General features: G+C 41.2%; 9 protein-coding genes and 1 pseudogene across 10 annotated transcripts; 3 read left to right on the top strand and 7 right to left on the bottom strand.

Moving 5' to 3' along the window:
- Positions 1 to 2,582: 2,582 nt before the first annotated feature.
- On the bottom strand, positions 2,583 to 3,551 carry LOC122206953 (olfactory receptor 7G1-like; the record flags this gene model as incomplete). Its single annotated transcript, XM_042916613.1, has 1 exon — positions 2,583 to 3,551. A coding segment is annotated over one exon (969 nt), but the record flags the coding sequence as incomplete, so codon positions are not given.
- A 10,242-nt stretch (positions 3,552 to 13,793) lies between these two features.
- Positions 13,794 to 14,765, bottom strand: LOC122213914 (olfactory receptor 7G1-like). Its single transcript, XM_042928318.1, has one exon. It carries the CDS (start codon positions 14,745 to 14,747, stop codon positions 13,794 to 13,796), a length of 954 nt encoding a protein of 317 aa, XP_042784252.1. The 5' UTR covers positions 14,748 to 14,765.
- A 6,576-nt stretch (positions 14,766 to 21,341) lies between these two features.
- LOC122213909 (olfactory receptor 7G1-like) lies at positions 21,342 to 35,129 on the bottom strand. Its single transcript, XM_042928310.1, has 2 exons — positions 35,101 to 35,129; positions 21,342 to 22,549 (listed from the first exon to the last, which is right to left on the bottom strand). The coding sequence occupies exon 2, from the start codon at positions 22,534 to 22,536 to the stop codon at positions 21,601 to 21,603; it is 936 nt and encodes a 311-aa protein (XP_042784244.1). The 5' UTR covers positions 22,537 to 22,549; positions 35,101 to 35,129; the 3' UTR covers positions 21,342 to 21,600.
- Positions 26,650 to 27,575, bottom strand: LOC122213910 (annotated as a pseudogene).
- LOC122213907 (olfactory receptor 7G3-like) lies at positions 31,236 to 75,331 on the bottom strand. Of its 2 annotated transcripts, XM_042928307.1 has the most exons (7): positions 75,297 to 75,331; positions 66,431 to 66,582; positions 59,503 to 59,614; positions 58,445 to 58,547; positions 57,822 to 57,880; positions 56,551 to 56,677; positions 31,236 to 32,178 (listed from the first exon to the last, which is right to left on the bottom strand). In XM_042928307.1, exon 7 carries the CDS (start codon positions 32,172 to 32,174, stop codon positions 31,236 to 31,238), a length of 939 nt encoding a protein of 312 aa, XP_042784241.1. In that variant the 5' UTR covers positions 32,175 to 32,178; positions 56,551 to 56,677; positions 57,822 to 57,880; positions 58,445 to 58,547; positions 59,503 to 59,614; positions 66,431 to 66,582; positions 75,297 to 75,331. The 2 variants fall into 2 exon arrangements, with proteins under 2 accessions (XP_042784241.1, XP_042784242.1); XM_042928308.1 differs by lacking the exons at positions 56,551 to 56,677; positions 57,822 to 57,880; positions 58,445 to 58,547; ... (1 more) ...; positions 66,431 to 66,582; positions 75,297 to 75,331 and adding an exon at positions 35,101 to 35,139.
- Positions 48,812 to 63,716, bottom strand: LOC122207010 (zinc finger protein 260-like). Its single transcript, XM_042916712.1, has 7 exons — positions 63,546 to 63,716; positions 61,425 to 61,491; positions 57,822 to 57,880; positions 56,551 to 56,677; positions 51,698 to 51,790; positions 50,797 to 50,876; positions 48,812 to 50,322 (listed from the first exon to the last, which is right to left on the bottom strand). Exons 1-7 carry the CDS (start codon positions 63,714 to 63,716, stop codon positions 48,868 to 48,870), a joined length of 2,052 nt encoding a protein of 683 aa, XP_042772646.1. The 3' UTR covers positions 48,812 to 48,867.
- On the top strand, positions 64,942 to 73,035 carry LOC122213918 (olfactory receptor 7G3-like). The gene is made up of 2 exons (XM_042928322.1): positions 64,942 to 64,963; positions 72,089 to 73,035. Exon 2 carries the CDS (start codon positions 72,097 to 72,099, stop codon positions 73,033 to 73,035), a length of 939 nt encoding a protein of 312 aa, XP_042784256.1. The 5' UTR covers positions 64,942 to 64,963; positions 72,089 to 72,096.
- Positions 75,332 to 81,907: 6,576 nt separating the features above from the next.
- Positions 81,908 to 97,429, top strand: ZNF317 (zinc finger protein 317). Its single transcript, XM_042928325.1, has 7 exons — positions 81,908 to 82,096; positions 91,948 to 92,067; positions 92,783 to 92,919; positions 93,345 to 93,471; positions 93,924 to 94,019; positions 95,492 to 95,574; positions 96,010 to 97,429. The coding sequence occupies exons 2-7, from the start codon at positions 92,037 to 92,039 to the stop codon at positions 97,327 to 97,329; spliced, it is 1,794 nt and encodes a 597-aa protein (XP_042784259.1). The 5' UTR covers positions 81,908 to 82,096; positions 91,948 to 92,036; the 3' UTR covers positions 97,330 to 97,429.
- Positions 97,430 to 111,794: 14,365 nt separating this feature from the next.
- On the bottom strand, positions 111,795 to 112,823 carry LOC122213292 (olfactory receptor 7D4-like). Its single transcript, XM_042927421.1, has one exon. It carries the CDS (start codon positions 112,821 to 112,823, stop codon positions 111,795 to 111,797), a length of 1,029 nt encoding a protein of 342 aa, XP_042783355.1.
- An 18,998-nt stretch (positions 112,824 to 131,821) lies between these two features.
- LOC122213293 (olfactory receptor 7D2) lies at positions 131,822 to 132,760 on the top strand. The gene has a single exon (XM_042927422.1). The coding sequence runs from the start codon at positions 131,822 to 131,824 to the stop codon at positions 132,758 to 132,760; it is 939 nt and encodes a 312-aa protein (XP_042783356.1).
- The last annotated feature ends 11,080 nt before the right edge of the window (positions 132,761 to 143,840 follow it).

Genomic DNA, 143,840 nt, shown 5'->3' on the forward strand with positions numbered 1-143,840 from the left:
AAGAAAAACCATAAATATCCAGCCAGGGGAAAAAAAAGTAAAATAAAATAAAATGGTTTAAAGCTGGAAAAAAAAAGAACTTCTGCAAAAAAGAAAAGCCATAAACAGATATTTATTTATTTTAATGTTCATTTATTATTGAAAGAGAGAGAGCGTAAGCAGGGTAGGAGCAAAGGGTGAGGGAGGCACAGAATCTGAAGTAGGCTCCAGGCTCTGAGCTGTCAGCACAGAGCCCGACGTGGGGCTCGAACTCACAAACCACAAGATCATGACCTGAGCTGCAGTTGGACACCCAACCAACTGAGCCACCCAGGTGCCCCCATAAACAGATATTTAACAAGAGTGAAAATAAATGGTTCATAAATATATGAAATAACATTCAACCTCATTGATAGGGGAAATGCCAAATAATAAAAGAATTTTATGCCTGCTAGATTATCAGTATAAATGAAAACATGCAGGTGATGATATGCATCACCAGGAAATTTTGGTGAGCTTGTTAAGTGATTCAATCACTTAGGAAAAGTCTTTAGAAATATCCAGGGGTGCCTGGGTGGTGCGGTTGGTTAAAAATCTGACTCTTGATTTCAGCTCAGGTCATGATCTCATGGTTCATGGGATCAAGCCCTGTGTTGGGCTCTGCACTGACCATATGGAGCCTGCTTGGGATTCTCTCTCTCTCCCTCTCTCTCTGCCCTTCCCCCCCCAAAAAAAAAATAAATAAACTTAAAGAAATATCTAAAGGAGAAGAAGTATATTCATATACATAATAATCTATTCCAAATATAAAACATTCTTTTCTCCTCCATTAAATGTTAATGATAATATTCAGGGGCACCTGTGTGGTTTAATCAGTTAAACGTCTGACTTCAGCTCAAGTCAGGTCATGATCTCATGGTTTGTGAGTTCCAGCCTGTGTTGGGCTCTGTGCTGACAGGTCAGAGCCTGAAGCCTGCTTTGGATTCTGTGTCTCCCTTCCTTGGCCTCTCCCCTGCTCATGCTCTGTCTCTCTGTCTCTGTCTCTCAAAAATAAACATTTAAAATAAGAAAAAAAGTTTATGATAATATTCAAACTGATTTGAAAAGCAATTTTCTTTATAGATGAAGACAATACCAGCCAAAACATCTTTCAACCTCACAAGAATACCTATCTTGTCACAGATACTTAATAACAGAGATGAAAATAAATTACTGCTAAAATCACTTTGAAAACACAAAGATAGAAAAGGAATCAAGACACAAAATGCATACATTAAAATTTAACTTTTAACTTGTTCAAAAAGAAGAAAATTGACAAAATGGATAGGGATACATATGGGTGATAATAACATTGAATCCCATTGCCCATTTTACAGGGCAAATATGATCAAATACTGACAACTTCATAGGATTCAACCTCATAGAAGAACATCAAACAAAACAATAAATACAAAATGTAATACAGTGTTTGTCACTGGGGAGAGAGAGGGTAATGTGGCTGGGACACCATCAAGTGAATTCTTTGTGGCACTATTTCTTCACCTGGGTGAGAGGCATATGTCTTTCACTAGGCTACTATTTTTTTTTTAATTATAGGTACATTTTATGTACTATTTTGTATATATTTTAACAAGAAAACTTTAGGAAACATGCTCATATTCCAGATTCTAAATGCATTCTTCCATAGATCCCTTCCATCTGTTACAACCATCTGGACCACAAGGGGAGCCAGACCTAAGAGGAAGCCACCATGTGGAACAATGAATGAAGACTTACTGTCCAGTTCCTGCATGTTCCTACTTCTGAAGTCCTTACAACGAAACATCTCTTTTGTACAGCTTTATGGAGATATAATTAACAAAACTGGGTAAATTTAAGGTGTACAAGGTGGTGACTTGATTTACGTATACACTGAGTACTCATTACCACAAGACAGTTAATTAACATATCCTTCACCTCAAAAAACTTCATGTTTTGAGCATATTAGAATCAGGGGATCTTTTTCTTATTACAATCAAAGACTTCCTCACTAATAAAGTTTAATTATCCCCTATCATGTCAAACCACTAAGATAACCTAATAATGTCAATGTATATTTAATGGAACTGAGCGTAGTGGATGCTGATGTTGACCTCCACAGATACAGTTTCCAGTGACTGGACTGGGTGATCACTGAACTGGGGTAAAAATCTCCACATGTGGCCTCCAAGGAGTTCCAACACTGAAGTTCAATTCTCACAGTATGATTCTGGAATTGGGTAGAATCACCACATCCTCATTTAGATTCTTGCCCTGCCTTATCCACCTTATTCCACTTCTCTTCTGAAAACAAACCTCACAAAATCACTACCACAAGAACCCCTGACTCAGGTTCTTCTTTTGGGGAATCTAACTCAGAAGCTGAGATTAGAGATTTGAAATCACTTGCCAAACACAACAGAGCTGGATAAAGTGCAAATTCATTCTCCTAATGCACATGGCCATTATGATACCTTGTATTTCTAGAAGAAGTTGATGATGCAAAATTCAGACATTCTGTCTCACCCTATATTTTGGTCTCCTTGACTCATTCCAGAAATCCCAGTCCAATGCCAATGACATGGTCACAGAGGAGAAGGTGTCCTACTTATGAGTTTTCTCAAGGCTCCCTTCATATCCCTGTTCCTCAGGCTGTAGATGAAAGGGTTCATCATTTGAGGGACAACAGTATACATCACTGAAAGCACTGCAGTGTTTATGGAAGAGTTAGTAAAAGCAGAACTAATGTACACCCCCAAACCTGTCCCATAGAACAAAGACACAACTGACAAGTGAGACCCACACGTAGAAAACGCTTTATACTTTCTGCCCACGGATGGCATCCTCAAAACAGAGGACACTATCTGAGTGTAAGAGAAAATGATTCCACACACAGGGATACCACCGAATAGGCTAGTTGCAAAATATATCAGGATGTTATTGATGAGGGTGTCAGAACAGGCGAGCTTGATGACCTGAACAACTTCACAGAAGAAGAGAGGGATTTTGACGTCTGTGCAGAAGGTCAGCTGCAACACCATCAGACTGTGCATCAGGGCATCCACAGTGCTAATGCACAAGGAGACTAGAATCAGCAGGCCACAGAAGCGGGAGTTCATGATGACTGTGTACCTCAGTGGGTGACAAATGGCCACATAGCGATCATAGGCCATTGCCGCAAGAAGAAAACTTTCCAAACCACCAAAAGCCAGGACAAAGTAGATCTGGGTGAGGCAGCCTGCATAAGTGATGCTCTGATTCTGTGCCTGGATATTCACCAGCATCTTTGGGATCGTGGTTGTGCTTAAACAGATGTCAGTAAAGGACAGGTTGGAGAGGAAGAAGTACATGGGGGTGTGGAGGTGGGAGTCCGAGCTGACGGCCAGGACGATGAGCAGGTTTCCCAGGATGGTGACCAGGTATATGGACAGAAACAGAATAAAGAGAAAGGGCTTCAGTTCTGGATCCTCTGTCACTTGCATAAGAAGGAATTCGGGAACTGCTGTTTTGTTGCTGGGTCCCACGTTGTCAATGAATCTGATGGAGAAGGTGGAGTGACAACACAATCACATGCGTTTCTAGACCATAGGAGGAGCATCACCAGTGACAGACACTGTCTTAGGAGGGGACAGAGACTAACAGAGAGGATTAAGAAGAAGGTGCCATCTGTATGCATGTTATTCGATTCCTTTAACAAAACCTGAAGCTGATACACCAGAGTGTCATCCATTGTTAATTCCCACAAGGATCAAGAGGTAGCTAGTTTCAAATATTGCATTATCTGTACCATTTTGATTATTTGAAACATTTGGTAATTTTATAAAGAGAAACAGACTGGGGTCACAGTTAAAGACTGTCTGGATCCCCAGAGACCTCAGAGGCAGGCAACTGAGATAACATAATTTTGTCAAGAACCAGGAGTGGGAAGATAAAGTGACCTTTACCAAACTTCCTGCCTCCCACCACCACCAATTGCAGATACTTTTATAACAGCCATCCTGTTAGAGAAAAAAGCATACTTCTACTCAGTACGAAAATGTTCCTGGCCGTAGTAAACATTCATATGATATTAGTAAATCGGCGGTCCTTGAGTATTGGTGCAAAGCACAAGGAAGATGACAGACAGGCAGGAAAACCATGGGTGGCTTTGATGCATGTGTTCTCCACAGCTTCCTCCAGATGAAACTATAGTAAAACACCTGCCCTCATTTCCAAACATGGATGAAGGGTCATTAGATTACCTGGTGGGTATTGTACTGGAATGATATGACATCTCCTCTGAATGTGCCATATGGAAGGTATACTCAGGAAGGGCAGAGGGACTGAGTGACCCTCGGGCTCCAGAGAAACAAGGATCATCTATGAGATAAGGCTCAGATGTGCTACTTCTTTTCTGAAGAACTGTTGAAGCAGGTGGTCCCAGGGTGATTGCAGTCTCTGTATCCCTGGAGATGCAATTTCCAAAGCTCCTCATTAGCCAAGTAATTTTGCTGTCACTGTGATCCAGGGCAGTACAAATCCTTCAATGCCAAGACTCCAGAGATAGGAATCCAGGATGACTGCCTTTTTTTTTTTTTTAATCTGAGGCTGGATATATACCATTCACTATACAATACATAAACATAAATGGGAAAAAAAATCCTAAAATATATATTGAACCACAAAAGACCCCAAATCATCAAAGCAATCTTGAGCAAGAAAAGCAAAGCTGAAGCCATTACACTTCCTTATATCAAGCTATATTTCAAATCTATAGTAATCAAAACAGTAGAATACTGGCATAAAAACAGACAGAGAGGCCAATGGAACAGTACAGAGAGCCCATAAATAAACTCACACATATATAGTCAGCTAATCTTTGACAAGGGTTCCAAGAATATTCAATAGGGAAAGGGTAGTCTCTTCAAGAAATGGTGTTAAGAATACTGGATATCCAAATGCACAGGAATGAAATTGGATGCATATCTTAACCCTACCAAAAAAAATTATGAATGTAATCATATGGTATTTGTCTTTCTGGGTCTGACTTATTTCACTTAGCATAATACCCTCTAGGTCACCCATGTTGTCTCAAATGGCACAATCTCATATTTTTTATGGCTGCCTAATATTCCATTGTAAGTGTATCTCACATCTTCCTTATCTTTTTTCCTCTATTTATGAGAGAAGGGAGTGGGAGATACAAGCATCCAGTTATGGAATGAATAAGTCATGGGAATAAAGGCACAGAATAAGGAATAGAGTCAATGTTATTTTGATAGCAAGGTATCAGGATAACTGGTGGCTACACTTGTGGTGAACATGACATGACTTATCAACTTGTTGAATCATTATGTTGTATGCCTGAAACTAACCTAGCATTGTGTGTCAACTATACTCCAATTTAAAAAAAGTAAAATAAAGAGATACATATTTTTAAAAAATCAACTGGACAGGGCACCTGGGTGGCTCAGTAGGTTAAGCGTCCAACTTCGGCTCAGGTCATGATCTTTACCATTCATGAGTTCGAGCCCTGTGTCGGGCTCTATGCTGACAGCTTGGAGCCTGAAGCTTGCTTCAGATTCTGTGTCTCCCTCTCTCTTTCTACACCTTGCTCACTCTCTCTCTCTCTCTCTCTCTCAAAAATAAACACTAAAATTTTTTTTTCATTAAAAAAATAAACTCGAATGGACTATAAAGACTTAGAGGACCTAAAATTGTAAAACTTCTAGGATAAAACATAAGGATAAAGCCCCTTGGCATGGCCTTGGCAATGGGTTTGTGGGCACCAAAAGCACAAGCAACATAAGTAAAAATAAACAACTAGGACACATCATACTAAACAGCATGAACAGCAAAAGGAAAGAAAGAACAAAATGAACTAACAACCCACAAAATTGGACAAATATTTGCAAATCATACATTTGTTAAGGAGTTGCTAACCAAACTAATAGCAAAAAACAGCAATCCCATTTAAAAGTGATCAAAAGACCTAAAAATACATTTCTGCCCCAAAGACATACAAATGGCCAACAAGTATAAGAAAAGGTTCTCAAAATCACTCATCATTAGAGGAATGCAAACCAAAACTACAACGTGAAATCACCTTACACATGATAGGATAGCTACAGAAAGAAAGAAAGAAAGAAAGAAAGAAAGAAAGAAAGAAAGAAAGAAAGAAAGAAAGAAAGAAAGAAAGAACAAGGAAGGAAGGAAGGAAGGAAGGAAGGAAGGAAGGAAGAGCAAGGAAGGAAGGAATGAAGGAAAGAAGGGAGGGAGGAAGGAAGGAGACTTTGGGGAAATGATGGGTATGTTTATGGTCTTGATGGTGGTGATGGTTTCATGAGTGTATACTTACCCCAAATTCATTGAGTTGTATATGTTAGTATGTATAGCTTTTTTACATGTCAATCATCTCTAAAATAAAGCACTTTTAGAAATTAATTAGTTGATTATGTGTCATGGTTACACTATAAAAAACCCATCCATGCAAGTTCAATCCTCCTTCTTTTTTTCTCTAAGATTTCATTTTTAAGTAATCTCTACAACCCAACGTGGGGCTTGAACTCACAACCTCAAGAGTCACATCCTCTACCAACTGAGCCAGCCAGGCACTCCTCCTTTTTCTTTCTGATTGAGCCCCACTAAAGTTTGGGTCAGGCAGCTTTGGGCAGAGCCTCCTGAATGTATTCAGAAGATATGCACCAGCATCAACTCTACGACACTCCCATTTCCTGGATTAAGATGAGATATTTTTAGGATATTGATGGTAGACTCTTCCAAACGGGAAGACTTAACTGGCTCAGTCCTGGGTGCATCCATATATTGTCTATAATTCTTATGAGCCAATGATTTAGAAAAATTTCTCTAATGATGCTTTCAGGGTAAATAACTCAACAGGGGTTGCCTGGATGGTTCAATTGGTAGAGCATCCAACTCTTGATTTCTAGGTTGTGAGTTCCAGCCCCATACTGGGTGTGCAGATTACTTTTTAAAAAAGGTTCATCAGGGGTGCACGGGCGGCTCAGTCAGTGAAGCAACCGACTCTTGGTTTCAGCTCAAGTCAGGATCTCAGGGCTTCGTGGGTTCAAGCCCCACATGGGGCTCTGTGCTGACAGTGCAGAGCCTGCTTTGGATTCTCTCTCTCCCTCTTTCCCTGCCCCTCCCCCACTCAGACTGTCTCTCTCAAAATAAACTGAAAAAGCCTTTTTTTTTTTTTAATTTTTTTTTCAACGTTTTTTATTTATTTTTGGGACAGAGAGAGACAGAGCATGAACGGGGGAAGGGCAGAGAGAGAGGGAGACACAGAATCGGAAGCAGGCTCCAGGCTCCGAGCCATCAGCCCGGAGCCCGACGCGGGGCTCGAACTCACGGACCGCGAGATCGTGACCTGGCTGAAGTCGGACGCTTAACAGACTGCGCCACCCAGGCGCCCCATGAAAAAGCCTTTTTAATATTTTTATTTATTTTTAAGAGAGACAAACAGACAGAAAGAGTGGGGGAGGGGCAGACAGAAAGGGAGACACAGAATCCGAAGCAGGCTCCAGGCTCTGAGCTGTCAGCACAGAGCCAGACGTGGGGCTTGAACTCGTGAACCACTGTAGTTGGTCCATCTCCTGTGTCAGAATCCTCATAGACAGGCACAAGTGTCAAGACCAATGGTCATCCCTACAAAGGGATATAAAAAAAAACAGACATGGAAGGAAAAACATATGCTGACCATCCACTTCAATTCTGTGTCCGAAATTAAGACACATTTTAGAGAATTCTAGAACTTTCCACAAAATTGTGCCAGGGAAATTTTCTCCTGAGGATGGAAAAAAGCCCCTAGGGTTCAGAGTAGAAAATGAGCAGATCTATTAGGTATTGTTGCAAAAGAACATATTTATGTCAAATGATGAATAATTAGTCACTTCACAGGTGAATATGATCAGGGCATCTTCAGCATATTCCCATCCACAGCCCCGAAGGACTAGTAGACAAACACCTCTCCCTAGGTGAAAACCGTAGACTAGGGAACTTCAGAGTACCTAGCTGCCAGGCCTAAGGAATGGCATTCAGCATTGCTTTCCCTTTGATACTAAAGGAGATCATTGGAAGCCCTGTTTTCAGGGAGAATGAAAACACAGAATGAACTAGACTGTTGTGCAAAAGTGATGGTCCCTGAGTAAAGGCTCACATGTGCCACCTAGTGACCTGAGCAGAGTGGCCACAGGCAGACAATTTGCAGTCTCTGTGGCCCTTCAGGGTTCAATATCCAAAGTCCCTCCTTAGTCAAATTCTTTTGCTATTCTGCTGATCCTAGGGTAGCAAAAATCCTTAAGGAACAAGGCTCAGAGAAGGAACAACTTACAACTGACTAATTCCCTCATCCCAGGAGGCCAAATGTTTGTGATTCTTGTCTGTCCACCTATTTCTTTTCACATCCATTTCAAGATTCTTTTATACATGGATGCAGTTCCCTTCTGTAATTAGATTCTAGCCTTGTTTTCTAAGGTACATTCAAAGGCACCCTTTATGGCAACAATCTAAGGAGGACAGACAGGACATTTAAACTCAAAAATATGGTTTATTATATGGAAATGAATAGATAAGATAGATGGATGGATGGATGGATGGATGGATGGGTAGATAGATAACCTATAAAATGCAAGAGATAATATGCATGATAATACAGCATATATACCCTAAAAAGCAAATTCTAAAGACTAACTACATGTATGGCTCATTGTAGTCTGTTTCTACATGTTATATTCAGTAGTTTCTAATGTATTCCCTATAATCAAAATGAACTATGCGTGGAAAAGTAACCTCAGCAAAATGGCAGATTAGGCAGCCCAAAGGTCTTGTCCTCTCACAGAAACACTGGAAAAAAAAAAAAAACAAGCAGAATTGGCACAACTTTGACAAAGCTCTTGAAAATAGTCAAAATTTATAGCAACCAGGTCACCTGCATAGCCCAGTCAGTTAAATGTCCAACTCTTGACTTTGGCTCAGGTCATGATCTGACAGTCATGAGATGAAGCCCCACACTGGGCTCTGTGTTGGACATGATGCCTGCTTAAAATTCTCTCTCCCTCTCTCTGTCCATTCTCTGCTAGGACTCTCTAAAAAAATAAATTATGGCAACCAAGTGAGTGCTCAATGAAGAAAAAAGCAATTTCTAACTGGTAGAAAAATGTTGTGTCATTTTTACCTGTCCTTGCCCCTCCCCTTCCCCGGCATGACAAGAGTCAGTTCAGAAAAGGTCCCAGCCTGTGTTCTCAGTATGAGACCTGGGTCCAGGTATTGTGAAGAGGCAGAGTAGATCTTTTTTCAAATCATTCGGTATGTCTGTTGTAACTGGCCTGGGAGCTACCTGAAGGACTGACACAAGGAATGACCTCAGGCTGCAAAAATAGTAGGCATGGTTCAAAAACACCACCAAACATATTGAGGAGGGCACCTTTTGGGATGAGCACTGGGTGTTGTATGGAAACCAATTTGACAATAAATTTCATATATTGAAAAAAAATTAAAAAATAAAATAAAATTCTTTGAGCTTAAAAAACAACAACAACAACAAAAAAAAACACCACCAAACAAACTAGCAGCCTGTACACACCTATGGTAAAAGATTAAAGTCAAAACATAATGTAGTTCTGCTAAGCCCAAGAGCAAAACAGGAGAATTTTTCTTTAGGAAACTAGGATGTTTAAAAGCAACTAAGTAGGGGCACCTGGGTGGCTCAGTTGGATAAGCGTCTGACTCTTGATTTCAGCTCAGGTCATGATCTCATGGTTCGTGAGTTCAAACCCTGTGTCAGGCTCTGTGCTGACAGTGTAGGGCCTGCTTAGTCCCTCTCTCTCTGCCCCAACCCTGCTCGCACTCTCTCTGCCTCTCTCAAAAATAAATAAATAAACATTTTTTTAAAAAAATGCAAACAAGTATATGGAAGAATTTAGAAAGCCACATGCATGCCATGGCAAGACATATACTCTGAAAGAGCAGAAGATCCTAAACTTTCACATTGATCTCTACATTCAGTGCAAACCTGGTTAAGTGTTGAAAGAGTACTGCAGCACAGATCCAATCTACAAAGACCGAGACAGCTGTTTGTTTGTATCACTCCTGGCATTTAAGGAAATCTGTCAAAGCACTAGCTGAACAAAAGAAGGAATATAGATTTCAATGACCACATACAGTAAGAATTACACTCTTTGCGGGCCACCTGGTTGGCTCACTCAATTAAGCATCCATCTTTGGCTTAGGTCATGATCTCGTGGTTCACAAGTTCCAGCCCCACATCAGTGTAGTGTGCTGACAGCTTGGAGGCTGGAGCTTGCTTCAGATTCTGTGTTTCCCGCTCTCTCGGCCCTTCCCCCACTCATGCGCACTCTCGCGCGCTCTCTCTCTGTCTCTGTCTCTCTCTCAAAAATAAATAAACTAAAAAAAAATATTTAGGGGCGCCTGGGTAGCTCAGTCCATTAAGCATCTGACTTCAGCTCAGGTCATGATCTCACCATTCCTGAGTTCAAGCCCCACACCAGGCTCAGGCTCTGTACTGATAGCTCAGAGCCTGGAGCCTGTTTCAGATTCTGTGTCTCCCTCTCTTTCTCTGCCCCTCCCCCGCTTGTGCGCGTGCACTCTCTCTCTTTCTCTCTCTCTCTCCTCTCTCAAAAAGGAACATTAAATTTTTTTAATCTTTTAATTAAAAAAAATAATTAAAGTCTTTGCAAATACACTCTGGGAAAATTCCTATAAAGACTACTGCCACTTTCGGGGCGCCTGAGTGGCTCAGTCGGTCAAGCGTCTAACTTCGGCTCAGGTCACGATCTCACGGTCCGTGAGTTCGAGCCCCCTGGTTATCAAGAATATATAACATTTCTGGGGCGCCTGGGTGGCTCAGTCAGTTGAGCGTCCGACTTCGGCTCAGGTCATGATCTCACAGCTTGTGAGTTGAAGCCCTGCATTGGGCTCTGTGCTGACAGCTCAGAGCCTGGAGCCTGCTTCCAATTCTGTGTCTCCCTCTCTCTCTGCTCCTCCCCCGTTCATGGTCTGTCTCTCTCTGTCTCAAAAATAAATAAACGTTAAAAAAAAAAAAACTAAAAAAAAAGACTACTGCCACTTTCAACAATTTTTTGAAGAGCAAATAGTAGGATTTCCTCATTTTTATGGCTGAGTAATATTCCAGTGTGTGTGTGTGTGTGTGTGTGTGTGTGTGTGTGTCATATATATGTATCTTATAACTTCTTAATCCATTCATCCATTAATGGACACACATGGATGGACCTTGAAGGTATTAAGCTAAATGAAATAAATCAGACGGAGAAAGTCAAATACGGTATGATCTCGCTTATATGTAGAATCTAAAAAATTAAAACACCAAACTCATTGAAAAAGAAATCATATTTGTGGTCACCAGAGGTGAGAGGTGGGGGTGGAGGAAAATTGGAGCAAGGCAGTCAAAAAGTACAAACTTCTGGTTATAAGATAAATAAGTGTGAAAAATGTAATGCACAACATGATGACTATAGTTAACACTGCTATATGATATATAGGAAAGTTGTTAAGAGAGTAGATCCTTAGAAGTATCATCCCAAGGAGAAAATATTTTTCTTTCTTTTTTATTATGTCTGTATAAGATGATGGATGTTAACTACACCTACTGTGCTAATCATTTCACAATATACATAAAGCACTCCATCCTGCTGTATACCTTAAACTTATACAGTGATGTATGTCAATTATTTCTCAATAAAACTGTGAAAAAGAGGAGATTCGGATACCCAGAGCTATTATTATACTATTGACTTTGAAAAGCAGAAAGAAAAAAGAATGAAGAAAAGTGAGCAGATCCTAAGGGACCTATAGGACATCATCAAGTGAAAAAACATATGCATTATGGGAGTCCCAGAAGGAGAAGAGAAAGTGAAAAGACTATTTGAAGATAAAATGAATAAAAACTTCCCAAACATGATGAAATAAATGAACCCACAAATCTAGGAGACCCAGTGAGCTCCGAGGAGGATCATTCAAAGATACTAACACCAAAACTCATTATCATCAAACTGACAAAGCCAAAGGGAAAAAGAGAATCTTGAAAGGAGCTCATCACGTACAAGAACTTACGAGAAAATCAACTCTGCACATACGATAGAGCCTCAATAAGATGAACAGCCAATTTATCATCAGAACCATGGAGGCCAGATGGCATTGGGATGATGTATTTAAAGTGCTGAAAAAAACTGTCAACCAACAACTTCATATCTAACAAAATTTTTCTTCCAAAAATGAGGGAGAAGTAAAACATTCCCAGAAGAATGAAGCTGAAAGAGTTCATTACCCCTAAGCCTGCTCTACGAAAATATCTAACAGATTCTTTCAGGTTAAAATGAATAGACACTACAGAGTAATTCAATGCTGTATGAAAAAAATAAAGATTTCTGATAAAGATAAATGCATGGACAAATAAAAAACAGTACTGTATTTTTGGTTAATAATTCCAGTTTTTATTTCCCATTGGTTGTAAAAAAAAAATGTAAAACATTTTAAATCTATACTATCGGCAACAATGGATAAATATTTAATTTGTGACACAAAGAAGAAAGGACCAAGCAATATAACAGCAGAGGTTTTGAGCAGAGGTTTTGCATGCTATTGAAATAAAACTGGCATGAATTCAAACTATATTTTTATAAATTTAGCATATAAAATGTAATGCCCATGATAACCATAGAGACAATTAGTTGGATATATTCCAAAAAGACAACGAGAATGGATCCCAAAATATTTCTACAATAAATCAGCAAGGGAGAAAGGAGGGCAATCATGGAAGAAATAAAGAACATAAAAAGGTATCAGACATAAATAAAATAAAATTTTTCAAGGAAAAATTAAGTATCTCCTTATCAATAAGTATGTTAAAAGTAAGTAATTAAACTCTCCAATCAAAAGGTAGAGATTGGAAGAAAGATAAAGGAAACAAGATGTGAATGGGGCATCTGGGTAGCTCAGTTGGTTAGCATTAGACTCTTGGTTTCTGCTCAGGTCATGATCTCATACTTTGTAAGTTCCAGCCCCACGTCGAGCTCTGAACTGACAGTATAGAGCCTCTTTGGGATTCTCTCTCTCCCCCTCTCTCTGGCCCACCCCCGATTCTTTCTGTCTCTCTCTCAAAATAAAGAAATAAGCATAAAAATTAAAAAAAAAAAAAGGAAACATGATGTGAATATAGGTTGTTTATGACACTCACTATGGATCCACAAACAGTAATAGGTTTTAAATGAAAAAATAGAAAAATAGACTCCAGCCAATTCATTGCCAAAAAAGAACTAATATCAGAGAAGAAAAATAGACTTTAAGTCAAAAATATTAAAATTAACAAAGAAAATAAGTTGGAAAATAAATAGATACACAGAGACAGGGATTAAAAGGTAAATAATCAAGATGATATAACAATTATAAACATACATAGACTAAACAACAGGGCCTCAAAATACATGAAGCAAACATGACAGATATGAGGTAAGAAATACACATTTCCACAATGATACTTAGAGACTTCAATACATCACTTTCCACAAAGGTTAGTGCCCTTGGATAGATCAATGAGAGAACTTGAAAAACAGTATAAACAAACAAAACCAATATATGTAAACATTCCATCCAACCACAGTACAAGACCCATTCTTCTCCAGGATAGATCATATCAAGGCCACAAAGCAAGTTTCAATAAATTTAAAATATTGAAATCGTACAGTGTCTTTTCTGACCATCACAGTGTGAAGCTAGAAATAAGTAAGAAGGAAAAATGGCAACTAACAAGTATAGGGAAATTAAACAACACACTCCTGAAAAAACAATGGTATCTTACCCATGAGTTTTCCCAAGGCTCCCTTCATATCCCTGTTCCTCAGGCTGTAGATGAAAGGGTTCATCATTTGAGGGACAACAGTGTACATCATTGAAAGCACTGCAGTGTTTCTGGAAGAGTTAGTAAAAGCAGAACTAATGTACACCCCCAAACCTGTCCCATAGAACAAAGACACAACTGACAGGTGAGACCCACATGTAGAAAACGCTTTATACTTTCTGCCCACGGATGGCATCCTCAAAACAGAGGACACTATTTGAGTGTAAGAGAAAATGATTCCACACACAGGGATACCACCGAATAGGCTAGCTGCAAAATATATCAGGATGTTATTGACGAGGGTGTCAGAACAGGCGAGCTTGATGACCTGAACAACTTCACAGAAGAAGAGAGGGATTTTGACGTCTGTGCAGAAGGTCAGCTGCAACACCATCAGACTGTGCATCAGGGCATCCACAGTGTTAATGCACAAGGAGACTAGAATCAGCAGGCCACAGAAGCGGGAGTTCATGATGACTGTGTACCTCAGTGGGTGACAAATGGCCACATAGCGATCACAGGCCATTGCTGCAAGAAGAAAACTTTCCAAACTAGCAAAAACTAGAACAAAGTAGATCTGGGTGAGGCAGCCTGCATAAGTGATGCTCTGATTCTGTGCCTGTATGTTCACCAGCATCTTTGGGATCATGGTTGTGCTTAAACAGATGTCAGTAAAGGACAGGTTGGAGAGGAAGAAGTACATGGGGGTGTGGAGGTGGGAGTCCGAACTGACAGCCAGGATGATGAGCAGGTTTCCTAGGATGGTGACCAGGTATATGGACAGAAACAGAATAAAGAGAAAGGGCTTCAGTTCTGGATCCTCTGTCACTTGCATAAGAAGGAATTCGGGAACTGCTGTTTTGTTGCTGGGTCCCATGTTGTCGATGAATCTGATGGAGAAGGTGGAGTGACAACACAATCACATGTGTGTTTTCTAGACCAGCAGGAGGAGCATCACCAGTGACAGACACTGTCTTAGGATGAGACAGAGACTAACAGAGAGGATTAAGAAGAAGGTGCCGTCTGTATGCATGTGATTCTGTTCCTTTAACAAAACCTGAAGCTGATACACCAGAGGGTCATCCATTGTTAATTCCCACAAGGATCAAGAGGTAGCTAGTTTCAAATATTGCACTATCTGTACCATTTTGATTATTTGAAACATTTGGTAATTTTATGAAGAGAAACAGACTGGGGAGGCAGCTGAAGATTCTGTCTGGATCCCCAGAGACCTCAGAGGTAGGCAACTCAGATAATATACAATTATGTCGAGAACCAGGAATAGGAAGATTAGGTAAACTTTACCAAATTTCCTGTCCTCTCACTGCCACAAAATTGTAAGTAAATGCCACAGACTTGTTTAACAGTCATCCTGTTTTGTTTTGTTTTTTTAAAAAAGCAGATTTCTACCTAGGAAGAAATGGTCCTAGCCATACTAGAGAGTGGATACAACATTAATTAATGGAGACACCTGAGTATTGGTGCAAAGTACAAGGAAACATATGAAGAATATCATAGGCAGAAGGACCTTGGATAAGTTGGTTCTAATCATCTAATACATGTACTCTCTTCATGGCTTCCCTTGGATGAACCTGTAGTAAAACATCTGCCTTCATTTCCAAACATTGATGTAGGTTACCTGGCTGGTATCACAGTGTAATAATGATTGACATTACCCTCGAATGCACCATCTGGGAGATTTGTACTCAGAAAGGGCAGAGGGACTGAATGAGACCTAAGCTCCTGAGCAAGATGCATCATCTATGGGAGGAGGCTCAGATATGCCACTACTTTTCATAGGAAGGATTGCTGAAATAAGTAAGTGGTCACATGCACAGTGCAGTCTCTGTATCCCTAGAGATTCAATTTCCAAAGCTCCTCATTAGTCAAACAATTTTATTGTCACTGAGATCCCAGGGCAGTGCAAATCCTTCAAGACCAAAACTCTGGAAGGAAGGACTTCCCTGACCCTGTGTGTCCAGGTGCACACCATGTAATTTTCCTCACCTATGTCTGCTCATCTCCATTTCAAATGCTTGGTAAATGACACACCATCCTTCTCTAATTGGATAAGAGTCTTCTTGTCTTAGTTGTGGACAAAGACATTGCTCTCTAATCAATGACATCAAGAATTTTGGTACCTATTTGGGATGTAAGAATACAGTGTGCAAGTTCATATATCTATTATATATATTTTAATATATCTTAAATAGTATATATTTTATGCTATATTATATGTATATATTTAAATAAGATTTTTAGATTTAAATTCAAGTTATTTAACATACAGTGTTAAGATGGCTTCAGGAGTAGAACCCAGTGATTCATCTCGTACATAAGACACCCAGTACTCATCCCAACAAGTGCCCTCCTTACTGCCCATCACCCATTTAACCCATCCCCCCACCCAACTCTTCTCCAGAAACCCTCAGTTTGTTCTCTGTATTTAAGAGTCTCTTACGGTTTTTCTCCCTCTGTGTTTTTTTTGTCTTATTTTTCCTTCCCTTCTCGTATGTTTATCTGTTGTGTTTCTCAAACTCCATGTATGAGTGAAATCATGATATACGTCTTTCTCTGACTGACTTATTTCACTTAGCATAGTACCCTCTAGTTCCAACCATGTTGTTTCAAATGGCAAGATTTCATTCTTTTTCATCATTGAGTAGTATTCCATTGTGTATATATACCATGTCTTCTTTATCTACTCCCCAAGTATGTTAACTAGAATATAAATTAAAAAAAAAATAAAAATAAAACAAATATAGCAACAAAAAAAGGAATGCAGTTCTGAAACATGCTAAAACATGGACAAACCTTGAACACATCATGCTAAGTGAAATAAGCCAGATGCAAAAGTACATGTATTTTATGATGTGTCTTATATGAAATATCTAGAGTAGGAGAAATCATAAGAGACAGAAAGTAGACTAGAGGTTGTCAAGGGCTGGTTGTGTGACATTAGAATGAGTTATTGCTAAATGGCTACAGATTTTCTGTTTGATTCTGAAAAGCTGTGAAAATAGACGCAATGGTTGCCCAATATTGTGAATGTAATTTTGCCATTAAATTGCATACTTAAAAATCATGAAAGTTGTGTATGGTATACAAAGTGGTCCAGTTTCATTCTTTTGCATGTGGCTGCCCAGTTTTCCCAAGACCATTTGTTGAAGAGACTCTTTTTTTCCCATTTTTTTTTAGTTTTTATTTAAATTTCAGTTAGTTAACATATAGTACTATATTAGATTCAGGTTCACAATACAGTGATTCAATAATTCCATGTATCACCTGGTGCTCATCATGGTCCTCATTACCTATTTAACCCAGCCCCACCCACCCACCACCTCTCTGGTAACTACCAGTTTCTTCTCTATAGTTAAGAGTCTGTTTCTTCAAAACAGATGAACAAAGGGGAAGGGAAGCAAAAATAAGATAAAAACAGGGAGACAAACCATAAAAGACTCTAAAATACAGAGAACAAATGGAAGGTTTGTTCTTTGTAAATGGGCAATGGGCATTAAGGAGGGCACTTGCTGGGATGAGCACTGGGTGTTATATGTAAGTGATGAATCATTAAATTCTATTCCTGAAATCATTATTACACTATATGTTAACTAACTGGGATTTAAATTTTTAAAAGAAGAAAAGTAAAACAGAATAAATGAGTTTGTTTTTCGTTTGGCCTCTCTCCTTTTTCCCTTTGCTCATTTGTTTTATTTTTTTAATGTTTTTATTTATTTTTGAGACAGAGAGAGACAGAGCACAAGTGGGGGGAGGGTCAGAGAGGGAGACACAGAACCCGAAGCAGGCTCCAGACTCCGAACTGACAGCACAGAGCCTGATGTGGGGCTTGAACTCACGGACTGCGAGATCATGACCTGAGCTGAAGTCAGACACTCAACCGACTGAGCCACCCAGGTGCCCCATCATTTGTTTTATTTCTTAAACCACATGAGTGAAATTGTATGGTATTTTTCTCTGACTGACTTATTTCCCTTAGTATAATGTTCTCTAGCTCCATCCCTATTGTTGCAAATGGCAATGCTTCATTCCTTTTTATGACTGAGTAATATTTCATTGTATTCTTTATCCACTCATCAATCAATGCACGCTTGGGCTGTTTCCATAATTTGGCTATTGTAGATAATGCTGCTATAAACATTGGGGAGCATGAATCCCTTTGGTTTAGTATTTTTTGTATTTTTTGTTAGTACAATGGCTGAATTATATGGTAGTTCTATTTTTAACTTTTTGAGAACCTCCACACTGTTCTCCACAGTAGCTGCAAAAGTTTGCATTCCCACCAACAGTGCAAGAGGGTTCCTCTTTCGCCACATCCTCACCAACACCTGTTTCTTGTGCTGCTGATTTTAGCTATTGTGACAGGTGTGAGGTGACATCTCATTGTTGTTTTGACTTGTATTTCCCTGAAGGTCAGTGATATTGAGCATCTTTTCATGTGTCTGTTGGCCATCTGGATGTCTTCTTTGGAAAAATGTCTATTCATGTCTTCCGCTCATTTTTGTTTGGATTATTTAATTCTTGGGTGTTGAGTTTTATAAGTTCTTTATATATTTTGGATACTAACCTTTTATCAGATGTGTCATTTGCAAATCTCTTCTCCCATTCCATAGGATGCCTTTTAGTTCTGTTGTTTTCTCTGCTATGAAGAACCTTTTTTATTTTGATGAAGTCCCAATAGTTTGTTTGTGCTTTTGTCTCCCATGCCTCAGGAGACATACCTAGAAAGAAGTTGCTACAGCCATTGTCAAAGACGTTACCGCCTGTGTTTTCCTCCAGGACTTTTATGGGTTTAGGTCTCACATTTAGTTCTTCAATCCAGTTTGAGTTTATTTTTGTGTGTGATGGAAGTCCTAACCACAGCAATCAGAAACAAAAAGAAATAAAAGGTATCCAAGTCAGCAAGGAGGAAATAACTTTCACTATCTGCAGATGACATGATACTCTAAACAGAAAACCCAAAAGACTCCAACAAAAAAGTGCTAGAACTGATAAACAAATTCAGTAAAGCACACAAAAACAATGTACAGAAATCAGTTGCATTTATATGAAGCAATAATGAAGCAGCATAAAAAGAAAATAAGGAATCGATCCTATTTACAATTTTGTTTTGCACTAAAAACAACAAGATACCTAGGAATAAACCTAGCCAAAATGGTGAAAGACCTAGACTTTTATAACTATACTATACTGATGAAAGAAATTGAAGACACAAAGAAATGGAAAGACATTCCATGCTCATGGATTAGAACAAATATTGTTAAAATGTCTATACTACCCAAAGCAATCTATTCATTTAATGCAATCCTTATCAATATATCAACAGCATTTTTTCACAGAAGTAGAACAAACAATCCTAAAATTTGTATGGAACCATAAAAGATCCCATGTAGCCAAAGGAATTCTGAAAATAAGTTAAAAACAGAGAGGGAGGCAAATCATAAGAGACTCTTAAATACAGAGAACAAACTGAAGGTTATTGTAGGAGTGGTGGGTAGGGCAATGGATTAGATGGGTGATTGGCATTAAGGAGGGCACTTGTTGGGATGAGCACTGAATGTTATATGTGAGTGATGAATCACTAAACTCTACTCCTGAAACCAATATGACACTATATTTTAACTAACTTGGATTTAATTAAAAAAATTTTTAGTTTTTAAAATTTACATCCAAATTAGTTAGCATAGAGTGAAACAATGATTTCAGGAGTAGATTCCTTAGTGCCCCTTACCCATTTAGCCCATCCCCCCTCCCACAACCCCTCCAGCAACCCTGTTTGTTCGCCGTATTTATGAGTCTCTTCTGTTTTGTCCCCCTCCATTTTTATATTATTTTTGTTTCCCTTCCCTTATGTTCACCTGTTTTGTCTCTTAAAGTCCTCATATGAGTGAAGTCATATGATTTTTGTCTTTCTCTGACTAATTTCGCTTACCATAATACCCTCCAGTACCATCCATGTAGTTGCAAATGGCAAGATTTCATTCTTTCTGATTGTAAAATGAAAAACAAGAAAGAAAAGCAACACCAGTGGCATCACATTTCCATACTTCAAGTTACATTACAAAGCTGTAGTAACCAAAACAGTACAGTACCAGCACAAAAACAGATACAAAGATCAGTGGAAAAGAATAGAAAACCCAGAAATGAATCCACAACAATATGGTGAATTAATCTTTCACAAAGCAGGAAAGAATATCCAATGGAAAAAACAAATGGTGTTGGGAAAACTGGATGGCAACGTGCAAAAAAATGAAACTAGACCACTTCCTTATACCATAAACAAAAATAAATTCAAAATTATTAAAGACCTGAATATGAGACCTGAAAGCATAAAAATTCTAGAGGAAAACACAGGCAGCAACCTCTTTGACACTGGCTGTAGCAACTTCTTTCTAGATATGTCTCCTTGGACAAGGGAAACAGAAGCAAAAATAAACTATTGGGACTTTGTAAAAATAAAAAGCTTCTGCACAGTGAAGGAAACAATTAAACTAAAAGGGAACCTATGGAATGGGGGAAAATATTTACAAAGGACATATCTGATAAAGAGATAGTATGCAAAATATGTAAAGAATTTATAAAACTCCACCCCCTCTAAATAACCCAATTTAAAAATATGCTAGGTGAAATAAGTTAGTCAGAGAAAGACAAATATCATGATTTCACTTGTATGTGGAATTTAAGAAACATAACAGATGAACATAGGGGAAAGGAAAGAAAACTAAGATAAAAACAGAGAGGGAGACAAACCATAAGAGAAGTTAAATACAGAGAACGAACTGAAGGTTGCTGAAGGCGAGCTGGGTGGGAGGATGGGCTAAATGGGTGATGGGCACCTATTAGGATGAGTCCTGGGTGACACATGTAAGTGATGAATCACTAGGTTCTACTCCTAAAACCAATACTATACTGTATGTTAACTTGAATTTAAATAAATAAATTTAAAAAATTTTTTAATATGCAGAAGACATGAATAGACATTTTTCCAAAGAAGTAATCCAGATGGCTAACAGACATATGAAAAATTTCTTAATATCATTCATCATCAGGGAAATACAAATATCTTTATTATTTTGGCATTTTACAATCAGCATTACTTTGTCTTAGTAGAAACGATGGCTTCCTCACTGATCAGGATCAAAGGTGTAACCAAAATCTCGAACCACTGAGATAATCACATAATAACAGTTTTGTAGACAATAAAACTGAGTATAGTGAATGTTGATGTTTTAACCCTGCACTGACACAGTTTACCAGTGACAGGTATCGGGAATTACTGGAGTATGAAAAAACAGCTCCTCCCATGTCTCACAATTGGTTTATCTCTGGAGTCTAATCCACACGGCCCTAACCATGAGATTAGGCAGAATCAAATCTCTGCTATAAAACACAAGCTTGTTTGATCCTTTTCCTGACCTATCCAACTTCTCCCACTTCTCTTTTAACATTTCAGTATAACCCTTGCCTTGGGACAGCTTGTGAGGAACCCACCAAAAACACCAAGCTTAGGAATGAAAACTTATTTTTGAAATACAACAGAGCTATACAAAGAACAAATCAAATTTCAACCCAAAATTACAATCAAGTTGCCCATGATGTTACCTAGTCAATTTAGAAGAAGTTGGTGATGCAAGAATCAGACATTCAGAATCACCCAATATTTCTGTCACTTTGATTCATTCTAGAAACCCCAGTCCACACAGATAACACAGTCACAGAAGAGAAGTTCTACTTATCAGTTTCCTCAAGGCTCCCTTCATGTCCCTGTTCCTCAGGCTGTAGATGAAAGGGTTCATCATTTGAGGGACAACAGTGTACATCATTGAAAGCACTGCAGTGTTTCTGGAAGAGTTAGTAAAAGCAGAACTAATGTACACCCCCAAACCTGTCCCATAGAACAAAGACACAACTGACAGGTGAGACCCACATGTAGAAAACGCTTTATACTTTCTGCCCAGGGATGGCATCCTCAAAACAGAGGACACTATCTGAGTGTAAGAGAAAATGATTCCACATAAAGGAATACCACCAAATACACTAGTTGCAAAATATATCAGGATGTTATTGATGAGGGTGTCAGAACAGGCGAGCTTGATGACCTGAACAACCTCACAGAAGAAGAGAGGGATTTCGACGTCTGTGCAGAAGGTCAGCTGCAACACCATCAGACTGTGCACCAGGGCATCCACGATGATAATGAACAGGGGGAGTAGAATCAGCAGACTACAGAGGCAGGGCTTCATGATGACTGTGTACCTTAGTGGATGACAAACGGCCACATAGCGGTCATAGGCCATTACTGCAAGGAGACTACTTTCTAAACTTGCAAAAACCAAGATAAAGCAGATCTGGGTGAGGCAGCCTGCATAAGTGATGCTCTGACTCTGGGCCTGGATGTTCACCAGCATCTTTGGGATCGTGGTTGTGCTTAAGCAGATGTCAGTAAAGGACAGGTTGGAGAGGAAGAAGTACATGGGGGTGTGGAGGTGGGAGTCCGAACTGACAGCCAGGATGATGAGCAGGTTTCCCAGGATGGTGACCAGGTACATGGACAGGAACAGGCTGAATAGGAGGGACTGCAGTTCTGGATCCTCTGTCACTTTCATGAGAAGGAAATCTGAAACATGTGTGTCATTTCTAGATTCCATATTGGTGATTAATCTGATGGAAAAGATAGATTTAATCAAATGTGTGTTTCCGAGATTGGCAGGAGGAGCATCACTGGAGGCAAAAACCATCTTGGGATGGGATGGAGACTAATAGAGAGGAATAAGATATGGGTGCCTTCTGTAAGTGTATTATTCTGTTTCTTTAAAAATGAAAAAGACTGAAGCTGATATAGTAGGGCATCAACAATTGTTAAGTCTGGAAAGGATGACTAGGTAGTCATTTTTTACAACTACATTGTTTATGATGTTCTGTTTGTTAAAACATTTGGTGATTTTATAAAGAGAAACACTGGTGAGGCAGCTTGAGAGTCTGTCTGGATCCCCAGAGATGTCATAGGCAGACAACTGAGATAATACATACATATGTCAAGGTGAACTTTTCCAAACTTCCTGCCCTCCTACCACTTCTAAACTGCAAGTAAATGTCAGAAAATTTTATAACAGTCATCATGTTTTTTGAAAGACAGATTTCTATTCAGGAAGAAATGGTCCTGGCCACACTCTAGAGTGAATATGATATTAGTAAATGGAGCATTAATAAAAAGCACGAGGAAACACGTGAAGAAGACAACGGACAAACGGGAGGACCCTGGGTGAGTTGGTTTCAATCATGTGGTGTGTGTGCTCTCTTCACAGCTTCCCCTGGATGAACCTGTAGTCAAACACCTGCCCTCATTTCCAAACATTGAGTAAGGGGTGTGAGGTTACCTGGTTGGCATCATAGTGGAAGGATGACTGCCATCTCTGATGTACCGTATGGAAGATCTGCCCTCAGGAAGGGCAGAGGGATTGAGTGAGACCCAAGCTCCTAACAAGACAGATCATCTATGGGAGGAGACTCAGGTATGCTACTACTTTTCACGGGAGGAATTGTTGAACGAGATGGGCACAGGCAGATTGCAGTCTCTGTATCCCTGGAGGTTTAATTTCCAAAGCTCCTTATTAACCAAGAAATTTTATTGTCCCAGAGATCCCAGGGCAGTGTAAATCCTTAAAGACCAAGACTCTAGAACGGTGGAATTACAGATGGTGCTTTCTTGACCCCATAAGGCCAGGTGTACACCATGTCCATCTGGGTCTGTTCCTCTCCATTTCAATCCTTTGCAAATATAGGTACACCATCCTTCACTAATTGAAATGCAGTCTGCTTTTTTTTTTTTTTTAGCTATTAATGAAGGGATCTCTATCCAAAGAATGACATCAGTAAGTCTGATACCAATTTTAGTTGTGAAAGTATAGTTCGTATATATTGATATAAATAATACATTTAAAACCAAAAACAGTAAGATACCTAGGAATGATGCTAACCAAAGAGGTAAAAGATCTGTACTCTGAAAACTATAGAACACTTATGAAAGAAATTAAAGAGGGGTGCCTGAGTGGCTCGGTCGGTTAAGTGTCTGACTTTGGCTCAGGTCATGATCTCATGGTTCATGGGTTCGAACCCCACATCAGGCTCTGTGCTGACAGCTCAAAGTCTGGAGCCTGCTTCAGATTCATTCATTCTCTCTCTCTCTCTCTCTCTCTCTCTCTCTCTCTCAAAAACAAATAAACATTAAAAAACAATAACTATAACAAAATGAAGCAAATTGCTGAAGCCAGCGGTAAAAATATGTGAGAAGACAAGACTTAAGAATATATAGGCTATATTAAGCCATGTAAAATATGGAACACAATGATAACAGTTAAATCTTGTGGAGTACTTGCTACCTGTCATGCGTTGTCCTAAGTGCTTACAATGCTTTTGAGGGTAGACTCATCAGCAGGAGTTACATTTCATACAATCAGTAATTATTTTTGCCACACCAAGGTTACATTAAGTGGATGGCATACAATCCTATTCTCAGGGAATAGATTAAAGGGGATATATTCAGGATGATTCCAGGCAATGTCAAGTAACAATAGAGCCAGAGTTCGACAGACGTCTGTCTTCGGGCATCATATCTGGATAAGATGCCTATATCTGTTGCAGCCATCAGTGCCCGTGATGGAAACAAGCCCTAGACACAATCACCACATGGAAAAATGAATAATTTTTCCTCTATATTCCCTACCTCTTAAGTGGTTATCAAGAATATATAACATTTCTGGGGCGCCTGGGTGGCTCAGTCAGTTGAGTGTCCGACTTCGGCTCAGGTCACGATCTCACAGCTTGTGAGTTGAAGCCCTGCATTGGGCTCTGTGCTGACAGCTCAGAGCCTGGAGCCTGCTTTGGATTCTGTGTCTCCCTCTCTCTCTGCCCCTAACCCACTCGCATTCTGTCTCTATCTCTCTCAAAAATAAATAAACATTAAAAAAAAATTTTAAGAATATATAACATTCCAGGGGCACCTGGATGGCTCAGTCGGTTAAGTGTCCAACTTCGGCTCAGGTCATGATCTCAGTTTGTGTGTTCGAGCCCTGCGTCGGACCCTGTGCTGACAGCTCAGAGCCTAGAGCCTGCTTCGGATTCTGTGTCTCCCTCTCTCTGCCCTTCCCCCACTTATGCTCAGTCTCTCTCTCTCAAAAATAAATAAACATTAAAAAAAATAATATAACATTCCTTGGCTAAAATCAGTAACACAAGAAACCATAGGCATGGACATGGATGTGGAGAAAAAGAAACCGTCATGCACTGTTGGTGGGAATGCAAACTGGTACAGCCACTGTGGATAACAGTATGAAGATTTCTCAAAAAGTTAAGAATAGAACTACCCCATGATCCAGTAATTGTGCTACGGGATATTTACCGAAAAAATACAAAAACACTAATTTAAAGAGATACATGCATGCACCCTGATGTTTATTGCAGCATTATTTGCAATAGCCAAATTATGGAAACAACCTAAGTGTCCATTGATAGACTAATGGATAAAGACATGGTATATTATATATATTATTATATTATATTTTTTATATCATATCATATCATATCATATATTCAAGGGCTCCATGAATGGCCAGATTCAAAATTTCGACTTTGGCTCAGGTCATGATCTTGCAGTTCATGGGTTCGAGCTCCACATTAGGCTCTGTGCTGACAGCTCAGAGCCTGGAGCCTGGAGGCTGCTTCAGAGGAGTGAAATCTTGCCATTCAGAGCACTTGAATATTATGCTAAGTGACATAGTCAGAGAAAGATAAATACTGTATGATTTCACTCATATGTGAAATTGAAGAAAGAAAACAAACAAGCAAAGGGAAAAAAAGAGAGAGAGGCAAACTAAGAAATAGATTAACTATAGAGAACAAACTGATGATTACCAGAGGGGAGGTGGGGGGGGCGAGGATGGGTGAAATGAGTGATGGGGTCAAGAGGACACTTCTCATGATGAGCACCAGGTAATGTATGGAAGTGTTGAATCACTATATTGTACACCTGAAACTAATATAACCCTATATGTTAGCTAACTGGAATTAAAATAAAAACTTAAAAATATATATATAACATTCTCTATTGCTTGTGTCTTTTAGAGGCACAGTTACTTTCTTTTAGCAGGAACAAAGGGTTTTGTTTTGTTTTGTTTACTAATTAAGATAAATCATTTCACTATCATCTCAAGCCACTGAGATAATCAGATTATAGCAATTTTACAGATGATGAAACTGAGTGTAATAGATGCTGATAGTGTCTTTGCACAGATACAGTTTACCAGTGATCACTCAGGCAATTGCCAAATTAGGTATAAAAGATCAGCTCCTCCTGTGTGTCATAGCAGGCTTATTTCCGAGGTGCAGTTCAAAAAGTATAATAATCTGTGGAATTGGCAGAATTTTGTCTCTATGACAACAGACTTATTTGGATCCTCTCCATGATCCATCCAACTTCTTTTCTTTGAGTGTTGAAACAAAATCACTAAATGCCCTACCTTGTGTTCAGCTTTATGGACCTGACCAAAGAAACTGAGTTTGACAATGGAACTCATTCTTGAAACATCACAGAACTGTACAAAGAACAAATAAAGTTTCAACCCAAAGTTAAGATGAAACTACCCATCGTGTTCTATAGTCATTTTAGAAGAACTTGGGGATGCAAGAATCAGGCATTCTGGCTCACCCAATATTTCTGTCACCTTGACTCATTCTAGAAACCCCAGTGCACGCAGCTAACACAGTCACAGAAGAGAAGTTCTACTTATCAGTTTCCTCAAGGCTCCCTTCATGCCCTGTTCCTCAGGTTGTAGATGAAAGGGTTCATCATTTGAGGGACAACAGTGTACATCATTGAAAGCATTGCAGCATTTCTGGAAGAGTCAGCAAGGGCAGAACTAATGTAGACTCCAAAACCTGTCCCATAGAACAAAGACAACTGAGAGGTGAGACCCACACGTACTTTATAGTTTCCACCTGCTGGTGGCATCCTCAAAACAGAGGACACTATCTAAGTGTAAGAGAAAATGATTCCACACAGAAGGATACCACCAAATATACTAGTTGCAAAATATATCAGGATGTTATTGATGAGGGTGTCAGAACAGGCGAGCTTGATGACCTGAACAACCTCACAGAAGAAGAGAGGGATTTCGAGGTCTGCACAGAAGGTCAGCTGCAACACCACCAGACTGTGCGCCAGGGCATCCACGATGCTAAAAAACAGGGAAAGAAGAATCAAAAGGCCACAGAGATGGAAGTTCATAATGACATTGTACCTCAGTGGATGACAAATGGCCACATAGCGATCATAGGCCATTACTGAAAGAATACAACTGTCCAAACTTGCAAAAACGAAGACAAAGCAGATTTGGGTGAGGCAGCCTGTGTAACTAATGGGTTTGCTCTGTGTCTCGATGTTCACAAGCATCTTTGGGATGGTAGTGGAGGTGAGACAGATGTCAACAAAAGACAGGTTGGAGAGGAAGAAGTACATGGGGGTGTGGAGGTGGGAGTCCAAGCTAACAGCCAAGACAATGAGCAGATTTCCCAAGATGGTGACCAGATACATGGACAGGAACAGGCTGAAGATGAGGGACTGCAGTTCTGGATTCTCTGTCACTTCCATGAGAAGAAATTCTAGAATGCTTGTTTCATTTCTGAGTTCCATATTGTTGATGAATCTGATGGAAATGATGTGGTAACAAGGCAATGAAATGTTGATTCCTGGGCAGGCAGGAGTATCACCAAATGCAAGCACCATGTTGGGAAAGGAAAGACTTAAGTGGAGAGATGCCTTCTTTATGCATATTATTTTGTTATTTTGAAGAAAGATTTAAAGTTAGTAAAGCAACGAGTAAACATTTGTTAATTCTGGAAAGAGTTGAGGAGTTGTCATTTTTAAAATTACACTACTCATTCTGTTTTGATCATTTGAAACATTTGGGGGCAACTGGGTGGTTCAGTCGGTTAAGCATCTGACTTTGGCTCAGGTCGTGATCTCACAATTCATGAATTCAAGGTCCACATTGGGCTCTGTGCTGACAACTCAGAGCCTGAAGCCTGCTTTGGATTCTGTGTCTCCTTCTCTCTCTGACCCTTCCCCGCTCATGCTCTTTCTCTGTCTCTCAAAAATAAATAAATGTTAAAAAAAATAAATAAAAGTAAAATAAAATACAAAACCATTTGATAGCTTTATTACAAGAAACAGGTAATCAGACTGATAAGTCTATCTGGATCTCCAGCTCCTTCCACAGAGACCTCACAGCCTGGCAAAGAGATAAGGAATTAAAAGTTAGAGGGAAAATGCCCAAGCTACCTCTTGGTAACAATCACCATATTTGCAAATGAGCATGTTCTTACTGAGAAGGAAAATAGTATTTCCTTATAGAGAGAGAATAGGGGACTGGCAGAATGATAACTATTTGGGGATTGGAGGAAAGATACAAGGGAACATGTCAACGAGATAGAAGACAGGAAGGAGGCAAACAGATATCTTGATTTTAATCCTTTTATGTATGTACTCTTCTCAAAGTTTCTGCTGGATAAACGTAGTAAAATACAGGCCCTCATTTCCAAATACTATGGGACATCGGTTTACCTAGGTGACATCACTGTGGAATAATGCAGGTCGTCTCTGCTAGGTGTTGAATGATAGAGACCAGAGCTCTATCCATAGGAAGAGGAAAGGGACCAAGTGAAGCACCAGGCCCCTGGGCGAAAGGGATCATTGCTGGGATGAGACACAGGTATGCTGTGTCTTTACTGGGGCAGGGCTGTTGAGTGAGGATGTCACAATTTATAGTCTCTGTGCCTCTGGAGGATCAATACCCAAAGCTCTTCATTAGCCAAACAATTATATTGTCATTCTGATCCCAAGGCAGTGCAAATTCTCTTAAGACTAAAACAATAGAAATGAGGAATTCCAGATGGTTGATCTTATGAGTCTAGGTGTTCACCACTCATTTCTCTGTTTCTGCTCACATCTATATCACAGAGCTTGCAAATGTGGACATGCCCTCCTCGGCTGAGTTCCAGTCTTCCTTTTTTTAAAGATAGAACTAATGGGGGCACCTAGGTGGCTCAGTTGGTTAAGGGTCCACTTTGGCTCAGGTCATGATCTCACAGTTTGTGAGTTCAAGCCCCGCATGGGGCTCTGTGCTGACAGCTTGGAGTCTGGAGCCTGTTTCAGATTCTCTGTCTCCCTCTCTCCCTGTCCCTCCCCTGCTCACAATCTGTCTCTGTCTCTCAAAAATGAAAAAACATTTAAAAAAAATTTTAAGATAGAACCAATGGCATCTGTATGTAATCAATGATATCAGGAAGCCTGAGAATTGTAGGTGTGAACCATATATACATAATTCAGCCATAAGAAGGAATGAAATCCTGACAGGTGCTACAATACGGATGAACCCTGAAAACATTAGTGAAATGAGCCAGATAAAAAAGGACAAATATTGTATAATTTTAGTTTAAGGTAACTTGAATAGGCAAATTCATAAAGACAGAAAGTAGAATGTGGTTACCAGGGGAGGGAAGAAAAGGATTGATTTTTTATTGTGCTGGAATATATTAATAGGTGTGTCTGTGCTATTAAAATCATATTGATACTGGCAGGGTGAGCAAGATCTCATCAGGAAATATTTCGGGGAAGTTTATTTTCCCTGCTTTTTTATTCTTGTGATATTGAAAGAACATTTCTGAATTTTCATTTAATGAGTCACTTGCTTTAGTGGCTCATTTGTAAAGTGCTTGAATTTCTTTTTAAACATTTTTTTAACATTTATTTATTTTTGAGAGACAGAGACAGAGCGTGAGTTGGGGAGGGGCAGAGAGAGAGGGAGACACAGAATCTGAAGCAGGCTTCGGGCTCTGAGCCGTCAGCACAGGGCCCGATGCAGGGCTCGAACCCACGAACCGCGAGATCATGACCTGAGCTGAAGTAGGATGCTTAACCAACTGAGCCTCCCAGCTGCCCCAAAGTGCTTGAATTTCTTAGTCTTTACCTTTTGGATTGTGCTCATTCTTTTAAGAAATGCTTAATTTCTCTGTGGTAATAAAAATATTTTCTTATATCATCTTCTGAAATATTTAACCCCTCTGATTCTTGTGTTTAACGCTTTGGTATATTGGAATGAATTTTTTTAGGGGGGAGGAGGAGTAGTAAAAAATGTATAGCATAAAATTTACTATTTCAGCCATTTTAAGTGTGCAATTCCATGGCATTAAGAATATTCACAATGTTGTATGACTATTACCACTATCCATCTCCTGAACATTTTTATCATCCCAAGCAGAAATTCTGTACCAATTAAATGATAGCTTTTTCTCAAAAGAGCTTTCAGAAGGAACCTAACACTTTGACTTTAGCTCATGTAGCTGGTTTCAGACAGCAACAGAATTCATTCGTGTTGTTTTAAGCTGCTAAGCTTGTGGTAAGGTGTTACAATGGCAATACGACACCAATACAGGACACTTATCTCAATTTGGGCTCATGGTAAAAACAATGCCTTCTGGATGTCTCCTTGGAACGATTATGTTTGTGTTGAAAAGAAACACAAGGAGAGGCTGTTGGTTTTCATTTCTGGGTCTGAAAGGTCTCTGCACTGTTGCAGGCATCAGGGACCACCAGGAAGACGACTGTAGGCAAAAGCCAACCCATGGCAGAGTGAAATGCAGCCCTGTGGTTCTCTGCCTGGACCTACAATAGCCCTGAAGTTTTATCTATTTATTTATTTTTATATTTGAGGAGGGGGAGAGAGAGAGAGCAGGGCAGGGGCAGACAAACGGAGACAGAATCTGAAGCAGGCTTTAAGCTCCGAGCTGTTAGCACAGAGCCCGACCCGGGACTCGAACTCAACGGGGCTCAAACTCACAAGCAGGGAGATCATAACCTGAGCTGAAGTCAGACACCTAACAAACTGAGCCACCCAGGTGCCCCATCCCTGAAATTTTTGTAAGGAAAGATAATTGTTTTTATCATCTGACCCTATTGGAGCTGAGAATTTTGCTTTATTATAGTTGAAGGCATGCATCCTCACTGATTGAGTTGAAGTATCTCACACCCCCTCCAAATATAAACTAATATAATCATGCCAATTTTATGGACGAGGAAACCGAGTTTAGAGAGTTAAAATAAATTGTCAAAGGTCACATGGCTATGTTTCAGCAGAGGTAGGATTCAAACCCAGCTGGTCTGATTCCAAAATTCTTACCCTCACCACTTGACCTCTGGTTTCATATATTCAATGTTGGTCAGGCTTTCTGGATCGCACATTATTTCTCTCTGTCAAATTGCAGCAGTGTGTGTAAGCCCAAAGCAGCTGCCACATTAATGGGAAGCTGATATTCTAGAGATGAGCTTCCTCAAAGCCCCCATCATGTCCTTGTTCCTCAGACTATAGATAAAAGGGTTCATCATGGGGGTGACCACGGTATACATCACTGATACTATTGCACTCTTCCGGGAGGAGTGAGTAGCTGCAGAACTCAGGTATACCCCAAAACCTGTCCCATAGAACAAGGAAACAACTATTAAGTGTGACCCACAGATGGAAAATGCCTTATACTTTCCACCAGCTGATGGGATTTTCAGAACAGAGGAGACAATTTGAGTGTAAGAGATAATTATCCCAGAGAGAGGTACAACACCCAACAGGCTGGTCACTAAGTACACAAGGATGTTATTGATGAGGATATCAGAACAGGCAAGCTTGAGGACATGAGCTAATTCACAGAAAAAGTGGGGAATTTCCAGGTCTGTGCAGAAGGACAGCCTCAGTGCCATCAAAGTGTGGAGAAGGGCATCCAGAACACTAATGACGAAAGACGGCAGAACCAACAGCCTACAGAGCTTGGGGTTCATGATGGCCTTGTACCTCAATGGGTGACAGATGGCCACAAATCGATCAAAGGCCATCATTACCAGAATTCCATTTTCTGATCCAGCAAAAGTCAGGACGAAGCAGATTTGGGTGAGGCAGCCTGTGTAACTGATGGATTTGCTCTGTGTCTGGATGTTCACAAGCATCTTTGGGACGGTAGTGGAGGTGAGACAGATGTCAACAAAAGACAGGTTGGAGAGGAAGAAGTACATGGGGGTGTGGAGGTGGGAGTCGTACACAATGGCCAGGATGATGAGTAGGTTCCCGAACACAGAGACCAGGTACATAGACAGGAACACACAGAATAGCAGGGGCTGCAGTTGTGGATCCTCTGACAGTCCCAGGAGGAGGAATTCTGTAGTAGCTGAGAAGTTTCCTGATTTCATGTTCCTGAGGGGTTTGATAGAAAAGATGGAGGTGACAAGAAAACAAAACTTAAGAGAAACTTTCTTAAATACATCTATCTTTTTCTCCTGCGTCCCTCTCTCCCATCTCTTTTCCTCTCCCTTTCTTGCTTTGCATTTCCCTCAACACTTACCCCCCCCCCCCCACACACACACCATCCTGTCCCAAGTTCTTATATTCTACAATTCTTTGTCAAGTAGAGGTACTTAACGAGTAGAAAAGAGGACTGAAAAGTCCTGTTAAGATGCCTCCAAGTAAATAAATCTAGAATAAAATCATTGACGGGACGCCTGGGTGGCTCAGTCGGTTAAGCGGCCGACTTCGGCTCAGGTCGTGATCTCGCGGTCCGTGAGTTCGAGCCCCGCGTCGGGCTCTGTGCTGACAGCTCAGAGCCTGGAGTCTGTTTCAGATCCTGTGTTCCCTCTTTCTGACCCTCCCCCATTCATGCTCTGTCTCTCTCTGTCTCAAAAATAAATAAACGTTAAAAAAAATAGAATAAAATCATTGAGGTTGTACTCTGGAATACAGTTTGAGAAAATACAGCCCTATGGACAAGATACAGTAAATAAAGGTTTATTGGAACATAACCATTCATTTATACCTCATGCATGTAGCTTGTATGCTACCTCTGAGTTGAGTACTTGTGACAGAGGCTTACAAATCTAAAATATTTACCATCTGGCTCTTTACTGAAAAAGTCTGCCTACCTCTAGTCTAGAAGCCTAATTAGGTTGAGGCTCAATTGTTTTTTGAGGGGGGGTGCAAACATTTTAAAGTATGTCTTTACATATATACTGTCTTGCTTCTTGAAATAACTATTGTCTGGATCCACTAATCCGCTGGGAGTTACAGAAAGCTGACATTCTAGTTCTGTCTTCATTTATTGGCTAAAATACTTCCATAAAAGAGTAACGCTCCCTAATTAAATAGGTGGTCCCCTGAGGGTTGTGTTCTTAGAAGGCAGGATACATCTTGAGTCCTGCATTCATCACTTATTCAAACAGTAAACTGTTTTTCAGCATTATCCAAAAATGAACATTGTGTATCATGTACCATTTTTGGTCAGTCAACACTCCTCATCTTGCCTCCTGAGTCCTTTTGAAATGAACCTCACAGATTCAGGTCTCCCTTAACGGGTTAGGCATGAAAGTTGCTCTATACTCGTCAATGCCTTGATCTTCAGTTTCCCATGCCTGTCTGCTCCCTCGTAGGGTGTATTGACTAACATCAAAACAGAGCACATCTGCAGGGCCTGAAATCAAGTTTAGAAAATGCTGCCAGATCAAAGGGAGGCTTGTGTGAATCTGTCACGAATTAGACAGATGCACATATGTCATTGATGTTAACAGACACTGGGCACAGGGGTCCCGTGCCACACTCAGGGAACCAGGCTGCTGGGGGCCCACAGTCTTGCAGTTGTCTCATTTGGAATATGTGACCTTGCTACTCATGGTAGTGGTGGATTTAAAATGTTTCACAAATTCCTTGACTCTTACCCTACAGGAGAAAGAAAAATAAGTATGCTGGGAAAATACGTTGCTGCAATTTTCTCAAATGTTCCTCTCTGAAGCTAGAGTAAAGCTTTTTTTTTTTTTTTTAACGTTTATTTATTTTTGAGACAGAGAGAGACAGAGGATGAATGGGGGAAGGTCAGAGAGAGGGAGACACAGAATCGGAAGCAGGCTCCAGGCTCTGAGCTGTCAGCCCAGAGCCCGACGCGGGGCTCGAACTCACGGACCGCGAGATCACGACCTGAGCCGAAGTCGGCCGCTTAACCGACTGAGCCACCCAGGCGCCCCCTTTTTTTTTTTTTAAACAGAATAGTGGGAGAGAGAATGATATATAAGGGGTCTTATGCAAATAAATAAAATTGTTAAATGTGCATCCTCATAGTCCTAAAGAGAAAGTATCTCTTAATGAGCTAACCCTGCCTGATATGGAGGCCTCTGAACATTCGAGCCCCCAGAAAGGCTGGTGAAGAAATAGAAGGAAATAGAAGCAAATACACCTGAATAATTACACTTTCAGGGTAATGTTGGGATTTAAAATAATAAATGCAAAATGTTTGACATGGTACATGTAAAAGATAACATTTGAGTGTGTTTTATCTAATTATCTTTATATTCAGGAGAAAAAAAATGACAATTATAGAAGCTTCTTACCTCTTCCTCACTGGTAATTTCTAAAATAAACACACATGGGCAGCTCTTTCTGCCCACAGGTCCTGTCTCCATGCTTTAATAAAATCACCTTCTGGGGCACCTGGGTAGCTCAGCCAGTGTTAAGCATCCGACTTCAGTTCAGGTCATGATATTATGGTTCATGAGTTCAAGCCCACATCGGGCTCTCTGCTGTCAGCACAGAGCCTGGAGCCTGCTTCAGATCCTCTGTCTCCCTCCCACTCTGCCCCTCCCATGCTCACACTCTTTCTCTCTCAAAAATAAATAAACATTAAAAGAATTTTTTAATCACCTTTTTGCACCAAAAAATTAATAAATAAAAATAAAAGAGAGCATGAAAGGTTTTTTTGCATCTTGTATTCATGAAATGCAGCCAGATCAACACTGAACCATCCTGCACACCTAGAAAACTGATTTGAGGATTAACACAACAATCTGCACAACCTGAACCACAGAACTCAGCAGGTACACCACGTGGAGAAGTGAACTGGGGGAGAGAGAAGCCGCAGAGGGCAGGGAGTTGTTTTTGCTTGTGCAGAGAGGACAGAGATGGGGGAGAGTATGGGAAAAGCACCCCCCCCCCCAAAGCAGCTGGAGAGAAAGTAGAAAAGTAGAAACAGCCACAGGGGCTGAACTAAAAAGGGAGAAAGGAGAAAGGAGAGGGTTTAAATGCCATTACGAATCTACAAACGGGGAGCGCAGAGTCTGAAACTCTCCAGTTCCATACCTGGGGGTGCTCTGGTGGGAAGGGCGAATCCCCAGGAGCAGAGTGGAGTCCGGGGGGCTTCGGGCCACACGGGGAGAGGCGGTTCCCCTGCTGGGAGGACAGCCAGTAGAGGCCGTGCGGCCCCCACACAGGCAAAGGTGCCGGCAGACTGGAGAACAGCCACATTCGCTGGTGCTGGAACAAGGGCGTTAAGGGGAAACCTGGTGCCAGACGCGTGTCGCGATTTTCCGTAATCTCTGAAACGCTGCTGCTACAGATCATGGGAGCTTTTTCCGGGGCGGGGTGGCGCCCAGCCACAGTCTCTGGGCATCGGAGGCGGCACAGTCCCACGAACGGTCCTGGGTGTGGCCGGCACCGGCCATTGCTCGGTGAGACCCTCCCCCAGAAGGTGTGAGCGGGACAAAACCGCGGCCCCTCAGAAGCGAGGGGTCGGGAAACAAAGCCGCATCTGAGATAAAACTCAGAAGGGAGGTGCCGCCTGCAGCCTGATGGCTTGCTCACGGACAGGGAAAGAGCGGGGAGTGGATGGAAGCCGAAGACAAAGGACAGGCGGTCGATTGCTGCTGGGGGAGACACAGAATTGCGATACTAGAGCCTGGGTAGATGCCATTTTTCACCCCTCCCACGCATGCGCATACACACCTACGAGCGCCACAATTCACTCCAGTAAACTAAGCAGCGCCATCTAGTGGAGAATGGAGCCATTACACCAAGCCCCGCCCAACAGGGCCAACCTCGCTCTTCAGGAACCACAAGTCTCTCCACCTTAGTTTACGGACTATAAAATGCTTCATAGTGACTTTTAGGAGAAAACGATGTAATTTCAATCATATTTTAGTCTTGGTCTATCTATTCAATTTTCTTTTTTTCTTTTCTTTTTCTTGAATACAGAAAGAAAAAATTTATTTTTATTTTCAATTTTTATTAAAATATTTTCTTTATTTTTTCTACCATATTTTTTACTTTTTTGTAAATTTTCAAATTCTATTTTACTTCCATCATTTCATTTTATTCTATTTTATTGTATTCATTTTCTCAAATTTTCAAATGTTTTCCTTTTTTTTCTTGTTTTTCTTTTTGTTTCTGTTTTTCCCCCTTTTTTCTCTAATCTATCAAGCTCCTTCCAATAACCAGACCAAAACCACCCAGGATCTAGTAACATTTATTTGATTTTTTTCTGTGTGTGTGTTTTTAATTTTTTAATTTTAGTTTTTTTACCTTATTAGTTCCTTTTCTTCCTTCAAAATGATGAAATGAAGGAATTCACCCCAAAAGAAAGAGCAGGAAGAAATGGCAGCTAGGGAATTAATCAACATAGATAAAAGCAAGATGTCTGAACCAGAATTTAGAATCACAATAATAAGAATACTAGCTGGAGTCGAAAACAGATTAGAATCCTTTTCTGCAGAGATAAAAGAAGTAAAAGCTATTCAGGATGAAATAAAAAATGCTAGAACTGAGCTGTAACTCCAATGGATGCCACACTGGCAAGGATGGATAAGGCAGAGCAGCAAACCAGCAATATAGAGGACAAACTTATGGAGAATAATGAAGCAGAAAAAAAGAGGGAGACTAAGGCAAAAGAGCACCATTTAAGATTCAGAGAAATCAGTGACTCATTAAAAATGATTATGAACAACATCAGAATCGTAGGGGTCCCAGAAGATGAAGAGAGGGAAAAAGGGGTAGAAGGGTTATGTGAGTAAATCATACAGAAAACTTTCCTAACCTGGGGAAAGACATAGACATCAAAATCCAGGAAGCACAGAGGACTCCCATAAGATTCAACAAAAACCGACCATCAGCAAGGCATATCATAGTCAAATTCACAAAATACTCAAGCAAGGAAAGAATCATGAAAGCAGCAAGGGGGAAAAAAAAGTCCTTAACCTACAAGGGAAGACAAATCAGGTTTGCAGCAGTCGTGTCCACAGAAACTTGGCAGGCCAGAAAGGGGTGGCAGGATGTATTCAGTGTGCTGAATTGGAAAAATATGGAGCCAAGAATTCTTTATCCAGCAAGGTTGTCATTCAAAATAGAAGGAGAGATAAAAAGTTTTGCAGACAAACAAAAATTAAAGGAGTTCATGACCACTAAACCAGCCCTGCAAGAAATTTTAAGGGGGACTCTCTGAGGGGAGAAAAGATGAAACAAACCAAAAAAAAAAAAAAAAAAAAAGACCAAAAGCAGGAAAGACTAGAAAGGACCAGAGAACACCACCAGAAATTCCAACTCTACAAGCAAAATAATGGCAATAAACTCATATCTTTCAGTACTCACTCTTACCATCAATGGACTAAATGATCCAATCAAAAGACATAGGGTAACAGAATGGATAAGAAAACAAGATCCATCTATATGCTGTTTACAAGAGACCCACTTTAGACCTAAAGACACCTTCAGATTAAAAGTAAGGGGATGGAGAACCATCTATCATGCTAATGGTAGACAAAAGAAAGCCAAAATAGCCATACTTATATCAGACAATCTAGACTTTAAAATAAAGACTGTAACAAGAGATGAGGAAGGACATTATATCATAATTAAGGGGTTTATCCACCAAGAAGACCTAACAATTGTAAACATTTATGCTCCAAATATGAAACACCCAAATATATAAATAAATGTATCACAAACATAAAGAAACTCATTGATAATAATACCATAATAGTGGGGGACTTCAACACCCCACTTACAACAATGGACAGATCATCTAAACAGAAAATCAACAAGGAAACAATGGCTTTGAATGACACACTGGACCAAAAGGACTTAACAGATATATTCAGAACATTTCATACTAAAGCAGCAGAATATACATTCTTCTGCAGTGCACATGGAACATTCTCCAGAATAGATCACATACCAGGACACAAATCAGCCCTACACAAGTATAAAAAGATTGAGATGATACCATGCATATTTTCAGACCACGACGCTATGAAACTCGAAATCAACCACAAGAAAAAATTTGGAAAGGTAACAAATGCTTGGAGACTCAAGAACATTCTACTAAAGAATGAATGGGCTAACCAAGAAGTTAAAGAGGAAAATAAAAAGTACATGGAGGCCAATGAAAATGATAACATCACAGTCCAAAACCTCTAGGATGCAGCAAAGGCAGTCATAAGAGGGAAGTATATAGCAATCCAGGCCTTCCTAAGAAGGAAGAAACGTCTCAGATACACAACCTAAACTTACACCTAAAGAGCTGGAAAAAGAACGGCAAATAAACCCCCAAACCAGCAGAAGACAGGAAATAATAAAGATTAGAGCAGAAATCAATGCTATTAAAAAAAAAAAAAAGTAGAACAGACCAATGAAACCAAAAGCTTGTTCTTTGAAAGAATTAACAAAATTGATAAACCCCTAGCCAGTTTGTTCAAAAGAAAAAGGAAAGGCCCCAAATAAATAAAATCAAGAATGAAAGAGGAGAGATCACAACCAACACTGCAGAAATACAAACAGTAATAAGAGAATATTATGACCCATTATATGCCATTAAAATGGGCCATCTGGAAAAAATGGACAAATTCCTAGAAACATATAAACTACCAAAACTGAAATAGGAAGAAATAGAAAATTTGAACAGACCCATAACCAGTAACGAAATCTAATTAGTAATCAAAAATCTCTCCCAAAAACAGAGTCCAGGACCAGATGGCTTTCCAGGGGAATTCTACCAAACGTTTAAGGAAGAGTTAACCCTATTCTCTTGAAGCTGTTCCAAAAAATAGAAATGGAAGGAAAACTTCCAACTCTTTCTATGAAGCCAGCATTACCTTGATTCCAAAACAAAAGATCCCACTAAAAGGAGAGCTATAGAGCAATTTCACTGATGAACATGGATGCAAAACTCCTCAACAAGATATTAGCCAACCAGATTCAACAATACATTAAAAAAAAAAATTATTCACCACGACCAAGTGGGATTTATACCCTGGGGTGCAGGGCTGGTTCAATATCCACAAAACAATCAATGTGATTCATCAAATCAATAAAAGAAAGGACAAGAACCACATGATCCTCTCAATAGATGCAGAGAAAGAATTTGACAAAATACAGCATCTTTTCTTGATAAAAAACCCTTAAGAAGGTAGGGATAGAAGGATCATACCTCAAGATTATAAAACCATAAATGAAAGACCCAATGCTAATATCATCCTCAATGGGGAAAAACTGGGAGCTTCCCCCCTAAGGTCAGGAACAAGACAGGGATGTCCCTCTCACCACTGTTATTCAACATAATATTGGAAGTCTTAGCCTCAGTAATCAGACAACACAAGGAAATAAAAGGCATCCAAATCAGCCAGGAGGAGGTCAAACTTTCACTTTTCGCAGATGACGTGATACTCTATATGGAAAACCCAAAAGATTCCACCAAAAATCTGCTAGAACTGATCCATGAATTCAGCAAAGTTGCAGGATATAAAACCAATGCACAGAAATCAGTTGCATTCCTATACACCAACAATGAAGCAACAGAAAGAGAAATCAAGGAATCGATCCCATTTACCATTGCACCAAAAACCGTAAAATACGTAGGAATAAGTCTAACCAAAGAGGTGAAAAATCTATACACTTAAACTATAGAAAGCTTATGACAAATTGAAGAAGACACAAAAAAAGGAAAAATATTCCATGCTCCTGGATAGGAAGAACAAATATTGTTAAAACGTTGATACTACCGAAAGCAATCTACATATTCAATGCAATACGTATCAAAATTACACCAGCATTCTTCACAGAGCTAGAACAAACAATCCTAAAATTTGTATGGAACCACAAATGACCCCGAATAGCCAAAGCAATCTTGAAAAAGAAAACCAAAGCAGGAGGCAACACAATCCCAGACTTCAAGCTATACTACAAAGCTGTATTCATCAAGACAGTATGGTACTGGCACAAGAACAGACCCTCAGATCAATGGAACAGAATAGAGAACCCTGAAATGGACTCACAAATGTATGGCCAACTAATCTTTGACAAAGCAGGAAAGAATACCCAATGGAAAAAAGACAGTCTCTTCAGCAAGTGGTGCTGGGAAAACTGGACAGCAACATGCAGAAAAATGAACTTGGACCACTTTCTTGCACCATACACAAAAATAAACTCAAAATGGATGAAAGAGCTAAACATAAGACAGGAAGCCATCAAAATTCTCGAGGAGAAAGCAGGTAAAAACCTCTTTGACCTTGGCCACAGCAATCTTACTTAACACATCTCCAGAGGCAAGGGAAACAAAAGTAAAAATGAACTATGAGGACCTCATCAAAATAAAAAGCTTCTGCACAGTGAAGGAAATCATGAACAAAACTAAAAGGCAACCAATGGAATGGAAGAAGATATTTGCAAATGACATATCGGATAAAGGGTTAGTATCCAAAATCTATAAAGAACTTACCAACACAACACCCCAAAAAACAAATGACCCAGTGAAGAAATGGGCAAAAGACATGAACAGACACTTTTTGAAAGAAGACATCCAGATGGCTAACAGACACATGAAAAGATGTTCAACGTCATTCATCATCAGGGAAATACAAATCAAAACCACAAATGAGATACCACCTCATACCTGTCAGAATGGCTAACATTAACAACTCAGGCAACAACAGAGGTTGGCGAGGATGTGAAGAGGGTATTTTTTGCACTACTGGTGGGAATGCAAACTGGTGCAGCCACTCTGGAAAACTGTATGGAGGTTCCTCAAAAAATTAAAAATAGAACTACCCTTTGATCCAGCTATTGCACTACTAGCTATTTATCCAAGGGATACGGGTATGCTGTTTTGAAGGGGCACATGCACCCCCATGTTTATAGCAGTGCTATCAACAATAGCCAAAGTATGGAAAGAGCCCAAATGTCCATCCATGGATGAATGGATAAAGAAGATGTGGTATATTATATATATACAATGGAGTATTACTCAGCAATCAAAAAGAATGAAATCTTGACATTTGTAACTACGTGGATGGAACTAGAGGGTATTATGCTAAGTGAAATTAGTCAGTCAGAGAAAGACAAAAGTCATATGACTTCACTCATATGAGGACTTTAAAAGACAAAACAGGGGTGCCTGGGTGGCTCAGTCGGTTGGGCGTCCGACTTCGGCTCAGGTCATGATCTCGCGGTCTGTGAATTCGAGCCCCGCGTTGGGCTCTGGGCTGACAGCTCAGAGCCTGAGCCTGTTTTGGATTCTGTGTCTCCCTCTCTCTCGGACCCTCCCCTGCTCATCCTCTGTCTCTCTCTGTCTCAAAAATAAATAAATGTTTAAAAAAAATTTTTTTAATAAAAAATAAAAGACAAAACAGATGAACATAAGGGAAGGGAAGCAAAAATAATTTAAAAACAGGGAGAGGGCCAAAACATAAGAGACTCTTAAATATAGAGAACAAACAGAGGGTTGCTGGAGGGTTGTGGGAGGGGTGATTGGCTAAATGGGTAAGGGGCATTAAGGAATCTACTCCTGAAATCATTGTTGTACTATATGCTAACTAACTTGGATGTAAATTCAAAAAATAAATTAAATAAAAAATTTTTAAAAATAGAAAAAAATAAAGATAAAATATACATACGTGATCTTTTATGCTTAACACTCTTTGAACACATAATGAATAATAAGAAAGGGGATAATTAATTCCAAAATTTTTCAATTGTCCATGGAAGTCATTATAGTGAAGCTCTGTGCTTAGATTCATAGATAAATTCATTTCCCCTTTTATTTACTTCCTTAATGCATATCCCATCAGTGTCTTTCTCTCCCATAATTTTTCCTTTCTTACTGCAGTTTCTGGAAATGGAAATTAACCCTGTTTATCCAGTAGCAAAGATCCCTCCTATTTTTGCCTTAATCCAGGTCTTTCATTTATATCATAGATAATATAAAAATGTTATCTTTAAAGTTCTCATCACAAGAAAAAAAAACGTGTAACCATGTGTGAGGATGGATGTTATTGGAACTTATTTTGGTAATCATTTTTGCAATATTTACATATGTCAAGCCATTATGTTGTATTCCTAGAACTATTACAATGTTATATCTCAGTTATATCTCAATTAAAATAAAGAAAAACTTAAGAGTAAGCCATAGATCAGACACACACACCCCCCCCGCCCTTCCTATTATTCCTTGTTTGGTCACCTTAGTGCCTGCTCCAGGGGAGGAGTCCCAGGTGGACCAACACAGGAGCAACTCCAAGCCTCTCCTGTCTCATCTGCCTTATCCAGATTCCTGAGAAATTGAATCCTGATGCCCACAAAAGAGGCAATAAAGGATTGTCATGGGCTGACAGTGTCTAAGCATCTGCCTACCATTCTTATGAAGTAATGAGCTGAAAGAATTTCTGTAACAGTACCTCAGATATACTGTAGAATCACAAGATGTGTACAGTTGAATGGTACAGTGAGTCCATGTAAACTGAGCCCTTTGTTTAACAAATTGAGGTCCTGAGCAAAGAAAGACAAGGGATCATAAAACAAACAAACAACCATCAACCATGTTAGGAATAAGACTTGAACCCAGACACTCCTTGGCTTAATCATGAATCCCCCAATTGTAACATGGATCTGTGACATGGGAAAGCCCCTGGACCTCTCTGAGCAGATTCAATTTTCTCATGTTTATAATGGCAACTGCTTAAAAAAAATACATAAAGGTTATTTATTGTGCGGATGAAGAATGAATAGATGAAAAGCACCAAGCAGTATGGGGCCTTGCAACGACTTTTCCTATCACTTTTGGTTTTAGTTATGGACAAGTCCTGATGTCTAGAAGGGAAGCTGAGAGTAAGCCAGAGAGACAAGGAAGGACACCTCAAGAATATAATCTCAAGGCTGGTAGTAGGATTTGCTCATATCCCCACTGGGAGCCTTCAGTATAATGAAATAGAGGAAAGAAATCATCTACATAAACATCTTTTTAAAAAATTTTTAATGTTTATTTACTTTTGAGAGAGAGAGAGAGTCAGAGTGCAAGTGGGGGAGGGGCAGAGAGAGGGAGACATAGAATCGGAAGCAGGTTCCAGGCTCTGAGCTGTCAGCACAGAGCCTGACACGGGGCTCAAACCCGTGAACCATGAGATCATGACCTGAGCTGAAGGACACTTAACTCACTGAGCCACCCAGGCACCCCATAAATAAACATCTTTATAGGAATACATACATAAGTTATGGCAAAGTCACGGTACACCTTGTTATTTTAATATTATTTTATACTATATCATCCTTAATTTTTTAAATGTTCATTATTTTAAACATGCAAAATCAAAATATTTACATTAGTGCTAGCTGTATAAAATTAAATAAAAATTTATTAAAGGAGGGCACCTGGGTGGCTCAGTCGGTTGAGTGTCCAACTCTCGATTTCAACTCAGGTCACGATCCCAGGGTCATGGTGACAGCCTGCTTGGGTTTCTCTCTCTCTCTCTCTCTCTCTCTGCCCCTCTGCAGCTTGCACAGACATACATGCTTGTTCTCTCAAAATAAGTATTTTAAAAAATAAAATATATGATTTCACTCATGTGGAATTTAAGAAACACAACACAGATGAACATAGGAGAAGGGAAGAAAAATAAGATAAAGAGGGAGGCAAACCCTAAGAGACTCTCATATACAGAGAACAAACTTGAGGGTTGCTGAAGGGGTTGGGGGGGGGAATGTGTGAAATGGGAGATGGGCATTAAGGAGGGCACTTTTGGGGATGAGCACTGGTTGTTATATGTAGGGGATGAATCCGTGGATTCTACTCCTAAAACCAAGACTACACTATATGTTAGCTAACTTAAATTTAAATTTTTAAAAATGGTTTTAAATCATTAAAGGAGATGCACTGCTAGGAATTTATCCAAGGGATACAGGAGTACTGATGCATAGGGGCACTTGTACCCCAATGTTTATAGCAGCACTCTCAACAATAGCCAAATTATGGAAAGAGCCTAAATGTCCATCAACTGATGAATGGATAAAGAAATTGTGGTTTATATACACAATGGAATACTACGTGGCAATGAGAAAGAATGAAATACGGCTTTTTGTAGCAACGTGGATGGAACTGGAGAGTGTGATGCTAAGTGAAATAAGCCATACAGAGAAAGACAGATACCATATGGTTTCACTCTTATGTGGATCCTGAGAAACTTAACAGAAACCCATGGGGGAGGGGAAGGAAAAAAAAAAAAAGAGGTTAGAGTGGGAGAGAGCCAAAGCATAAGAGACTGTTAAAAACTGAGAACAAACTGAGGGTTGATGGGGGGTGGGAGGGAGGGGAGGGTGGGTGATGGGTATTGAGGAGGGCACCTTTTGGGATGAGCACTGGGTGTTGTATGGAAACCAATTTGACAATAAATTTCATATATTAAGAAAAAATCATTAAAGGAGAATAGTCTATATGATAGCTATAGCAGGATGAAATTTATATAAATATAAATAAACCAGTTTTTCATGTTTTATGTTCTATTTAAGTATCCAAATAAGGACAAAGTGACAATGAAGGGCTCAAGCCCACCAGCCAGCATGATCAAATTCAAAATTGTGCCACACCTGCTGTAGTTTTCTTTTTGCTTTAAGTTTTAAAGTTCATTTATTTTGAGAGGGAGAGAGAGCATGTGCATGAGCAGGGGAGGGGCAGAGAGAAGAGAGAATCCCAAGCAGGCTCCACACTGTTAGCACGGATCCCATGAACCATGAGATCATGACCTGATCAGAAATCAAGAGTCAGATGCTTAATTGAGCCTCAAAGGCACCCCCAGTGTTCTTTATTAATAAAACAATGCAGATCTCCGTGAAGCCCCCGCATATTCCTACACAATCTCAATACTGACCTCCCTTCCCCACGGTTAAACAGGATCCTGAAGTCTTGCCTGTATCATTCCCCTGGAATATCTCATATGAGTAATGATGTATCCACAAGCATCGTATGCTTATGTTACTCTATGTATTACATGCTCCTATCTGTTAGACATAGTATCAACTATTCAATTTAGCAACTATTTTGGCTTAATCATGGTCTTTTCTATATTTATCAAAACGGACACAAGCAGATTTGGTTTATCAAATTTAACATACATTCTCACATCAATGGGCATTTGGGTTTATTACAATTTTTTCCTATAGTAGAGATTTATGAGACACGTTCACACGTACTGATAGTGTTAAACTACGCATAGCAAATCTCCACCAAATTCCCTAGTGGCAACCTCTGGGAGGGGAGGAGAGAAATAAATAATAGAGAGGATTTGTCCATAATGATAGTTATCCCTGTCTGAGGGCGAAGAAAGGTCTTTCTGTATGGGACTTGGATCTAAAACTGTTTAAAATATAATAATAGGACCTCATGTGTATGTATAATACTTTACTATTATATGGTAATATAATAGTATATTATATCACCAGTCGTTGTATGGCTGTTTATATTAATGCTCACTGTGCTGTTCTGAAGGTTTAAAATATTCCATATTTTTTTCAGGGGTTTTCAAAGACTGGAAAGGTAGACTAATGTGTCTCAACCTCCTCTCCCAAGGTCCTCACAGTTAAGAGGTAGGGACAAGACTTGAGTTCTCCTCTAAGGATAAAATCTGAAACCAGATATGGGAAAATTGAGAAGCCAAACTCACCCATCCCAGTCTTACAGCCAAAAAAAAAAAAAAAAAAAAAAGAAAAAGAAAAGAAAAGAAAAGAAAGAAAGAAAGAGAAAAAATGAGGAAACCAGAGAATTGTAGAGTCATCTGTCCAATTTTTGAAGGGGCGAATTCATGCTCAGGTGGTAAAAGAGAGTCCCTGGAATTTAAAAGGCAAAGTAGGAGCCAGAAATGAAAGCTAATTGCAAATTCAATGTAACCTAATCTTACTTAATCCTTAATCCTTCTCTAACTTCTTGGATGTCCTCCAGATGGACTGATTTTAAATAACTGTTCAATTTTGCACAGAATTTATTAGAACACATCAGATTACCTTGAAGTCATCAATGAGTAATTCACCCTTCCTCTAGATACTGAAGGATAGAGATGGGAAATCTGTCCCCAAGAAGAGCAGGTGGGCCAAGTCAATTGGGCTCCTGGGCACGAGGGAGCATCTCAGAAGGAGACCTAGGTGTGCTGTTTCCTGACCTGAGCAGGTCTTTGAGGGCAATGGTCACAGGTAGACTCTACAGTTTCTGTGGCCCTGGGGGCTCAATTTCCAAAGCTCCTCATTAGCCAAATGTGTACTGTCATTTCTTCCGCAAGACAATTCAAATCCCTATGGAGCACAGCTCATAGAAAGAAATCCTGGGGGCACCTGGGTGGCTCAGTTAAGTGTCTGACTTCAGCTCAGGTCATGATCTCATGGCTTGTGAGTTCAAGCCCCACATTGGGCTATGTGCTGACAGTTCAGAGCCTGGAGCCTATTTCAGGTTCTGTGTCTCCCTCTCTCTCTGCCTCTCACCCACTCACACTCTGTCTCTCAAAAATAAACATTAAAAAAAATTTTTTAAAATAAAGAACTCCTGGGTGACTGATTTCCTGACCCTAAGAGGGCAGACATACATCATTCTTTTCCCATGTTTCCTCTCACCTCCAGGTAGGAAACTTAATTCTTGGATTTATTGGGTCTGACCTTAAGAGAGCTGATGAGTTTTTCATTAAACCAATTCCTGGCTTTCTCCAAGTCGGATATTATTGGTGTGTAAGTCCCCACAAGGACAGAGACTGGGGATACAGAGCATATCTCACCGGATCATCTCGTCATTCTAAGAATTTTTTTGTTTTTAACTGAAGTTCCTTTGTGAATGAGGTTAGTTCTATTATAGTAAAGAGTTCAAAGAAACCAATTTTCTAGTTACTTGGGCAGGACTTTTGGAGGTTGCCTAAAAAACAGACATCAAAACCAACAATCATAGGGCACCTGGGTGGCTCAGTTGGTTGGGCACGTGACTCTTGATCTCAGCTTAGATCATTATCCCATGGTAGTGGAATCTATCCCTACATTGGGCTCTGGTGCTGAGCGTGGACAGTGCTCAAGATTCTTTCTCTGCCTCTCTCCCCTGCTTGTGCTCACTCTCTAAAACAAAACAAACCACCCCCCCCCAAAAAAAAAAACCCTAAAAATTAATTGCATTAACATTGGGAAAAAGGAATATACAGGAACTCTGTACAATCTTTTCAACTTTTCTAGGAAGTGCAAAACTAGTTCAAAATTTTTAAAAAGTTAAAAATCAAAATATGGTCCTATCTATGCCATACACATCAAAATAACCAAAATGAAAAAGACAATATAAAATACTAGCAAGATTACAGACATACATACTGTCACAACTACTTTGTAAAACTATCTGGTAGTATTGAATAAATGTGATTGTGTGTATTCCCTATGACCCACAAACTGCACTCCTAAAATATTAGCCCAACAAAAACAGGTACAACTGAGAACTAAAACATGTGCAAGAATGTTCATAGCAGGTAAAATATCCCAGCTATAAACAACCTAAACATTCAGAACAGTTGAATGAATAAATTGCGTGTATTCATACAATGGAAAAGCTATGTATCAATGAGAATAAAATTCTGCTAAATGAAGAATATAGATGAATCTCATAAAGAAAACATTGAGCAGAAGCCAGGCACAAATGATAACGTATCAGGTACAATAGTGCAAATAAATCCGTAAACATACTAAAAACCACTCAATTTTATACTTCAAATGGGTGAAATTTACAACATGTAAAGTATATCTCAATGAAGCTCTTAAAATGCATGATTCCAGGGGCACCTGGGTGGCTCAGTTGGTTAAGCGTCCAACTTCAGCTCAGGTCATGATCTCGCGGTTCGTGAGTTGGAGCCCCGTGTCGGGCTCTGGGCTGACAGCTCAGAGCCTGGAGCCTGCTTCAGATTCTGTGTCTCCCTCTCTCTCTGCCCCTCCTCTGCTCAAGCCCTGTCTCACTCTGTCTCTCAAAAATAAATGTGAAAAAAAAATTTTAATAAAATAAAATCTTTTTTAAAAAATGCATGATTCTATAGAGTACCTATATTCTGGTGGCAGGAATTAGAGTGATTAGTGAGTGGAAGGAAGCAGTGAAGGAGGATTCTAGTGCTGATAATGTTCTAGTTCTCGCCCAGTGTGTGTAGTAGTTAGTAGAGATGTACTCTACCTTGTCAGACATTCATTGGGTTGTAAATTTTTTAACACTTATCTTAAGTAGAAACAGTGTGCTGTGAAAAGTATAGCATTTCAAAGATTCAACCATTCACAATTTTGGTGGGAAGATTCATTTCAGACCTTGTGTCAGGAAATGGTAGGTTAAGAGACATGATCTGGATGAACTACAAATGCAACTTAAAGTCTTTATCAAATAGATAAAGATAATAATAGATAAACACACCTATATCCCTATTATTACCCCTGTAATAACTCAACTTTTAAATTATATATATAAAAAGTTTTTTAAACCTGACGTGGGTTATATTGGTTAGTGACAGCAGTCATTTGTAAATAAAACAACCTTCCTCCCAAGACACACATGAACAGACACTGTAAACATGGTGGCTTAAAACATTAGGCATTTATTTTTCTCAAGTAACAAGCCTTGGAGGTACTAAAATTTTTTCCTTTCAGTTGTCAAGCGGTCACTTATCTATGGGATGAATAAAGGATTGATCACAATCATTACATAACTTAGATTTCTCCCACAGATTATTCAGAGGCTTTGTCTCATTCTTTACATCCAGTTTTTCTCTGCATTTGCTTGTATGCCATAAAGATCGAGAGTTCAAGAACTATTCCACAGGGACATTGCTAGGAGTTTTGTCCAGCATGAGTGCTCTCATGATGCCTCCGAAGGGATAAGAGCTTACTGAAAGCACGACCACAGACATTGCACTGATAGGGTTTTTCGCCAGTATGCACTCTCTTGTGCACGGTAAGATTACCCCTTACAGTGAAGGTTTTCCCACACTGATCACACTCGTAGGGCTTCTCCCCAGTGTGGGTTCTCATGTGTATTGTAAGGGATGCATTCCTCCTAAAAGCTTTTCCACACTCACTACAGTTGAAGGGTTTCTTCTCCCTGGTGTGCTTTTTCATATGTCTCCTATGAGATAAGACACCACTGAAGGCTTTCCCACATTCCTTACACTCATATTGTTTCGTCCTCATGTGAATTTTCTTGTGCAAAATGAGGAAATAATTCACTCTGAAGGTTTTCCCACACTGATGGCATGCAAAGGGTTTCTCTCCAGTGTGAATTCTCATGTGTTCTTTCAGGCACGAGTGGTCCCTGAAGGATTTCCCACAGTCCTTGCATATACACGGTTTCTCTCCAGCATGCATCTTCTTGTGCACTATGAGATTACAGCTCATTCTAAAAGTTTTCCCACACTGACCACACTTGTAAGGTCTCTCTCCAGTATGTATCCTCAGGTGTGTCTTCAGGTATGACTCACTACTTAGTGCTTTTCCACAGAGGTTACACACAACAGATTTCTCTCCAGTATGGATTCTCTTATGTCTTTTAAGGTACGGGAGAATACTGAAGGTTTTCCCACAATCATTGCAGGCATAGGGCTTCTCTCCAGTGTGTAATATCTTGTGCGTGTTAAGCCTAGACCTTCTACTGAATGTTTTGTTGCACTGATCACACTTGTAGGGTTTATCCTTGGAATGAATCTCTTCATGTTGTCTAAGAAGTGAACTATCTCTGAAGGTTTTTCTACAGTCACGGCATCCATAGGGCTTCTCCCCAGAGTGAATTCTCTTGTGCCGATTAAGATAAGAGCTTGAACTGTAGGCTTTCCCACACTGGTTACATTTAAAAGGTTTTTCTCCACTGTGGGTTCTCACGTGCAATGTGATAGATGAGCGGCTCTGTAATACTTTACTACACTGCCTACCTTGAACGGAGTTGTCTTTAATGTGAGTTTTTTCATGCTTCTTAAGGTAGAAGGTTGAATTTAAGACTTTCCCAGAGTCACTGAATTCATAGGATTTCTCTCTTGTATGTTCTCTCTCATGTGCACCTAAGAAAGAACTCCTGATAAAGGTATTTTTATCTTTTTTACATTCATAGGATTTCTCCCCAGAATGAACACTGTCATGTGGGTTAAGGTGAGAACAATCTCTAAAGGGTTTCCCAGGGTGAAGGCGTTGATGGGGTTTCTCTCTGGGATGAATTCTCTGATTCTGGGCAATGCTAGATTTCATGCACAAGGCAATTTTATTCCGTTCAATGGGTCTGCCTCCATGAGTTTGTTCCTATTGGTTAAAATGAGTTACGATCACAAGATTTATCACATCAATCGTATTGATTTGAGAATCCCCCCCAACATAAATTCTGACATACACTTAGAATAAGAGTTTACTTAGTATTTTCTTAGAGAATATACACAGCTCCTGTCTGAGTTTATCAGCATGAATAAGAGGAATGTTACACCAGATGGCTCCCAACAGGGTCTCTTTAGTGTTTAACATATAATTGCTTTGGAGTGAATTATGTCTTAAATATTTAATGTCTAACTTCCATTATGAATGTATTTACTTTGGGGATTCTCTGAAACCATTTTTAGAGCTAGGACGTGAGTTTCCTTCCAACTCATGATTTATAGAATTTTCCGTTTTCTATTGTTAAAATAAGAACCTCAAATTACCCCTTAGTTCATGAGTTCCTTTTCCATTACATGGAATTCTGGACTTCTAATAGAGAGCAAGAAATTCTCACATGACTCTTACCTTCTTGCCATGTAGTGCTTCTTTCTCCAAAACATCTTGTTTATGTTGTGATTGTGTGGTTTTAGGGAGAACTATCCCATCTGAACAAATTGGGGGGAAAGTAAGTTTTGGGAAAGAAGTGGTGACAATATGTTGGCAAAAGCAGGTAAACCCCAAGTCTAATCTGAGACAAGTAAGAAACAACCTAGAATATAAAATGATGGGATGGGGGCGCCTGGGTGGCTCAGTCAGTTGAGCTTCCAACTTCAGCTCAGGTCATGATCTCATGGTCTGTGAGTTCGAGCCCCGCGTCGGGCTCTGTGCTGACAGCTCAGAGCCTGGAGCCTGATTCAGATTCTGTGTCTCCCTCTCTCTCTGACCCTCCCCCGTTCATGCTCTGTCTCTCTCTGTCTCAAAAATAAAATAAATCATTAAAAAAATTTAAATGATGGGATGTTTAGGACACAACTAAGACCCGTGTGGACTTCTCTTCAAATAGACCCTAACCTTAGGAAGACAATGTGCAAGAAAAATACATTCTTGATCAAAGGAATGATATTTACATGCCTTAGTGTTTTATATAATTTACTGAGGAACGTTCTATCATGACTGAAAATTATGTTAACAGGCAAAGACCAAGGCTATATATGCAAAATGGGAAGAATTAGACAGTGATTCTAAATGTAAATATTAAAAGGCAAGACAGGTCTTTCTTTCAGAACATAAGAAAGTATGACAGGTTAAAAGCCAAATGCTAGAGAACGCTGAAGTTACACAAATAAGCCCACACCAAACGGTCTCTGCTTTCTCCTCAAATTTAAAGGGTATTTGGTTTAAGTTTCCTGTTTGACTTTTCATAACATACCTCCCTCTCAGCCCCACCAGATCTGGTACAAAACATTCATATATGTCCACTGCTCACTTGAACAAGTATCTTGGTGATTTCTTGTCTCTGATTTCATTTCATCTTCCTGCTGCATCTGGGTGATCAGAGCAGGTCTGCTGAGCTGCTTTTCTATAATGGGGAACAATGCACATGAGAGACCCATGCAGTATACAACAAAAACCACCACAAAACTGTGGTAACAACAAAACCACCACAAAACTGTGGTAACAACTTCATCTTTGAGGTTCTGAAGATAGGTAAGTGTGACTTCAGGAGCAGCAACATGATTACAACAAATTTCTAGCTGACAAAGCAAAAGTCAAGCACTTGGGAGATCAACTTTCAGAATGACAGGATGACGATTCCGTTTAGCTCGTCTCTCCCACTGGAACAACAAATGATGGGCCAAACAAATAGAATCAATTCAGAACCCTAGAAATTAGCCCAAGCTAAAGAACAAATGGAAAAATGTCTAACCAAGAAAAAAAAATCAATGAACTTTGGTAAGAGAAGATGGTCTTTGACATTTTAACTTCAGATTATTTCTACTCCCCTCTCCTCAGCTCCATGGAATCATGGTTAAAAACCACCAGCCTTGCAGTCAACAAAGAGATCTGGCTCTGTTAAAAGAATCAGCCCCAGAATACAGTCATTATTATTTTTCTCAGCTCGCAGCTCCCTAGAAAACCTATATTCTCGGGGTGTTGTGGCTATTGGATTCTACTCAGAGTTCAGCAGGAAAAAAGCTCTTACCCCCAAGGCATTACCTTGGGGAATTTGAAAAGCTCCAATAAGTTCCTGGAGATCCAGAATTATGTGTGCAAGCAAGGCTATGGACATGCCCAGGAAAGATCTAGGAATGGCTAAGACCCAAGTCACTTAGCTTTGGTTGACTTTTGGACCCTGCCCAAGTAGAAAGTGAAAAATAACCTGTCTTATAAGTTACCTGAAGCTTAAAGGCATGATTCCTTACACAGATCTACTTAGTAAGACATGAAGAGACATAGGCAAGGCATTTAAGAAAGCATTACTAATCATTGTTGGACTACTAAATTATAATGACCAGGAAACCAGGCTTAAAAATGAAAATAAGCAGTTTCTAATGAGAAAAGGTAGAAGAAAAGTCTGTGACTGAACACTGCAGGGATTACAGAATCTTTGGAATTCAGCTAGAAAGGTGACTAAACAAATAAGCACCAATAATAAAAACAATATATCTTGATGGCAGAGGCATCTGATACTAGAGTTGATAAAATATGTCATCTAAAATGTTATTTTCATGAGAAAATTGAGACATGCAAAGAAACAAAGTATACCACACATACAGGGCTAAGAAAAGCAGCCAAAAAGAAATGTCCCTTAAAAGGCCCACATTTTGGACTTAGTAGGAAAAGATTTAAACTCATCTGTTATAAACAGACTAAATGGACGACAAACAACAACAAAAGGATGTCCATTCTGGCCACTTACATTCAATATTATATTGAGAGTTCTATCCAGGGCAACTAGACAAGGAAAAATACATATAAAGTTATCCAGTTTGGAAAGAAGAAAAGCCAATTCTATTCACAGATGTCATGAGCTTATAAGTAGAAAATCTGAAAGAATACACACACACACACAAAACTATTAGGTTACAAGATAAAAAATCATATACAATGTATCAATTTTATTTCTATATACCAGCAATGAATATCATGGAAATGAAATTAAGAAAACAATTCCATTGATAATAGCATCAGAAAGAAAACGCTTAAGGATAAATTTCACAGAAGACTTAGGCATTGAGAATTACAATACATTGTTAACAGAACCTACAGATCTCTATGGGTAGAAAATATAAAAATGACCAATCAGAGATGAAGAACCCAATAACTTAAATTAAAAGTACACTAGAGGGGTGGCGCCTGGGTGGCTCAGTCGGTTGAGCATCTGACTTTGGCTCAGGTCATGATCTCACGATTCATGGGTTCAAGCCCTGCATCGGGCTCTGTGCTGATAGCTCAGCAAACACTTAAAGCACTACCAAACATTTAAAGAGTGATTATCTATTCTTCTGAAACTATTAAAAAAAATTGAAGAAGAAGGAAATTTTCCAAATTCATTCGATTCCAAAACCAGATAGACACTACAGTAGTGCCTGGCTGGCTCAATTGGTAGAGCATGTGACTCTTGACCACATTGGGCAAGGAGCCTACTTAAAAAAACAAACAAACAAGCAAACAAACATTCCAATAGATATTTTTTCCCCAAAGACATACAGATGGCCAACAGGCACATGAAAAGATGCTGAACTTCACTAATCATCAAGAAAATGCAATTCAGAACCACAATGAGCTATCACCTCACATCTGTCAGAATGTGAGGAAAAAGAGGGTTGCACTGTTGGTGGGAATGTAAACTGGTGCAGCCACTGTGGAAACAGTATGGAGTTTCCTCAAAACATTAAAAATAGAATTACCGTATGATCCAATAATTCCACTACTAGGTATTTACTCAAAGAAAATGAAAACACTAATTCAAAAAGATATCTGCACCTCTATGTTTTTTGCAGCCTTATTTACAATGGCAAAAATACGGAAGCAACCCATGTGTCCATTGACTAAATAAATGGATAATAAGTAAGATGTGGTATATATATACAATGGAATATTAACCATAAAAAAGCATGAAATCTTGCCACTTCCAACAACATGGGTAGATCTAGATAGTATAATGCTAAGTGAAGTAAGCCAGAGGAAGACAAATACCATATGATTTCACCCATGTGTAGAATTTAAGAAACAAAACAAAGAAAAAAAGACAAACCAAAACCAAAACAAATTCTTAACTACAGAGAACATATGGTTACCAGAGGGGAGATGGGTGGATGAGTGAAATAGTAAAGGAGATTAAGCATATGTGCACTTATCTTAATGAGCACTGTATGTATGAAACTGTGGAATCATTCTATTGTGCACCCGAGACTAATATAATATATGTTAATTATACTTCAATTTTAAATATAATTAATTAATTAAAATTTATAAAGACCTCTATGAATGAGAGAACATCCCATGGTCATGGACTGGAATAATTAATAATGCTAAATTAGCAACTCTCCAGATTGATCTACAGATTCAATGTGGCTTCCCACATTGGAATCCCACCTGGATTCTCTGTGGAAATTGACAAGCTTACTCTAAAATTCATATGAAAATGCAAGGGATCCAGAATAGTCAAAACAATCTTAACAAAGACAAAGTTGGAGAACATACATTTCCCAATTCAAATCTTACTTCAAAGCTATGACAGCAACCAACAGCATGGAACTGGCATAAGATAGAAATATAAACCATTGGAGAGGCACATGGGTAGTTTAGTTGGTTAAGCACCCAACTTCGGCTCAGGTCATGATCTCACGATTCGTGAGTTCGAGTCCCACATCAGGCTCTGCACTGGTGGTGCAGGCGGCCTGCTTGGGATTCTCTCTCTCCCTTTCTCTCCCTCTGCCCCTTCCCCATTTGTGCTCTCTCTCTCAAAATAAATAAACCAACTTTTAAAAAAAGTGAAAAGGCAACACACAGAATGTAAGAAAATGTTTGTAAAATTATATATCTGATAAGGGATCAGTATCCTGAATACATAAAGAACATTCACAACTCAACAGAAAAAAAAAATGGCAATCTAATTCTTAAATGGGCAAAGGATTTAAAAGGATATTTCTCCAAAAAAGATATATAAATGACCAATAAGCACATGAAAAGTTGCCTAATATCATCAGTCATTAAGTAAATGCAAACAAAAGCACAATGAGATACCATTCTAAAAACATTAAGATAGCTATAAACAAAAAGACAGGCAGAAATAAGTGTTGGCAAGAATGTAGAGGTTTTGGAACATTTATACATTGCTGGAGAAAATGTAAATAAAATAATACAGCCAACTTGGAAAACTGGCAGTTCTTCAAAATGTTAAGCAGAGAGTTACCAAATGACCCAGCAATTCCACTCCCAGGCACATACCCAAAACAAATGAAAACATATATCCACAGAAAAACTTGTATTACATGAATGTTTGTAGCAGCACTATTCATAGTAGCAAGTGCCAAAAATCTAAATGTCCATCAACTGGTGAATGGACAAACAAAATGTGTTATGTTTACACAACAGAATATTATTCAGCAATAAGTAAGAGTTAGGTAGCGATATATGCTATAACATGGATGAACTTAGATAGGATGCTAAGGGAAAGAAGCACATCACAAAAGACCACATGTGGTATGACTCCATTAATATGACATATTCAGAATAGACAAATCTATAAGTTATTGCAAGGATCTGGAAACTGAGGAGGAATGAAATGCCCTGTAGGCAAGGCAATGGAAATGTTCTGGGATTAGACAGCGGTGATGGTGGTATAACTCTGCATGTGCTAAAAACACAAAACAGACACACATACGCAACACATTGCTTTGTATTCTCTAAATGGCTAAACTAGGGTAGGTAAATGATATCTTAATACAAGCTATTTTTCTTAAATGTAAAAATCTACAAAAACCTACAAGAAGGGTGCCTGGGTGGCTGACTCAGTTGGGCATCTGACTTTGGCTCAGGTCATGATCTCATGGCCTGTGAGTTCAAGCCCTGCATTGGGCTCTGAGCTGATAGCTCGGAGCCTAGAGCCCGCTTTCGATTCTGTGTCTCCCTCTCTCTCTGCTCTTCACGCTGTCTCTCCCTCACTGAAAAATAAATAAGCATTTAAAAGAAAATAAAAAGCCAACTTTAAACAAAACAAAACAAAACCTACAAGAAACCTATAGCCTATACCACAAGGTAACTGGGACTTACGCATGCCAGAAATCCATGCTCAAACTCAATAAATAAAGGAAGGAATTGTGTCAGCCTTACCCAGCGATGCCAAGTTTCTGTAGTTCTCCAGCATCACATCTCTATACAGTTTTCTCTGACGTGGATTCAACAACACCCATTCCTCCTCGGTGAAGTCCATGGCCACGTCCTCAAAGGTTATTGAGTTCTAAAATAATTAACACATTTTGTCTCAACCAGCAATCAACCCCACCAGCATTTTTGGGAAGAGGGTCATGGTGACCTCACTGAGAATGAAAGACCTCTTTCATAGTAATTTCAAAATCCTAGGACTCAGTCCTCTTCCCTCTCACTTCTTTTTAAAAAATTGTTTTTAATGTTTATTTACTTTTGAGAGAGAGAGAGAGAGAGCATAGCAGTGGAGGGGCAGAGAGAGAGGGAGACACAGAATCCAAAACAGCCTCCAGGCTCCGAGCTGTCAGCACAGAGCCCAACACAGGGCTCGAACTCATGAACCATGGGATCATGACCTGAGCTGAAATCAAGAGTTGCACACTTAACTGACTGAACCACCCAGGCTTCCCTACAGTCTTACGCTTTCTATCTCCAGGATCCACCACAGACTTGAACACACTGCAGGTAAAATACTTGCTAAATGAATATTTTTCCACACAGAATGACCATACATTTTATATCCTTTTACTTCCCCTAACATCATTAAGCAGCAAAGATGACTGAAAAAAAAATTTGTATATAGTAGAGTAGCGGAAGAACTTTGTTGGAAGTCCCTGAGCCGCCATCAGGTCTCAAGATCATGGATGGGTTGTAAGGCTCCTACGAAAATTCAAAGGGAAACCTCACTGACGTGGTGTTGGGAAGCCAGCAGGGGGAGCTCTCGCCCCCTACCCCTAGTGGTCAATTGCAGACCCAACCGGAAGAGTCAGATCTCGCAAATCCTTCCTTTACTACCCCAGCAGGAGGAAAAAAGATTTTCTCCTCCTTAAGCAACAGCCCAGGGAATGAGACTGCCTCAACTTAACCAATGGAAAGCCACCATACATTGAACTCCCAATTTATTCAATAGATAGTTTGCTTATAGGAGCCTTCCAACTCCCTCCATTCCTCTATGAAAGAGGTTCCCCTTCTCTGCTCTCCAGACTTGCCTATAGTTTTGCTATAGCTTTCTTGTCCCAAACTGCAATGCTCTGCTATTCCTGAATAAACCCATTTCTGCTGGTAAAATCACTGACAAGTTTTATTTTTAAGGCTAACACTCCAGAGTGTTGGCAGGAAACACATTCACTCCAGGAAAGAATTGTATTGTAGGAGAAAGAAAAAGATTCCTGACTCACCTGTAACACAGAGTGGATGTTTTCCACCTCTGTGACCCTCGCATGGGCATGAGCAGGGTCTAGAACAGGCAGAGATAAAAGACAAGGTGACATGGGAGTCTAGGCACATCCAATATTGTTGACACTCACGAGCCTAGAAATTACCCCACATCAGTTGAGTCACCCCCCCCCACACACACATTCACACACACAACACACACAAAGCATATTATCCAGAGCAACCTGCCCTGTCCCCCAGAGCCAGAAACTAGGGTGCCTTAATACCCACGAGGAATGGATTTAGTCTCAATTTTCCTAGGCACAGAAACTGAAACTCAGAAAGATGGAGTTATCTTTCCCAACTTTACAGAACAAAAGGATGGGATAATGAAGTGCCACCCTTAAATATTCTTCCATCTCCCCAAGATGTGCGTTGTCTTTCCTCCAAAATCCCAAAGGGCACTGAATCATACATGAGCAAATTATGAGTTTCCAAGAGTTTGTAGAGTTCCACACCACCTCCTCGCATTTCAGCCTTGCCTTCCCAGTTCTCCTCTGTGGCTACTCAGCTCCCTGCTTCTGTACCCACCTGGGGTGGAGAGACCGCGTATTTCTAGTGAAGAGCATCTATCCTAGGAACTTACCAAATCCAGAAGACAGATGTGTGGCTGCCATTTTGCAAGTCTTTGAATAAACATGCCCAGGATGCTCTTTTTCTTGCATCTATGGTCCACTGCAGTCAGGGCTCTGAAATCAAGAAACATTAACAAAAGAACCTGCAAACTTGTAATTTGATCCTGGGTCTTTGTTTTCCTTGCCTTGGACAACCTCAAAGCAGTATGGTAGGGGTTCTTGATCTTCCTCATCCCTAAGGCAAATCTACCATATCACCAAACCACATTACCCATCATTTGTCAAAAATCCCATCTCCGTTGAGCAACTATACTGGTTTGTCATCTGCAATGGCACCAACACATAGACCTGACTCATTAGAGTCATCGGCACCTGACTCCTACTCTTTGACTCTGCCTTGATTCAAAAGGATTCTATGTTCTTGGGTGTAAACTAGGCACCTGACTCCTACTCTTTGACTCTCTGCCTTGATTCAAGAGGATTCTATGTTCTTGGGCATAAACTAGCAAACATCCATGGCTTCTGCATCTCAGTTACAAACCTTGAATTTATCGTCACTAAGACTCTTAACCTCTCCAGAGCAAAAAGTCGGGCATCCCTGAACTCTCTGAACATAGTAGCTATATTTCTACCCTGTTCACTTTTTAATCTGTATTGCACCTGCTCCTTTACCTCAGAGAGGCATCCAAGCTGTCCATCCTCCAATTACGTTGCTATTTATAACCCCCATTTCCTTGACACTACATATAAAACGCCATGGCCCATCATTTCAATAATATATTTCCCAAAACCTCCAGTTCCTTTGTCTGTCCTGCTGTAACCCCTGCTCTGGATAATTCCAGCCATCTGTCTATCCTACCTGGATGATTCCCACCTAACCAGTTATATGGGAAGCCCTAAAAATTTGAGGTCTTGTCTACTCTAAACAGGCCTTCAACACTAAAGGAAAAGCTCCACTGGCAATTTAACCCTCTAGTTATCCAAAACTCTTTTCACAATTTGTCCGGGATTTTGAATTTCACATGGTCTCCACTTTCCCTCTTCCACAACAAATGATCTGATATCTTACTTCACAGAGGAATAGTGACAATGATGAGAAGGATCGTTCCTCTCTTTGCCACGAATTCAAAAGTAGTCCGACACCATCATGACTTCTTTCACTTTCCAGACAAGATGTCTTCCTTAAAAAAAAAAAAAAAAAAAAAAAAAAGGAAAGATTTTAGGGGTGCCGGGATGGCTCAGTCAGTTTAGTGTCCCACTTTAGCTCAGGTCGTGATCTCATGGTTTGTGAGTTCGAGTCCCACATGGAGCTCTAGGCTGAGAGCTCAGTGGCTGGAACCTGCTTTCGATTCTGTGTCTCTTTCTCTCTCTGCCACTCCTCCTCTTGTGCCCTGCGTCTCTCTCTCAAAAATAAACCTTAAAAAAAAAAACATTATGGGGCGCCTGGGTGGCTCAGTAGGTTAAGCGGCCGACTTGGGCTCAGGTCACGATCTCGCAGTCCGTGAGTTCGAGCCCCGCATGGGGCTCTGTGCTGACAGCTCAGAGCCTGGGGCCTGTTTCAGATTCTGTGTCTCTCTCTCTGACCCTCCCCCATTCATGCTCTGTCTCTCTCTGTCTCAAAAATGGATAAACGTTAAAAAAAAATTTATTAAAAAAGAAACATTTTAGGGGCGCCTGGGTGACTCAGTCGGTTAAGCAGCCGACTTTGGCTCAGGTCATGATCTCACAGTTCGTGAGTTCGAGCCTCGCGTCAGGCTCTGTGCTGACAGCTCAGAGCCTGCAGCCTGCTTCACATTCTGGGTCTCTCTCTCTCTCTGCCCCTTCCTTGCTTATGCTCTGTCTCTCTCTGTCTCAAAAACAAATAAACATTAAAAAATAATAATAATAAATAAATAAATGAACATTTTATTTTTAAGTAATCTCTACATGCAACATGGAGCTCAAACTCATAATCCTGAGATCAAGAGTCGCATGCTCTTCTGACTGAGCCAGCCAGGCACCTCTCTTCCTTCTTACCAAAAGCCAATATCTCTTACCTTTCTATGCCAGGGCTTCTCATCCTTGGCACTACTGACATTTGGGACTGGATACTTTGCTATGGGGGCGCCCATATGCTTAGCAGCATCTCTAGACTCTACCCAGTACATGTCAGTAGTATCCCCTCCAGTTGCAAAATTACACTTGTCTCCAGATATTGCCAAATGTACTCTAGGGTGCAAGATTGCCCTCATTAAGAATCATTGGTCTTATCCCTTCATATCTTCTCTCAGAAAGCTTACTCTATTGATTATTCCTTGGTTCTTCTTTTCCATCACCACTGTAAGCAGAAAGAGTTAGGGGTCCCCAGGAAAAAGTGAGACATAGCTTTTTTGACATAAGAAGCCATTTCAGGCCCCAGGTCACCTTGCAATCTATGCCTGACCAGCACTACTTGCCCAAACCACATTCTTGAGTTATCTTTGCAGGATTTAAACTCCTTTGATCACTCAGACAACAAACTGGAGCCTAAGAACTGATGATGTTGACCTTCGCTGGCCTTGTGAATTCCATCAACTAAGACCTGGACTCTATCACCTTCAGGTGACTTTCGCCCCAATTCCATGCACGATTCCCCACTGCACAGGCCCCTTCATGAATGTGTATGTGCCCTTAGCTTAAACTTCCAGTTTTGTTGTTGGAGGAGACACTGCTTTGGGAAATGGCCCATGTTCTCCTTTATTCGTTGTAAGTAAAACCCTTCCTTTTCCTATTCTTTGGCTTACTTGTGTCCTTTGACTCAATACCCACCACAAGGTGAACCCAGTTTTGGGTAACACCACCAACTTCTGTTTCAGGGTACTTATACCTTTAATATTTAAACATAATTAACTCCCATCTTGAAACAAATTTATGCCTCATGTCCCACTTAGCCCTCTGGTTACCGCTCACTCTTCTTCACCACCAAACTTCTTGCAAGGGTAGTCTACCCTCATACTCTCCCCATTTCCTCACCTCCCTTAATATGCTCCAACCTGGTTCGCACCACCACCTTCACCACCACCAGTCCACTGACACTATTCTGCCAAGATGGCCAAGGATTGAAGAGAATTAATGAGAACCAATCCAGTGAATGGATTTCTGTTTTTGACTAAGTTGGTCCCTTGGAAAAACTCTATCACTACTCTCCTCTGTAAGTTATTTTCTTCCCTGAGCTTTTGTGACCACAACCTCCCAGTGGTCATCTTAGTGCCCTGGCTACTCTCTTTCAGCCTCTTCTCCCACTGCTGACTGTCCTTCAGGATCAGTCCTGGCCTGTTTCTTGCCTTATTCTGTGCCTTCTGTATCTACCCATCCATCCCCTTGAACTTAAATTTCATCTCTAAGTTGATAACATGCAAATGTCCAGTTTGGGATCTCAAATTTATGCTTAAGACCCCATATCCTGCTGCTTTTCAACTACTGTCATCTAAAATTTTCATAGACTCCTTTGATGAAACTTAAAAACTGAACTTACTATCTGTTTCAGAAAACTGTTTTGGGGCGCCTGGGTGACTCAGTCAGTTAAGCATCCGACTCTTGATTTTGGCTCAGGTCATGATCTCGAGGTTTGTGAGTTCAAGCCCCACATTGGGCTCCTCACTGACCATGTGGCGCCTGCTTGGAATTCTCTCTTTCTCCCTCCCTCTCTGCCCCTCCCCCACTTGTACTCTCTCTCTCAAATAAACTTTAAAAAAGGAAAGTTTTATTTCAAACATTTGCACTCTCAGTAAGGCATGAGTTCCCTGGCTACTCAAAGTAGGCAGAAAGGATTATTGGCATCACATCCTTCCCCCATCCCACAGCTGTAGTTAACTGAAACAAGATTAACCATTTGACAAGCACTTCTGGTCCCCCATGGGCTGGAATCAATTAAAACCTAACAGCACCCTCCATTCCTCTCCCCCAGCCCACAACAGCAGTTGAAAATTTAAAATATAGGCACACTCTGGGGCGCTCGGGTGGTCAGTCGGTTGGGCGTTCGACTTCGTCTCAGGTTATGATCTCACGGTTTGTGGGTTTGAGCCCTGCATCAGGCTGTGTGCTGATGGCTCAGAGCCTGGAGCCTGCTTTGGATTCTGTGTCTCTCTCTCTGCCCCTCCTCCACTCACGCGCGCGCGCTCTCTCTCTCCTTTGGAAATAAACATTTTTAAAAATATATAAAATAAAATAAAATAAATAAAATAAAATAAAATAAAATAAAAATATTGTCACACTCTCTCCCCCACCCCCAAAGACAGCAACAAATCCCTTGAAACTAAAACTACTCCGGATAGGGGAAATTGGTCAAAACCCACACTAATCCAAACCACACCCCCTCCCCCTCCCCCACCCCTCTCAACCCCCAAATCCTATCAGTCATATAATGGTGCTTTCTCTAGAGAAAAATCTCCCCAACTACATGTAAAATTCTATTCTGTTGTTTTTCGGTCTCTTTAATGTCATTTTTTCAGAATCACCTTTGTGAGTCCCCCATGTAAAGCTAATCTCCTCTTACTAAGAGCTGCTATTCTACTAAGAGTAGCCTTCTTCACAATTGATAATTACATATTTAGTTCTTTGCTTACTTACATTCTTTCTCTTCCACTAGACTCTAATGTTCAAAAGTACAAGAGAGGCCTTTTCTTATTTAAACACTATACCTAGTCACTGGCACATCACTAGCCACATCAAGTGCCCAGAATCCTGGGTAAAGAAATGAGTCTCCAAAGAATCCATTCCAACATCTGTCCCCATCCCTCATTCTACTTTGAAACCAAGTGTCTAGATCGCTGTCATTCATTCCTAAATGCTTAGGACTAATCCTTAATCCCATCTCCATCCCCTCAAGCTTGTTCTTCCTGCCCTCCGTCCTCACTTCCTCCAAGAGCTAGCTCTTCTAAACACAAATCTGTGGAAGTGATGAATCACTCAATTCTACTCCAGAAACTAGTATTACACTATGTTAACTAACTACAATTTAAATGAAAAAAAATTGAAAACGAAAAACATAAAAAAAAGATAATCTAATCATGGGCCACCCCTACTCACAATGGCTTCCTCCCAGCCTTAGAATTAAATCCCTATCTTGCTTTCAAGGTTCCCTATCTAGCTCACCTTCCTCCTCTCTTGCTTTGTTCTCAGCCCTGTCCTGTCTTGCTCAGTTCCCTGAGCACTCCAGGCTCCTGGCTGCTCCAGGGATTTCGCACAAGCCGTCTTGCTACAATGCTTTTCCCATTCCCAGCCCCACGAGGGCCCCAGCCCGCTCCCTAGCTGTCCTGTAGTCATTTCTAAGATGGCGGCTTCAAGGTCTTTTCTTTCCAAGAACCCTTCAAGCAAGTCCTCTCCTGAAATCTTTTCATTTACAATAATTCACAATCAACCCTCATTTATCACACTTAATAGCTGGACTATAAACTCCAGGGGACCTGACACTTAGTAATTTTTTTTTGTCATTAAATCTGTGGGACTGAGCTATCAGTAGTAACAAGGTCAGTGTAGCCAAGTAATAACTGTTTGTGGACCACTCACGGGCAACAAAAACTCGCTCCAGTAACTTTTTAGTGTGAACATACTAAATGATAAAAAATGCTAAAATATATGCAACAATAAAAGATATATTGAGTTTTTGAAATAAGATGAATTCTATCTAGGTAAACAGCTTCAAATTCTGTAAGAGTACTCTTTTTATAACCAAATCCCTTCCATTTAAAACCAAAACTAATACCTAATTTTCCTGTTATGTTATATCTGGGAAATAAATTTCATTTCATTAACACTGGGCAAAACTCATCTCATGTAGTCAATTCAGTTCTGATTTCAGATAACATCTTAGTGAAGTTACATTATTTTTTTTACAATCTCTTGATTTTCAAGCATTGGGAATTGTAATTTTAGTTGAGCTCCCTTGAAAAGGACAAAGCTGACCTTGATAATAGAACTCATGATTAAAAGGTAATATACTGCCCATCCTGATATCCTGTGGACAAAACCTACCCAACATAAATAATTGGAAAATTCCATCTCACAAGATACCCCAACCTCAAAGCTCACCCTGATGCCCTCAGTCAAGAGCAAACGTTCTGCAAATTAAAAATTCCCTTACAAAGTGAAGGGTAGTGGGGAACCCCTGCCGCAAATTCCATTACTCACCAAGACACAGAAATCCATAGGTTATCAAGGTAAGGGCTTGAGCCAGGCTGATGTTCACGTACTTCTACCCTACGGCGTGCTTTCTGGCTGAAGAAACTCACAAGGTCACTGACTTTTATCTGGTAATGCAACTGAAAGGACTAAAGGATTAAAAGACACGCCCTATTCTCCTTGACTACACTTTCACAGGGCACTTTATTGGTGCCTTTATTGGTAAAACAAAGAATACGCCCTGATTAACCTAATTCCTGCTTACTTGGTACTTCCTAAATATCCAGAAAGATATGACTCAGAAATTTCAATAGAGTGATTCGCTGCCTATGAGAGTCTAAGTCTTTGCACCTCTTTGCAGGGTATTTTATCAAGCGCTCATTCACTGAATAAATATTTATTGAGTGCCTACTGTATACCATACACTATTCTAAATGTCAGGAATGTGGAAGAAACAACTAATAATTATGCAGAAAAATCAAGTAAGAAAGCTGCACAGAGGACAAGAGAAGTAAATCGTAAAGGGATAGTGAGTGATTGATGCTGGTGAGCACAGGAACTTTTTTTTTCCTGCCTAACTAGCGATTGTAGGCTTTTTTTTTTTTTTTTTAATTGACCTGTAGTTGACACAACACAGGCACCCTTTGAGGAGCTAATGTTCCAGCTGAGACCTTGATGAAACTGATCAAACTCTGAGCTTGACATAATTTAGGATAAATCGACTGAGAAGGCTGGACCTTAAATTTTATGAGAAATTCCCCCCTATAACTTGTTTGCTCCAACTCAGGCCCAGATTCCCCACCCCTCCCCGACATGCCTCCAAGTGAACATTCCAGCCTCGTCTTTCCTGTTAGTGCCGTATCTAACGTATTTAACGCAGTCTGCTGAGTTTCGAGACACACCCTGTCCCTTTCCCAAGCCACCGGCCTCTACATATGAAAGCTTTGTTCACCCACCCCTCCCCTGTTCTGCATATTCTTTGCAGATCTTCCCGTCGCAAGAGTCCCCCTTAAGAAAATCTTTCCTTACTAACTTTGAAGTGCCCCTTAAAAAAAAATTTACCAGGGCACCTGGGTGGCTCAGTTGGTTAAGCCTCTGACTCTTGGTTTCAGCACAGGGCATGAATTCACAGTTCCAGAAGCTCAAGCCCTTTGCACTGATCATGCAGAGCCTACTTGGGATTCTCTCTTCCTCTCTCTCTGCCTTTCCCCCACTCTCTCTCTCTCAAAATAAAGAAATAAACTTAAAAAAAAAGGATTGTGATGCGTTAAACTTATGCCAATTAATAATTGCTTAATTGGGGCACCTGGTGGGGCATCTGGGTGGCTCAGTCAGTTAAGTGACCAACTTCGGCTCAGGTCGTGATCTCACGGTTTGCGGGTTCAAGCCTCGCGTCGGGCTCTGTGCCGACAGCTCAGACTGGAGCCTGCTTCAGATTCTGTGTTTCCCTGTCTCTCTGCCCCTCCCCCCCTCAAAAATAAAAAAAATTTTAAAAATTAAAAAAAAAAGAGTTGATTGGCAACAACCATGAAGACAATCAGAAATGGCTGAGTTTTGGCAAACTGCCTCCTGGAAAAGCGAGTGGTGCGTGGTGAATGGTGACGGTGTCTGCTGTGGGCATCTTCATCAGACCTGGACTGTGAGCTTTAACTCTGGGACAAAAGAGGCAGGAGAGGGAAAGGACAAATTCCTTTTGTCCCAGTCAGGTAATTAACAAGCCAGTAGTTTCCTCCCTTCGCGGCAAGTAGGAATTGGATTGGAATGAAGATCGGCTAATGAGCTTTGGAGACAAAACCTCTAGGGGCAGAAAAAACTGTAAATAGACCGCCTCTCCCCTATCCACACAATCTCACACCTACCAGACCAGGAAGGAAGACACCGTGTCACTTCTTGGAAAATGTGTCTTGTCCAGAAACTCTACACATAACTGTCTGCTTGAAATTCTCAAAAGTCAATTTGTCTTCCACATCCACATTTTCCATCATCACCTGTGGTCTTCTGTGGGGTCATCCTGGAGATACAGAAATCCCTTGTAAGTTCTGGAGAAAAGGGACAATTTACTATTACTATTATTATTATTATTATTCCCATGTAGAGTTAGTCCTAGGTTAATTAAGTAGGAAGTCTAATGTAGTGGTTCTCAAAATGTTGTCTCCAGCCCAGCAGCCAGAGCTGGGTTCATGTGTGCACAGCCTGGGCAGTCACAGAGAACCCCACTCTTGCTTTAATGCTTTGCTGTCACCTTCTGAAATTTATGAGCTAAGGGTCCCCCGTTTTCGTTTTGCCTTGGGACCTGAAAATGATGCAGCCATTTTTACCTGAAGTATCACCTGGAGAGTTCTTGGAAATACACTCTATTTAAAAAGCTTTTTTTTCTTTAATGTTTATTTATTTTTGAGATTGAGAGCATGAGCAGGGGAAGGGCAGAGAGAGAGAGGAAAAGAGGATCCGAAGTGGACTCCACGCCGATAGCCCTGAGCCTGATACACGGATCGAATTCATGAACAGTGAGATCATGACCTGAGCTGACATTGGGGCGTTCAACTAACTGAACCTGGTGTCCCTAAAATGCACTTTCTCAGTCCTCACTTAGACATGCTGAAACTCTGGGGTGGCATCCAGCAACCAGTGTTTTAAGAAACCCTTCGGGTGAGTCTGATCCACGGTCAAGATTGAGAATAGTTGTCTAAAGGAACTCCGGATTTTTATTAACTACTTGGCATATTCCCAAGCCCCCTGGCACTGGATTCACAATTGCCGCTGACTCCGTGGACACCTTTTCCTCACCCAAAGTTTGCAGCGACTGATGCCCTACTGAAAGGAATTGAAACTTTCTAAAGTTCTCTAAGGATTCCAGGCTGCTCCAATGCACCACTTTATTTCCCAGGTATGACAGAAGGGAAACTGTCTGCTCTAGGGTCACATTGTTAATGCTAAATCCAATCCTTTGAAGGAGGTACTGAGATTTAAGGAAAGGAGACCAGTCTCCCCAGTCAACTTGCCCCTAAATGTAACCAAGGGTCCTAGTAGAAATTTCAAGTTGGTCTTCCTTGCAACTCACCGATGTTGCTCTATGGCTATTCTCTCTCTCCTTCCCACTTCCTCATTCTTCCTGTCCTTTCCCCCTACACCCTCCAACACATGCCACTCAAAAGGAAGAATCATGTCAGGATCTTCTCAAATTCCAGTGATGCTGATATCAATAATATGAACAGTGAGTACACACTCTGCTGTGTGTTTTATTTTTCCTTTTCATATGCATTCCTGGAATGTAGATATTACATTCTCATTTCCATTACCCAGATAACAAACAAAAGCTCAAGCGTGTTCATGGATTTCCTTCATTGGCTTTTTTTTTAATTTTTTTTTTAACGTTTATTTATTTTTGAGACAGAGAGAGACAGAGCATGAACGGGGGAGGGTCACAGAGAGAGGGAGACACAGAATCTGAAACGGGCTCCAGGCTCTGAGCGGTCAGCACAGAGCTGGACGCGGGGCTGGAACTCACATACTGCGAGATCGTGACCTGAGCCGAAGTCGGAGGCTTAACCGACTGAGCCACCCAGGCGCCCCTCCTTCATTGGCTTTATACAGGATTTGAATCCAGCTGGGCTCATTCTACACCATACTTTAGAAACTTCTACAGCAATGGTTTTCAAAGTGTGGTCCCCTCCACACAGCTATATCAGCATCACCTGGGGACATGTTAGAAATGCAAATACTGGACCTACTCAACGGGAAATTCTTGGGTAGAACACAGACATCTGTGGGGTTTTTTTAAAGATGAAACATACAATCGTTGACATACAATATTATATTGGTTTCAGGTGTATGACAAAGTGATTTGCCAATTATATACATTAAAAAATGCTCACCATGGGGACGCCTGGGTGTCTCAGTCGGTTAAGCGTCCGACTTCAGCTCAGGTCATGATCTCACAGCTTGTGGGTTCGAGCCCCATGTCGGGCTCTGTGCTGACAGCTCAGAGCCTGGAGCCTGCTTCGAATTCTGTGTCTCCCTCTCTCTCTGCTCCTCCCCCACTCATACTCTGCCTCTCTCTCAAAAATAAACATTAAAAAATAAAAAAAATAAATAATAAAAAATGCTCACCATGACAAGTGTAGTTACCATCTTTCACCATACAAAGTTATTACAATATTATTGACTATGTTCCCTTTGCTGTACTTTTCATCCTTATGGTTTATTTCTTTTATAACTGGACGTTTGTACTTCTTACTCCCCTTCACCTATTTCATCCATCTGCTTCTTGAGTTCTGTTCCCTAAGAACCACCCATGAAGGGTGAAAAATGAGGGGCAATTGATTTCTCAAACCACCGTGAAGGACAGGAGCATAAAAAAAGCAAATCAGCAAGTTTCTTCAACATTTTTTATTTATTAATTCATTTTTAAATCATAATGAAGTATACATAACATAAAAGGTACCATTTTAACCATTTTCCAGTGTCCAGTTTGGTAGTACTAAGTACATCCACACTGTCAGGCAGTGTGGTGGGGATCCACCATCCATTTCCAGAAATTCAGGTCATGATCTCTCGGTCTGTGAGTTCGAGCCCCATGTCAGGCTCTGTGCTGACAGCTCAGAGCCTGGAGCCTGCTTTCGAGTCTGTGTCTCCCTCTCTCTCTGCCTCTTCCCTGCTTACTCTCAGTCTCTCTCTCTCCCTCTCAGAAATAACAAACAATAAAAAAATTTTTTAATTAAAAAATTAAAAAAATTCCAAATGTATAACCTCCATTCGTATTTCTGCAATAGTGACTATTCCTGTGTATCAGGAAATCAAGGGAAAGGGAACATCCTAAACCAAGCTGAATATTTTCTCTTTCATAAAGACTACCACACTGTTTCTTGGTCTTTTGGCTAAGATCAAGTATAAAGGCTAGTACAACAACTATACTGTTATTAATAAAAATAATAACAGCAATAAGAACAGCCAATATTTCTAGAGTATGTCTGTAGCACTGAGACCTTTTCTTTTCTTTTTAAAGTGTATTTATCTTTGAGAGAGAGAGAGAGGGAGGGGCAGAGAAAGGGGGGAACAGAGGATGTGAAACAGGGTCAGTGCTGACAGCAGAAAGACCCACACAGGGCTCAAACTCACAAACCATGAGATCATGACCTGAGTTGAAGTTGGATGCTCAACTGACCGAGCCACCCAGGTGCCCCTTCTGTCTTGTTTACTGCATAGAGCATCCTATTCATTTGAAGGACAGAAATGTCCCTTGACCTTTGCTCTACTTCTCCCTTTCGTGACTAATGTCCTCCTACCCTTGCTCCATTAACCATCCTGTGGATTGCAATTCTGTCAAGTGGCCTTGATGTTAGCATTGGCTGGTTCAACAATTCTCTCCCCCCACTTAGGCCAGTGTGAGGGCAGAGGAAAAAATGCTCAGTCACCTCCTTTGTTCTCTCAAGACTCCATGCATTCCACCCTCCCTCCACTTCTATTATGAATATGTATCCTTCCAAATTCACATCCTGAGATGGTTTGGTTTTGATTAAAGCAGAAAATGATACATTTTTATCAATAATGTATTTGCATACCAGCTCCTAGAATTATTCACTCTTTTTTTTTTTTTTCCTTCAGATAGAGAGGACTCAAGAATGCAGGGGAGGGGCAGAGAAAGAAGGAGAGAGAATTCCAAGCAGGCTTTGCACTGTCAGTGCTGAGCCTGATGCAGGGCTCCATCCCATGAACTGTGAGATCATGACCTGAGCCAAAATCAAGTCAGACACTTAACCGACTGAGTCACCCAGGCTCCCCTGGAATGTTATTTTTATGAGGTGGCAATTGCTGAGACTACATCATCCCATATGTAATTATTACAGGGGCCAGATCATGGAGGAAATTGAATGCCACTGAGGACTTGGGTGTTTAATGGGTAGAGAGCCATTGAAGTATCCCACAAGGATGTGCTGGCCCTTTGCTGGCACCTATGGGAAGATTGCTCTGTAAAGATGCACAAAATCAAATGCACTCAAGGGTACTTGGAAGGTGGGGGATCATTACAAAACCACTGCCATTTGGACATATCCTAGAAGGTGGCTGGCTACCAAGAAAAAATTAGTCAAAAGAAATATGCTACAGGGGCACTTGGCTGGCTCACTTGGTGGAGCATGTAACTCTTGATCTTGGGGCTGTGAGTTTGAGCCCCACACTGGGTTTAGAGATTACTTACAAAATAAAATATTAAAAATAAAAAAATAAATATGCTATAAAAATAACTCTGAGTTTCTAGACATGGCCCATATACCCAGCTCTAAGCTTTCTAGAAGCCAGAAGGGAAGGGAAGGGAAGAGAAGGGAAGGGAAGGGAAGGGAAGGGAAGGGAAGGGAAGGGAAGGGAAGGGAAGGGAAAGGAAGGGAAAGAATGTAATTATGAGAGAAAATAACCAGTTGTTCATAAAAAGCATTTGGTATTCTTGTTTTAAAGAACAGATAGGAATTTCCCCTATGGATATGACATTTCTTAAGCAGACACAATAACAAGACTCATTCAACCTTTTCTTATAATGTCTCTCATCCATTGTAGGCTGATGATAAATGACAAGTCACAAGTCCAGCAAAAGAAATTCCTTCGAAAAAGATAGGTCCCAATAGAATGATTTGACATTGGGGCACCTGGGTGGCTTGGTTGGTTAAGCATCTGACTCTTGATTTCAGCTCAGGTCACGATCTCACAGTTTGTGGCTTCAAGCCCCATGTCAGGCTCTGCGTTGGCAGTTTGGAGCCTGCTTGGGATTCTCTCTCTCTCACTCTCTGACCCTCCCCCTTTCTCTCTCTCTCAAAATAAATAAACTTAAAAAAATTTTTAAAGAATGATTTGATGTGATTGTAAAATAGAGAACATTTAAAGGAATGGGTTAATAGTGTTACTTCTCACACAAAGGCAATAGAGAATGTCAGATTATAATTTCCAGGATTACTTGAGATTTGCAATTATGAACAGAGTCAAGCAGTATAGGGTTGACTACACAGTTAAGATTTTCTGAGAAAATTAAGTCATCTAACCAGGTCTGATACTGTTTGAAGAAACTACAGAATCTAATCCTAGATTTTACTTAAAAAAATTTCTTTTAAATGTTATTTATATTTGAGAGAGAGGGAGAGAGAGAGAGAGACAGAGTGTGAGTTGGGGAGAGACAGAGAGACACAGAGACAGAATCTGAAGCAGGCTCCAGACTCTGAGCTGTCAGCCTAGAGCCTGGGACTTGAGCTCAGGAGAATGAGATCATGACCTGAGTGGAAGTCAGACATTTAACTGACTGAGCCACCCAGGCACCCCTTCATTTTTAATGTTAGCATTAGAAAAATGGATGATACATAGAAGTCACTCAATATTTACTTGGTGAAGGGAAAAAGGCGTAGACGAACCTGATGGGAAGAATTGTTTAAATATTACTAGAATTTAAAGCATAAATAAAAGATGTCTCTCAAGCAAGTGACGTCTGTGTGTCTGTTTCATCGTAACTAACTCCTGTCTCTAACTCAGCAGGCACCTCAACAACATGGAATCAGAAAACCAGACAGAAGTATCAGAATTCCTCCTCCTGGGTCTCTCAGAGGATCCAGAACTGCAGCCCCTCCTGTTTGGGCTGTTCCTGTCCATGTACCTGGTCAGCGTGCTCGGGAACCTGCTCATTATCCTGGCCGTCAGCTCTGACTCCCACCTCCACACCCCCATGTACTTCTTCCTCTCCAACCTGTCCTTTGTCGACATCTCCTTCACCTCCACTATAGTCCCCAAAATGCTGGTGAACATCCAAACACAGAGCAAATCTATCACTTATGGAGGCTGTCTCATTCAAGTATACTTTTTCATGGTTTTTATATGTATGGACAATTTACTCCTAACTACGATGGCTTATGACCGCTATGTGGCCATCTGCCACCCTCTGTATTACAGGGTCATCATGAACCCTCGCCTCTGTGGCCTGCTGATTCTTCTCTCCTTGTTCATTAGCATTATGAATGCCCTGCTCCACAGTCTGATGCTGGTGCACCTGTCCTTCTGCACAGACTCGAAAATCCCCCATTTCTTCTGTGAGCTTGCTCAAATCCTTGAACTTGCCTGTTCTGATACCCTGATCAATAACGTCCTGGTGTATTTAGTGACTAGCCTGTTGGGTGTTGGTCCTCTCTCAGGGATAATTTTCTCTTACACCCGAATTATCTCCTCCATCTTGAGAATCCCATCAACTGGTGGAAAGTTCAAAGCTTTTTCCACCTGTGGGTCTCACTTGTCTGTTGTTTGCTTATTCTATGGGACTTGTGTTGGAGTCTACCTTAGTTCTGCATCTTCTCTCTCTGCCAGGAAGAGGGCAGTGGCCTCAGTGATGTACACGGTAGTCACTCCCATGATGAACCCCTTTATCTACAGCCTGAGGAACAGGGACATCAAGGGAGCCTTGAGGAAACTCATCTCTGGAATGTCTTCGTTTTCATGATTCTGTCATCTGACTTGTGTGTAGGCTTCTAGAATGAGTGAAAGGAAATGAAGTACTGGGTGTGCTAGAAATCCTGACTCCTCCCTAATTCAATTCTAGTCAAGTGGTTAATCCTGGCTCTCAAGTCAAGTCAAATAGCTTTATACTAAGGTCTACTGTCCTGTGTTTTAGCACCTGTCATTTATTAACTAAACTCTGAGTTCAATTCACCTATAAAATGAGAAGAGTAATTAATATTACATACCTGATTATTAACTCAATGCTATCTTAGGCTTGAAGCTAAATTTCTGTACCAGGCTAGCTCTATGGAGGGAACAATCTTTTTAAGTAGAAGTACTTTCTGGGCTCTGTTCTGTGTGCTCTCTGAGAGTGCCAGGGGGAGAATATCTGTATAAATAGAAGGCTAACTTTGTCTCTATGGAAAAATATTTGGTCTTTGTCTCTGGTTCCTGGCACAGAACTCCTTGGAATCTCCTAAGTGATAAGAGTGTTCTTGGTATGCTAATGAGATGACTCTTGGCTAAGTGGCTCCTTCATAGCTTCAGGGCAGGTTGCCAGTAAGACGGAGCAGTGATTAGAAGGAAATTTCAGCCCCAAACCCCAACCTCCAGGTGTTGGAGACTGACCCAATCACCAATGACCAATGATTCAAGCAAGCAAACCTATGTAATGAAACCATGATTTAAAAAAAAAGACAGGGTTATGGGGCGCCTGAGTGGCTCAGTCGGTTGAGCGTCCGACCTCAGCTCAGGTCACGATCTCGCAGTCCGTGAGTTCGAGCCCCGCGTCGGGCTCTGGGCTGATGGCTCGGAGCCTGGAGCCTGCTTCTGATTCTGTGTCTCCCTCTCTCTCTGCCCCTCCCCCGTTCATGCTCTGTCTCTCTCTCTCTCTGTCTCAAAAATAAATAAATGTTAAAAAATAAAAAAAATAATAATAAAAAGACAGGGTTCTGAGTTGGTGAATAAGAACACATCAAAAGTTCCAGGAGGGCGAAACACCCCAAACTCCACAAGGACACCAGCTCCTGTGTTCAGGACACTTCTAGACGCTGCTCTAGGTATCTCTTCATCTAGCTGTTTGTTACTATCCTTTAATATTCTTTGTTAAAAAGCAGTAATCTAATAAGTAACCTGTTTTCCTGAATTCTGTGAGCTGCTCTAGCAAATTCATTGAACCAGAGGAAGAGACTAAGGGAACCTCTGACTTACAGCTGGTCAGCCGGAAGCATAGGTGACAATCTGGACTGCAATTGGTATCTGAAGTGGGATGGGGTGGTTTGTGAGACTGAACTCTTAACCTGTGGGATCTGACACTAACTCCAGATAGATAGTGTCAGAACTAACTTGAATTGCAGGACACCAAGCTGGTAGCTAGAAAATGTGAGAATCATTTAGTCTGGGGGAAACACACACACACACACACACACACACACACACACACACACAGACTTAGAGGCCAGAAGTATCCGAAGTAGTTTTGAGTGTTGTGTGAGGTTAAAGGAGAATGCACAGGGGGAGGTGAGATTTTCTTTAGACCGACAAAGCCTACAATATTAACTGTATGGCCCATTACAGAAAATTTTGCTTCCTGCCCTTTTCTGGATCTCAACTAAAATCTGAAGCCCTTTTTTCTGAATTTTTATAACTAAAATTTGACAAACTCCATATAAAAATCCTACAGGTTTGAGCTGCTGTTTTGAATACAAGTTAACAAATGAATAATGATCAGTAACTCCAAGGGGAAATCAAGATGCATTTCAAAATCCTCAGAGCCCATTTGATTTCTGCATCTCAGAAGAAGTTTAGGTTTTCAGACATGGTTGCCCAGCGTGTAAAGCCCTGGTTCTCAAAGCAGAGACAGGTAGCAATTTTTGTATTCAACCCCCTGCTCTTTGCCTGAGCAGTAACTAGGTTTGGAGCCCAATGTACCGGTGTTGTGGGAGTGTCCCGCCCATTGGTGGATGTTTAGCTTGGTACCACCACTAGATGCCAGTAGCACCCAAACCAAACTGCTATGACATCCAATCCTTCATTGAGAACCACTGCTCAAAAAAAAAAAAAAAAAAAAAAAAAAAAAAAAAAAAAAAAAGAAAGAAAGAGAAAAGTAAAAGAAAAGAAAAAGAGAAAGAAAAAGAAAAAGAGAAAGAAAAAGAAAAAAAATAATTGAAGACAGGTAAGATGTCTTAGAATAAACTAGTCATTTATATCTGTGGTTAAATATCAACATCAATGTGTAAAGGAGAATGAAATATTCAACTTTACCTGTGCTGCCACAAAACCAGGACTAGTAATCCCCCCACCTCCTACCCTTTTGAGTTCCAGAAACTACTTACTGCAAACACCCTCCTTTCCCCATTGTGACTAAGATAAGACTTACTGGTGACCCCACTGTTTATCTAGGACAAGTCCAGACACACACCCAGGAAATTCCCATTTCCCCCCCAAGATTTCTAACTTTCTATGCATGGTCTCCACTGTATATCTACAGCTTTTTATTTCTCCCTTCACCTGTGTCTCTCTCTGGGAATGTCTTAAAAAGCAGGAGACTCCACAAATTTCATAATGAGTATTGCCACAGCAAATGAAGTGGGGGCCATACCACTTCTTTTCCCAAAACTTGCAACTGTGCTTCATCTAATGCTGCCATGAATGATAATTTGAGTAACCGTGATATCACTCTCTGCAGTGTGTCATCCATGCCTCGTTCCCCCTCACAAAGAGGTCATCAATGAGCTCCTCAAATATGTAACCAACCCAACCTCAGAGTCCTATATGAGAGCCTCTTTCTTGAGGTCATTTTGGTACCCTTTGTTCATTCAGATGACACACTGAATTTAGAATAACTTGAATAGAGCTCAAGAAGGCAATATTTACAAAGGTATGAGTGGGGTTTAGGGAAATCAAAGGAGTAGTGTATGAAGAGAAGGCTGCATTACAGGAGTAGAGTTCTGAGGTGTGCAGCCAGCCCTTAGTGACGTACAGGAGGGGAGATGGGGCATACATACCCAAACCTCACTCTTCTTTCCTCTGATAACTTGCTAGTGCTTCCCATTGGCCCAACCCAATAGGAAGCCAGAGGGCAAAGAAATCTCTTGATGCAGTCTAAATAGATCAACCTTCCTGGGCAACAGGCCAGGGTAGAGTATGGGTTAGAGTAGCAAATAGAAAATACCCAACATCAGTAAGAAGCCATCAGAGAGATTTAAGCAGAGGACTAATATGTTCCAATTTAGGCTTCGAAAGGATTGCTCTGGTGGCTGGGTTCAATGTGGATAAGGGCAGAGGCAGGGAGACCAGACAGAAGACATTACAACAGTTTGGTAGAGTTGAAAGAGCTGTGGACCAAAAAGATAACAGTGTAGATGGTGAGAACTGGGCTGGTTCTGGATATATACTTTAAGTACACCATTGATATTTGCTGAGGTATGGGGTGTAAGAGAAAGAAAGGAGTCAAGAAGGACTCAAAGGTTTTTTGGCTTGAATTGTTTGTTAAGAGTTGCTACTTTTTTTTCCTGATGTCTATTTATTTTTGAGACAGAGAGAGACAGAGCATGAACGGGGAGGATCAGAGAGAGAGGGAGACACAGAATCTGAAACAGGCTCCAGGCTCTGAGCTGTCAGCACAGAGTCCGACGCGGGGCTCAAACTCCCGCGAGATCATGATCTGAGCCAAAGTCAGATGCTTAACCAACTGAGCCACCCAGGCACCCCAAGAGTTGCCACTTTCTGAGATGAGGAAACCATAGAGCCTAGGGACTGAGGTTGAGTTAGGTTATAAAGTGAACAATAATATACATTCAGTGAATCACACTATACATATAATTGGATGAGTTTTCACAAACTAGTCACACTCATGTTGTCAGTATCCATTCAGATCAAGAAATAGAACTCAACCAGTATCCAGGAAGCCCTCTGTTTCCCTGGCAATCAATGTCTCCCTGCCCCCTGGGTAATGACCCTCTGATGTCTAACAGAACAGATTACTTTGCCTGTTTTGAACTTTGTGTATCAGTGGAGTACATTATGTCCTCATTTGTGTCTGGCTTTCTTTTTTTTCTTTTTTAAGTTTATTTATTTATTTTGAGAGAAAGAGTACATGCAAGGAAGGGCAGAGACAGTGGGAGAGAGAGAGAATCTCAAGCAGTCTCCACACTGTTGGCAGAGTCTGACACGGGGCTTGATTCCATGAACCACGAGATTATGACCTGAGCTGAAATCAAGAGTCAGAGGGACATTCCACAGACTGAGCCATCCAGGCGTAAGGTGTCTGGCTTTCTTACTTAACTCATTATGTTTGTGATATTCATCTAGAATGTTACATATGGTGGCAGTTTGTTCATTCTTGGTTTGTGAATATGGTTACAGTTTATTCATTCTACTGTTAATTGGCTCTTGTATAGTTTCCAATTTTTGGTTACTAATAACAATGCTGCGTGAATATTTCTGCACTTGTCTTTTGCTGAGGAGTGGAATTTCTGGGTTATAGGATATGCTTATGTGCAGCTGTAGTAGATTCCACCAGTTTTCCAGTGTGAATATGCCAAATTGCCCTCCCTGCAGCAACAGGAGTTCTGCTTCTTCTCTAGCATCACTAACACTTAATATTTTCAGTCTTCGTATAGCCATTCTGTTGAGTGAGTAGTGGTATCTCATTGTGGTAATCTAATTAGCATTTCCCTAACAAAGTCAAGAACCGTTTCCTATGTTTATTGGCCATTTGGACATCCTGTTTTGTGATGTGTCCAGATTTTTTTTTTTTTTTTTTTTTTTTTTGCCTATTGTTAAGTCAAGTTGCCTTTTTCTTGTTAATTTGTAAAAGTTCTTTATATAGCCTGAGTATGAATTCTTTTGTAGATATATGTTTTTCGTCCACTTCATGGGTTGTTTTTTTAACTATCGGTGATGTCTTTTGATGAGCAGTTCTTAATTCTTTTTAATCAGTTCTTAATTTTAATGTGTTCCAGTTTATCAAATCTTTCTTTCCTTTGCCTCCTATTTAAGAAATATCTCTCAGGGTGCCTGAGTGGCTCGGGTAAGCGAGCCGTGATCTCACGGTGGGTGAGTTCGCGTCCCGCATGGGGCTCTGTTCTGACAGCCTGTTTGGGGATTCTCTGTCTCCCTCTCTCTGCCCCTTCCACACTCTCTCTCTCTCTGGAAAAATAAATAAATTAATTTAAAAAAAGAAATATCTGCCTATTCCAAGCGATGAAGTCATATTTTTCTTCATATTTTTTGTTTTGCCTCTCAATGATTTTGATTTTTGTGTACAGTATGAGAATGGACCCATCTTTACTGAAAATTTGGTCCTGGTCCCGCTGCAGTCATTAGTTTCATACACCAGGTGGCGCTGTTCTCTTGCATTGGTCAGGTTTTTACTCCTGCATCAAACCCAAAGGAGTTTGGGGGTTTAACTCCACTTACATAAAGTTCAAAAAACAGGCAAAACTCTTCCACGATGTGTAGGAGAGGGTGAAAAAATCTTCCCTTCTACCTTTCTAGGTTCTTGGATGGAGCTCTGTAGCAAAAGGCAGATTAACAAGAGAAAACATGTAAATTTGATTTTCTACTTGACACGGGAGCCTTCATAAGGCAATGAAAGCACAAAGAAGTTAAGATAGGCATTTTTATGCAAAGTTTGATGAAGAGTAGAAAGTAGTGGGAAAATGTGATAGGACAAATGGATATAGGTTTCAGGGTAGTACACTGAGGGAAATTTAGTGATCCTGTTCATTCGGACTCCTCTCTGCATCACTTCATCTTCAGAGATAAAGATACTCCTTTCCTCTGGTACAGAAAGGACATCTATCACTTGAACATCTTACGATGTGATTCAGGGGAAGGTCAGAGAGTCCTTCCTGAGCCAGCTGTTTCTCAAATTCTTTCACCTTAACGTATTCAATATGGTAAGGTGCCATATTTTAGGGCAGTTGTATTCTGAGTCCTATCAGATATCACAAGAATTCATAATAGGGTTTTTCTTGGAAGATAAGGGGTTGTAGTGACAAGAACCATGAAAGAGGTTCTGGATTTCTGGTAATTTTCTTTTTAAAAACCCTGGGTAGCAATTGCATAGGCATGTGCCCTTTGTAGATTTTATGATTTGTGCATAGGTGTGTTCACTTTTAAAATTTATTTACAGGGGTGCCTGGGTGGTTCAGCCCATTAAGCACCTGACTCTTGATTTCAGCTCAGGCCATGATCCCAGGGTCCTGGCTCTATGCTGAGTGTGGAGCCTGCTTAAGATTCTCTCTCTCCCTCTCCCCCTCCCCTGCTCATGCATGCATGCTCTCAATAAATAAATAAATAAATAAATAAATAAATAAATAAATTTTAGTCACAGATTTTCTGAATGTTTGCTATACTTCAACAAATAATTTTAAAAATAAATAAAAGTCCACTTTAAGTATGTCTTTCCAGCTTCACTAGGCAGTGTGAATAACTAAAAGCCATTTACACAGGCAGGGTGGGGGGAGTGTTCACCAGGATTAACTCATCAGTTGTGAAAATTAATAAAAGGAAACTTCATTTAGAATGGAATCTGGAAGGTGGGGAGTCAGTGGGGTGCTCTCAGCCCTATCCCTCGTTGTCAGTTGCAGACTAAACAAGAAGAGAGGCACCTAGCAAGTTCATATCACTTTACTAACCCAGCAAGAAGATAAAAGGTTTTCTCCTGTCCCGTTAACAGCCCAGCCAATGAGACACTATCACCACTCAGTCAATGAAAATGCACTATACTTCAAAATACCAGTTTACGCTCATGGATTTTTTTTTTTTAATTTTTTTTAACGTTTATTTATTTTTGAGACAGAGAGAGACAGAGCATGAACAGGGGAGGGGCAGAGAGAGAGGGAGTCACAGAATCCGAAACAGGCTCCAGGCTCTGAGCTGTCAGCACAGAGCCCGACGCGGGGCTGGAACTCACGGACCGTGAGATCATGACCTGAGCCGAAGTCGGACACCTAACCGACCAAGCCACCCAGACGCCCCTACGCTCATGGATTTTTTATGACAGCCTTCTCAACTTCCTCCTTTCCTTTATCAAAGAGCATTCGCTCCTTAGTTCTATGGACTCCTTAGCTTATTTGTCCAGGATTGCAATTCTCTGCTATTCCCAAATAAGTACCCCCTCCTTCTTTGCTGCTAAAATAACTGACAGTTTCATTTTTTAAGGTTAACATATTTTTTTAATTTTATCTTTTATTTTTTAAAATTTACATCCAAATTAGTTAGCATATAGTGAAACAACGATTTCAGGAGTAGATTCCTTAATGCCCCTTACCCATTTAGTCCATCCCCCCTCCCACCACCCCAAGGTTAACATATTTAAGTTTATTTATTTCAAGAGAGAGAGGGAGAGAGAGACTCCAAAGCAGGCTCCAGTGCTGCCAGCACAGAGCCTGATGTGGGGCTCAAACTCAGGAACCGTGAGATCATGACCTGAGCCAAAATCAAGAGTCAGTCACTCAACCAACTGAACAACCCCTGCACTCCAGATTAACATATTTTATCTCCCTACAATAGTCCTATCTTTCTATAGAAACACAATGTGCGTGAAGTTTTTCCAACCTTCGGGTGCTGTTTTCCTTGACAATACTTCCCACTGTTTGAGAAATATTGCAGAAACCTCCTACTCTTAATTTTGAAGAGTTAGGTGAGTGGTATTTTCCCCTTTCATTCATTCCATCAATTAATTCTTGTGAGTTTACTGGGATTCAGCACTGATTAGACAAATTGATCCTGATCCAGCATTGTTTACTGATTTTAAATACCCACTTTCTGTTTTTATGACTCCAGGTCCTGCCTGAATCCTAACTGAATCTTTTTCCTTTTTTCCTCTTCTGTGCTGGCTCCAGATATCTAAGATGTGACCCTTTACCCTCTCTGGAATCTCTCTGGAGTTTCCCCAGTCTTGACCCCAAGGATCCTCTGCCCCAGGTCTTACCATCTTTGCTTGCCTCTCTGCAAAGTGGGCTTGGCTTGTTTTGTGCCCTTCTTGACCCTATACAACAATAATCAGATTACTTACTTTTCCCATTGGAGTCTCACAATTTAGAAGCCAGCTCATTTACACAGAAGGGACAGACTATAGGCAACATACTGCAGTTGCCTGCCTTAGTGGAGTTGGGATTAGAACTCATGCTAAGAGGCAGGCATGGACTGCTTGCACTCCTCCTGGGCTCACCTTACCTCGATAAACACCCTCACTGGCAGCTGGGTCTCCTAACTTTCTAGTTCAGGTATTATAAAAGAGGAACACAAAATGCTAATCTGGACTTTTCTAAGTCCCGACACTACCTCTCTTGATTCTGGAACAAGGAAAACTTTTCCTTTTTTTTTTTTTTTTTTGGCAAAGTGATCAGGCTCTGGGGTGACGGTCAAGGTAGAACGGAACATTCCCTGGTGGACAGGACAAATCAAAAGGTTGAGGGTTTTGTCAAGGTTTACAGTGGACAAGTGGGAAGATGGGGTTGCTATTATTTGAGGTTGAGAGGGTGAAGTCAGGAGTTTGATTTGTGGCATTTTAAAATATCTAAGTGGAGAGTGCACGTCTCATACCATCTGGAATCCAGGGTAGAGGTGGGGGGCTGTGGGTGGAAATTTGAGCCTTGAGTGTATAAATAGTTCTAACACGGTGAGATTCGCTGCTACCACCAAGAGAATGATTATAAGACGAAAAGAAACCCGAGAACTGGGTTCTGGGACACTGGAACAGTTGGAAGTTGGGAAATGTGGATCGTTAGACTCCAGTTGGGCACCACCGCCATAACCGTCTAAACTCGAGAACTACATCTCCCAGAATCCTCTCTGCCCCAGGCTTCCGAGTTAGAAGCCGCCTTTGAAGTCCCGCGAGAGTTAGAAGGCGGAAGTGAAGCGGAAGCCATTGCTCTCGGGAGGCGATTGCGGCTATACACATGGGTAGAGGAGGCGTCCATCGCGGCTTTCTCCCGGTTGTTGGGGGCTCTCCACTTCCCCGCTACAGACCGCACCTGCTGTTTGAACTTGACGTCCTTTCAGCGGCAGCTTCCGTGACCTCCATTCCACCCAATTCTAACGTCAGCCTTGTAAGCCCCAATTTCCTCACTTAACCCTTTACCCTCGGTCTTCCCGAGGACACGAAAGGCCCATAGGGCAGGGAGGAGTAATTGGGGACAGAGACCTGGGACCGGAAAGCCAGGCAGCCCGGTGAGGAGTGTGCTTTAGACTCAGTGATCAACGACATGAAATGCTGGTACGCGAGGACTGAAATTTAGGACCGCTGTGTTTAGGACAAGGGGAGGCACTGATGATCTGGTTTAAAAAAAAAAAGAAAAAAAAAAGACCCCTTGGGGTGGAGAGGGAGAGGCCCCGCCCAGGTGAATTCAGGACTTTATGGTGGGGTCTGTCCGGAACGGGAGACCGGGAGGGTAATACCTTCCTTTTCTTTTGCGGTCCGTTTTGTCCAATATTAATAGAGGCACACCGGCTTCCTATTAACATTTGTATTGAATGTTAAATCTTATATTTAAAACTTTTCCGTGAACTTCCCTGTTATTTTAGTTGACTGGTGTAAACAGCCTATAACTGGATTTAAAAGTTCACTTCAAAAAAAAAGTTCACCTCAACGTTCTGTTATTTAACCTGAGAGTTAGTCCATTAACATTTATTGTGATTACTATTTTGCATTGATTTTTACTATCTTATTGTGGTTGCTATTTATCCTTTTCCTTTCAAATATTTTTTTTTTATTTTTTTTAAACGTTTATTTATTTTTGAGACAGAGAGAGAGCATGAACGGGGGAGGGTCAGAGAGAGAGAGGGAGACACAGAATCGGAAACAGGCTCCAGGCTCCGAGCTGTCAGCACAGAGCCTGAGGCGGGGCTTGAACTCACGAACCATGAGATCATGACCTGAGCCGAAGTCCGACGCTTAACCGACCAAGCCACCCAGGCGCCCCTCAAGTATTTTTTAATTGGAATATAAAACATGCAAAAAAAGTATGAAAACACTCTTTGCAAAAAAAAAAAAAATTTATATATGAAAACACACACTCTTAAAAGGACAGTGGTAAAGCGAATCTACAAACCAGACCAAGAAGGAGATTATGAAACATCGAACCTGTGTGGTCATTCCTGCATCCCCTTCATTCCCCATAAATTCCTTTAAGGATTTTACTGTTTATATGTTTTTCCAAAAATGCATTTCCTAATTTGGTAATTATTTGTGAATGGACTCACTCAAGTGCTTTCAGAGACGTTCTTTTTTCCATTAATGCAAGTACACTTTTTTTTTTTAATTTTTTAATGTTTATTTTTGAGAAAGACTGTGTGAGCGGGGGAGGGGCAAAGAGAAGGAGACAGAATCGAAGCAGGCTCCTGGCTCCAAGCTGATCTGGGGCTGGAACTCACAAACCGTGAGATCATGACCTGAATGGAAGTCTACCGCTTAACCGACTGAGCTACCCAGGCGCCTCTGCAAGTACACTTTTTAATTTAGAGATTTTTAAGTACCTTGCAGATGAAGTGCATACACTTACCCATTCATTTTCAGACACTTCATGGCTTAAATTTTAGGGTCAGTTTAGAGTTCCCGATACTTGCGTTTTCTTTTTCCTTTTTTTTTTTTTTTTTTTTTTTTTTTTAAGTTTATTTGTTTAGAGAGAAAGAAGAGTGAGAGCATGGGAAGGGCAGAGAGAGAGGGAGAGAGAGAATCCCAAGCAGGCTCCGCGCTGTCAGCACGAGCTTGAAGCGGGACTGGACCTCATGAACCCTGAGATCATGACCTGAGCTGAAACCAAGAGTGACACTTAACCGACTGAGCCCCCCGGGCACCCATGGAGTTTTTATTTTCAAGTTGTGTTGAATATGTATGTGAGTTTTTATAATGTTGGCATTATTTCATTGAATCTTACAATTAATCTTATTATATCTATTTATTGATATAGAATGTTTGCTTGTATATTCTACAATGCTTTTCAATGAAGTTTCAAAGGATTTAAGGAGTTGGGGCAGCTGGGTGGCTAGCTGGTTGAGTGTCCAACTCCAGCTCAGGTCATGATCTTGTGGTTCATGAGTTCAAGCCCCACATCCAACTCTGTGCTGACAGCTCAGAGCCTGGACCCTGCTTCAGCCTCTGTGTCTCCCTCTCTCTCTGCCCCTCCCCTGCTCCCACTGTCTCTATCAGAAGTGAATAAATGTTAAAATTTTAATAAATACAGGATTTAAGGAGTGTGTGTGTGTGAGAGAGAGAGAGAGAGGGAGAGTTTTGTTGTTAGATTTATTTGTAGGATCTTTGTTTTTAGTACTTAGGAATTTTTTTTTTTTCCCCAAGGGCTTGGTGTATTGAATTTGGGTTGGTTTTTGTGTAGTGTTTTGAATGTTCTTCATAGACAGTTTTATCCTCTGTAGAATAAATAGTAACTACTTTTATTTTCCGTTTGCATCATTCATTTTTTATTATTTACTTTGCTGGACTCGCTGGAGACTTCTGGTATCATTGAATGGAGTTTGGGCAGCAAACTCTAGGTAGTCCCATTTTTTCCCCCCAACCTTGAAGATAATTGACTTTTTATGTTGGTCGAAGCTTTTTTTTTTTTTTTTTTTTTAAAGATAGTAAAGGAAACTCCCTTCTTTTCCTAGTTTAAGAGTTTTTTCTCATGAAAGGTTTAGGCTTTTAACAAGTGAATTTTTTTTTTTTCTGGAATCTGCTTTGATATCTGTTTATCTGTATATTTCTAGTACCTTAAACAGTGCCTGACTTGTGGTACTACTGTTGTGCATTGAATGCATGAGTGAATAGTGTGATTTTCTTACTTGTCTGGTAATGTGGCAAATTAAATCAATTGGTTTTCTAATGATTCATGACATTTGCGTTGGTAAATAACTTACTTGTAAAGGTAGGCACTACTGTATCATTTTTGTCTTCCATTTGCTAGTGTGTTTGGAGATTTGGATCCGTGTTTGAGTAAAATTGGCTTGTAATTTTCCTTTTCTGTTTCAGGTTTATGCCAGTCTCATAAAATGGGGTGGGAATATTCCATTTTTTCTAAACTCTGGAATATTTTGCCTAAGAATAGAATCACTTGTTCTGCAAAAGGGAGCTGCACCAGGAAAAAACCATTTAGGTCTGGGGTTTTCTTTGTGGAAATTTTTTGAGCAGTTGTTTCTTTGTTTCAGTTTCTTTAAAGGTCATAGGGCATCCAAGTTCTTTATTTCTTTATGGTCAGTAAAATTTCTTTAGGGATTTACTCATTCCTTCTAAGGTTTAAATTGTATAGTCAAAGTCGTTAATGTTTTTATTATATTTTTAATGTTTGTTACATCTGTAACATAATCTGGTTTTTCATTCATAGATTTTCCTTTTTTAAAAATAAAATAAGTCCTGCCAGAATTTTGTGAGTTTTGTTTTTCTTAGAGAACTTTTGCCTTGATTGAATGACTTCATCATATGTCTTTCATCTCATAACTTTCTGCTCTTTATAATTTTCTTCCTTTTACTTTTTTGCAGTATTTCTTTCCAGTTTCTAACATTGGATACCTGTCGCGTTCCAAAGAATTTCAGTGTATTTTATTATACTTCAGTTATAAATATTATGTATTATGACTTCTTTGACACGTGAATTATTTAGAATTTTTTTCTTTTTTAATACTCATTCCTGTGACATTTTTCTCGTTACCCTTTGGACACTGTTTGCTAACTTCATTGCATTGTTTTCAGAGATAGATGCCATTTTCTGAGACACGTTGTACCTGTTTTGGTTGGAGTTTATAGTAGCTAGGGTATACTGTTTCGTCTTGTTCAGTATGCGTATAGTTAACTGAATCATCTGCTTGAACCGTGTTAGTGAGACCTCTGGTGGTGGCTTTATCCATGCTCCTTAGACTTCAGTCTTTTTTTATTTTTTATTTTTATTTTTTGAGTAGGCTCCATGCCCAGCATGAAGCCCAGTGCGGGACTTGAATTCACCACCCTGAGATCAAGACCTGATCTGAGATCAAGAGTTGAACGCTTAATCACCTGAGCCACCCAGGCGTCCCTCTATCTTTGTGTGTGTGTGTGTGTGTGTGTGTGTGTGTGTGTGTGTGTGTGTGTGTATTTGAGGCTGTTAAGACACATATATGTGCGCATATGTATATATACATATATATAGGGTTTTTTTTCTTGAATTATACCTCTTTTCGTTACGTAATACCTCAGTTTTCTCTGAACCTTTTTACCTTAGTTCTTTCTGTCGGATGCTAATGTATTTAAACCAGATTTAAAAGAAAAGTGTGTGTCTTGTATATCTTCTTTTTATTTCCATTCTTGCTATATCTTTGTTTTAGATGTCTGTTGTAAACAGCATATAGCTTGATTATTTGTTTAAAAATTTTTTTGATGTTTGTTTATTTTTGAGAGAGAGAGAGAGAGAGAGAGACAAGAGTGTGAGCAGGGGAGGGACAGAGAGAGAGGGAGACACAGAATCCAAAGCAGACTCCAGGCTCTGAGCTCTCAGCACAGAGTCTGACGCGGGGCTTCAAACTCACGAACTGCAAGGTCATAAGCTGAGCCGAAGTTGGACACTTAATGGACTGAGCCATCCAGGCGCCCCTAACTGGGTTGTTTTTAACCTGTTTTGAGAATATCTATATTTTAGTTGAAGTATTTAGTCTATTAAATCTTGTGTGTTAATATATTTGCCTGTTGAATTTGTCCTTTTTCTATTTTTCCTTTCCTCTAGCTTCCTTTGATTTGAATGTTTTTTCATTTCACTTTTTTTCCTCCGTACATTTTGATTTTATATCCATATTTATTTACCTGAAGAGGTTAGCCTTAGAAGAGAGAGCAGACATCTCCTTGTTTGTAATAGGAGAGGAGGAGAGTATCACAGATCGGTTTTGGGAGGAATTTTGTTAGAACTTTATAGAAACCAGAAAGTTAGAAACACTCCTGTTAACTTTTTAAAAGTAAAGTATAATTTACCGTGAAGACAGTGCACAGATACTAGATCACTTTGATGAATTTTTTGACAGTTGTGTACATCGTGTAACCACTAGCTAAAAATAAATGTGAAGAGTATTTCAGTTGCCCCAGAAAGTTCCTCTTGCTTCTTCAGTTTCTCCATCTCATGCTCTTCCACCGAGGCAGCCGTTTTTTTTTTTTTTTTTTACTTCTATCGACTGAAATAAACAAGTTTTGCTAACAACCTAAATAAGTCCACCTACTCGTGGATGTCCTATGACTGGAATCGTAGAGCATTTTTTGTGTATAGTTTGTATTGGTCAGCGTCGTGGAGTTTCCACTGTGTTGTGTGTCTCAGTAGTTAGTGTTCGTTCAGTAATATTCCATTGTACATACCACAGTGTGTTTATCCGTTCTGTTGTTGATGGATATTTAGATTGTTTGCAGTTTGGGGCTATTATGAAACCAGATTGCTGTGAACATTTTGTATGAGTCTTTGTAACGTGTTTTAAAATTTTTCTCTTGGGGCGCCTGGGTGGCTCAGTCGGTTAAGCGTCCCACTTCGGCTCAGGTCATGATCTCACGGTCCGTGAGTTCGAGCCCCGCGTCGGGCTCTGTGCTGACAGCTCGGAGCCTGAAGCCTGCTTCCGATTCTGTGTCTCCCTCTCTCTCTGACCCTCACCCGTTCATGCTCTGTCTCTCTCTGTCTCAAAAATAAACATAAAAAAAAATTTTTTTTTAAATAAAAAAATAAAAATTTTCTCTTGGGTAAATATCTATGAGTGGAATGGCTGAGTCAAATGGTAAAGAAACTGGCAAAATGTTGTCCAAAGTAGTTGAACCAGTTCAACCTCAGCCACCCATCCTTGCCAACGTTTGATGTTGGCAGTCTTTTTTATTTTGGCCACTCTAGAGGGTTAAAATGCTGTATCTTTAGTTTTGTTTGCATTCATCTGATAACTGATGACGTTGAATACCTTTTGACAAGTTTGTTATATTTGTCATTACATTTTGTGCTTTAGCTTTTTTTTGTTGAATTGCTTTTTAATTTTGTTTTATAGGAGTTCTTTATGTAATCTGAATGTATGAGCTCTTTGTTAAGTGTATGTACTACAATTATATTTTTTTAAGTGTATCTTGTGAGAGAGAGAGAGAGAGAGAGAGGGAGAGGGTGCATGCATGCACACACACGAGCAGCAGTGAGGGGCAGAGAGAGAGGGAGTGAGAATCCCAAGTAGGCTCTGTGCACTGTCAGCACGGAGCCCAATGCAGGGGCTTGATCCCATGATCCACAAGATCATGACCTGAACTGGAATCAAGAGCCAGACACCCCATACTACAAATATTTTTTCCCAATCTGTGGCTTGACTATTCATTTTGTTTAAGGTTTATAGCAGCTTTATACATAATTGCGCAACTGTTTTTTTTGGAATTGAGTTATAATTGACAAAACGTTAGTTTTAGGTGTACAGTGTAATGATTTGATATTTGTGTATATTGTGAATTGAACACCACAATGAGTCTCTAGTTAACATCATTGCCATACAGAGTTACATTTTTTTTTTCTTGTGATGAAAACTTTCCAGATCTACTCTCTCAGCTACTTTCTTTTTTTTCCCTCGAAGTATAACAAACACAACGTTACAGTAGTTTGGGTGCAAAAACCTATTCTGTGCTCACAAGTGTAGCTACCATCTGTGACCATACAGTGTGTTACAATATCTTTGATTATATTCCTTATCGTTACCCTTCTCTAGCGACTTTTAAATATATACTACAGTATTAATAACTAGTCACCATGCTGTGCATTGTATCTCCATGATTTACTCATTTTATAACTGGAACTTTGTACCTTTTGATGCTTTTCACCCATTTCACCCACCCTCTGATTCAGGCAGTCTGTTCTTTGTATCCATGACCTATTTTGTTTTGTTTTTTGAGATTCCACATAGAAGTAAAAATAGATATTTAGCTCTTTCTGTAGGATTTATTTCACTTTGCGCAATGCCCTCAAGGTGAATCCATGCTAGCAAATGGCTAGAGTTCATTTTTTTTTTAAAGTTTATTTACTTATTTTGAGAGAGAGAGAGAATCCCAAACAGGCTCTGCAGTGTCAGTGCAGAGCCCAATGCAGGGCTCTATCTCATGAACCATGAGATCATGACCTGAGCTGAAATCAATAGTTGGATGTTTAACCCACTGAACCATCTGGGCACCCCACTTGTAAGATTCTTTTATGTGTTTCAGATATTAACTCTTTATCAGATATATGATTTGCAAATATTTTTTTGTTAGGTTGCCTTTAAAAAAATTTTTTTTTTAATGTTTATTCATTTTTGAGAGAGAGAGACAGGGCACTAGCAGGGGAGGGGCAGAGAGAGGGGGAGACACAGAATCCAAAGCAGGCCCCAGGCTCTGAGCTGTCAGCACAGAGCCTGACATGGGGCTTGAACTCACAAACCGTAAGGTCTTGACCTGAAGTCAGACACTTAACCGATTGAGCCACCCAGGCACCATGCCTTTTTATTTTGTTGATGGTTTCCTTTACTGTACAGAAGCTTTTTAGTTTGGTGCAGGCGCACTTATTTTTGTTTTTGTTTTCTTTGTTTTCCGTGTCAAATCAGAATTGGCAAGACCAGTGTCAGGGAGCTTACTGCCTATGTTTTGTTTGAGCTTTGTGGTTTTGGGTCTTACATTCATGTCTTTAATCATTTTGAGTTCATTTTTGTGTATGATGTAACATAGTGGTCCAGTTTCATTCTTTTGCATGTGGCCATCCAGTTGTCCCAACATTATTTATTAAAGAGACTGTCCTTTCCTTGTATATCCTTGGTTCCTTGTCATAAAGTAATTGACTGTGTATGTGTGCCTTTATTTCTGGGATCTCATTTCTGTTTCATTGATCTTTGTGTGTTTTATGCTAGACTATTAATTTTCTTCATGATTTTGTTTGAAAATTTGTATTTTTGGTAAAGGCCAATTTAATGATTTATTAATATTCTGTGTCTAGACTAAAATACTGTTGTGTAACTTAAGGTTGTTAAAATATTTTCTATGGTTTTTATGTTGTGGTTTCTGTTTCATCTCAGAAAGGTTTTTAATTCAAGTTGTTGCTTATGCAGTGATAAAAGAATGTAAAGTTCCTGTTACCCATTGAGTTCTTTCAGTGGCATTTTTTTTTTTTTTTTTTTAAATAATGTCTACACCCAGCATGGAGCTCAAACTGAGGACCCTGAGATCAAGAGCTACATGGTCTCCCAACTGGAACCAGCCAGGTGCCCTTGGTACCATTTGTTTGTTTAATGTTTGTTTATTTTATTTTATTTTATTTTATTTTATTTTATTTTATTTTATTTTATTTATTTTTTTAATGTTTTTATTTATTTTTGAAGGATAGAGAGACCGAGCATGAGCAGGGGAGGAGCAGAGAGAGAGGGAGACATAGAATTTATAGACAGAATTTATAGACATAGAATTTATAGAGAGAGAGGGAGACATAGAATTTGGGCTCTGTCAGCCCAGAGCCCGACGCGGGGCTTGAACTCACGAACTGGGAGATCATGACCTGAGCCGAAGTCGGACGCTTAGCCGACTGAGCCACCCAGGCGCCCCTAATGTTTGTTTATTTTTGAGAGAGAGCACACATGTGAGCTGAGGAGGGGTAGAATGAGAGGGGACAGAGGATCTGAAGCAGGCTGTATCCAGTCTCTGAGCTGTCAGGACAGAGCCTGATGCAGGGCTCAAACTCATGAATCATGAGATCATGACCTGAGCCGAAGTGGGACGCTTAACCACTCAGTACCATTTGTTAAAAAGACTGCTTTCCCTACTGAATTGCTTTGTTCTCTTAATGAAAATCGTTTGTACACATGTAGGTTTGTTTCTAACTCTGTTCTGTTCTAATGACCTGTTTGTCTGTTACTTATTCCATCCATTACTGTGATAAAGTTAGTACAAATCCTGTACGTTTGTTTTTCTTTCTTAACATTGTTCCTGCTCCTCTAAATCTTTTGCATTTTGGTTCACATTTTAGATTTGGTCTGTAAACTCATTTTTTTTTTTTTTTGGGATTACTGTGAAATGAAAATAAGATTACTTGTTGAAAGCGTAATGATGAGACAGTTTTTGATTTGGGAAAAACTGGCAAGATTTCTACACAGTTTTTAGGCGACTGGAAGGTCAGGTTGCCTGGTAGGCTTTTCTTGAATATAAATACTCCTTTTGCAGCTGAGTTTGGGAGGTTACCAGTTGTGTGCAGACTGGTCTTGCCAATTACCTTCAGAGAGGAGGTGAATGGTTGGAATGAATCATCCAAGGTTGGTCCTTTGGCTGGTAGGAATTATATGGGCAGAGAGTCATAGAAGTGACGGATATTGATGATGACTTCCCGCTGGGTAGGCGGGGTGGTGAGAGGAGGAATTTGCTGTTAGAGAGCAAGATGGAAGCAGCATGGGTGGCCTGGAATCCTCTCTCAAGTGAGAGAGGTCGTGTGACAAGAGTGTTGGAGAAGAGGTTTTTGTTCAGAGAGATTTTGGAATCATTGCCTGCGAGGTGAAGCTGATTCCAGTGATGACACGGCCTGGGCTGTGGCCAGGGTGTGTGTGTGGGTGTGGAGTGAGTGGCCAAAAGGCACTGGAGGTTGGAACGCGTGGCTATAGGTGGACCGACCCCACGGCTACTAGAACCATCCTAAACCATGGTAAGCCTTGAAGTTGAAAGGAAGACAAGTCTGGAGCCCAAGTGTTTAACAAGTAAAGGAGTCTGATGGAGTTGTGCTTGGCAACAGATCACACGGGAGAGTGGATCTGAATCTTATTAGGCACATCAGGGACCTTCTCCACATTGGCCCAGAGGACTCACCTGAGTAAGATAAAGGCCCAAGATCAGACAGAACTTGCTGCTCCAAAGAAGAGATGGTGGAAAACCAAAGTCAGAATTGTCCTGTGAGCGGGTGGGAAGTCTTTGTCCTACTGGTCTTTTTCTCATTTACTACAGATGCCTGCTCGAAGAGTCCCGTGACAGCGAGAGGGAAGCCTCCTGCTGCCAGTGCCCTATTCTGGCAGATTGACTGTCGTTCTCACAGGATGGCAGCTCCTGGTCTGTCTCCCACGTGTGGTAAGTTCCTGGGGTGATAATGAGTGCCCTCAGAAGTCGTGTGTAAGTGGCCCCTGGACTTCCCGGAGATCAGGGGTGTGCATGGCTAGGGGGAGGTCTGCCAGGAAGGGTGGAGGAACTGACAAGGGGTGGGGGCAGAGTCGTGGGAGCCCCCCACGTGACTGTCTGACTTATGGGTTTGGGTGAAGTAGGGATTGTGTGTGGTTGGTGTGTAAGGAAAGACAGGTCGTGGGTAACCCTGTTACCTATTTATTATTACTGTTATCATTATTATTAAATATTTTATCTGTAAGTAATCTCTACTCCCAGCATGAAGCTCAGACTCATAGCCCTGATATCAAGAGTTGTGTGCTCCACTGACTGAGCCTGCCAGACACCCCTGTTTTGTTTTGTTTTTTTAGTTATATTTGTTATTTATCCTGTATTACTGTGAAAAATCTGAGCCAAGTAAACGCTCTCCCTGCTAGAGCTTTAATTTCTTCACTCATTGGTTGAGAGCGTGTATTGCTTTTTTATGGGTATGTCAGCCTGCTGTCCTTTCCCCTGTCCCTGAGTGGGGCAGGGCCCCTCTGGCCTGTTACAAGACATGGTGTGTGTGAGACAGACGAGGATAGGCACTGCACACCACACCTAGCATACTTCCAGTTGCATGGGCAGCTTCCTGATCTGTGAGTGTTGGGCAGGCTTTAATCCTCATGGATCCACTCCTCTCCAGCTGCGTCCATCCAGGACCCTGCCTATATCCAGGAGTCAGAGATTCATCCCTCCAGAGACCATTCCTGTCCCCAGGATGTGGACCTGTTTGCTTGCAGTGGCCTGGAGCCTCCTGCACCAACCAGTGTGGGTTCTCAGGTAGAAGATCTCTGGGCCCCTGGGGGTGGGAGAGGCACTTCCCTAGGATGCCCCCAGTGCCACCTGTTAGAGTTCTTTTAGAGCCTCACCCAGGCTGATCACTGCCTGATCAGGGCACAGGAGAGAAAGCCAGAGACAGGTGCAAGGCCGTCCTGGTATCAGGGACGTAAGGGAAAATGACTAACGTAGCAGGTGTTTCTCTCATAATACAACTCAGAATGCTCAGGCCAGGCTAGAAGTGGAGAGATTTGGTCCCAGGTCAGCAGTGTTGCATGTGATGCGATGAGATCACCTCCTAGTGAAGAGTCCCCAGAGCCACATCTGGAAGTCCTGTGTTCAGAGTCTCTCATGCCCAGCCTCAGTCCATCTCTGTGGACACAGACGGGACGGTTTCTTACTGACCCCAAATATGTGTGGTGATTCAGGAGTCAGTGACTTTCCAGGACGTTGCTGTGGACTTTACTGAAAAGGAATGGCCCTTGCTGGATTCTTCACAGAGAAAACTGTACAAAGATGTGATGTTGGAGAACTATAGCAACCTTGCTTCAGTGGGTAAGGCTGGACTCATTTCTCTGTTCGTGTGGCAGATGTTTTTGTTTTAAGTACTTGCTGTGACCCAGGGACTGTGGGGATTTGGAACACAACGTGAACAAGCCGTCCTGATACCCCCCCCCCCGCCCCCCATGGTGACCCCCAACGGTTGCCGAGACCTGCCCATTGCATTGACCGTGGAGGTCAGCAAGTGTGTCTGAGCCTGGGCATAGGTTTCTGAGTTGAGCAATCTTCATTCTTTTGAAGGGCAAAGCGTGTCGGTGTTTGTGGCTTTGTGTTTTATGAAAGCCTTTCACTGTGTTTCTTAGAAATTGGGCACCACCATTTCGCTGCTCCTAAGTCAGACTTGTCCACCTTCAGAGCACTGAAGATCAAAACATTGACCCCAGCCTAACAGAAGGGGTTGTCCTCTGCACGATCCTCCCCCAACATGTGTCTTTCCCCGTGAGTAGGGTATCAGGTGGGCAAACCCAGCCTTATCTCCCACTTGGAACAAGAAGAGGAGCTGAGGACAGAGGAGAGGGGACTTCACCGAGCCACATCTCCCGGTAAGCACCAGGCAGACATGGGTGCTTCTGGGCACCTGATTTACTCAGTGATGCCGGGCAGGGAGGTCCATGAGGAAATGTCAGCCAGGGAAATCTGAGAATGCCCCGTCTCCATTTTCGCACAAGTCCTTTGGTCTCGCTGTCCTCTCCTATGTATGTACGTCTGTGTTTCTTCCTTTTCTCTTCCTTTTATCTATCTGCTGACTGACTTATTCACTTATTGGTTTACTTACTTTCCACTGAGATACTAACTGTTAGTTTCAGGTGTACAACATAGTGACTCAATTTTTGTATGTATTGCAAAGGGATCACCACAGTAAATCTGATTAACATCCGTCACCACACAGGTACAGAACAATTTTTTTCTTGTGATGAGAACTTTTAAGATTTACTGTCCTAACAACTTTTTTGTTAAATTTATTTTGAGAGAACGAGTTGGGGAGGGGTGGAGAAAGCGTGAGGGAGAGAGAATCCCAAGCGGACTCTGCACCCTCAGCGCAGAGCCCGACGTGGGACTCGATTCCGTGAACCATGAGACCATGACCTGAGCCGAAATCAAGAGTCAGACATTTAACTAGCTAAGCCACCCCACTCCCCTCTTAGCAATTTTCAGTATAATACAGACTTATTAATTATAGTCACCATGCTGTACCCTACAGCCCAGGACTTACTTGTTTCCCAACTGGAAGTTTGTACCTTTTGACCCCCTTCACACCTATTTTGCCCACCCACCACCTCTGACAACCATCACAGTCTGTTCTCTGTATCCACGAGCTCAGTTCTTGTGTTTTGTTTTGTTTTGGGGGGTGGTAGTTGTTTTGTTTTGTTTTTTTAGATTCTACACAGAAGTGAGATCATGCAGTCTGTCTCTGTCTTATCTTAGCATTATGCCCTCAAGACCCATCTGTGTGGTTGAGTAGGAAGAGTTCCTTCTTTTTATTCTTTTACGGCTGAATAATAATCTACTGTGTGTATACACCACATTTTATTTATTCATCTGTCAAAGGACACTTAGATTGATTCCATACCTCGGCTATTGTAAATAGTGTTGTTGTGAACATGGGGGTGTGGATATCTTTTCAAGGTAGTGTTTTTGCTTTCTTTGGGTAAATCCCCAGAAGCAGAATTGCTGGGCTTCGTGTGTAAATTTGACCTGTCCACGTGAGCTTTGTCCCATTCTTTCATACTCTGCACCCTGATTGTACCCTTCTGTTGTTATCCGTGTTACTCTTTGAAGAGTTATTCCTTAGTGAATCTAGTTAAGTGTCTCCTCCGCCATCACCAGGTATCTCACAGAGCCACATTGCACAGGCATTTTTATCCCCATGTGTGTTCTTCCTTTCAACATCGCTTTTCCTTCTTTAAGGTTAGTTTTGCAAAGAAATCCCGTTTTCATCAGCTGTCATCTCACTGTTTTCTTTCTCCAGCCAACATTTCTTTCCTCAGGTTAATATTTTTCCAATTTGTTGCAGATTGGGAGACTCCATCTAAAAGCAAATGGTCCATTCTCATGGAAGACATTTTTGGCAAGGAAACACCCCGTGGTGTGACAGTGGTAAGGTTTTCTTGGGATGATCCCTGGTTTTCCGGACGGGAGAAGGCTGGGGCAGCCTGTTAGAAAAGCAGCTCAGGAACCAGTGAGTGGTATTCCCTGAGAGGCACCTGTTTCAGACACTGTTTCCCACAGCTTCGGGGGAAAACCCTAAACCTAGCCTCAGATAATGAGCGTTGGGGTTCAATTCAGGTTTAAACAGTAAACAGTAAAAGCTTTGTGAACGTTACTCATGTGGGGCCTCAGGGCGTAGCCTCCACCGTTTCATTTGCTAGACCCCAAGTGGGACGTGAACAGTACTGTTGCACTCCAGTCACAGCGTCATTGGTCATAGGGCCTGTTTCTACTCCTGTGAGTGTACATGGGGAGGACTGGATGGCTCTTAGGGGCGTGGGGAGCTGTGGGAAACGCCCTAGTCACTCCTCTCTCAATCGGCAGGAAAGAACACGTCTTGGGGAGAAACCCGCCGAGTACACTCACCTGTTTGAAGTCTTCAGCATGGGCACCCACCTTACCCAGCAAATGGGAAGGCACCCTGGCAAGAGGCCCTATCACCGGCGGGACTGTGGGGCGGCCTTTAAGAACAGGTCACCTCTAACCCAACACGTGAGCATTTACAACGGGAGAAAAATGCACGAATGCCACCAGTGCCAAAAAGCCTTCACGACGAGTGCTTCCCTCACGCGGCACAGGAGGATCCACACTGGGGAGAAGCCCTACGAGTGCAGCGCCTGCGGGAAAGCCTTCAATGACCCCTCCGCCCTTCGGAGTCATGCACGAACTCACCTCACGGAGAAGCCCTTTGACTGCAGTCAGTGTGGAAACGCCTTCCGAACCCTCTCCTCCCTGAAGATACACATGAGAGTTCACACCGGGGAGAGACCTTACAAGTGTGATGAGTGTGGGAAGGCGTATGGCAGGAGCTGCCACCTCATTGCACACAAACGGACACACACTGGAGAGCGACCGTATGAATGTCACGACTGTGGGAAAGCCTTCCAGCATCCCTCACACCTCAAAGAGCACGTCCGAAATCACACTGGAGAGAAACCCTACGAATGCACACAGTGTGGGAAAGCCTTCCGATGGAAGTCGAACTTCAACTTGCACAAGAAGAACCACATGGTGGAGAAAACGTACGAGTGTAAAGAATGTGGGAAATCCTTCGGTGATCTCCTGTCACGGAGGAAGCACATGAGAATTCATATTGTGAAGAAACCCATCGAATGTAGACAGTGTGGGAAAGCGTTCAGAAACCAGTCCATCCTGAAGACGCACATGAATTCCCACACCGGAGAGAAGCCGTATGGGTGTGATCTGTGTGGGAAAGCCTTCAGTGCGAGCTCAAACCTGACCACACACAGGAAAATACACACTCAGGAGAGACGCTATGAGTGTGCCGTGTGCGGGAAAGTGTTTGGGGATTACTTGTCCCGGAGGAGGCACATGAGTACTCATCTCGTAAAGAAACGTGTTGAGTGCAGGCAGTGTGGGAAAGCCTTCAGAAACCAGTCCACCCTCAAGACACACATGAGAAGTCACACAGGAGAGAAGCCGTACGAGTGCGATCACTGTGGGAAAGCCTTCAGCATAGGCTCAAACCTGAACGTGCACAGGAGGATACACACCGGGGAGAAGCCCTACGAGTGCCTGGCCTGCGGGAAGGCCTTCAGCGACCACTCATCGCTTCGCAGTCACGTGAAAACTCACCGGGGAGAGAAGCTCTTCGTGTCTTCTGTGTGGAAAAGGCTCCAGTGATGTGTCTGCCTTCAGGGAAACACGAGAGCTCAGACGGGGCCCAGTTGGTGTCATGGCTGGGAAAGACTTGTTTTTCCTCATCACTGTGGGCATTCGCGAGAACTCATGCTAGGGGACAAAACTATACCTGTGGTATGCAGGAGTCAGGTGCGCATTCAGCTCTTAAAAATAAAAAATGAGAACTTAGGGAGAGAGACCGTAGCTTGGTATTTTATGTCAGAATGACCTTAGCACCACCAGCACCTTCTGGGCATACGAGCAAGCACACCAGGGACTTACTGGTCTCACACCGTATTCTTGATGAACAAAATCATACTAAAGAGAAAAACCTATAAAATAGGAATGTGGGAAAGTCTATAAGAGAGGTCAGCAAACTGGCCGACTGTCTATTTTTGTATGGCTTGCAAACTAAGAATAGTTGATAACATTTTTAAAGAAGAAAAACATGTGGCAAACACCACATGTGACTCACAGAGCCTAAAACACCTACTTTCTGGCCCTTTACAGAAAAACCCAGCCAGCCCTTGGTCTACAGGAACAGTTCCAACCTGGTGGTGATTTTGCTTATCTGGAGACATTTTTTATTGTGAAAACTGGGCGGGGGGTGGGGTGCTACTGGCATATAATGCCCGGGAGCCCCTGCAGGAGAGAATTATGTGGCCCCAAATGTCAGTATTGCTGAGGTTGAGAAACCATGGCCTACAACAATCGCTCAGTTTTTATGAAACGTACTCACACTAGGAGACATTTCTGTTTAAAACTTCAAAAAGCCTAGCCAATGGAATTCTTTCAGGAAACGTGAGAACCCACACCGCGGACGGCCCGCGTGTGGAGATGATTTTAGCCGCAGCCCCCTCACTTGTGCTCATGAGAATTCATACCCTGATGGAATTTTCTAGTGAATCATGAAATTGCATTTGTCAGTCTTTCATCATGAAAACAGACCCTCACTCATTAATTTGTAGTCTTTATTCTTAAGATCATGCTCCTCTAACACTTGGGCTTCATTACAGGTTTGTATATAGTATTATTATAATTCCATCCTTGATATGTGTTCCATTTCCTTTTGGATAACTCCCTTGACCAGTGGACTGTTTGGCATTGTGTTAAATGCTATGTAACATGTGGGTATTTTTAGTACCTGTTTGTTACGAGTGTCTAAGTCAGATGCGTTGCTATCAGGGCATGATGTCTTCATCAGATGGATCCTCTGGAATGTTCTGGGCCTCCTGTCCCTGCAGGAGTGACATACACTTCTCGTTGCTCTCCCGGTGTCTCATCTTTCACATCAAGAAAATCCAAGTTTTGTCAGATTACTAAGATACCCTAGTTTTAGAAGTCTCTTAATGAGTTTTCCACAACTATTACAGTCTTTATGTCACAGCCTGGCCATTGACCGATAAGCAGATGTCACTGTATGGGCTGTTGACAAGAGAGCTCTTGAAAAGGGATTTTTCTTACCTGCATTCTTCTACAGATTTTGTTTTTGCTCTTTTCCCTACTTCTCACCTTGCAAGGAGACCAAGTACCTAGTGTTCAAAGATACGTCTTTTGACCATGAGGCTGCAAGCCACAGGCTAAAGAGGATCCTGCAGAAAAGGCACAATGATCCTGGCCCCTCCAGTCACTTCTTTGTCTACACTAGCCGTGGATATATTATTTCCAGACTTCCTATTACATGAGAAAAAAATAAAACTGGTTATTGGCTTAAGCTGCTTTGGATATTTCATTGTTTATGAATTTAATAATTTTTTATTGGTGGGGGGAGGGTTCTGTTACTCCCAAGTGGATGCGATCTGTAATACGTGCATCGAGTCATTGGTAAGGTTTTATAGCTGCTGTGTGTGGACATAATCTGCTTATACTTTTAATTGTTGAATATGGGTTGTTGTTTTTTTTTTTTACATCTTTAATCCATGTTTTAAAATTGTGTTTCAAGTCTCCGATACGCTTAAGTATTTATTTTCTTGATTTGAAGTGTCTCAGTCTTTACTGAAGCCCCAAGAAGCAGATACCATCATGATCTCCCTTTTGCATAAGGAGAATCTAAGGCAAGCAAGATTAGGTTGCTTGTCTGAGTTCAACCCACAAACAGGTAGTAGTGCTTCTGTGTCGGGCCCTGTTCTGTCTGTGCCCCACATCTGTAGCAGCAAATTGGGATTTTTGCCTTCACGGTGCTTTCTTTCCGCTTAGGGTAAGGCACCCTGTAAACAAATGAGTCTGTAAATACATTGTATACTGCAAGGTGGTTAACGCAGTGGAGGAAAAGCTAAGCATGGTGATGATGAGACAGAATGTGGGGGTTCAGAGCTGTTGGGTGGAAATCCTTCACCTTAGGGGGCATTTGAGCAGAGATGTAAACTGACAGCACCATGTTGTAATCTGGGGTGGAGCACCCTTGGCAGTTCAAAGGCCATGAAAAAAAAAAAACAACTGCTTGGGACACATGCAGTAGCACAGGGGCCAGTGGAGCAAGCCTGGGAGTCCCAAGACGATGAGGCTAGAGCTGGGTCAGGGTGCCAGTCACGGGGGCACCCTGTGGATTTCCTGGAAGGACTTTGCCTTGTATTCTCCCGTGTTGTGGGAAGTCAGTGGAGGGTTTTGAACAGAGGGGTTGGCAACTAGTTTCTGAATCGCTGGCTTCTGGGTTGACAGGTTAAGGAAGGACAAGGGCACAAACAGGGCCATTAGAAAGCTCTTGCAGAATTCAGGGTAGATACAGTGGTGGCCAGCTGAGTAGTAGTGGGGGAGGCTTGAGGATCCCACTGATGAACGTAGTGGCAATTTTCATTTCCAGATAGTGGCCTTTTGTATCCCCCTGCAGCGTACCTTTTCTGTTGCTGGTGTACAGTTTGTGATTCCTGTTCTTCCCAGTTGTGAACAATGCTGCTTTAAGAAGTTGGGTCCGCACTTTCTGGAGCGTCGGTGAGTTATTCCAGGAGCGTGAATTGCTGGGTTGTGAGGTCTGTGCGTGTTCAGCTTACCGGTATGAGCACCAAAGTCATTTCTGCAGTGGTTGTGTAAGGACCGGGATGTGTGCATGTGGTAACACTTGAAACAAGGTCTACTGAAGCGCACAGAAGTTCTTAACCCACACATGTACAGCTACGTTATTACACCGAGCAAATCCATGTAATCACCAGACAAGAAAAAACACGACCAGGGTAGCTGATACCCTTTCTTGCATATGCAGGTGGCAAACCCGTCCCTACTCTCCACAGGTAACCGGTGTTCTGACTGACGGCATGGCTTGGGTTCTTTGTTTTCAAACTCTACAAATGGAACCGAACAGGGTGTGTTCTTTTGTGTCTATCTGATTTTGCCCAGTATTTCTGTTAAATTGACCCTTATTATTTAGAGTATCTCTAAGTGCATTTTTGTGTGTGTTCTGTTTGCATATTCCACAGTTATTTAAGTACTTTGTGTCGGTTTACATTCCACGTTTCAGTTTGGGGCTCTTGTGAATGATGCTGCTATGGACACACTTTAAGGTTTCTGATGGTGCACAGGTGCATGTATTTCTCTTGGGTCTATGCCCTGGACTGAAATTTATGGGTCGAGTGGGGTGCATATGTTTATTCTTTGTACATGATGCCAATTTTCCAAAGTGGTTGTGCAACTTTGTTTTGCAACAAGCTATTTTATGACATTGGATACGATGCTGAAGTTGCCTGCCTTTTTCTTCCTGTGATTTATATATTCCACGTATATATTCCACAAAACTCTGGATGAGTTTTGTACATACCTTCTCCCACTCTGGTGCGTGTCTCCAGTGTTCTAATAGGTGTATTTTCATGAGATGAGTTAATTTTAATGTCCTTGAATCTTTATGGACAGCACTCTTCTGTACCTGTGTAAGAAATATTTGCCTACCCAGAAGGCAGGATGACATTCTATAATTTCTTCTGCAAGTTGTTTTTTCCTTTAATATATATACCTTTAGATCTGCAGTCATGTGAGATTGATTTTTGTGTGTGTTGTGTGAGGTTAGATTAAGTTTTATTTTTTCCATATTAACCCAGCATTATTTACATAAGAAGTATATCTTGGGGCACCTGGGTGGCTTAGTTAGTTAAGCATCTGACTCTTGATTTTAGCTCAAGTCATGATCTCATGGTTGGTGAGTTTGAGCTTTGTATCAGTCTCTGATGAGTGTGGAGCCTGCTTGGGATTCTCTCTCTGTCTTTTCCCTGCTCATGCTCGCTCACTCGCTTTCTCTCTGTCTCCCCCCCCCACCCCCTTTCCCCTGCTCGTGCACTCTCTCACAATAAATGAATAAGATGCCTGAGTGACCAGTCAGTTAAGCAGTGGACTCTTGATTTCAGCGCAGGTAATGATCTTGAAATTCATGGGATTGAGCCCCACATCAGGTTCCTTGCTGACACTGTGCATAGTCGGCTTCTGATTCTCTCTCCCTTTATCTCTGCCCCTCCCCCTCTCATGCTTGCCCTCTCTCAAATAAGTAAACATTAAAAAAAAGTATGTGTTTGCCCTAGGAATTTGAGATGTTACCTTTGTCATGTGTGTGTACACACATGCGCGCGCGCGCACACACACACACATATTTTTTGGAGGGGTAGAGGAAGAGGGAATCTTTTTTTTTCTAAGGATCTTTTTTTCATGTTTGTTTTTGAGGGAGAGACAGTGCAAGTGGAGGAGGGCAGATAGAGAATCCAAAGCAGGCTCTGTACTGTCAGCACAAAGCCTGACATGAGACTTGAACCCTGGAACCATGAGACCATGACCTGGGCTGAAGTTGGATACTCAACTGACTGAGCCACCCAGGTGCCCGGGGAGAGAGAGAGAATCTTAAGCAGGCTTCATGCCCAGCATGGAGCCCAATGCAGGGCTTGATCTCATGACTGTGAGATCAAGACCTGAGCCGACATCAAGAGTTGGACACAACCAACTGAACTACCTGGGCATCCCACCTTTGTCATATCTTGAATTCCAGATGTCTAATTCTGGACTTTATTCTGCTGATTTATTTGTTCATGTACCATGCCACAGTATTTAAATTATAAGAAGCTTTATAATAAGTCTTAATGTCTGGAATGTCTAGTTCCCCCTCACGGTTTTTCTTTTTCAGTGTTTTCCTACGTTTTCTTGCTTGTTTGGGGTTTTTTTAAGATTTTTTTTTTTTTTATAAGTAATCTCTATACCCAACTAGGGTCTCGAACTTACAATCTCGAAATCAAGAGTCATATGCTCTACTGACTGAGCCAGCTGGGCACCCCTTTTTGCTTTTTATATGCACTTTCCTATTATTTTGTCCAACTCCATAAAATTAGCTTTTGGGTATTTTTATTGTCATTGCCTTGAGTTTATAAGTTAACTTGAGGAGAACTGACATTTCTATAATGTAAAGTCATTCAAGAACAGAGAATGACTTTCCATTTGTTCAGGTCTATTTTCGTGTTTAATGTTTAAAAGTTTTAAACATTAAATAATGTTTAAAAGTTTTCCGTGTACAAGTTTTCTGCTTGTTAAGTTTTGTCTAAGTATTTAGTCATTTATTATAAATGAGACTTTTCCCTACCATTACGTTTTCTGTTCACAGTTTCTGTACATGAAAGCTGCTAATTTTGTAACTTGTTACTTCACTGAATTATTTCTTGAGTTAGCTTTATTCTTTTCTGGGGTTTTCCAGGTATACTGCCATATTACCTGCAAATTGAGATATCTTATTTACCAGTTCTTAGGCCTCTGATTGTTTTTGCTTGTCTAATTGCATTGGCTAATAACCTCTAATACAATGATATATCGTGGGCATCCTGGCTCTGTTCTAGAAGAGATGCCCCTCTTGTTTTCCCATTAATTAAGATGATGTCTTTTAGAACTAAGGTATTATCTTTATTTTATCATACTGAGAAGGTATCCTATATTCTTGAATGTTTTATCATGAATGGGTGTTAACATTTGCTAGTTTTTTTGAACATCTATGAAGAGGGTCATGATTCTTCTGATTTATTAATAAATTATATGATATTAATAAATATCTCAATATTCAACAAATCTTGCATTCCTGGAGTGAATTTCACTTGGTCATGGTGTATTTTCTTAATGTGGTGCTGGATCCTTTTTGCTAGTATTTTGTTTAGAATTTTTTTAGTGCTATTCATGTGTGATAATTGGTCTATAGTGTTTTTTGTGTTTGTTTGTTTTGTACTGTGTATGATTAGGTGTTGGTATTATACTTGCTTCATAAAGAATTGGGAATTTTTCCTTCTCAGTGCACCAGAATAATTTATATGGCATTAGGACTGTGTGGTTAGGAAAGATTTGGTAGAATTCCTTGTAAAACCATCTGAGTCAAGTTCTTATTAGTGGCGTACTTCTTTAAGAATTGTCTTTCTTTCATAGAAATTGGTCTTTCTCGAGCTTTCTAACCTGAATGGAATCAGAGTTGGTAATCTGTATGTTCCTAGGAAATTGTCCATTTCATTAGCATGGAGATCAGCAAGTAGTCTTATGATTTTTAAAATGTTTTTTGATTCCGTGGTCATCAACTCTTTTTATATATTTGCTTTCTCTTTTCTTGGATCAAGTGAGCTACTGGTTTGTTTTGTTTGTTTGTTTAAAAATGAAATTTTGACTAATTAGAGCTGCTATTTTTATAATTTCCGCATTATTCTGCTTTTCTCTCCACTCTTGCCTTATGCTTTGTTTTGGCTTATTTTTCTTTTTCCAGTTTTTTTTTTTCTTTGGCAATTAATTTATTCTTACTCTTTTATTGACAAATATTTTGTCCAGTGGGTTTTCCTCTGATTACTGCTTTAAAGTACATTTCATAGATTCTAAAATGTATTTTTGGTCATCATTATTTCTTTGAAGTTTTGTCATTTCAGTCTGGATTTCCCCTTTCATTCAGGAGTTAGAAAGAGGTTTTTAAATTTCCAGGTACAAGAATCGTTTTCATTTTTGTTCGTAAATTCTAGGTTTATTGCATGCTGAATTTCTACAACTTGAATATAACAGGCCTAGATGTAGATTGGGGGTGGGGCATTAATCCTGCTTGATGATATCTTAGTTTTCTGGATCTGTGGTTTGGTGTCTGTCATTAATTTTGGAAAATTCTCATCTGTTATTTAAAATATTCTGGGTTTTCATTCTCTCATTCTCCCCCACTCCCCCACCTTGGTATTCCATAACACATATGTTACGCCTTTTGTAAATTGTCCCACAGTTCTTGGGTATTATGTTTGTCTTCATTCTTTTCTTTTCCTCTTTGCATTTCAGTTTTAGAAGTTTCTATTGAGGTATCTTCAAGTTCACAGAGTCTTTTTTTTCAGCCAGATCCAGTCTCCTGCACCCATCAAGGACAGTCTTCATTTCTGTTGCCATGCTTTTGATTTCTGGCATTTCCTTTTGATTCTTAGAGTTTTCATTTCTCAGCTTACCCATTTCTTCTTGCACGTTTGCTTTTTCCATTAGAACACTTAGCGCATTGGGCGCCTGGGTGGCTCAGTCTGTTAAGTATCTGACTCTTGGTCTTGGCTCAGGTCTTGATCTCACGGTTGTGAGTTAGAGCCCTGGGTTGGGCTCCATGCTGGGCATGAAGCCTCCTTATAAAAAAGAAAGGAGAGGGGAGGGGAGGGGAGGGGGGAAGGAAAGAGAAAGAAAGAACACTTAGAATATTAGCCATAGTTATTTTAGATTTCTGGTCTGACAATTCCAAAATCTCTGGCACAAATGAGTCAGGTTCTGATGCTTGCTTTCTCATTTATAGATTGTTTCTACTTGCCTTTTAACATGGCTTGCATTTTTTTTTTTAAGTTTGACAGGATGCGTTAATTGAAGGGATCAGTAGTAAGAGACCCTCAGTGTGTTTTCGTTTCTCTGGCTAGAGGTTAGCCTGTGGTTAGTGGTTCCTGTAGGTATTGTGTCAGAGGCCAGAGTTTCCTTTGGTGTCCTTATTTTTGTCTCCCCTACTTCTTTGGGTTCTTCTAGAGAATCCTTAAATAGGGGCTGAGACTAGTAAGTCTTCTAACTGTAGTCTCCGTACAGGAGCCCAAGAAAATCCTATCTTTCTTCAGTTTAAGCAACATGAGTTCCTTTATGTTTGTCTTCAGCCCATTGCTTCTTTTCTGAATTCAGGATAAAATGTGATTTTTTTTTAAAACCTACCCAATTGCTTTTTGAGAATCTCAGTAAATAAATAGGCTGCTTTTTAAAAAAAATTGTTTTATTTTATTTTTGAGACAGAGAGAGAGACAGAATGTGAGTGGCGGAGGGGCAGAGAGGGGGCCATAGAATCTGAAGCAGGCACCAGCCCCATGTGAGGCTCGAACTCACGAACCATGAGATCATGACCTAAGCCAAAGTCGGTTGCTTAACCAGCTGAGCCCCAGGCGCCCCAAATAAGTTTGCTTCTTAAAGGCAAGTTGGAACCATGTATCTCTGACAATTGTTTTGACTTATATTTGTCATCATTTTCTTTTTTTTTTTTTTTTAATTTTTTTCATGTTTTATTTTTGAGAGAGAGAGTCGAGAGGGGGAGGGGCAGAGAGAGAGGGAGACACAGAATCCAAAGCAGGCTCCAGGCTCTGAGCTGTCGCACAGAGCCTGATGTGGCGGGGCTTGACCTCATGAACCACAAGGTCATGACCTGAGCCATAGTTGGATGCTTAACCGACTGAGCCACCCAGGTGCCCCTGTCATGATTTTCTAAAAACCAGTTTCATTACCTCATTCGAGAAGACAGCAGATGGGAATACTTTACATAGACTAACTGCCATCGTCCCCACACCACTGTAAGCTTGTCATTCACCTAGAGGAGTCTGTTTACCTGCTAGAAACACGGTTGTTCAAGTGCTTACACTCTAGTGGGTCAGTTTGGCTGGTGGTGCCTGACAAGAGGGCTGTGTGGTCACGGGTTTCTGTCTCTGTTTGCCTTCCTGTATCCTTCCTGTGCACCTGCAGGGCTTCCATGCAGGTCATTGAGTGGTGGTGGCACTCGCACACCTGTGAGCCAAGGAGCCCAGTGTGCCGCAGGCCTCGGTGAAAGTTTTCCTAGGCTCATTAGTGAAGAGCAATCGCATGCTGGCTTTTGCCAAGTTTGGGTGAGAAAAATGCGTGTACCCTAGAGGCCAGGCCCAGGAGGAGGAGAGCACTTTCCCTGCATTTATTACAATGGGACCGTTTCTTTAATTGGGAGCCTTGGGAACCCAGTGCAGCTACTCTCTGTGCAGTCCCTCCATCACATCAATTACAAGAGCAGAAGCAAACCGAATTCCCACCTACACCCAGGTGGCCCGGAACTCTTGCGTTTTGTTGGATTTCCCTGCCATTCTCAGGTTACACAATCTCTCTGGAGGGGCCTTGTAATCCCACTCCTACCCGGTCTTCAGGTCTCATGGTAGCTTTCGGTTGTCGGGGCCTTTCCGGCAGGAACCAGCTCTATCTTATGTAATGTTTGGGTAACTACAATCACTCAGGTTACCCTCTAGGGAGCCATCGAGTATCAGTTAAGGGCCTTACGCTGAATTAGACTTTGAGAGGAGAGACCATAAGACACAGTACTGCCTTTAAGGGACTAAAGGGCTAGGAAGAGAGGCATGTAAACAAACAAGATCGCTAGTGTGGCCAATTAGTCCATTCAGGAGGTTCCGAGGAGGCGATATTGACAATCCGAGAAAGCCACAGAGAGATAATGGGTGCTAAGTGTAGAAATGTAGACAGCTTTTATGTATAGTGTTCCAGATCATGAGTGAGTTAAGCATGCCAATCCTGAGTGCAAAGGCACAGAAAGAAAATCACATTCTCTGACAGGTAACCGAATCTTTCAAGTAGTAGATAAAGCAGGAGGGGTGACATGGGATAGATTATATAATACACAGCATCTGCATCAACATTTTATGTGTCAGTCTCAAGTATTAATTGGAAGTTGATGGAAATTCACTGACGTTTGATGAGATTTGCAGTTTATTTAGTAGAATGTAACGAAGGGGGCTATTTATATTTGCTGCATAATAAACTACCCAAAACACAGTGGTTTGAAACCACCACCGTTTGGCTTATTGTTGGTTGACAGTCTGGGCTATGCTTGGCCAGGCTCCCTCGTGTCTACCCGGGGCTGCCAGTAGGCTGGCCCAGTACCTTCACTCAAGACGTCAGCCCCCAACAGTCCAGACAAGACCAGTACCTGCACCGGCAGAGCATGTTCTTCAAGTCCATGTTGATGTCACCTTTGCCGGCACCCAGTTGACCAGTGCAATCACATGGCTGAGCCCAGAGTGGAAGGGTAATCAGAGTCACATAGAAGGGTTGTGGGTACAGGAAAGGGAAGAAATGGTGGCCATTTCTGGAATCACCATAGGGCCACTGTTTCTACTGGAAGACTCCAAATGGGAGAAAATAGTTTTAGATCGATAGAATTGACAGATAGTAACTGCACATGCTTAAACAATTTGGTAGGTTTGGGCCAACGTGTCCACCAGTGAAATCATTACCACATTCAAGACGGTAAACTCCCAAAAGATTCCTTTGTGAACCCTCCAGGGCCTTTCCCAGGCAATTACTGGTAGGCTTTTTGTCAGTACGGGTCAGTTTGCATTTTCTGGAGCTTTCTGTAAATGAAATGGTACCATACATACTCTTCTGTCTGGCTTCTTCCAGCAAAGTTATTTTGAGTTTCTTCTGTTTTGTCACATTAAGGTCAGAGTTCTTGCATTGTGGAAAAGACAGGCTTTTAAAATTAAATTTTCCTTTATACTAGTGAGGCCTTCCAGCCTCTGACTAAGCATTTTGAGTGGTGATGCATCACACTTCTCTGAGTGGTTTATTCCAACTTTGTTTTCCTTTTGTGAATCAAAACCTAACTTCCAATCATTTGTTGTCCAACTGGTATCTCACCAACAACATTGAAAGGCATCATAAACCTGCAAGATAGGGTGCCAGTGTGAGCCATGCCTCTGGAGAGTAGCTCAGGGTGGAGGTTCTAATGCCCTCTGGTGGAAGATGCAGAGATCTGAGCAGGCAACTTGTTTGGAGGGCCTTATGTGTGGAAACAGCACATGGCGTGCAGGCATGGAAATGAGTGTGCAGGAATGGAAAAAAAAACTCGGTTTCCCAGTGAGATGCTGATCACAGGAGACCAAAGCACATTCTTGTATGAGATTGAAATTTTTTGTAAAGCTGCTAAGACCTTGGTAATAAGTAGCTCCTATCTGAAGGGCCTCAAAAACCATAAATCTGGCTAATTCCCTGGCTCCTGTGTACTCCTGGGACAGAGTAAACTCTACCAGCTCTAGTCACTGGCTCCATGCTTCTGTACCTTCAAGTCTTGATGTAAGCAGGTGAAAGCACTTTCCAGCCAGGTTCTACCTGAGGCCTACCATTCACTTGTGTTTTTAGAGACATTAGAGCCTTTATCATAGCTCTCTTTTTTGGGCATTGGAAATTATAAGAGTTGTCTATGGATGGCAACCTATCTGGTTGGTTGATAGAAGTCCCTTTTCAGTAGAGAAGAATGACTTAGTTGGATGACAGTGGCCTTTGATCCTATGTGTTTTTGTTTTTCCCCTGGGTGCATCTCCAGTGGTTTGCAATGGGCTTTACACTGAAGTTAGGCAATAGTCCTTGATGGAGTTGGGTTTGGCCAGTAGATGGGACGGGAGGGTGGGGGTCCACATCCACGAGACAAGGTCATAGAGACTCAACCAACTTTGTACAAAAGAATCTCTTAGTCCTTCAGCTGGTGGGATAAATTGCACCTTATAGGCCTGCCTCAGACCTAAGGAGGACAGAGCTCTTCCAAGAAGGGAGGTCAGTAGGAGGAGAGATACATACCATTTCCTAAAGCAGTCTACTTGGACACAATGCTAGGAATGTCTCACCTCAGATCAGCAGAGGACATTTTCAGATAGTAGTTATAGGTCAGTGATTTCTGTGCTGCTGTTAGCCATTTTGCAAAGTGGAGAAAATAGGAGCATCTGCCTCCTTAAGGTGGTTGTGAAAATGAACTGAGTTAATACATCTAAGTGCTTGGAGGAATGGCCTGGCATACTGTAAACACAAAACAGTCAACTTAGCAAGTATCTATTAGGATGTTCCACATGGTAGGCACTGGAAATAAAAGCAGATAATAAGAACAGCCAACATTCTTCTGGAGTTTTGAGATCATTAAAATATCTGTTTTTCAGCAAATGTGCATTGGTGCTTCCATTCCTGACTTGTGGCCTCTTCCACGCAAAGACCCTTGGCTGGAGGCCAGTATCTTGGGTCCATTCCATTCTGGGCCTTAGGAAAACTAGGGTTGTGGCCCCTCACTTCATATTTCCTGCATTTTCCTTTCCTTGAGTCCTTTGTGTCATGGCAGACCAGGTGGTTCTCATCCGGGAGTGATTTTGCTCCTAGGGGACATCTGGCAATGTCTGGAGTCATTTTTTATTTTTATGACCAGGGTGAAGGCGGACACCACTAGTACCTAGTATGCAGAGGCCACAGGTGCAGCTAAACATCCTATAATGCATAGGACAGAAATACCAGCAAGAATTATCTGGTCCTAAATGTCAACAGTACCCAGGTTGAAAAACCCAGTGATAGAAAAATAATTTCTATACTAGGCACTAAGGGGAAGGTGAAGGGCAATCAGATACTGTTCAAGGCTCATTAGGATGGTCCTATCGTCTTGGCTTCATCTAATTCTGCCGAGGTCTCCAGGGAAGGAGTTTCATGGAGTAGTTGGACGCTAGGACCTTACTGCACTGAATACAAAGTCATTTTATTTTTGAGGGGCACTTTGTGTCACACCCTCAGACACTTGCTGGGGAAGAATGCAGCTAGGCAGAGCCTTCCAGGGTGCAGGATCCTACCCAGTAGAAGGGGCACAAGATGGGGACACATTAATGCTGTGTTCATACATATAATACCCACTACTTTATGAGAATCTCTATATAAGACGCTTAACACTAGCTGTCTATAATCACCCCAACAGTTATTTACAAATGAAGAATGTGAGGCTGCTTAGAGACAGAGTAAATATCCTAGTAAATGGTAAAGTTAGGATTCAAACATTAGAATCTGCCTAAGTCCAAATGTAGTGATAATCAAGAGGGTACAGTAGTCCTCAAGTCAACCTAGAATATTTTTTTTTTGCTTTCAGTTCAAGAGAATCTATCCATTCTACCCAATCCAGCTCAACCGGTATAAAGGATGCTTTGTCCTCTTGGTTCCCTGTTGTGGGGGGTCTCTGGGGCCATTTCCTGGTCTGTACAGATCTGACCTCCAGCATGTGGTGTTCCTGGGGCTGTTCAGAGGGCTAAGCTTTGAACAGAGCGCCTCTCCTATGTGGCTTCCTTGATGCCCTGAGTCAGCTCTGGAGATGCACTCAGCTCCATCTAGACTCATATCCTGTTCAACCCTCTCTGGTCAGGTTTTCCAACTCTGTTCTGCTGGTAATGAATCCCTCCTCTGTGCCATCCTCCTCACTCCATGGCAGTGCAAGCTACTGTAGTTAATAGGGTCAAAGGAATGGCTGGCTGTTCCCAGTCTCTGCACCTTTTCTGGGCCAACACAGATGCTGGTGGCCCTCATGGATCATGGTGGCTAACACTGAGTCCTTATGCCAGACACTGCTCTGAGCACTCTTAGGTGTAACATTTAATCCCCACCAGAACTCTTCAGGAAATGTATTGTCATCATTATTACAGATGAGGGCATAGAGACACAGAGAAGTAAATTGTGTAAGAGCATGCCATTAGTGAATAATGGCAGATTTGAACCCAGAGCCCTCTTAGCCACTGTGCTCTGCTGTGCCTCAAAATATGGCAAGTGCTATGAAAACTGGACCTGGTAGGATGTCAAGGTAGGTCTCTGAAGAGCTGTGAGTTTTGATTTGAAGCCTGACTATGAGAGGGAGCCAGGTGTGTGAAGATTTGGCAAAATGTGCACCAGGCAAGGAAGACCGCAAGTAGACCAGGGCTTTCTTTCACTTAAAATAGACGCTACAATGAGTTTCTTGAAGAAGATTCTTATTAACATCCTCAGTATAGGTCAACGGGCACCACCCAAGCAAGATTCCGTAAGTAAAATTTAATGGGGTGAGGGAGATCCATATGATAGATAGTGGTTTCCACACTGAGACCAGGGAAGCCATGGTCCAGCGTTCGTGGTGCTAGAAGCTAGAACATAACTGAGAAGGGCAAACATGAGTCAGTAATGTGAAACACTTGTCACTCCTGTCCCCCATCTTCCCAGTGCACTCCTTGCCTTCTCCCTTGATGCTTACAGGAGTCTGTGTCCTTGAAATAGTGTGCTTTCATGAGAAGTGTAGTTATTGGTTGAACATTCTTTTTCTTGGATGTATGACAAGACTTTTGGTGTGCTACTTCACGTCTGTGTTCAGGAGTGTTTTTCTTCTAGTAAACCATTAATAGTATTTATGTCCTTTCTTCAGATTACATATTCAAGGACACCAGTTATCAGCACTGTTGATCTCTGTTGTCCGTCTTTAACTTTGGTTATCACTGGAAGTAAGCTCCTCTCCTGAAAAGTCTCCTCAGAGCCCCTTTCATGTCCCTGTTCCTCAGGCTGTAGATGAAGGGGTTCAGCGTGGGGGTGACCACTGTGTACATCACTGAGGCTATTGAACCCTTTCTGGATGGATGGGCTGTTCCAGAAGTGAGGTAGACCCCAAGGCCTGCACCATAGAACAAGGAGACCACCAAGAGGTGGGACCCACAGGTGGAAAAGGCTTTGTACTTCCCCACAGCAGAAGAAATGCCCATTATGCAGGAGATAATTCTAGAATAAGAGAAAAGGATCCCAGTCAGGGGAATAACACCCAACAGGCCAGTTACAAAATACAGTAGGATGTCATTGACAAGGGTGTCAGAACAGGCAAGCTTGAGGATCTGAGCAAGTTCACAGAAGAAGTGGGGGATTTCTGTCTCTTTGCAGAAGGCCACCCTCAAAACCATCAGACTTTGCAACAAAGAATATGTCAGGCAGATTAACCAAGAAAGCAGAAGCAGGAGACCACAGAGGCTAGGGTTCATGATGACCAGGTAGTGCAGGGGGTGACAGACGGCCACAAACCGATCATAGGCCATCACGGTCAGTAGCAAATTATCTAATCCAGCAAAAATCATGAAAAAACACATTTGGGTAAGGCAGCCTTCATACGTAATGGCGTTGCTCCGTGTCTGGATGTTCACTAACATCTTGAGGACAGTGGTGGAGGTGAAACAGATATCAGTGAGGGACAGGTTGGTGAGGAAGAAGTACATGGGGGTGTGGAGGTGGGGGTCAGAGCTGATGGCCAGAACGATGAGCAGGTTCCCTAAAACACAGACCAGGTACATATAGAGAAACAGCCCAAAAAGGAGGGGCTGCAGGTTTATATCTTCTGAAAGCCCCAGAAGGATGAATTTTGAAATAGCTGTTTGGTTCCCTGCTTCCATATGATTTATGGAAATTGCCTGGGAAGAGGCAAGAATAATGTTAAGACAGTGACAAAACAAGATTGCGCCATACGCAATAAACTCGTTCATTCATGAAGTCTTATCTTACCTAAGAGTCGTGATTTCTTTCGTTGAACAAAGTCTCCTCAGTAAATACCCTCCCTTCCCTGCTTCTACCACTGCTACTGGGACCATCTCTTTATTTATTTATTTTTTAGTTATTTTTAAGTAATCTCTACACCCAATGTGGGGCTCGAACTCACGACCCTGAGATCAAGGTGCCCCCAGGATCACATCATTAAAATGAATGTCCCACACCATGCAGGGTGGGGGGGTGGGTCTCCTCTGCATCACCCCCAACTCAGTTGTTCTACCTCTGCTGTGTAGTTCCTGTGAAAGGACCATCAGCCTCATGGGCATCTCCTTTCTGCCCTGTTAGCTGTGGTGTCTTCAAGTCCAGGGAAACGGAGAGAAGAGGGAAATCATGAGGAATTGCAGAATTTAATGATATTTTTTGCTCTCATGCCATTTACCAGTATCTGTTCGGTATCTTACCAGAATCTGGGAACGGAACATTCTCATCTGAAGTCTGACTCAGAGAAGGATGCTGTGCAAAGACTTTTATAGATAATTCTTCAACAATTATAGTAATGTCTCCATTGCTGTCCCAATCTGTCCCTCTGTCACAATGATAATGATCAAGTTACCATAATATGCTTCAGTCCCAAGGACTAAATCAGACCATACATTCTAATTATACCCTGTATGTTTGTATTGTAGTTCTTTCTATTTCTTTAGGTTAGGACGACTCTGCATCTTCTATTTCATTTTTATTTCATACTCCAAACACTTAGCACAGTACCTGCTGCTCTGTCTCTATTGGTTGGATGAGTGACAGAAGAAATTTGTAGGGTACTACAAATTTGGTAAGGTATAATTTCTCTACCATAAAATCCTTTAACCAAGAACCATCTATCTTGAAGGCTTTTCAACTGAACATAAAGAGAATGAGAGCCCTTTTTTTTGCACTCTGTTAAAAAAAAAAAAAAGAAGTAAGCCTGGTTTCTGTTTGCATATTAGGTCTCTGCAACAGGAGGTAATTTCTAAACTCAGGGGCAGCTGTCTTCAATTTTATATACATTTAAGAAAAAGCATGCAAAGTTCCTAAACAGAAGAACAATGAATTTACAAAGAATTGGATCAATTGTTTAAAGTACATACAGGGGCACCTGGTGGCTCAGTCGGTTAAGCATCCGGCTCTTGACTTTGGCACAGTTCATGATCTCACATCGGGCTCTGTGCTGACGGTGCGTAGCCTGCTTGGGATTCTCTCTCTCCTTTCTCTGCCCCTCTCTCTGCATCCCCCCCCCCCCAACTCCCTCTCTCTCAAAATAAATAAACTTTAAAAAAAACTTTTAGAACATAAAGTACATGCAATAATTATGTGTTTATCAATAATACCCAACAACATTTAAAGGCAAATTAGGGGCGCCTGGGTGGCTCAGTCGGTTGAGCATCTGACTTCGGCTCAGGTCATGATCTCGTGGTCTGTGAGTTCAAGCCCCACGTCGGGCTCTGTGCTGACAGCTCAGAGCCTGGAGCCTGCTTTGGATTCTGTGTCTCCCTCTCTCTCTGCCCCTCCCCTGCTCATGCTCTGTCTCTCTCTGTCAAAAATAAATAACCATTAAAAATTTTGTTTAAGAAAAGGCAAATTAAAGTCTGAAAGGAGGGAAATTTATAATTTATAATTTATAAATATAATTTATTCACTGCCTGCAGGCCTCTGATGGGAGGCAGACAAGCTGATGACCCCAGCAAAAAATGGGAGATACTTGCTTTGATTCTGAGTATGTTGTCAGTGGTGGTGTGTGTGTGGCACACAGAATGAAAGATCTGATTTAGGGCAGATTTTTCAGATATGAAAGGAGCATAATCAGCCTAGATGACAAAGGTTGATTTGATTGCTTCGGGACTCCAATGGATCACAGGAAGACAGATAAAAGGAACTGTCAACGAGAGCATGGGAGGCCCACCACGCATGGGACATGGGGAGTCAGGAATGGGTGAGGACGGCTGTGCTGTAAGCCTTGTACATGAAAGTTGGTATTTAGGGAGACTCTGTCTTTGATATCAAAATGGCAGCAAGAACTTTCACTGGATGCCTTCACTCGCCAATGGGGCTTTAGTTCAGGTCCTCATAGCTTCTCATTTGGGCTTCACATACATTGGCACCCTGCTAGCCTGTTATGCAGGGGAGTCAGGATGCAGTCATCATTGTCCACATCTTTAAAAGTCATTCAGTGGCTCAGCAGTCCTCCAGGGGAAGGTTCCAAACCCCACTGCCCTCCATGGTTTGGCCCCTGTGTTCTTGCTCTGGCTTCCTCACCCATTCCACCAACCCCCTCCTGTCTTCTGATCCATCCTTTTTGTATTGAGGAGGAAATTACCCAAAGCTTTTAAATTACTCAAAAGGATAGCTGTGTTTCCTTTGAACATTACATGAAGTATTGCCTAAGAGGTCAACTTAATTGTCCCATATTCTGGGGGAATATTCCTCTGTTGGCTTGAGACCTAGACTCTGTGACATCAGTGCTAACTCTGATTAATAAACTACACGTGACTTTTGTTCACTAGAGATGCAAATGTTTCCATTCAGCTAAGAAGATCACCCCAAAGTTTATTGTTCATTGCCCTGTGGGATATCTCCATCTGATAGAGAAGATAACCCCAAAAGCTATGGTTTTATTTTCCTGTATTTTTGCTTCCAACTTGGAAAATTAATGTCATTATTCCTTCCCTATCTATATAAATCCCTGTTCCCCAAATGCTCAGCAAACTAGCTTTACTCTCCTGGCTCCCTCATTAATAATTAAGTCTTTGACATATACTCACTATATATTTGTATGAGGGTCACATTTTTATCTATCGGAAAACAATGCTTTGCCATTAGATACTCCACGTTTCTTACAATGCTGGGTACATCCAGAGCAGTTTAGTAGCTCTGGACCTTTGCTTTTACCTCCCACTGGAGTCCCCTTTCTCCCTATTCACCTGGGAAAGTCCTATCCCTCCTTCCACTCTCTGTCCTGAAGTCTTCATTGACAGCCCCCCAGGCAGTGCTGACCACTCTCTCTTTGCACTTCCTCTGCACCTTGGAGAAACTGGACCACACATGGGGCAAGCTGTCACATTGCATGCCTGGGTTTGTTCCCAAGGCTCTCATCCTCCCAGGGGAGTGACACATTTTAGTTAACTCGTTCTGTTCAGTACCTAGCTCAGTGTTAGGCACAAGGGAGATGCTGTGTAGATGTGGGAAGTTCCCTCTAGAAAACAAAAGGGATTAAAATGTTCAAGTGGGTGAAGAGGGAGTGTGGAGGGGGAGACCCAGAAACAAGAGGCAGTGAAAGGAGAGCAGAGCTAGAGATGAGGTAAGAACATACAGTGCAGTGTGGCTTGGAGACACCTGTCTAGAGCCAGGGACGTCTACTCAATTTGGGTGGGCATTTCCTCCCTCTGCATCCCTGTGTATGTGCCAAGAAAGCATGCAGGCAAAAAGCTTTGCCTGACCCCCTTCTTACCTCTTCACCACAGCAGTTTCTGAGCCAGTGCTAGGGCATCACAATGGAATTGCTAAAGGTTTGGGCTCTATTATATTAGCTTCTCCCAATGGAAGACAAATACAGACAGAGAAGCAGGGACAAAGAGCTGAGCATGGGGACTCAGGGCCACAATGATACCTGGCGTGGCCCAAGGGCCTTTCCTTCTGGTATGGGAGTGGTGAGTCTGAGGTGAAATCATTTGGGACTGAATTCCCTCACTTCTCATTAAATAAATGGCTGTTTTGATTGTCTGTTTCTGGAGACTCCCCACCCCCTCTCAAGGGTCAGAGAGGTGATCTTTTCTGCTGTGTCTACCCACAGGGAGCAGAGTTGGAGCCACATAGAGGATCCATGCCACCCCACCTAGCATACACGTCCTTCAGCCACAGTCCTCAGTCCCCACTGGGTCTTTCTCTTCCTAAGGGAACATCTCACTCCATCTCTGGTTCTGTACAAATCTAAGGATCAAGAAACATCTTTGGTCAAGTCTTGCTTGTCCAGAGCAAGGTTCTCCAAGGTTCCCAGGGATGCCTACAGACTACTTTCTGGAAGAAAAATCAAAGCAGTGGAGAGAAGAGGGAGAGAGGGTGAGAGGGGGGCCAGCTTTCCAAAGGCCACCAGAGTGACAGCGCAATGATCTTGACCACACTCAGACCTAAACGGGCACATGACCCCCATTGTGTCTTGAGAGAGCGAGCCTGAGGTCAGGAGTGTCTGGATGACTGGTGTGTCAGGACCTTCACAGAACCCTGTGACCTATTTTGCAGTCAGCCTAGCAGATGCCCTCTTGTTCACTTGGAATTCAGCATAAAAATATTTTTTGAGCACCTTCAATAGATATTGAGCACATACATGATGGAGCAGTAAACAAGACAAGGACCCTGTCCTTATGGAATTGCCTTCTAGTTGTAGATGGCGTTATGCATGGAGACAAAGGATAAACAAATTAACTGGTTTTTTTTTTTTTTTTTGAGAGACAGAGAGTAAGCAGGGGAGGGGCAAAGAGAGAGAGGGGGAGAGAGAGAAAATCGAAAGCAGACTCCATGCTGTCACTGTAGAGCTTGACACGGAGCTTGAACCCATGCACCTTGAGATCATGATCTGAGCAAAAACCAAGAATCAGACAACCGACTGAGCCATCCAGGGGCCCCACAAATTAACAGTTTAATAGATAATGACTCATCTGATTAAAATAAAACAGGGTGGCGCAGTCGTTGGGCGTCCGACTTCAGCCAGGTCACGATCTCGCGGTCCGTGAGTTCGAGCCCCGCGTCAGGCTCTGGGCTGATGGCTCGGAGCCTGGAGCCTGTTTCTGATTCTGTGTCTCCCTCTCTCTCTGCCCCTTCCCCGTTCATGCTCTGTCTCTCTCTGTCCCAAAAAAATAAATAAAAAACGTTGAAAAAAAAATTAAAATAAAACAGGGTTATGTGCTGGAGGATGCCTGGGGGCTTCTCAGAGGAAGTGACATTTGGAGCTAAGATTCAAATGATGAGAAGTGCCAACCATGCAAAAGATTCGGGGGAGAAAAGCATATCTGGCACTCGTGGGAGAGGAAAGAACATGTGCAAAGATCCTGAGGCATGAACTCATTTGCCATAATTGAGTCACAGGTCTGTGTTGTGAAAGAATAGTGACCAATGTGGAAAATGGTGTGAGATTGTGTGGTCAAAAATCAAGGCCCGTGTCAGGAGTTAGGGTTTTAACATAAGAGAAATGGGAAAGCACTGGAAGGCTTTATAGCCAACACGATGTGATGTGATGCTCTTTTTTGCTTTTTAAGTCTTCTCTGGCTGCTATGTAGAAAATTCAGGATTTCGGGATATCAACTCATTCCATGCTCCAGTGTCCTTAGATAGAAGATTGGGATTGTATTCATCAAAAACTTGCCAATCGAATAAAAATTCATATTCTTTAGTAAAAAACAGTGACCAGGGGTGCCGGGGTGGTTCAGTTGGCTAAGCGACCAACTTTTTTTTTTAAATGTTTATTTTTGAGAAAGAGAGAGAGAGGGAGAGAGAGAGAGAGAGAGTGGGGGGGGGGGAGGGGCAGAGAGAGAGGGAGACACAGAATCTGAAGCAGGCTCCAGGCTCCGAGCTGTCAGCACAGAGCCCAAAACGGGGCTCGAACTCGTGAACCGTGAGATCATGACCTGAGCCGAAGTCGGACACTTAACTGACTGAGCCACCCAGGTGCCCTGCAACCAACTTTTGATTTCAGCTCAGGTCACGATCTCAAGGGCATGGGATCAAGCCCCAGTCAGACTTCATGCTGGGCATGGAGGTTACTTGGGATTCTTGATCCTTCTGCCCCTCCCCTGTTCGTTCTCTCTCTCTCTCTCTTAAAAAAAAAAAAAAAAAAAACACAGTGATCAAATATTTATTAAATTTCAAACATCCTTGGGGCGCCTGGGTGGCGCAGTCGGTTAAGCGTCCGACTTCAGCCAGGTCACGATCTCGCGGTCCGTGAGTTCGAGCCCCGCGTCAGGCTCCGGGCTGATGGCTCGGAGCCTGGAGCCTGTTTCCGATTCTGTGTCTCCCTCTCTCTCTGCCCCTTCCCCGTTCATGCTCTGTCTCTCTCTGTCCCAAAAATAATAAATAAAAAACGTTGAAAAAAAATTTAAAAAAAAAAAAAAATTTCAAACATCCTTTAGTACCACACGCTTCCTAGAGATAGATGGGTGCTATATTCTTCTTTCCCAAAAAGGAACATGAGCAGAGAGAGGTTGAGAGATTTACACACACTCTGCATATAGGGGGTGAAAGATTCAGACTCAAACGTTCATCTCCTCCTTCCCATCCCAGGGCTCTGTCCTGCCCCACCAGAGCTAAATGAGTGATCCGTTCAAACTTACTTCATCCCAGATGGGCAAACAAAGGCAGAACCAATGATTCCTTCTCTCTGGAGTCAGTGAGCTCACCTGCGATTTATGGACATGAGCCAGTCCATAACACAGGGGCCAGTATGGCACTAACATTTCAGATTATAGGATTTTCTACAAGTAGTATAGTGCCTTTTACAGCCCAGTAAGCATTCTGAGATATGGAAATTTTCATGTGGGGCTATCATGGGATCATCCTTTTAAATGTTTTTTCCAGTATGATCTCATTTATATAAAGGCCCAAAATGGACAAATCAAATTTTGGTGATGGAGGTCAGAATAGCAGTGATCTTTCAGGAGTAATGTAAGATACTTCTGAGGTGCTGGTTATGTTCTATAGCTTAATCTGGTTGGTGGTTACACAAGTATGTCCACTTCATAACATTTTATTGAGCTGAATATACATATGATTTGTTTACCTTTTCTGTTATATTTCAATTAAAACACTTACTTTAAAAATTGCCAGGGGTGCCTGGGTGGCTCATCGGTTAAGGGTCCAACTTCTGCTCAGGTCATGATCTCACACTCCGTGAGTTTGAGCCCCGCGTCGGGCTCTGTGCTGACAGCTCAGAGCCTGGAGCCTGCTTCAGATTCTGTGTCTCCCTCTATCTCTGCCCCTCCCCTGCTCATGCTCTGTCTCTGTCTCAAAAATAAATAAAAACATTTAAAAAAATTTTTTTAATTGCCAGGACGCATCCTTAGTTCAAACCTCTCCTTGTAAGCAACAGAATCATTCTTCCTACACAGATTTTAAGGATAATTTTGATGGCATACCTCGATAATAATAAGATGTGGTTGATGGCAACTATTTTTTAATTTAAATTTTAATTACCATACAGTGCAATATTGGTTTCAGGAGTATGATTCAGTGATCCATCACTTACATCACCCAGTCCTCATCACAAGTGCCCTCCTTAGTACCCATCACCCATCTAGCCCATCCCCCACCTCCCTCCATCACCCATAGTTTGTTCTCTATCGTTAAGAATCTCTTATGGTTTGTTTCCCTCTCTTCTCTTCCTCCCCCACTTCCCATATGTTCATCTGTTTTGTTTCTGAAATTCCACATCTGAGTGAAATCATATGGTATTTGTCTTTCTCTAATGACTTATTCCACTTAGCATAATACATTCTAGCTCCATCCACATCATTGCATATGGCAATATTTCATTATTTTTGATGGCTGAGTAATATTCCATTATATATACCACATCTTTTTAAAATTTTATTTTGTTATTTTGTTATTTTTTTTTTTTTTTTTTTTGAGAGAGAGACAGACAAAGCATGATTGGCGGGTGCATAGAGAGAGAGGGAGACACAGAATCTGAAGCAGGTTCCAGGCTCTGAGCTGTCAGCACAGAGCCCAATGCAGGGCTCGAATCCATGAGCCATGAGATCATGACCTGAGCTGAAGTGAGACACTCAACCAACTGAGCTACTCAAGTGCCCCATAAATTTTATTTTGCTTTAATTCAAGTTAGTTAACATACAGTGTAGTATTGGTTTCAGGAGTAGAACCTAGTGATTCATCACTTACATGTGTCACCCAGGACTCATCCCAACAAATGCCCTCTTTAATGCCCATCACCCATTCAGCCCATCCCCACCCCACCTTCCCTCCAGCAACCTTCAGTATGTTCTCTGTATTTCAGAACCTCTTGGGGCACTTGGGTGGCTCAGTTGGTTAAGCGTCCAACTTTGGCTCAGGTCACGATCTCGCAGTCTGTGAGTTCGAGCCCCGCATCGGGCTCTGTGCTGACTGCTCTGAGCCTGGAGCCTGTTTCAGATTCTGTGTCTCCCTCTCTCTCTGACCCTCCCCCGTTCATGCTCTCTCTCTGTCTCAAAAATAAATAAACATTAAAAAAAAATTTAAAAAAAAGAATCTCTTATGGTTTGCCTTCCTCTCTGTTTTTATCTTATTTTTCCTTTCCTTTGCTTATTTTCATGTATTTTGTTTCTTAAATTCCACATACGAGTGAAATCATATGGTATTTTTCTTTCTCTGACTGACTCATTTCAGGTAGTATAATACATTCTGGCTCCACCCATGTGGTTGCAAATGGCAAGATTTCATTCTTTTCATGGATAAATAATATTCCATTGTGTATGTATACCACATCTTCTTTATTGATTCATTAGTCAATGGACATTTGGGTTCTTTCCATGATACGGCTATTGTTGATAATGCTGCTATAAACATTCAGGTGCATGTACACCTTCGAATCTGTATTTTTTGTATCCTTTGGGTAAATACCTAGTAGTGCAATTGATGGATTGAAGGGTAGTTCTATTTTTAGTTTCTTGAGGAACTTCCATACTGTTCTCCAGAGTGGCTGCACCAGTGGATAGCAACTGATTTTGTAACAGGACAACACATGTAGACAATTAATAATAAAAATGAACAGGGGCACCTGGGTGGCTCAGTCAGTTAAGTGTCTGGCTCGTTTTCGGCTCAGGTCACGATCTCACTGTTCATGAGATCAAGCCTCCCTGTGGTAAGACTGCAGAGCCTGCTTGGGATTCTCTCTCCCTCTCTCTCTCTATCCTTCCCCTGCTCGTTCATGCTCTCACTCTTTCTCTCTCTCTTTCTCTCAAAATAAATAAACATTTTTAAAAAGTAGTAAAAATGAACATGCGTCAATTTTAGAAGCCAGACAACTGCTCTCCACTAACATACCACACAGATATTCACACTTGTACAGTATGGAGCAAAAACACTGATTTCCATTGGATTGTCGTAATAAGAAACTGATAAAATGATCTCTCTCCCTCAGGTAATGCCATATGTCAGTTAAAGTGTTTGAAGTAGATGAATGGAGTTTACAAAGACACGTAAAACACAGGGTTGTGGTAAATGAATAAGATTACGGGGAAATATGTGTAATATACTATTTAGGTGAACATTAGGTGCTTTTTAGGTAAGATTTTGTGAAACCTGTTTATGGATACATAAATAAATGCTGACATTATGGAGACATTGACAGGAAAATACACCCACCAAACTCTTGGCATGGTAGCTATTGGGAGTAAGATCCACAGAGGAATAGTATCATGCAAGAATACCAAGAAAACTCAAATTTTACTGGCAATAATTTAAATTTGTTTTATGTTTATTTTTGGCAGAGAGAGAGAGAGCATGACCAGGGGAGGGGCAGAGAGAGAGGGAGACACAGAATCCGAGGCAGTCTCCAGGCTCCGAGTTGTCAGCACGGAGCCCGACGCGGGGCTCGAACCCACGAACCGTGAGATCATGACCTGAGTTGAAGTTGGACGCTCAACCGACTGAGCCACCCAGGAGCCCTTTACTGGTAATAATTTAAATCTCTGTGAGTCCTGAAGCTAATAATCCTGAGTGTTAATACTTTTAATATAGGTAGTAGATATTAATGAGAGTCATAATAGGTAATATTAATGAAAAATTTCTAAGTGCCAAGCACTATCTCAGGCAGTTTCTCAACTCTGGATGTTAGGACCTTCAAACACCTCATATGTAGAAATTCTGATTAAATTGGTTCTAGGCTGAAGCTGGTGGCAGTAAATGTATTTTTAAATTTTTTTTCTAATGTTTATTTTTGAGAGAGAGACAGAGTGTGAGCCATGAAGGGGCACAGAGAGAGGGAGACACAGAATCTGAAGCAGGCTCCAGGCTCTGGGCTGTCAGCACAGAGCCCGACGTGGGGCTCGAACCCACAAACTGTGAGGTCATGACCTGAGCCGAAGTCTGGCGCTCAACCGACTGAGCCAGCCAGGCACCCTGCCAGTGGCAGTATATTTACAATATCCACAGGTAGGGTGCCTCGATGGCTCAGTCGGTTGAACATCTGACTCTTGATTTTGGCTCAGGTTGTGATCTCTCAGTCGTGAGACTGGAGCCCCCAGTCAGGCTCTGCACTGAGCATGGAGCCTGAGATCAAGAGTTGCATGCTTTACTGGGACCAGGTACCAGTCAGGCACCCCTACAATGACTTTTTAGATACAACACCAAAGATACAATTCATCAAAGAAATAATTGATAAGTTGAATTTTATTGAGATTAAAAACTTCTGCCCTGAGAAAGAGAATCCTGAGAGAATCAGAAAATAAGCCACAGACTGGGGAGGGGGAAATTGCAAAAAACACAACTGACAAAGGACTGCCATCCCAAATATGCAAGGAACTCTTAAAACTCAACAATAAGAGAACAATCTGGTTTAAAATTTGGCCAAAGACCTGAACAGAAATCTCACCAAAGAAGATATGAGCATATGAAAAGATGCTCCACATGATGTGTTATCAAGAAAATGCAAATTAAAATGACAGTGACATATCACTGCATACCTATTAGAATGGTGAAAATCCAGAACACTGACCACACCAAATGCTGACAAGGATATGGAACAAGGGACCTCTCATTCATTGCTTGTGGGAATGCAAAATGGTAAGCCGCTTTGGAAGAGAGTTTGGTGGTTTCTTACAAAACTAAACGTATTCTTACATGATCCAGCAGTTACACTCCTTGGAATTTACCCAAAGGACTGGAAAACTTATATGCACACAAAAGCCTGCACATGGATGTTTGTGGTTTCTTTATTCATAATTGCCAAAAGTTGGAAGCAACCAAGATGTCCTTCAATGGGTGAATGGATAAATAACGTGTGGTGCGTCCAGACAGTGGATTATCATTCAGCACTAAAAAGAAATCAACTATCAAGCAATGAAAAGATGTGGAGGAACTTGGGGGGTGGGGGAGAGAGGAAAGTGGGTGATGGGCATTGAGGAGGGCACCTGTTGGGATGAGCACTGGGTGTTGTATGGAAAACAATTTGACAATTAAATTATATTTAATATAAAAAAATAAATAAACTACAATAAAAGAAAAGTGTTTCAGCTTTCACCTGCAGATCATGAAAAATATGGTGGGAATCTTTAGCACCATCATAAACTGCATATTGTTACCAGACTAAAAAGTACAAAAAGATGTCCATATTGGGAAAAAGATATAATAAAGGTGCTTGGGTTAGAAAAAGCACATACTCCTCAAGTTCGTAACACTATCCCTTCAGGGAATGCAAAACTGAAAGTGGTTAAACATTTGATAAGAATCAAGCCCCTGAGGTTGCCACAAGGACCTCCAGCAGAGAAGAACATGTATGGCATGTGCCTCAAGAGCACTGGGGAATTAGTAATGGGGTGGCATCTAAACCCTATAGATCAGGAAGCAGTTAAGTCCTATTGCCAGAGAAATTTCATTTTTAAAAACGTAAATCATTTTTATTTAAATATAGTGTGAGGGGTGCCCGGGTGGCTCAGTCAGTTAAGTGTGCGACTTCAGCTCAGGTCATGATCTCACATTTCATGGGTTCAGTCTCTCTCTGCCTCTCTCTCTGCCCCTCCCCTGCTCTCTCTCCCTCTCTCTCTCTCTCTCTCAAAAATAAACATGAAAAAATTTTTAAGTGGTTAACATGGCAGATTTTATGTGTATTTTACCACAAGTTAAAAAAATCCGTTGTTTATACACAAACCTTTATTTCCTTGTTGATATTACATTTCAACATTTTTATAACTGAGTGTATCGTCCTGTGTGTATGTTGCAGACCATCTCATTACTACAACAGATTCGTTCAGTTTGAGTGATTTTCTTAATGCACCAATGTAACATGATAATGTCTTCATAAGAATTAAAGCACAAGTTACAGGGATACCATGTAGATTGTAATTGGGAATTAAATCGAAATATTTCCTTTCCCTTACAGTACAATTCTTTTTTTCTAGTTTAGAAAGTAAGTATGAACGTGTTTTGAATTCCAAATGAAGTATGGTGCAGAGCTGAGTGGAGACGCAGGAAGGTATACAATGAGCACAATGTAAAGAAACAGAGCCTGAAGAAGGTGTGTCCGCATGGATGGCAGTTACAATTTGCTGCGATGGAGCAAAATGAAAAAAGATGTGTTTTGTAAAAACTTTTCAGAAACAACACGGTGGACAAAGTTAAGAGACGTTCTTAGGAAATAATTAATGAATCCGATGAGTTTCCTGTCAAAGGTAAAAACGTTGATTAATTTTGTCACCTGAAATCAGGTGACCAATGTCTAGCAGAAGTTCTTATTTTAACTTGTTTTGTTGGTATTGTGGTAAAATATAATATATACATATATTATGTATGTGACATAAAAGATACCATTTTAACCACTTTTAGTGCAGCTCAGTGACGTTAAGTACATTGACATTGTTGTGTAACCATCCCCCCCATCCACCTCCAGAACTTTCTCATCTTCTCCAACCAAAACTCTGTCTCCATTAAACACTAACTCCCCCAACCCCTGTCCCAACCGTGGCTCCCACCATCTGCTTTCTGTCTCTCTGAATATGACTACCCTAGGGACTTAGTGTAAGCTTACTTCGTGTAAGCTGACAATATCTGTCCTTTCTTGAGTGGTCTGTTTCACTCAGCACAATGTCTTCAAGGTTCATCCATGTTGTAGTATGTGTCAGGATTTCCTTCCTGTTTTAGGCTGAGTAATATTCCTTGTATGTATACACATTCATCGGTCTATGGACCCTTGGGTGGCTTTCACCTCTTGGCTATGCAAATAGTGCTGCCATGAACATGGGTGTACAACCAACAGAAGTTTTAAAGCCATTCCCCGCCCCTCCCCCCCCCCCCATCTGAGCTTGTAGCTTTGGTCAGCTATATATATAGCTCAGAATCTTACACACAAAATTAGGAGAAAGACTTTTAGACAAATAAAACAGAAAAAACATATTTTTTCAGTTATCAAAGTTTTGCTAGGAAATTATCAGGAAAAGACAAAAAGGATATTTTTACCGTGAAAGGTTCAACTAAGGCACTAAACAATTGACCACAGACTAAAGACCTTTCTTAGAGTATCAGAGAAAATTTCTTCAAAATCTGAAAAACTGCAAATATCTTTCTTTAACTGAGACTTGCAGTAGAAGAGACCCTGTCCAATTAATATTTTGATACACTTTGTCTCAAAGAATTTCTAAATTTATTAAGGAATGTGTTCAATTCATAGCTTTAAAAATATGAATTCCTGGGGCGCCTGGGTGGCTCAGTTGGTTGAGCGTCCGACTTCAGCTCAGGTCACTATCTCATGGTCCGTGAGCTCGAGCCCCGCGTCGGGCTCTGGGCTGATGGCTCGGAGCCTGGAGCCTGCTTCCGGTTCTGTGTCTCCCTCTCTCTCTGACCCTCCCCCGTTCATGCTCTGTCTCTCTCTGTCTCAAAAATAAATAAATGTTAAAAAAATATATATGAATTCCTGGCATAGGTTTTTTTGAATCTTGCCATAGTGAAGTTACTGCTCTCTAAGACTATTTACTAAAAGGGATGAAGATATTTCCTATATGGTATTTGAAGTCTTGTACTTATGGTTCCAACAGCTGTTGGATTATACCACTGAGATTACACGTTTGTTAAATTATATATATATATATATATATATATATATATGTGTGTGTGTGTGTGTGTGTGTGTGTGTGTATGTGTGTGTGTGTGTGTGTGTGTGTGTGTGTGTGTATGGTAGCAAGCTATGATTTTAATACTTGGGGACAGGCAATTGCTTTTGCTTACTAAAGTTGTGTTAATAACACTTCGGACTTTGATTTCACCACTCCAGTTTTAATTTACCCAACTAATTAAAAGTGATACATTTCACTTGCAATTACAATTCCTGACGGAGCATTCTGCACTCAAGAGGTCAGTTTTCTCACTGCCCTAGCCCCAGTACAAGCAGAATCATCTCCACCACCCCACCAAATCACTTTCTATTGTATTTCCATGTCAATAAGTCCAAAGGACATTGTGCAGCCTTTATTACTCGACCTAGTATCATCATTTTACACGGTTCGCTCTCCCTCTCTTGAAACAGGACTTTGTTTATCTACACAGCATGTTCAACACCGTGTAGCCTACACAGTCACAACGTGGTCACAAGGGATTCACTGAGACAGATGCATCTCTCTTTCCTTCTGTGTTACTTTGAGACCCTAAGTGCTGTGGCTATGGGGGAATGGGTCTTTGCAGCAGGGACACATTCCTGAGGGGGAACGCTTTGCCTCAAAGCCAAAGCCATAGTGATGAAACATCCTCCAAGAAGGAGTAGGCCCATGGAGGCAGAGAGACCCATCTGGCTCCAAAACTGCCTTCCTAGAAACAGAATTAGCACACATGGTTCCGTTGTGCCATTTTCTCCCTACCCCAAGGGAGCGGAATGAGTGGAAGAACAGAACATCAGAGGAACAATTTATTTAATGAGGAGTGATGAGAAATCATCCCCCAGGGACTTGAGAAACCATAAATACTTCCCTAGCACCCTCACCCACTGTGCAGTGACACCTGACCAGGAGGAGACCACACCTTGCCTCTCTCACAGACATGATTTGGTGACAGGTTCCATCTCCCCGTCATTCTCTGGTAGAGTCTATCTTCAGCATCCAACAGAGGAGAAAGACGTTGCACAAGTATTGCTTTATGCAATGCCAGCCAATTGAGTCACACTGTCCTAGTGAGTACTAGGTATGAAAGGAGGATAAAAATGGGACAGGGGAAGGAGGTAACAGGGTTGATGATGACTCATGGCCCTTTTTATTTTTACCTTCTGGAATTTATCTCTGATTATTTATGTCTTTTTAGATTCCATTGCTGCTATTTCTATCACCTCCAGCTCTAAGGTGCCCTCATTCTGGAAACTAGTGACTTTCTCAGTGTCACTGGCGTTGACACTCCCTCAAATGGACTCTTAACAGTTTCTAATGCACCTGCTTGCACCTTCCTTGTTCTCCTCTAGTGCAGTAGTTCTCAAAGTGGGGTTCCTGGAGCAGCAGTGGTATCTTCTGGGAGCTTGTTAGAAATGCATATTCCCAGGCCCTGCCCAAGACCTGCTGACAGAAACTCTGGGGGGAGACCCAGAAATCTGCTTTAGTAAGCCCTCCAGGTGATTCTAATGCATGCAGTAATTGGAGAATCTCCACTCCAGCAAGGTAGCTCCTTTTCCACCCCACCGCCATCATGGGGTTTCTCCCAGGTTGTATACGCTCTGTGATTCATGGAGTAGGTACTGAATGCCCACTCTGGGCCAGGTGTTATCTGTGTCGTCATTGTGACTGTGAATAGATCTGTCTCTTATTTTTCTTAATGATGGTTTACAGGTACATAAGAAGCTAATGACACTGATTAATTCTAATTGTGTTTAAGTTGACTTTCTTTGGTGTTCTAAGACAATCACATCGGCAGCTGATAGTAACCACATTTGCTTTTGATTTCCTAATATTATATTTTATTCACTCTTCTGTCTTATGGCATTTCTTTTGAATTATTGAATTATTGAATAATTATTGAATTATTGAATTATTTCTTTTGAACATTTAAACAATGTTAAATCATTATAACAGGAGGCATAATTTCATTTTCCCCTTTTTTTTGTTTCCTTATTTGGGGTTTAATAATGGATCTTGGATTAACACTTGCTTTAACAGCTATTCTTGGGGTTCCTGGGTGGCTCTTGATTTCAGCTCAGGTCATGATCTCATGGTTTGTGAGATCGAGCCCTGTTGCTGTACTGACAGCAAGGAGCCTGCTTGGAAATCTCTTGGGATTCTCTCTCTCTCTCCCTCTCAAAATAAATTAAAAAAAAAATTAACATAGCTATTCTTTTTCACCTTTCGGCAGTATTCTTCTATGCCATGTGACTAAAATTTTACTTTGTTCCCTTCCCATCAGTAATGGTTAGATTTTACTAAATGTATTTTGATTTGTTTTGAAGCTATAATTATTTTCTGAGTTATCTAATTCATGCTTCATCTTACTCCTTTTTCAGTTTGTTGCTTCTATAGTCAGTGTGAGATTAGCCTATAGATTTCTTGTTTGTATTACATATGACCATTTTTTGTTTCAACTTTTATCCTACCTCCATACTCTTTGAGTACAAAGCACTGGGGATATGAGGAAAAGCAAATTTTATAACATGTGATCTGAACTTGTGTGATTTAAAATTCGGTGGTGAGAGGGACAGATATTAATCAAATAGTTCCATAAGTAAATGCAAATATATATAGCTATGATCTGTGCAGTGAAGAAAAATGCAGGAAGCTATAAAGGCGTGGATTAGGGGACTATGCCTGGTGGTCAGGGAGGGTTCAGGGAAGGCTCCTCTGAGGAAGTGACGATTCATCCGAGAAATAAGGATAGGAATGATCACGGGAAGACAAAGGCCCCAGCAGAGAGGGCAGTACTTACACAGGCTTACATGTACTTACATGGCTGGGGGAAGAATCGCAGCATTTTTAGAATTCCCAAGAAGGCAAAAGTGTTGGTTCTTCAGGAGTGAAAGGCCAGTGTGGTGCTTAATAAAATTGGGAATTCAGAAGGAACCAGCATACGCAGGCATGCCTGGAAAAGAAAGAAAATCTCAGACCAGCCTCCCTTGTGGGCACAGAGGCAGACATCCTCAGAAGAAAGCACCTTCCAGAGAAGATTTGTGTTTGCTTCTGCCTGAGACCCAGAATACAATTCACTCAGGACCACTTCAGACTGATCCCTCTGACTGAGGTTTCTAGGGGAGGGTGAAGTGTAGTGTTAGAAGTCTGACTCTTTCCTGACAGCACCTTATGGATGGATTCTCTTCCTTTTTTTTTTCCCACTCGGCATTGTGTGAAAATGCTACTTTTTAACTTTTAATTGTGACCTCCTTTCAGATTTACAGAAAAGTCGACAGAACAATATAAATAGCTCCTATGTATATCCTTTACCAGATCCCCCCAAAGTTAAATTTTGCTATCTTTATTTTTTACTTCGTCCACTTTTCTCTCTGCCTTTGTCTTCATGTGTGCGTGTGTCTTCAGAGCCATTTGTGAGTAAGGTGCACTACAAGTGTGGTACCTCTTTACCACTAGCTCTTTGGTTATTTCCTAAAATCAAAGATATTTTCTTCACATAGCCACGGCACAATGATCAAAATCAAGATAGTTGCATTAATCTAATGCTACTCTCAAATTTACAGAATGTTGACAGTTACAACTTTTGATGGTTATCCTAAGAATGTCATCTGTAGCAAAAGAAAATCCAAGATCATGCATTTCATTCGGTTGTCATGTCGCTCCCTTTCTTTTTAAGTTTATTTATTTATTTCGAGAGAGGAGAGGGACAGAGAGAGAGGGAGAGAGAGAGAATCCCAAGCAGGCCCCACACTGGAGCCCAACTTGGGGTTTGAACTCACAAACCATGAGATCATGACCTGAGCAGAAATCAAGAGTCAGATGCTTAACCTACTGAGCCACCCAGGCACCCAGGTTGACATGTCTCTTAAACTTCCTTTAATCAGGAACTGTTCCTAGACTCTCTTTGTATTTGATGACACTGGCATTTTTGAAGGGCACGGGTCAGAAACTATGTAGAATGTCTCTCAATTTGGGTTTGTCTGATGCTTCCTAGTCTTTAGATTGAAGTCCTACATCTTTGGGAGGAATCCCACAGAAGTAACGTTGGGTCCTTTCCGGTACCTCCTACCAAGAGGTATGTGATGTTGCTGTGTCCTATTTTGAAGCTCCATGACCATATGACAGGACTATTATAAAATGGATGCTTATGGGGCGCCTGGCTGGCTCAGCTGGCAGAGCACATGAGTCTTGATCTCAGGGTTGCAAATTTGAGCCTCACGTTAGGTATAGAGATTACTTAAAAAGTAATAAAATATTTAAAAAGAAATCATTTTAAAAAATAAAATAGATTGGATGTTTGAGGAGCCTGGGTGGCTCAGTCGGTTGAGTGTCTGACTTCAGCTCAGGTCATGATCTCACCGTTCCTGAGTTCGAGCCCCACGTCAGGCTCTGTGCTGACAGCTCAGAGCCTGGAGCCTGCTTTGGATTCTGTGTCTCCCTCTCTCTCTGCCACTCCTCCACTCATGTTCTATCTCTCTCTGTCTCTCAAAAATAGATAAACATTTAAAAAATTTAAAAAAAAAGAATGGATGCTCAAGATAGGTGATTGGGAATTCTAGACCCTATTCTGTAGGATTCCATTTTGGTTGTGTTATAAAATGGATTTTTTTTTAATATAGTTGACACACATAATATGGATTTTTAAAGGCTTTTTTTAAAGGTTTTTATTTAAATTCCAGTTAGTTAACATACAGTGTAATATTAGTTTCAGTTAAAGAATTTACTAATTTAACACTTACATACAATACCTGGTGCTCATCACAAGTGGGTGCCTTAATCCCCATCATCTAGTTCACCCATTCCTGCCCCTCACCTCCCTTCTGGCAACCCTCAGTTTGTTCTCTATAGTTAAGAGTCTGTTTCTTGGTTTGTCTCTCTCTCTCTTTTTTTTCCCTTTGCTCATTTGTTTTGTTTCTTAAATTCCACATATGAGTGAAATCATATGGTATTTGTCTTTCTCTGACTGACTTATGTCGCTTAAGAAGGGTGGTTGCCATAAGAAACTCCATGTTTTTGGGTTTCACTTATAAGTGAATGGAGACCCATTTAGACAGAATGACTGACTTCATAAATGACTTGAGCGAAAGCCATGGTCAACATTTTCATTACATGGAGGGTGCTGGTTTCCTACTAATCGACATTGCTCTTGTGTCTTCCTTCATAGATATATCAGGTACATGGAAGCAGGAAACCAAACAGGAATTTTAGAGTTCATCCTCCTTGGGTTCTCTGAGGATCCAGAACTGCAGCCCTTCATATCTGGGCTGTTCCTGTCCATGTTCCTGATCACTGTGCTCGGGAACCTGCTCATCATCCTGGCCATCTGCTCTGACCCCCACCTCCACACACCCATGTACTTCTTCCTCTCCAACTTGTCCTTGGTCGACATCAGTTTCAGCTCCACCATCGTGCCCAGGATGCTGGTGAGCATCCACACAGAGAACAAAGCCATCTCTTATATGGACTGCCTCACTCAGGTCTATTTTTCCATGTTTTTTCCTATCCTGGACACTCTCCTCCTGACTGTGATGGCCTATGACCGGTTTGTGGCCATCTGCCACCCCCTGCACTACATGGTCATCATGAACCCACCCCTCTGTGGCCTGCTGGTTTTTGTTACCTGGTTTATTGGTGTCATGACCTCCCTTCTTCATATCTTTCTGATGATGCATCTGAGATTCTGTGGAGATCTCAAAATTCCACATTTCTTCTGTGAACTGACACAGATTCTCAAGTTGGCCTGCTCTGACACCTTCCTGAACCGCACATTGATATACTTTATGACTGGTGTGCTAGGCGTTTTCCCCCTTGTCGGGATCCTTTTCTCCTACTCACGAATTGCTTCATCCATAAGGAAGATGTCTTCAGCTGGGGGAAGGCAAAAAGCATTTTCCACCTGTGGGTCTCACCTCTCAGTGGTTTCTTTATTTTATGGGACAGGTGTTGGAGTTTACTTCACTTCTGCAGTGACTCACTCCCCCAAGAAAGTCTCAGTGGCCTCGGTGATGTACACTGTGGTCACTCCTATGCTGAACCCCTTCATCTACAGCCTGAGGAACAAGGATGTGAAGGGGGCACTGGGAAGGCTTCTCAGTAGAGTGGCTTCTTGTCTGTGATGGATCTGCTGGCCCCAAGACTATGAAATTTTATGGATCCTAAGAGCAAAAACTTTGATTCTGGAGTTTACTCTTGAATCTTACACACCTTTCACCCAATCCTGAAGGATCAATGACTTCTCTCTCCTAGTTTTTACAAATTTTTAAACAACCAATTTCCTCATAATTTATGTGATGATATTTCTGCCCCATCTGTTGTCCCAAAGTTATGTCCTCCACTTTCGTTCTTACTTCCTCACTGGTGAGTTCTAACCTGGATTTGGAGCGTTAACTTCAGCCTTGTTGTCTGAAATGTTGATGGAGAGTGCAGTTGTTCATATTAACTTATTTCTATGTGTTTTATTGTGGGTTTGTGTTGTTCATGTGCATGTATTACCAACAGTGTTTTGGAGTTTTTTTAAACTGGATAAAATATGATTTTAAAACATAATAAAATAAAGTCAATGTTTTAGTGCTTATTATATGGTAAACCTATGTTAGCTGCTCTCTATTTTCTTAAGTATCTTCCTCAATGGAAATGATTACTGTCTCCGTTAAAAAAAAATTTTTTTTAGTGTTTATTTTTGAGAGAGACGAAGACAGAATGCGAGTAGGTCAGGGGCAGAGAGAGAGGGAGACACAGAATCTGAAGCAGGCTCCAGGCTCTGAGCCGTCAGCACTGAACCCAGCCTGGGGCTCAAACTCATGAACGGCGAGATCAGGACCTGAGCTGAAGTCGGATGCTCAACCGACTGAGCCACCCAGGCACCCCACTGTCTCCATTTTAGAGGTAAGGAAATTTGAGACTCTAAAGAGCCCAAAGCAACAGAGGGACCAAGTGGCAAAACCAGGATTCAAATCCAGAACTCGGACCCTGAACCCATATTCTTACCTAACAGGCTGCACAGCTTTTCACATGGATTTCAATGTGTACATCTGAATGGTGGATTTTATTGCTTGGTGGACAATATTTCTGGTTATTCTCTCCTTTTGGATATCTAAGAGAATAGCATTTTCTTTCTCCCTTGAAATTAAAGCTGGTAATATGTTTTCATGTGTCTAATAAAATGTGAGTGGAAGTGTGATGTGTCCCTTCTCTGTTAAAACAAAATAAGAGCTGGCACATTATTCTTTGTACTCCCTCTTCCCTTGATATGGCTGTTGTGGAGTGAAGTGATCATCCAAAGAGTCTAGAAAGCTGGCCAATAGGCAGAGGACTCCCCTGGATTGTTGCCCAAGTTGGTAGACACTTTTCATGAACAGGAAATAAGCTTTTGTTTGATTAAATCAGTAACATTTTAGTTCTATTACATACACTGTTGCTGTGTCAACATCAGCATAGCCTAACCTACTCTGCCTGTTATGTATCCCAAGGCTGGAAATCCAAATTTGAGAGTTTACCTACTCTGATGATTTTTACTGTTATGCTAAGAGTAAGTCTGAGATCTCCTTTTTCATTCCTTTGCAATCTTTCCACTTTCTTTTGAGAGCTTTAATGCAATTTTACATTAATACTTATACACACACACACACGTATATACACATACAGAAACATACGTTAATCTATACATGGCCTGCATCCTTGAAAGAGGAGAATTCATTTATTATTGTGCCAGAAATGCTCTTTCAATGGGAGATAAGTTCCTCTGAAGTAGAAATCCTGTATATCTTAAAATAAGACTAGAACTGTCCACTGGTAGGACTGTGGAGGTATCACATTGTCTAACTGGACCACTTAAGAATATTGAGTCTAGTTCCCAAAATGGTAATTTGAGGGGCACCTAAATGGCTCAGTTGGTTGAACGACTGACTTCGACTCAGGTCATGATCTTGCAGTCGTTGAGTTCAAGCCCCACATTGGGCTCTTGGCTGTCAGCGCAGAACCCTCTTTGGATCCTCTGCCCCCTCACCCCGCCTCCCACACTTGCGTGCACTCTCTCTTTCTCTCTCTCTCAGATGAATACACATTTAAAAATGGTAATTAGAATAGGGTTTTTAACATAAAATTCCATTCTGTTAGTGTCATAATTCATAATCTCCTTCCAGTTTGATATGTGATATCTCTGATATTGGCATGATATGGGTTGTGATTTTGCATCATGTTGTTAAAATTTTTGTCTGTGTATTGTAACAAATATATTTTTCAACAGTTCTTTATAATAGTTCAAATATGTATTTTCTTTTTAAAAATGTTTATTTGTTTTGTGAGAAAGAGAGTACGAACAGAGGAGGGACACAGAGAGAGAGAGGGAGAGAGAGAATCCCAAGCTGTCTCCATGCTGTCAGCATGGAGCCCAACAGGGGGCTCAATCCCATGAACCTCGTGATCATGATCTGAACTGAAATCAAGAGTCAGATGCTCAACTGACCAAACCACCCAGGCACCCCTCAAATATATATTTTCATTTTAAAAATTTAAAATTTACTCCACCTATGATGTATTTCTGTTCGGTAGGATATAGAGATCTCTTCTTTCCCTATGAAAAACAAATTTGTTCTAACAGTTTATACTAGTCTTTCCTTTCCCACTGACTTATAAAGGCACTTTCTAAAATTCTCAAACCACAGTTTTCCCCCTATTCTGAGGTCAAGTATCTGGTCTAATCCCAGACATGCCATCTACATCAGGCTGGTCAGCTTCTCTGTACTTCTGTCAGTCATCTCTAAAATAACAATAACAGATGTCAGGGGTGCTGTACATATTAAATGAGCTAATAATTATAAAGACTATGGTGTTTACTGTTGGCTTTGTTAGTAAGCTTTATTGATACTGTTACATGTTTTTATATTCATACTGATAGGCCACGTCTTTGACTTAGGGAGCCACCAGACACTTAGCAGGCCTTTTACAATTGCTATTTAAGTATTCTGATTGGCAAGGAACATGTAGCTCAGACTCCAATGAGATATTTTTTAGAAGGAATCCTGAACTCTGAGATCTTACCTAAGAAGACAAGAGTTTCCACTGTGAAGAAAAACATGATCACCTTCAAATTCTCCACACTGGAATAGAATTGTCAAGCACATTTTCCATTATATTATCATTCTCTCTCCCAACTAGCTAAACTGTTTAGAAATAAATTAATAAGGGGAGCCTGGATGGCTCAGTTGCTGGAGTGTGAGACTCTTGGTCTTGGAGTTAAGTGTTCCTGCCCCACATTGGGTCTAAAGATAGTTTAAAAATAAAATCTTGAAAGAAAGAAAGAAAGAAAGAAAGAAAGAAAGAAAGAAAGAAAGAAAGAGAGGGAGGGAGGGAGGGAGGGAGGGAGGGAGGGAGGGAGGGAGGAAGGAAGGAAGGAAGGGAAAAGAAAAAGAGAAGAAAAAAAAGAAAAGGAACATTTATTTAATTAGGAGTTTTAAGATTTCAACCTTGGATGTCCCTGAGAGGGTAAATGTTGTTTGTCTGCCCCTTTGCTTTCAACTCACTGACCAGGACAATAAGAATAATATTGTTGTCCTGCTGACTCCAGGTTGGCTTGGATTCCATAATAAACCCTATTTTTGGAGTGTACCATCCATCAGTACAACCATGTTCTTGTTTCCCACTATAGTCTGGGTGATCCATTTGGACTTAGTAAATGCTTTTGGAAAGAGGAGTGTCTAACATGTGCATAGAGAGTTTTTGCTAGCAGTAACTCCAGGAACAAGGACAGTAATGGCCAAGAGAGCCTAGTTAAAAATCCCTAGAGATTTTAGATTTGTGGCTTTGAAGGGTACTTCAGACTCTGGAGTGGATGAAATAATGATGATTATGAGAGCAAACATGCTTATCATATTTATAAATTTAATGGTTTATGTATCTCATCAACTCTATCCCCTCAGATTATTAACCAGAATCTGACGTTCATTTCCAAATTTCCAGGAGAGAAACTATTTAGCTAGGTTGGACCAGACACCACTCTCTGATCCAATTAGCCATTGGATCACAGGCCACAGAGCAAAGTGGCCCACCAACATCCACAGATTGGCTACAATATAAAAGAAATGTGGGGAAAAGCAGAATTATCCAAGAGGCAAATTTCAGTCCAAAAGAAGGAAGGATGTTCAAACCACTGATGTTCTATATTTCAAATGGACTGATTCTGAGCTGGACATCCCAGAGGGTGATGGTCCATTGAGATAGATCTGAAGGCATGGCTACTTTGTGATAAAGATCATAAGGAGGAATAGATTACCCCCTGTAATGATAACTGTACAAGAAAATGGCATCTGTAATCCTTTTTTTGATGGATGAATATCAGATTGCTAGTGAAATGTACAATTTTGTTTTTCTTTGGGTATTCATATCATAAAAATATTTTTATATCTTAGGGCTCCTATTCAGAATAGCAGCTGTTGTTGTTGTTAAGTAGGCTCCATGCCCAACGTGGGGCTTGAACTCATGACCAGAGACCAAGAGTTGCATGCTCTACCAACTGAGTCAGCCAGACACCCTTCCTTTTTTTTTTTTTCATTTTTGTTGACTTTTTAATTCATTTTTGAGAGACAGAGACAGAGCACAAGGGTGGGTGGAGCAGAGAGAGAGACACAGAATATGAAGCAGGCTCCAGGCTCTGAGCTGTCAGCACAGATTCCAATGCGGGGCTCGAACCCACAAACCATGAGATCATGACCTGAGCCAAAGTCGGACGCTTAACCAATGGAGCCACCCAGGCGCCCCCCTATTTGTTTGTTTTAATTAGCATTGCTTTGCCTGTTTCCTGGCAGAATTATCAGCTACATGGATTCAGGAAACCAAACAGGTGTCTCAGAATTCTCTCCTTGGGACTCTACTCTTTGGGCTGTTCTTGTCCATATACTTGGTCACCATGCTTGGCAACCTACTTATCATTCTGGCCATGAGCTCTGATTAGGACCTCCACATGCCCATGTAGTTCATTCTCTTCCACTTGTCTTTTTCGATACTTGTTTCAATTCCACCATGCTGGTGAACATCCATACAGAGAACAAAGCCATCACCCATGCAGGTTGCATCACTCAGATGTATTTCTTGTATAGTGTTTGGGTATTTGGACTTTTTCCTCCAGACCATAATGGCCTAGTACCAGTTTGTGGCCATCTGCCACCTCCTTCACAACACAGTCATCATTTGTATGATCTGTAGTTAGCCAATTTTCATCTGACTATACATGGCAAAACTGTACCAAATGGTAGGCATTCAAATATTTGTCAAATGAATTAAACCAAATTTGAACACCTTAAAATTTTTTTTTTATTTTAGAGAGTGCAAGTGGGGAAGGGGGCAGAGAGAAAGAGAGAGAGAGAGAGAGAGAGAGTGCACAAGAGAGAGAATCTTAAGCAGACTCTATGCTCAGTGTGGAGCCCAATGCAGGGCTCAGTCCCAGGATCCTGGGATCATGACCTGAGCTGTCAAGAGACAGATGCACAATTGACCTAGCTACCTAGACGTCCCTGAACCACCTTTTTTGAAATAAATGTGGAATAATAGGTTTTAACCATAGACTCATAGAGGTAGAAAAGAACTTTGTGTCATTCATTTCACTTCATATTTTTTAAAATTTTATTAATTTTTTAAAGTTTATGTCTTTATTTTGAGAGAGAGAGCAAATAGGGTAGGGACACAGAGAGAGGCAGGAAGGAGAGAGAGAATCCCAAGCAGGCTGGGCATTGTCAGTGCAGAGCCTGACACAGGCTCAAACTCATCAACTGTGAGATCATGAGCTGGGATGAAATTAAGAGTCGGGCGTTTTTTTTGTTTTTTGTTTTTTGTTTTTGTTTTTTGAGAGAGAGAGAGAGAGAGAGAGACAGAGTGTGAGCAGGAGAGGGGCAGAAAGAGAGAAGGAGACACAGAATCCGAAGCAGGCTCCAGGCTCTGTGCTGTCAGCACAGAGCCCGATGCGGGGCTTGAACTCACAAGCTGTGAGATCATGACCTAAGCCAAAGTCAGCTGCTTAACTGACTGAGCCACCCAGGCGCCCCAAGAGTTGGACGTTTAACTGACTGAGCCACCCAGGTGTCCCCCCCCACTATGTTTTTTAAATGAGAGGACGGATTTCCTTGAACAAGGGTGAATTCCCAGTAATGGATCCATTGATGCCAAGGACTGTTTGGGGAAGATCAGAGTTCTCTCTGGCAACAAATGTGTCATTAGTCTTTTTTTTTTTTTTTTTTTTAAATTTTTTTTAACGCTTATTTATTTTTGAGACAGAGAGAGACAGAGCATGAACGGGGGAGGGGCAGAGAGAGAGGGAGACACAGAATCTGAGGCAGGCTCCAGGCTCTGAGCCATCAGCCCAGAGCCCGACGCGGGGCTTGAACTCACGGACCGCAAGATGGTGACCCGAGCCGAAGTCGGACGCTTAACCGACTGAGCCACCCAGGCGCCTGAGTCTTTTTTTTTTTTTTAATTTAAATATTTTTCAATTTTTTTAACCTTTTCTGTATAATTAATATACAGTGCTATGTTGTTAATCTCGGGTGTACAATAGAATGATTCGACAATTCTTTACATTACTCAGTGTTCATCGTGACAAGTGTACTCCTAATCCCCTTCACCTATTTCCCCCATCCCCCCACCACCTTCCCTCTGGCAACCACCAGTTTGTTCTCTATAGTTAGGAGTCTGGCTTTTTGTTTGTCTCTTTTTTTCTTTGTTTTGTTTCTCAAATTCCACATAGGAGTGAAATCACACGGTATTTGTCTTTTCTGATTGACGTATTTTATTTATTTCATGTCTAGATCCATCCATGTTTTTGTAAATGGCAAGATTTTATTCTTTTTTATGGTGTAGTAATAGAATTACCATATGATTCACGAATTCTGCAACTGTGTATTTACCCAAAGAATACAAAAACACTAATTCAAAGAGATATGTGCCACCATGGGTATTGCAGATTTATTTACAATAGCCAAGACGGAAGTAACCCAAGTGTCCATCAATAGATGAATGGATAAAGATGTATATATATATATATATATATATATATATATATATATATACACACACACACACACACACACACATATACATATATATACATATATATATACACACGCAATGGAATATTAATCAGTCATAAAAAAGAATGAAATCATGCCATTAATCTTTGTAGTAGCCCTTCACATCCTTATTGGAAGCTCATTTCTTCTTTAATACTTGCTATGGATTGAATGTCTGTCCCCCCAAAATTCCTGTGTTGAAACCCTACCCCCCAGTGTGATGGTATTAGGAGGTGGAGCCTTGGAAGATCATTAGGATTAGAAGAGGTCATAGAGATAAAATCTTCACGAATGCAACTAATATCCCTATCAGAGTTGCAAGAGGATTTGCTTCTTCTCTCTGCCTTATGTGGATACAATGAGAAGCCAGCTATGTGCAACCCAGAAAAGGGGTCTCGCCAGAACCTGATTGTGTTGGCTCCCTTCTCTCAGAGACTTCTAACCTCCAGAATTGTGAGAAATATTTTTGCTTTGTTGTTTAGAGCCACGCAGTTTATGATATTTTATTATAGCAGCTCAAACAGACTATGACATCACTGTTCAAGTAGATGAAAGAATTTGTATAATCCATCTATTTTTTAATGTTTATTTATTTTTGAGAGAGAGAGAGAGAGAGCACAAGCAGAGGAGGGGTAGAAAGAGGGAGGGAGACAGAGAATCTGAAGCAGGCTCCAGGCTCTGAGCTGTCAGCATGGAGCCCGATGCAGGGCTTGAAATTATGAACCATGAGATCACGACCTGAGCAAAAGTTGGATGCTCAACAATCTGAGCCACCCAGGTGCCCCTAATCCATCTAGTTTTAGATACAATTTCCCACATGACCAATATTCTCTCTATATACTCCAATTTGTCAACTTTCCTGTTGTCAAAATCTACTCCAGATTTTCTTTATAATAATTGTTTGATATGAATAATTTGAGTCTTATCATCCTGCTTTAAAATAATTGTTTGGGGCACCTGGGTGGCTCAGTTGGTTAAGCATGCAACTCTTGGTTTGGCTCAGGTCATGATCTCATGGTTTTCTTGGTTTGAGCACCACATTGGACTCTGCACTGGTAGTGCAGAGCCTGCTTGGGATTCTCTCTCTCTCCCTCTCTCTCTCTGAGCCTCCCCCAATCACATTGTCTCTGTTTCTTTCCAAAGGAGTAAATAAACTTTAAAAAAAAGTAAAATAAAATAATTATTTGTCTAATGAGTATGTTCAGGGTTCAAAAATTCAAAAGTTTTGAAAGTTTATGTTTAAAAAGTTTTGAAAAGGTAGACCATGTAAAACACCTATCTCATGGCTATTAAGGAAGGAAGGAGGGATAGAGGGAGGAAGGAAGGGAGGGAGAAAGGGAGAGAAAGAAGAAGGGAGGGAAGAAGGGAGGGAGGGAGGGGGGGAAGAAGGAGTGAGGGAGGAAGCAAAGAAGGAAGGAAGGAAGGGAGAGGGGAGGAACGGAGGAAGGGAGGAAGGAAGAGAGGAAGGGAGGGAAAAAAAAATTAAGTTTGTTGTTGGAAAGATTCAGTTTCACGTCCCTCACAGATAATTTCCACTTGGCAGTGGCATGGGTTGATCTTGTGTTCTGTCTTAGTGGCAGTAGTTGGGGAGAGAATTGGGTTACAGAGGAGTAGGTCCAAGATATAATAGTATGCTTAGCTCAGCCCCAGTGTGAGCTCCCACTTCCTAAAGACAATTCTTCCCAACTACTGACCCTCATGCCTCACAAATAAATTCTCATGGACACTACACGTTGTTGCAGGTCACTATCCAAATGGTGATAATGTGGACGGTAAGCCTGTGTTGGGTCACCCACTAGTCCCTTCAGAATGAAGGGTTCCTCTCCAGGTTCAGGGAGTGCAGCCATCTGACAGCAGCCCTCAGCCTTCAGCCCTCTTAGAGAATTGCTCTCAGCTGAAGGAAGCTGCTGCAATTCCCCAAGTTCCCACCACAAAGGTCTCTTGCTGTGGGAGCATAACTGCCTGACAGCCATCTGTAGCCACCACTGTCTTTGCTCCGAGGATGCTGTTGGGCTGCTCCCATCCACTGACTGAGCACAGTAGGGTACCAGTGCATGTCCATTGCCATGCTCACACAATGACATTGGTGACCAGGTTCAATCAACTTTGCCAAGATAGTGACTCCTTCTCCTGGCATGAGGGACCTCAGGTGCCAGGTAGTCAGATAGCTTCAGGTCCAATGGGACTCCTGCCATGTCTCTGGAAGTGCTACCCTTTTAGGTGTCAAGACCTTTAAACTTGCTGATGGCAGAGTTGAGGAGACCTGAAGCAAATACTGCCTAGGTTGCTCACTGGGAGTGACATTACACAGGGCTTCTTCTACTAACAAGCCTGATTTCTGAACCCATGTATCCCACGTATTGGAGATATAGAGCACGTCATGATTGTCATTGACTTAGAGTGTATATGCATCCTGTGAAGTGTGTAGCCAGGACGTGTTGTGGATTCAAATACCTACACTGAATATGACCGGTCTCTTTCAAGTTACAACTGCTGCATATTTTCCATTAAGCAAAAATTTTGTCAACTAACCATACTCCATAATTTCTTTATGCAATATTTTACCTCTATCTCACCTTCCCTGACAAACTTAATAGGTGATTTATACTGGCACCTCTATTTCCTCAATACTCCTCAAGCTTCTCTACATGGATGGTTTGTGCCTCTATCCCTCACTTCAGAGGTAAAAAATGGAGCCCTATCTAACATCAACAAAGGCTTCCATGTCACTAGCAAATGTCAAGGGATGTTTTCACCCTTCATTTCCTTAGTCCTTTCTTTCTTTCTTCTTTTTTTTTTTAATGTTTATTTTATTTTTGAGACAGAGAGAGACAGAGCATGAACAGGGGAGGGTCAGAGAGAGAGGGAGACACAGATTCCGAAACAGGCTCCAGGCTCTGAGCCATCAGCACAGAGCCCGACGCGGGGCTCAAACTCACGGACCGTGAGATCATGATCTGAGCCGGAGTCGGACGCTTAACCGGCTGAGCCACCCGGGCGCCCCTCCTTAGTCCTTTCAACAGTCAAAAGCATTAATCACTCTGCTTTTCTTCAGAAAGAATCTGTTTGTCCCCATGACACTCAGCCACAAGTGATCTTTGAAATCTCTAAAGAGTCTTTAAAGGATGAACATCACAGAATGTTCATTCCTGGTTTTGGTTCTTGCAGGAATGAAACGTTCCTTAGGGGATACATTGTCATTTCAGTCAAACCAAACACAAGAGAATTTCTCCTTGGAGAAATTGCCTTCAGCTTTGCCCATTGTTGCCTACATAAACACGATATTGTCTGATTTTTTTCCATTCTTTTATTTTTGTATCCCAAGGGAACTGAATTGTTTGGAGAGAGGAAAGTCAGTAGAACAATTTATTTAATGAGCAGTTCTAAGAACTCCATCTTTGAGATGATAATAACATATCCCTGCTGTCCCTGTCCTATAATTCTCTGATACCAGCCTAGGGGAAAACCCAAATGAGCTACTTCTGGACACACTGCAGAGAAGAGAAAGCTTCAGTGATAACCATCACAGAGGGTAGGATCATTGCTCTCCAGTAAGGGCTGGAGGAGTATGAAGAAAAGGGACGAGAAAGTGGATGCTGGCTTTACCTCTAGAATAATGAGACTGGAGCAGCCCCATATTTAATTAGTCAACAAAGCTGAAGTCATTGTAGTTTGAAGGTGCTTTACTTGCTACTTAAACCAGTCTTTTCCAGCTCCTGCTAAGTCTCCTTACCTCTCTCACAATCTAGAGCCTCTTCCAGTAAGAGTTATTTTCTAGTGAGTTTCCTCCTCTTCTCTATTCTTTCCCATAAATAGTAGGCTCCTGTTTGATTTCCTGTCCCATCATTTATTTCTTAACTACTCACTGAAGATCTATTAAGCCCAAGATATTGCCTAGTTTGTTTCCCATGTGATTGGATTTTTTTATAATATTCTCTGTTTTTGCTGGCAGATTTGACTTACTTAGAGCACTTAATAGTCAGTATTGTTGTGTTTACCTTTAGTGTCCACAGTGTATCTACAAGTAACATCATTGTTTCTGACATTTGGTTCTCAGGCTAATTTTCTTTTTTCATCAGTCTTTTTAAATGTTCATGAGAATGTGGACTGCCTTAGCCTTTTCATGAATTTAACACAAATG

The sequence above is a fragment of the Panthera leo genome, chromosome A2, assembly GCF_018350215.1.
Source record: "Panthera leo isolate Ple1 chromosome A2, P.leo_Ple1_pat1.1, whole genome shotgun sequence".
Lineage (NCBI taxonomy): Eukaryota > Metazoa > Chordata > Mammalia > Carnivora > Felidae > Panthera > Panthera leo.

Excerpts from the sequence above, each read along its gene's own strand:
- LOC122213914 (XM_042928318.1), bottom strand. The coding sequence starts at position 14,747 with ATGGGACCCAGCAACAAAACAGCAGTTCCCGAATTCCTTCTTATGCAA.
- LOC122213909 (XM_042928310.1), bottom strand. The coding sequence starts at position 22,536 with ATGGAATCTAGAAATGACACACATGTTTCAGATTTCCTTCTCATGAAA.
- LOC122213907 (XM_042928307.1), bottom strand. The coding sequence starts at position 32,174 with ATGAAATCAGGAAACTTCTCAGCTACTACAGAATTCCTCCTCCTGGGA.
- LOC122207010 (XM_042916712.1), bottom strand. The coding sequence starts at position 63,716 with ATGACTACAGGACAGCTAGGGAGCGGGCTGGGGCCCTCGTGGGGCTGG. Across the intron at positions 51,791-56,550 it reads CAGAAACTTGGCATCGCTGG|AAAAGCAGCTCAGCAGACCT; the intron begins GTAAGGCTGACA and ends TCCCCATTATAG. Across the intron at positions 50,877-51,697 it reads TCACCAAGATACTTGTTCAA|ATGGGATAGTTCTCCCTAAA; the intron begins GTGAGCAGTGGA and ends CAATTTGTTCAG.
- LOC122213918 (XM_042928322.1), top strand. The coding sequence starts at position 72,097 with ATGGAATCAGAAAACCAGACAGAAGTATCAGAATTCCTCCTCCTGGGT.
- ZNF317 (XM_042928325.1), top strand. The coding sequence starts at position 92,037 with ATGGCAGCTCCTGGTCTGTCTCCCACGTGTG. Across the intron at positions 92,068-92,782 it reads TGGTCTGTCTCCCACGTGTG|CTGCGTCCATCCAGGACCCT; the intron begins GTAAGTTCCTGG and ends ACTCCTCTCCAG. Across the intron at positions 95,575-96,009 it reads CACCCCGTGGTGTGACAGTG|GAAAGAACACGTCTTGGGGA; the intron begins GTAAGGTTTTCT and ends CTCAATCGGCAG.
- LOC122213292 (XM_042927421.1), bottom strand. The coding sequence starts at position 112,823 with ATGAACGAGTTTATTGCGTATGGCGCAATCTTGTTTTGTCACTGTCTT.
- LOC122213293 (XM_042927422.1), top strand. The coding sequence starts at position 131,822 with ATGGAAGCAGGAAACCAAACAGGAATTTTAGAGTTCATCCTCCTTGGG.